This window comes from Salarias fasciatus, chromosome 6, assembly GCF_902148845.1.
Source record: "Salarias fasciatus chromosome 6, fSalaFa1.1, whole genome shotgun sequence".
NCBI lineage: Eukaryota > Metazoa > Chordata > Actinopteri > Blenniiformes > Blenniidae > Salarias > Salarias fasciatus.
The window spans coordinates 22,743,384-22,857,117 of NC_043750.1; the positions used below are offsets into that span (position 1 = coordinate 22,743,384).

The 113,734-nt window shown below is 43.1% G+C and overlaps 1 protein-coding gene across 2 annotated transcripts; it reads right to left on the reverse strand.

Moving 5' to 3' along the window:
• Positions 1 to 1,158: 1,158 nt before the first annotated feature.
• On the reverse strand, positions 1,159 to 82,059 carry fbxw7 (F-box and WD repeat domain containing 7). Of its 2 annotated transcripts, XM_030093016.1 has the most exons (13): positions 81,521 to 82,059; positions 72,236 to 72,484; positions 71,560 to 72,093; positions 22,994 to 23,076; positions 21,320 to 21,461; positions 18,123 to 18,257; positions 15,886 to 16,009; positions 15,482 to 15,618; positions 14,713 to 14,826; positions 9,829 to 10,010; positions 8,031 to 8,256; positions 7,256 to 7,466; positions 1,159 to 3,621 (listed from the first exon to the last, which is right to left on the reverse strand). In XM_030093016.1, the coding sequence occupies exons 1-13, from the start codon at positions 81,671 to 81,673 to the stop codon at positions 3,353 to 3,355; spliced, it is 2,559 nt and encodes an 852-aa protein (XP_029948876.1). In that variant the 5' UTR covers positions 81,674 to 82,059; the 3' UTR covers positions 1,159 to 3,352. The 2 variants fall into 2 exon arrangements, with proteins under 2 accessions (XP_029948876.1, XP_029948875.1); XM_030093015.1 differs by lacking the exons at positions 71,560 to 72,093; positions 72,236 to 72,484; positions 81,521 to 82,059 and adding an exon at positions 27,318 to 27,741.
• Positions 82,060 to 113,734: the final 31,675 nt, after the last annotated feature.

Here is a 113,734-nt window from a genome sequence, read left to right on the forward strand (position 1 = left end):
CAGCGGAGCTGAAAATAACCAACAAATGCATCTTTTTCTCCTGGCGAGTCGCGTTTCAAGCCGTTGGAGAAGAACTTTAAGGGTTTTTGAAAAATGTACATTTCTGCGACTTTTTTTTAGAAAACTTGTCTCCTGTGTGGAAAGCAGCGCTGGAGGTCGACTGCAGTGCAGCCTATTGTTGTTAAATCACCACGAAAGAAGGTATTTCCCACCGTCTCTGAGGCACAGAGGCTTAGAAACTTATCTGAAAGTCTAAGAAATTAAAGATTAGCTGTTTGAACGTCAGTCTGGTCTTCATGCAGCAGCTTCTGTGTTTTGTTTAATCTGCTTGTTAAGTTCTGATGGCAGCTGTGGTTGCAGGATTGATCCCCTCACATCCGTCCACATGTCGAAATATCCTTGAGCAAGACGGTGAACTCCATATGCCTTGCTTATGGGTGAATGCGACCGACAATGTAACGCACTTTGGCTGCTGAAGGATTCATATTTAGTCAAAAATTCCTCGTCAGCTCTCAAAACTGCAGCAGCAAAAGCAAAATGTGTGTATTTATCAGTCATATGCGACACTAGTGTGTAAGATAATTTCACATATTGTGCAACCGCCATTTGAATTTATTTCTTTGTAGTTTACAAGGAGCATGTGCAACATCCCTCCAACATAAATCCTAATTGTGACGCCAAGTAAAACTTATGGTATCCAAAAGGTGGATTTTCCTTGTACTTCTGTGAAGTTCCCCTGTTTTTTCTTTTTCTTCTAGAAAATGTGAATCCAGTATGAAGTCCGTTTATTTGGCTGAATAAGTGGTGCTAAAATTATTGCCTTGTTGTCACGAACCAAACAATTTGCTTTATTGGACACGTGAGATGCCGTCACACAAAAACAGACAACGGATATGCTTGAAATGAAAAAAGAAAAACCCACATTTTATTGCACTTAAGTTATAAGAAAATAAAATTCTAAGTGAATCAAACAAATACACAATCCCTTTAAGGTTTTTTCTGTCTGTTTTCTTTTTTGCCAGGCAGTTTACAATGAACTGAAAAAAAAAAAAAAAATAAACACCTGCAACAAAATCTGATTTCTCAAACCAGATCATAAATTAAAAACAGAGGGAGAAAACAACAAGAGGAGATAGAGCAAGATTGTTTGCTTTTTTCTTTTTTCTTTTAATATACAGTGTTATACCACTTTTCACAGTTCAGCTTGAGTTGTGACTCTTGGAGATTGAGACGATTTTCGTTTGGCTACAATGTTTCTGTTCACGTTTTTGTTGCCTTTTGTGTTTTTCCGCCGGCCGACGATCCGCCACCTTGCGGCCGCCCCACGGATTTCAACCGCAGCAACACATGTAACACTAAGACTCCCCCCCGGCGGCTCCGCCCGACAGCTGATGCATGTGATGGTCTCCTCTGTTGCTTCAGACATCTTTGAATGGAACGACAATCGCACACGGATACGGACAGACCTCTCATTCGCGTGTTAAAATCCATACGTCTGCTAGCTTTGACTTTTTTTGTCCTTTTTCTTTTTTTTTCTTCCTTTTGCCAGTTCACACAGCGTTTTTGTACATTTCCCCAAAGGACAGGCTGAAACAGCGTTGTCCCAAGGAATGTGTTTACAAGTTGCCCGTTAGCACGCAAACACACGCACTCATGCACTCACGCTCGCACGCACGCGCACGCCAGCAGTGTACATCCCCCGTGTTTTCCTCTCTGCAGGCGATCCCGTCGGTACGCCGGACACGCTCCCTCCTATCAGCCTCGTAGAGGCACGTTTGGCTCAAGTTTCAGTGGCAAGAATAAACAAAAAAAAAAAAAAAAGGAAAACAAACAAAAAAAATCTAACCTTGGATGTTATCTTTTGTTGAAGTCCAAACATATAGAGTTCAATTTGGAATTTCGCCTGGGACTAAAACGTCACAGCAAGTAAAAGTTCCATCTCTCTCTCTCTGCTCTCTCTCTCTTTTTTTTTTTTCTCATCGTTCATCTAGCAGCATAAATACAGTTTGGCCACTGGGGAGGGGGGGCAGTTGAGGGGGAGGGGGCTCAGGGGGGCATTAATCCACAGCGCTTAAAGAAAAACCTCTTCACAGCGCCGGCATTGAAGGAACCACCCCAGCTAGACTCTTGGGGAAAAAAAAAAAAAAAAAAGTCTGGATAGCATTGACGTTCCTGCAGAGGCGAAAGCGCCGAACCCTGGTGTGAAGAAAACAGAAAGGAAGAAGAAACAACTCAAGTAAAAAGACCAAAAAAAAAAAAAGAAAACGAAAGAAAAAAAAAACGTGACATAATGACAGCAAACCTAAAAGCAGGGTGGGTTTCTAATACTGGGATTTGTTGCTGTTGGCAACGGTGAGGAACGGTGAGAAATAGCCAAAAGAAAATCCCTTCCATTCATGTGATCAACAACAACAACAACAACAAAAAAAGGGGTGTTGAAATTCACAGTTGTATTTGTGTGCGATACTGTAAAGAAATCAAACGTAAGAAAAAGCGAGTTGAGGACGACGGAAACGGAAATGGAGTGACAAGAAACGAGCCTGGATGCAGGTGGATGGTTGTGTCTCCGCCACACCGAGCAGCTCTGGAGGTCTAACTGTGTGGAGACTCGGCTTCCTCCATCTTTATCTGCCGTCAGTGTTTCCCCCTCTCTGGTCTGGATGGCCGTTTTTTTTTTTTTTTCAGGTTGTGTGTGTGTGTGTGTGTGTGTGTGTGTGTGTGTGTGTGTGTTTGTGGGCACGCGCCAATGGGAGGGGGTGTGTTTTTTTTTGTGTTTGTGTGTGTGTGTGTGTGTGTGGTGGGGGAGGGACTCCTTTTTTTGTGTGTTTTTCTTAAAAAATAATATATCTCTGTACATCTCAAAATCTGTCAGGCTTGAGCGAAACAAAGTCTCTGTGCGAAGCCGGGCTCCAGCCGAAAGCGTGGAGCGACGCTCCCGGAGAGTTCAGTCGTCGGTCGTTCCCTCCTCGTCCTCTGCTTCTGCGGGCCGGGCGCGGCCTCCCCCCTCCCGTCCCCGCTTCCAGCCTGATCCCCGTCGACTCCACCCCGTTACTGGTGGCCGAGGGTCAAAAAGCGGGGGGCTGAACACGCAAAGTTCCCAATCTGTGTCTTTGTATGTTTTTCCCCAAAAGGAGGTGGGGGTGGGGGGGCTGGGGAGGAGATGGTAGAGGACAGGACAGTCCACTGTTGGTGGTGGTGGTGGTTGGAGATCTCTGCGAGTTTGGATGAAGAGTTGTGGGTGTCGGCCCTCCGGGTTCCAGGCCCCCTCGTCTCCCACGCTCTCTCTCTCTCTCTCTCTCTTCCTTCCCCTCCATTGGTTCGCTCGCTTCGTCCTTCCCCGCCGCGTTCCCGCTCACTTCATGTCTACGTCAAAGTCCAGCACCAGCAGCTTGGTCTCCTCTGTGCCGTTGCGGCTGCCCACCGCGCACACCAGCTTGGTGTTGGAGGCCCGGATGCGCCACACCACGCCGCCGCTGCCGCCGCTCTCCAGGGTCACCAGGTTGCGGATGAACTCGCCCGTCTTCAGGTCCCACAGCTTGACCGTGCCGTCGTCTGAGCTGGTGATGACAAAGTTCTTGTTGAACTGGAGGCACGTCACGGCGCTCTGGTGCTTGTGAGGACCTGGAGGAAGACAAAGTCGACGTTTTCAGTGCTGCGTCACTGTGAAAGCAGTCTTTAAAACAAACGACATTTCTGTAATGACACAAAAAATCTGCCACTTGGTTTATCTTTTCTACAGCTTTCAGGATGAAATGGTAAATGGATTTTTCTTTTAGTTCGACCGCTTCAGCGTTCTCAATTTGCTGGATGATCAATCACACGGACACGCCCCCAAACGGCAACATCTGCCAGGCGTTTACAGCTTCTACCCAAAGATCGTCACATGGATGGATGGAGGCCACAACCCACATCCAACTACTCTCGTCTGAGCAGATCTGAAAATACTTTTACTCATTTTCTTTTTTCATTTTTAACACTAAGAGATGTTTAGAGTGACCGTCTAATGCTCAAAATAGTTTGTTTCTAACTACAATAAATGTTAAGTGGAAACATGTTGGATCTGTCTGGAAGGGGATTAAAACCGTTACTCTTCATGGTACTTCTTTTTACTCTTTTACTCTTCTTTTTATACTTCCAGTATATTTCACTTGTCTTCAATAATTCTGACATCTTAATATTAAATCTGTCAGTATTTCATCTTATTGTCTGATTACATGATGACAAGAAAGAATTAAGCTACTTCCAAGACTGACTGATCATGAATATTTAGGTTTAAAAACAGGCCGAAGTTACATCCATTTTCTGAGTTTGACGTTTAATTTATATATTTTTCTCTCAAAAATAGAGAAATATCCAGAAATTCAACATTTTGAAGACAGAATATTGACAGTAGGGGCAACATTTTGAAACATGTATGATAATAAAGATTACAAACACATACAAGACTAATGTTTAGGGTCTGTTCAAAGCCTTATAGATGTTTTTCTTCATCACTTTTGAATAAAAAAAAAAAAACCTTCAATAACCTCGATGTAAAGAAGTAAATAATTTTTATTAAATTTGTCTTCAGCTGAAAGTGTATCCAGAATGGGAATGTTTGGCAGAGCTCAAATGAATTTTGGCAGGTCTGTGGTCTGGGTGGTCTTCGGCCTGAGGGGGCTTCAGTCTGATCAAACCAGCTCAGGATTTTGTTGTTTATTAACAAGTACAGGAGGCGAAGGCAGCCGATCACTGCTGACGTGAGTGGAGGAAAAATCTACCGGACTCCTTAACATTTTATATGCAACTGAGAAGTCTCAGTCAACAGATGGGGGACAACAAACAACAAAGGCTGAACAGGTACTAATTTTTAATCTAGACAATAGACGTATGTGTCCTCGGGCTATATTTTTAAAGTGCCAGAAAAGGATACAGATTAAATGTAAATATTTTTTCATCCATCAAATTGCGGACTGGAGCAGCAACAGAAACCAGGAGATCAATAGACCAGATGTATTCATGAACGGATTATTTCATGTAGAAAACCCTGAGAGCGACCTTCAGAATTCCTCAAACTATTCAGTCCAAAGCAGCCATTTGTTGTAATAGTGTCGCATACAGAGAAGTGATGAATTTGAATAAATCCATAAAGGCTGCAGAACTCGGTGGAATAAATAAATCATAAAAAGTCGTCCCTTTGTGAGTCTGTGTGAGGTGGAGGGAGGCCATGAAGCTGCAGGGGGGGCGGTGAGGTCTTCCTCCTGGAGGCAGACTTCAGGATGAGCTGCTCCGGCCTGTCGCTGTCACAATGAAGCCAAGCAGCTTCAGCTACACCTCCGTCTGGCCTGTGTGTGTGGGTGTGTGTGTGTGTGCGTGTGCGTGTTGGCAGCTGGCAGGAGGCCACGGCTAAAGTGAAGATGGCGGCTGTGACTTTCCTCCTGACTGGAGGTGTGCCGCGATGTAACATTTCCCCGAAGGCCTCCCACGTTGCATCTTGATGGAATCAATTATGCCGACACAGAGCGGCTACAAGTTTCAGGATCGAGTGTTTTGCAAATAAGCCCCGATTATTTTAAACTGAGGTTACCGTGGGAGGCGTTTTCATCCATTCATTCATTTTTAGTCTTTCTGCTCCCACGATTCATTCACTGAGCAAATTTATTGAAATCTCAGCGTGAATAAGCCTTCAAATATATTTCACTTCTGTCTTGGGTTAGTTCAAAGGCTGCAGTATTTACCCCGAGTACACAATCCTGCTCGGCACCAACCCCCAACACGCCCAGCCTCCCTCTCATCCATCCTCTCTTCCCATTACCACAACAAAGCGTTCAGCTCCATCATTACCTTTACTCCCCTCGCCAGACAGTGGCGGCCTTGTTGTCGGTCTATTGTCTTATCAAAACGCACAAATGAATGGGGGAGATTGTCCACTGACCTCATTATCTGACCTACAAAGTGTCCTCGGCCTTTACGTCTTTTACTGTAGGCGCCCGCTCTTCCTCACCCCCCCCGCCTTGCGCCTCTCACTGGGGCATCCTTTTGTTTGGATGCCGAGCGCGCGGGGTGTTTCCAGGGCCGGCACACAGGCCTCCAGTTTGCTAATGAGGGCATTTAGGGTGGGGCATCTGTGGCTGCTGCTCCTATTCAGCAAAGGATTTCTAACTTCCTGTGAGGCACCGGCGCTGCTAATGGACTTAGAGGTATTCAAACAGACACAAAGGGAGTGAGGGTGTAACGGAGGCCGGCAGGCTTTATAAGGTGTCGGCTCCGGACTGTCATTCACTCACGGAGGAAAAAGCACCGACGCTCATTCCGTTTGGCTTTTAATTGGACCGGACGACTGGGAGTAAGTGCTTCAGTCGCTGGGATGAATCACCACATTGTTTCCATGTCTGCTTTCACATCTCTTGACTTAAGGCTCGAATCAAAGCTGATGACTTGACGTGTCCTTCACCAGACTGAAGTGAGGAAGACTACAGAAAACTGAAGGACGTGGCTTTAGTCCTTGAATGGACCTGTACAGCCATGATCAGAATCGAACTCATCAAATTTTCACCAATAAGTGTCATATTTTGCTTCTACTCAAATTTGGAAATCCACGATCTTAACAGTAGAAATATCTGTACCTCGTTCAAACTTCACTGATGTTCGGTATCACATGTTAACAAGCCAACATGCGTCGCTGGCAGGAGCCATTAATAATTCACACGCCTATGAATAATTTCTGCTGCACGACGATGCTTTCCACTAAAATGGAGCGGTTTGTATCACACGTACATGGGAATAAATGATGAAAACATCTGTGGAAAACACTCCAGATTCTGCTCAAGTAAACACCAAAACAGCCGTGATTCCAGCTCCCTGGAGAAAACAGCATGAAACCTCACTGCTGGCTTTACTATATTACAGTTTCAAACAAAAACATGAAAATACCAAAAATAACAGTCTGATTATTGTGATTAGATCCAAGCATTATTGAAACATCTAATAAAATGAGCAGGGTTTCAGTGCTGATGAGTCCTTTGTGCAGTATTGCTCTCTCTGAATCACACAGTCCTCCATGAGCTGCTTCTTTTGGATGATTTGAGTCTCTTTTTTTTTTTTTCTTTCCAAATTTATTGTTTTGCCTCTTCACATTCTGTGCATAATTAACACGGAGAGCACAGATCAAAGCGTGGAGCAGCATCTTGGCAGGCTGAGTGTGAATTACTGGAAAGCTCCAGTCCGTGGACTGGTTGGTGGGTGCTTCGACAGCGATCAGGTCGATATATCTCACCTTGCAATGTTTGCAGGCACTGGCCCGTCTTGATGTCCCAGATCTTGACAGTGGAGTCTGCGTTGCCTGAGACCAGGATGTTGTCTTTGAGCTCCATGCCGCTGGTGAGGGACTGGTGCCCCGTTAGCGTGTGGATGCAGTTGCCCGTCTCCACGTCCCAGACCCTTATCGACGTGTCCAGCGAGCCGCTCACCACGTGGATCCCGTCGAACTGCGGACAGCGAGGGATGGCTTTAAACCGGCTGAAAATTGAGTTGCCACTTCGGGATAACTGCAGTCGTCGCCTCAACTTGTAGTTGACGGCAAAAACATCTCGCCAGCGCTTTGTTTCCATTAACAAACCTCAGATTAAACCCATTGAAATGGATGAACTTTATTGATCTGCGAAAGCTTTTTTTTTTTTTTTTGGTTTTGTTTTGTCCCTACATCCAGTAGGAGAGCGCAGACACTTTAAAAGGCTAACGAAGCGGCCCCGGCACGAAAACCAATCTATCAGTGCAGTAAACAGCCTCCTCTCGGAGGGTTATGGCAGCAGCTAAAGTGCTCCGTCATCACACTGAGTGGATGAGGGGACATCTTAGAGGACACCGGGGAGTGAACTTTTCTCACAGAAATGAACAGGCGAGCTGCACATTTGCTAAGAGACATAATAAAAAAACATTAGGCCAATTTAATTAGATGGAATTACCGCCAACTAAATATTTACAACCATGCGCAGTTCCTGAATAATCAGAAGTAACAGTTCCGTCGTCTGCTTTAGGGAAAGAAGCGTCACCTGTAATGAGTAGACTCTGTTGGTGTGACCCTGCAGCGTGTGGAGGCAGGTCTCCGTCTCGGGGTCCCACACTTTGACCATGAAGTCGTAGGCGCCGCTGACGACCCGCCGCCCGTCGTACTGCACGCAGCGCACCGCCGCCACGTGGCCCATGAGGACGTGTAAACACTGACCGGTCTCGATGTCCCAGACGCGCAGCGTGGCGTCCCGAGAGCCACTGACCACCCTGACAGGAGAGAGGGGGGGCACAAAGAGAGAACGTTCGACTTTAAAAGGCAGCGCCACAAACAGTTCCGATCATTCCGAATTCAGTCGATGTCTTCTTGTTGAGCTGCGCTTTCCCCACAGAAGTGGTGTCTATCTCCAGTTATGCATTCAGGAAGATTAAATTCAATAGTCTGCTCAACTCCTCATTCACATTGTGACAGCTGCACTGACAGAATAATGAGGCAGGTATGAACGCTTTCTTTCGCTCCTCTGATGACTAGCAACCCGGAGCATCGCATTCATGTTCATACTTGAAATGTACAAAAACAGCTCTTTAACTCCAGCAGCCGCCCCGAGCGGCGGCTTCAACCAGAACAGAGAGATATGTTAAAGGTGGTGAAGGGAAGGAAACTCCCTTCAGGTGACTCAAGTTTACAGTTTTCTTATTATTATACTGTAAAAAAAAAAAAAAAGAAAAGGTTTGGCAAAATCAGAGGAAACAGGAAAGGAATATGATCAGTGGTGGTTTCCTTCATTTTTAAACAATAAACACAGACGGTGAATTCCTCCGTGGGATGACGTATGATGAGCTGTTTAGATTCAAAGTCACATCCGACATGCACACGCAGTCCATGCATCCCTGTTTATTAAAGCCTCATGGCTCCACACAGATGGAAATCACCAACATGTTATTCTCCGTCCGCCTGCAGCTCTCAGCGTTTCCGCTGAGTGAGTAATCAAATGCTACACAAAAACCTTGGTGAGCCCTAAGGCGAAAAGAGCACTTTGAGTCTCCGGAGTGTGATACTGAGTGAATGAGTGAGCAGCAGTTCGCTGAAGACGGCTCACAGGGTCTATTTAATCGCTGAGAAACCGCGTGCTCACTTTCACAAATGCTGTCCTTTTCCAGTGCGGGAGAGTTGCTCTTTTGTAGGACGACTGTGAAATCAGGTGTTATTGCTTCTTTCTGATGAGGTTATTTCCACACCTTGATTTTTTTTCTTCTTTCTTTGAGGCTTTCTAATTGTATTAGACAAATAACAAAAAGTGAACTGCAGACGTGTTTGATTATTTTGGTGCAAATTATTTCCCTTTACTCTCAGAGATTGTGTGAATTTCTCTGAATGGGTTTTCCTTTTTCAGTCAACTTTCTCAGCTTCTGCACCGTTACAGGTCTGGACAGGGCCAGGGACTTCCCCTCTCCTCTAACGGTAAACGGATGTACAACAAATCACTTCTTACTTATTTCTATATCATTACCAGTTAATTTGTTTTTTGCAGTTTGGTACGACCAGATAGGAGGGTGGAAAGAAAATAAAAGTGTTCTTACTCAATATTAAATCAAACTGAAAACAAAAAGGGTGATGGGATTTTAATAATAATGTGCCAAATGTCTCTTAACATCTAAACCAAGTGTTTTCATCTACCAATCATTACTATCAATTATTTATTTGTGAGAACAGTTTGTACAACTCTTTTGTCGCCAAGAAGTTTTATGAGCGGCTCAATCCTGCCAAACGTTATTACCAGAGGTTGTTTTTGTGACAGTTACACAAGCGTAACGCGGCTCAGCCAGGCGGTTGCACCATACCTTTTCTCATGTAGGTGCATGCAGCGCACTGTTGAGGTATGCCCATAGAGGGTGTGGATACATTCTCCCGTCTCCGCGTTCCAGACCTTGAGTGTGCGATCGGTGGAGCCGCTGATAATGATGTTGTCTCGCATCTGGGATGACCACACCCCCCCTGTGTGGCCCACCAACGTCCGCAGACACTGAGGAGAGCGCAGAGGAAGAACGAGAGGAAATCTTAGAAAAGTCAAAAACGCTGCTGAAGAACCTGTAAAATCTCATTTTAGATTAGCGACTGATTACAGCGGTTATGGGAAACCTTCCTGATGAACTGAATTTGCGTCTCCGCAGTTTGTCCTGAATTAAAATCCCCCATTAAGGCAGAGAGAGTGTGCGAAGGCCGCCTGACCGCGTCAGGTTCAGAGAGGAGCCCATCGCTGAAGTGTATAACATGTGACCTCTGACTGCAGCCGATAAGCCGCGGAGCGGAGCAGTCAATGGGGGGAGAGCTTTTATTGCTGCGAGCGAGAGAGGAAGAGGATGCTGCTGCAGCAGCCCGTCTCCCCTTCCTCCCTGTCCTGTGATAAAAAAGAATGACTTCATTAACCGCGGGCCGGAGAGGCACGGCCTCGCGACCAACCTCCCCTCATTGTTAAGTCTCTTTGTTTTACGGCTCTGGGCCCTTTGCTTCAGGAACATGTGACGACTGGGACAATCCTGCAGATTAAACCGACATGACACATGCGTGACTGATTTATGTAATATTATAGGAAACGTTTACAACGCTCAGTGTAACACAAATCCTGATTAGCATTTGTGATGAGCTGCGGAGAATGTTCAGCAACAGACCTGCAGTTTTTGGTTAATCGCACTGGGAAAACAAGGATGCAAGATTGTTCCTGTGAATCAAAGCCAGTGGTTGGAGGCTCCAAGAACAAGAATCGCAGTGTGATTAGAGCCTCCTCAAACGCAGTGTGGGAAGAGAGAATATCTGAAATGAAGGGCTTTGGCATCTTCATCTGTCTATGAAACAAACGTAAAGTAAGCCCGCCCCTGCGAATGAAAAGGAGATTAGCATTTGCTTAATGATGCTGTGAAGACCCTTTATGAGCACATGAGGGTTTTTATACAATGCTCCACATTTGCATTAAATCTTCCCTGAGCTCACTGAAGAAACAGTGGGAAGGCATCCAGCTCAGCAATCACAGATCTGGACTTTATATGCAGGCAATTTCCCTTAATACAAATTCAACTGCCCTGACCCGAGCCAGAAACGCTGGAAGAAAAGGGTCAGTAGCTGTGATTGTGCGGTTAAACTTGGACGATTACACACCAACACCAAATGATTAAACGATTTCTGTGGCCTACAGTCCCATACTTGTTTTACCCGTTTTGGCGATGGTGGAAAAACAGGAAACGGGGTCAGAAATGCTTTGCTGATTAGCTGTCACAAAGCAAGATGGCGCTCCCGACATGAGTCAATGTGTTAAAGTTATGCTGCGTATTAAAGTAAATACTATGTCTTCTGATACCTGTGAAATCTGCTACAACACAAGTGGAAATCAGGATTTTTTTAATCTACTATAAAAATGTTGGTGTGAGAAGACCTGAAAAAAATAGGTGTTTTTTCAAAGAGCTTTGGGAACAGTTTTAATCCAGACTGACAAGTCTGATACCTACATGTAACAGAGAGGAAAAAAAACAGTATGTGAAGCAAAAGACCACAGCTGCCAGAGTAACATAATGTAAAAAAGTGTAATTTCTCAATCCTGAATCATTCTGCCAACATTTCCTCGCTGCTTTGTGTGATTTCTCCAGCTAATGTAAATGTGAGGCGGCTCAAGCATCTGGCAGAGGACGCCTCTCCTCCTCAGCTCTGCCATCTTAAAGCCACCTGACAGCCGCGGCTGCCGCTGACAGGCACCTCCAAGGACAGGCGCTGCTCTGCTAAGCACCAGGCAGCCACCTCTGAGGCGGCGAGATGTGTGTGAGTGTGTGTGTGTGTGTCTGTGTGTCCCCTGTATGGAAGATTGACATCCAGAGCCATCCAGAGACAAAGGTCCACCCATTTAAAACACGAACTCTCAAGTTCTGCCTGAGAAACCACTGCTTCGGCGGGGAAGCAGGCTTCTCGTGAATCTTCCGGGCTGCTCACATGAGCTTCGACAAATAATGGCCCGTCATTTTCATTTACGACACTTGTTCAGCGCAGCACTTCCACCACAAACAGACCCCATTGTATTACCTGATTGCTAAGCAACGACCCACTTTTTGTTTTTTTTTTCCCCCCTTCCCAGAGGTGTGGAGGCATTTACATGAAATGTGCTTATAATAATTCCCTGATTGGCTCACAGCACGGGTTCACATCGCTGCGGATTAAATAACACAATTACTTAAAAGGCAGGACACAAGTAGCAGTAATGATGAAACATTACCAAATCTGATGTGGTGTTTGTTGACGTTTTGCGTCACGTTAAAAAAAAAAAAAAAAAAAAAAAAAAACTGATTAAACATTTGCTTAATATTCTAAAATTTGCTTCTGCAAACAAGTGAGTTAATATGATGCTTAAAAGGCTTATCGGGTTTAAAAAATTGATGATTATCAAACATCTATGAGAGAGTTGAGCATAGTGGACCGATTTATGAAACATCTGTTCCGAGCTCATTAGCCTCACATCTGAAGCAGGTTGGAGGACACTCGTATGTGCACCGACCGACACCGAGGGCACTTTGGATGATGTACCGCCGCCCGGCTCGCCCCTCCGCGTCCCATCAGACGAGGGGGGATCTTTCTGATTGCTCTAAATTGGACGCGAGGTTTGTGAGGAGAAAGGGCGCCGGCAGCCGAGGAGGAGTGTGAACGGCGCCTTGCCTCTGGCACATCCAGTCGACGCTGTGACCAATTCCTTTTCCCCATCCTATCAATTTAAATCCTCCACCTACGGTGTGCAAGCGGCCAGGGTTGCATTTCAAATCTCCTCTGAAGAAAAAGGACACGGCAAGGTAACCGCTGATCTCTCCGGGCATGAGCCAATTTACCCTTGTAATCTATTATCATACACCGAGCTCTCGGCTGATTTTTCGGGATTACTGCTGACCCAAAACCAAACATACACGCCTTTCAGAGGAAGTAGGTGAGGAAAACCCCACACTCCCTGAAAAGGAGCGTTATCAGTCAGAAGTCAAAAGGTTAAAGACTGAAAGTACAAGTCCTCGTGTCTGGTTAATGATCACGCTGCGCATCGAATCCATCCGAGGAAAACCTGAGTGTATGCATTAGTGGCAGAGCGGCGGAGGCAGCCGCCGGGATTTAGCTGAATTTGGCGGATTTGTTTGCAAAGTAAAAAGCACATCAAGGTCAAAGAAATCTATTAAAGTGAAAATTTCATAAATTGTTTATGAAATGGTTTCAGGGAGTAGGAGAGTGGCATTGGTGTGGTTATTGGGAGCCACGAGAGGCATTCATCCAAGGGCCACCGCAAAGTGTGTAACACTTCAAGATCACCGATAGCCACTTTGCAGGCCGGCATCTCGCAGGGACACGCCAAGAGAGGAAAACGCAGCAATCAAGCCCTCAATAAGCTATAAAGGATGCTGACGACGGAGAGGAAAAACAAATGCAGGTGCTGGTGATCTGCGCCGGATTTTTACTTTACAGATTTTCTGGCCTCGACGGTCGCTTCACTGAAATGGTCGACTCTGCTTAATTGGCCGCTCCTCTCCGGCGCGGGGGGATTGTGATTCTTCTTCAGTGGTGTGAAGAGCTCAGGAAGAAGAGGGATGAAATCCACAGAGGGGGTGGCTTGCTCTGAATAGAGCACCCAGACAGAAACAGAAATAAGCTCATCTCTCCTTCATGACTAATGTAAACAAATCCCGAGGCAGGGTAGGATTGTAGAAACCCCATCACGGAGGTCTGAATGGAGGGAGATTTCAGAAGGAGCCTGCTGGTGACTCACCGCTGCCTCGCACCACCGATATGGAGCCACTGTGGCTGCAACTCAACATCCTGTCACCCAGTTATTCGCGTTTGGGTGAAGGAAGGAGAGCCAAACTAGGCTTCCTGTCTATCAGATGACCTTGGCTGGATGTGTTCAGATCAGAAAATGCTGTGACTGATATGCGTGTAATCAGCAGCTGAATGAAGGCCAACTTTACTTTATGTATTACACGGAGTCTTTGCTGCAGACTCTCTTGTCCATTGTGTCCAGCAGAAAGAGGAACCTACTGCTGGGCGATGGCTTTTTCTGGGGGGCTTCTCCTTTGAATGTTTTTATTTTGCGAAATGAAAACCAAGTTCACAGCCTGGTCCCATCTAATTTATTCGTGTGAAAGTGAAAGGCCCGGAGTGGAAGGAGAAACATGCAATATTGGTGCGCAGACATTTTGAGTAAAAAAAAAAAAAAAAAAAATCCTTTTGAAAATGGATTCCAACAACGAGGCATGAAAGTGCTGTGATTTACAACAGCCTGTGAACCCATCTCCAATAGCGCAGTCCAACCACTGGCTTTCTTATTAATACTCAGCGTAAAGCTGCAGCACAAGGCCTGCGTGGCTGCACCAGCCTCGGCGATGAATACTAACGCTGCATGCGGACATGTGCTGTGTAACAAGTCTGCAAAATGAATCGATGTGAGAGGAGAGGGTGATCGACGGATACCGAATGGAAACCTGCCAGCGAGACTTCATGTAGTCGAGTAAAGACGGGCACATTAGCGGGAGCTGTACAGATGAGGCCGCTCAATAGGAAGCACTTGTTTATGAGGCTTGTAAAGCTAAACTGACAGCTTGGTACAAGCAACGACCGCAAATAAATACTCACTTGTAACCATTTGGTGAAAAAAGAAGGAATTTCTTCATATTCTGATTTCGAAACAGAGAAAAGGAAAACGAGGAAACTCTTACCTTTCCTGTGATAGCCGACCAGACTTTCAGCGTGTTGTCGTCGGATCCGCTGACAATGCGGTTGCCACAGAACTGGAGGCAGGTGATCACGTGGTCATCGTGTCCTTTTAGCACCTTCAGATGGGAGAGAGAGGGAGAGAGATGTGGTGAGTCAGGACGCCGAGAGGAGAGGCGGGCGCAGGGGGACTGAAACCGACACTGGCTTTATACATCAAAGTGAACGTAAGATAATGTCATTAAGTGATGCAGGTGAGCGCAGCTCTGTAGGCCCGTGTGTGTGTGTGTGTGTGTGTGTGTGTGTGTGTGTGTGTGTGTGTGTGTGTGTATGAGCAGTCTCTACTACTGGGTCTGAAGACTGCAAGCTCAGCAGACGACAGAACACACTGCATATGCAAACAGCAGCACCGAGAGCACAGGAGCCTAATTTATGTCTGTGAAGGCCTAAAATGACCCGTGGCTGCTTCAAAAAACAGTCAAAGTGTACAAAGGTCCATTAAGGATCAGCTTTAACATGCTGGTCAGGCTTTATGGGCAAACTTCTGAGCAGGCAAAAGACAAATGGAGTGTTTAGATTGAAGGAGAATAAGATCAGCTCCATTATTATTCCACACCGATACTGCAGAGCACAGACCTGACCCATCGCTAACTTTCCATCAACTCCACACTTCAGACCTTTATTGAACCATCTTTCTGTGGCTCGGAGCCATTTGTTATCAGATCAATGGGACGGGCGAACCCGTGGGGAATTTAAGCCTGAAGGAAAAGCTACCTTGGGTGATTTGAGGTCCCCTCTTCTCCAGTTAGTGTCTATTCTGTGCTGCCTGATGTAGGCACTCTTCCAGGGGCTGTGAGTGAAACCAGGCTTGACAATTTTTCTCTTCTTCAGGGGCAGAGGCTCATCGATGCCTGATATGAGAGAGAGAGAGAGAGAGAGAGAGAGAGAGAGAGAGAGAGAGAGAGAGAGAGAGAGAGAGAGAGAGGGAGGGAGGGAGGGAGGAAAAAAAAAAGAAGCTTATTTCCACGAGTACATCCACATTTCTCTCATAAAAGTTTATTTCATAGGTGGGTTGAAAACAAACTTCAAATTCAACATTGACCACGTCGGCAGCGGCAGACTGCTCCTGCAGGGCAGCTCCCCGCCGCCTGCATCTGCTGCGGCGCCCTCAGACTCACCCTCTTCCCTGCATTTCTCCCTCCACAGCAGGTTGTCCTCTGCCAGGATACGCCAGTAGCGACACGTCTGCGCTGCTTGGAGGAGGTCCTTCGGTTCCAGGAATGACAGCACATACAAAGCCAGCTGTTGAAAGGTAAGGATGAGGAATGTGAGAAGAGTAAATGGCAGAGGAGGCATAAACGAGTCATTATCTCCAACAGCGGGCGCCGCCAGAAGAACAAACACCGGATGGAGAGAGAGAGCGAGAGAGAAAAAAAAAGTTGAACTTTAAGTTAACTAAATGACAAAGACAAGGCAGAGAAAATACTTCTTAAACAAAATAGGTATGTCATTAAAGTGATCTGAGATGATACTGACCAATAAATGCACAGAGTCAAATGGCTGTGGTTGGATGCTGACCACATCTCTTTCTTTTAAGCAATTCTATACATTTCTTGTGAACTACAACAATGATTTAAAAGTCTGCAGATCCCAACCCTCCAGGATTGACCTTTAGCTCGACCTCTGGGGCGCAGGGATTTCTCCAGATTCTCTCAGTGGCTTTGTGACAATATTAACTGTAGTGATGGGACTTTCTAAGTTTTCGCACTTGAAGAAAATGTTTCTGAAAACGCTCCACAATAGTTCGGCATAGTTGCTCTCTGGCTCGTTCCTACTCCTGAGAGACCCGGCCTCTCTGAAAAGCCTTTAATACATCGAGCCAAGCTGAATGTATATTCTCAGTTAACTGGATTGGTTGAAATATAATGTTCTTGCAATTTTCTTTGGTCCAATTTGTATGTCTCGCCCGTTTTGACACCGTCTCAAGTTCTCTTTTAAAATGGACTGCTGCCATCAAATCCCCGTTAAGACGACATTTTTCATGGATCAGTAAAATGTTTTATTTTAAACATCCGATAAGTGCATGCCATAATTTAAATAAAACATATCACACACATTATATATACTGTCTCAAACTTCTGAAATCTATGCTGTAGTTAAAAGAGCAGGGGTTTTATATGAGTAGCAGGAACCTGCAGGAACCAATTAAAAATATACACAACTTTCTTAATGCGCTGCTCGAACAGCTCCACTAATCCGCCGTGGCACCGCTTTCTTTTCTAAATCTCTTTTTCAACTGTATTTGCACTCTGAATTCACCCACTGGTGTCCTTATAACTGTTTTACAAAATAAAGTCTGCAGCCTGAGATGATTTGTTCTATTTTAAAGTCACTTCATCACAAAGAAACAGTTTGCATAGTTAAAACATGAGGACTTCTTATTGCAATGGTTTGAAGATTTTTTTACTCACTGAAAATCCAGCACTGCTCACTTTCTGCAAATACTTACACATCTTAATGCAGTCTGAAGGACTTTAAATGTAACGGCTTAATTTTAGACGCGCTCCTACTTACCGGCCCTCGGAAAACACACATTACCAGCCTTTGACATACCTCAATCATCTAAAAGCCTGTTCGAGGCAGCAGTCATTACTGAGCTTTTGGATACTTTCAAAGTTTTATAGAAAGGCCTCGAGACTGTGATTAGTTTTAAAACCCGGTGTGAAGCCTTCTGCAGAATCTACTCAGTTTAAGTGTGTCTATAAGTAAACCACAGGGGAGGTCCTATTAGAGCTCCTCCCTACGTATAACCAGCAGTTCTGACAAAGAGCAGAGACGAGCGAAGAAGACGTGGGTCCAAAAAAGGTGACGCAGCAAAGGGAAAACAAAATGAAAGGCTGGGGTTTGTGTCTCGCGGTGAACACACAAGGCTCTGTTTGTGTGTTTGGCTTTGGAGCAAGTGGCGCCGACACCTTGAAGTCTTGCATCTCATTGCCTCACTCTGTGCTCCCACCAGCACCGGCACCTCACCCCCTCATCCCAACACCTGCCAGACAACGTGAGAAGTATTTGATCTGCTGCATAGGATACGGCGGATTGCGGCTGTTTTTTGTAAGAATCTCTCTCTTTTTTTTTTTTTGTGATCGTATTATCAGCGTGGCACTTTGGATTGTTTGTATTGTCAGCTACGATGTGAAGGGAAAACAAGACACCCACTATGAAAGCCTTTAAAACGATCCGCAGGAAGACTGTGACAGGATTAAGGCTGAGGGGATGCCGCGCTCTCCTGTCAGGTACCTTTGATCAAACACGACCGGAGAAGGGATTCTTGGGGGAGTCGGGGGTCAGGACAGAAGGAATGAAGTGGCAGAGGAGGAGGAGGAGGGTGGCGGATCTGGATCGGGGGGGAACTCACCTCTTTGGGCAGCAGGGAGATGAAGTCTCGCTGAAACTGCGGCTCGATCACCTGCATCATATGCTTGACTTGTGTGGGTTCGCAGCTGTCGATCAGCTCATCCAGCGCCAGCAGCTTCTCGGGGCCGGTCCAGCTCTGAAACACGGAGACAAGAGTGAAAATACATCTCAGGTTGGAAGTGGAAGCTTGAGTCAGAGAGGAAAAAGGTTCAAACTACTTTTCACGAAAAATCAGGGCAGAAACAGTTGGTGAAAATCAGGAGTAAATGTTAAAGGAAAGTTTTCAGCTGAGCAGTAAACTTCTTATCTCATTGATCTCTTTAGAAACATAATAATCCCTGTAATAAAGTTGACCAGGTATCTAGAGGCACTGGATGACTTTGCAGTTTTCATGTAAGACAAAAAAAAGAGAGACTTTCTCCTTTTAGAGGTCAAAGAAATGTGCTGAATAAATTGTTTCTCATAAAACAGCTGCACAACATTTTAAACATTTTTGAAATATAGGATTGTATATCATGTGCTCTGCGGGGAGAAAAACGAACGACCCAATTATAAAAGCTCTGGTCTGCAGTGGCGATGGCTTCACTGGAATTCTCCTACTATAGAGCCAACTTTACCGAGCTATGTAAAAACCTCCCGGTGACTCACGCCGTGCTCCTCATAAAGCATCAGTACACAACACGGCACTGTTTGATTTGTACGGTTGCGCAGCCTCCTCGCTCTCACCGCAGTCTCTCTATTCTGGCTGCTTGTCCTCTCCTCGCTCTTTGAAGGGGTGAAATGAGTTTGGCACGTTCGCCCTCGCAGGTGGCAACGCTCTCGGCGAGCGGCGTCAGCAAAACATTCATTATACATTCACATCTGGGCCGCCACGCCCAGAACAGCTGTAAACAGAGAGCTGAGAACGCCGTTGCACAAGGGCGTTTACGTGACGTCCGTCCCAGTTTATCGCTGTCAAGCTACGCGTCTGCCCGTCCCTGTGTTTGAATACTTTTGGAAACGTCCTGCATTGTTCCCACCGCGCCTCCCATGGCAACAGAGAGCTTCTTGAGGCACTTGAATATTTCCAGGAGATGGCACATCAGTGGAATAATCTAAACACATCGGGAACTGGGTTCGTTCAACAGCGCCGTGTGCTTATTCCTCCTGCTTGAGCATTCAGTTGTTCAGCGGTCGCTGCTCAATAGCACTGCGACACGTTGTCGCACCCAAAAGGCCGTGGTTGTTTTCCTCTACGGAGCACTGAAATCTAACAATGATTATAGACTACGAGGCCGGGTGGAAAATCTGGCACGGGCAAACCACCTGTAATTTGGCAGCTAAAAGCTTCAGCCAGAGGTGCTGGTTGTGAAGGTAATCAGGGGGTTCAGAGACCTCCCTTCCTCGGAGAGAACCGAGCAACAGCTACTTATGTGTTCCATCAATTTTCTGCTGCTGATTGTACGTCAGTTCAAACAGAAACACGAACGTCACCGGTCTGTGATTCCTGACCCGAGAGGAGAAAGTTTTTCACGGTTTAACTCTTTAGTTTCGAGTTTAACAATAGATTCTATACGACCTATGAATTATAGGTCACAGAGCAATATAATTAGAACCAGCTAGTATTTTTTTTGTTGGAACAGCTCCAAAATAGTACAATTTCAAAAAACTTTTACGTTTTAACTGTTTTGCCTGCAAAGTATTTTTGAAGTCCTCCACCATGTGTGGAAAGAGTTTGCTGAACTGCATCAACCCTCAGCTGATTTCTACTTCAGTCTGACTGCGAGAGAAGCTGAAACATCTGCGATCGCAGTGCCAGCACTTTAACGGCGCACGGCTCTTTTGAACAGCTAATCATCATGATAGGCTGCTGACAAAATACTTCAGCTCCACACATTCACGGAAACATTGGAGTGTGTCGAAAAACACCCACTTCATGTCGTCAAGTCCCGTTTCTTCAGCCCTCGAAACGGCACAATTAAAAGACAGATTACAATAAGCAGCTACAAAGACGCTCGAGAGTCAACTAGTTTATCTTTCACACTATAAATCATAACCCGTCTTGATTTACACAATAAATCATTAAACTGCTTTGATTAAGTGAGGCAAGAAGTGCTTAAACTCGACAATTTGCTCAACTGACTGACACAGGCTTTGCCATGTTTTGGTGGGTGTTCGACATGCGAGTGGGTGGATTTCATTATGAACTCATCAGCTTTACTCTTCATAGCTTCATGCTTAATTCAGCTAACAGGCCTTTGCTTGCATTTCCATATTTCATGCAGAATAGCAGTAGCTGTGTTGATCAGTAAAAGAGAGTGTGTAGAAATCTTTATCCAAAGCTGGAATATCCCACTCATCTGCATCCTTGTTTTTGCCCAGTGTGCTGTTTGGTAATTGCAACTCTTAACAGGAGTTGCATACAGGCTATGACTGGAATGGGGAATGTACAGAATGTGGGTTTGAGGTTTCGCTTGCAGATGAAAGCCAGCCGACTGAGGCAGGACTCTTATACATAAAGTAAACACTGGAGTGTCACAGGTCTGCCCGGCTATTGGAAGATAATAAGTTTAAACTCTCTTAGGTAATGAAATCCACAGCAGCCCCATTACGTGGAAAGTCAGAGAGACCCCATCACAGCTAATATGTTTAAATGACATCTTATTTCCTTGAGACCTGAAGCCATTAGGCCTTAAGTCTAACATGAGAGAAATAGTTCTATCACTCGGTGTGTGTACAGACCATGATGGTAAAGTTAAATTACTCTAAATACTATGCAAAGTGTAATATCCCCTTATGTCTCCATCAGTCTCTGGCCTCTACTGTTAGTGACAGTAATCAGTGATTCACTGAAGGTTTTTCGGTCTGTTTTTTTCCTGTCATTGACATTCATACTGCTGTAACTTCTGTATTTCAAAGGATCACAGAGGATAACTTGTAATATAGCCTATAAGTCTACAGAAGACTGCTGTGATCCCATAACTGTGCTTTTTTAGTCAGAACAGGTACGGCTAATCCCAATTCCACGCTACAGTGCCTATGGTAATGTGCTGGGCCGCCGCAACAACAAGGTAGCAATTATCTTTGAGACTAAGTGAGCATTGATTGGGCGCAACATCTGCTTTTTGATGAGCCTTCGCTCGAGGGGTTGGCCTCACTCAAGGGGGTAGAAGAAGGGGGGAAAAGAAAAAAGGAAAACGTGAAGTCAGATGTGCTCACCTGAAATGTTCGGAGCCATTCCTGGAGACCCGTGGGTGGCTGGATTGAGGTTATGCGTCGTCTCTGCTGCCCCTGCCCATTGGCTGTTCTTATGTGGCCAAATGTGGTGGGTGTGGCTGGACAAGGGACGATTCCTGTCGGGCTGCAAGTTACACAAGAAAAATAAACTTCAATATTTTGATTTGACTTGACACAAAACAATGAAATAGAAAAAAACCCCATCTGAATAAGAGCAAAACAAATAGTAGAAAAGCTAGCAAACTGTCATTGAGTCATGCTAATCTGTATTTACACAAACTAGAAGGAGAAGGAAGAAGTAAAAACTGAAATAAATACTAAGTAAATAGTGATCCGAGACCTTTGGAGGCTGGTGAAAGCACCAGAGAGGGCAAAAGAACACCGTCCTAATCCATGCACAAGCACCGCAGATTACACTACGTTACACTAAAATAACAGGTGAGATTTGAAGACACTTCAGCGATTCTGAGTGAGCTTTACTTAATCTTGTGTAAATGTTTTCGCTGCGTATTTTTATTTGCCCAAAGAAAAAAACTAATGAAAAAAAAATAAGGCCGGTCTGTCGATCACTTATGATATTCAGCAAAGTAGGGAATTCCTCCATTTCCACAATTTTACTCCCTTATTTGAACCATCTCTGGAGAAATTACCAGTTGCATTATCATCATGCAAAGAAAACACATTTCTACAGATGACATGTGATTTTTACCAGCTCAGCTGAAACGGCAACAGTCTCAAATGCCAAATCTCAATCAAATGACGCATATCACCAATACCAAATTGGCTCCTCAGAAATATTCCTTCCGTTTCATTCACTTCATTTCAATTTAAGCTAGTCAAATAATGTTAAACTATTCAGCAGCACAACAGTCTACAGGCCTGTAAATTGTTAGAGACACCTCTTTACAGCTTATTTCAAGAAAAACAGATCAATGAATCCTTTCAGACTTTTTATTCCGTTGCACAACGCCATTTGTTTCAGCCATGTAAGTCTAATAAAAAGACCAGCGAGCGTGGATTTTTGACTTTGAGGCATCAAAGCGTGCACAGTCCCACAGATGTCCGTCTGAGGCCCAGAATCCACCGTTGTGCCTGGTTTTTGAAAAGCGGCAGAGGACTTCAAAGAGCACCCATATGCCCGGGTAGCACATGGGCAGCGGGAGAAAGCGGCCAGCGGGCGCCCTCAACGCCTCAGAATCTGCTCGCTGATAGTAAAACGGGAAAGCTGGGGGTCGATTTCATTATTGATTCATTTTTAATGGGAGAGGAAGCTGAGACGGAGCCAGTTACATAGCAACATTTACACTTAAGTGGCTGTGTTCGGTCTGAATTTTAATGCGGCTACATGTGAACACGTGCATTAAAAATTCAGGGAATAGAAACATCTGGGACTTCTGGCTGGATGCTGCAGATACAGTGGAACATGAAGCATCCTTCTGCTTGCCTGCAGCGGCTTTGTTTCTTTTATAGTGGGTTTAATTATTGCATGTGTACCATGAAGATAATGAGATAAACCTCTGTTTGATAGCATTTCCAGTAAAACCTCTTCTACCCTAAGGTGGGCAGCAAAAGCCTCAACCCGGCAGCACAAAGAAAATGAAGAGAAGGCGTGCCTCTGTCAGGCGGCTGGGATTCTTTATGGGTCAGATAACTTACCTCGGATACTCTGGGCCTTTGCAGGGTTTTTTTCCTGAAGGGAAAGGTCGGACCTCGGTGCCATGGTCCAACTTTCTCTTCATCTGAGAGAGAGAGAGAGAGAGAGAGAGAGAAAAGAAAAACATAAGAAACCCACACAGCAAAACACATGCAGGATGGTAATTGAAAAACAATTTATTCTTTTTTTTTTTTTTTTTGTTTGCATAATCCATTCCCTTCTGATAGTGTTCTTCAAGACCGCAGTGCAAATTACTTTACTTTTGAGTAAGAGCTCGCTCAAAAAGCCGTATTTAAGATAGGACGTGGGTCAGGGGGGTTTCTAAAAACAGTGGCGGAAGCTGGAAATTGCTTTTGCAAGTAACAGACTTTGTGAACATTCTGTCTGATATTCAGCATATTAAAAATACAGACACCATCGCCTTGCAACAGCTTTATGCAAATTGAAAATTAAACTTTAATGCACAGGCTACATATTCACTTTATGCATGCTCCATAACAAAACACAAAGATACAACAGAAATGTAAGAGAACTCGCTGTATGATACGAAATGGGAGTGTACAAAGCAGGCGTTACGCAATATTGGGCATATTTGGACTGTTTCACCTCTATTGCTGTTGGGAACCAAACACCCAATCACATCCAGAGATAAAGACATTCACACCCAAACCTCTCAGGGCACAGCGTGTTCGTGCACATGAAACAACTACAAAGCACAAAAACTTTTCCACGAAGGGTGTAGCAGGAATATTTTGGCACTGGAGTGTGATTCATGCGATACCGAGGAGAAGAAAAATGAAGGAGTCAGTTATTCTCTATCACCTGCGTGTGTGTGCACGGACACACACACACACACAAACACACAGAGACACCAACCAATCCCTGTTACCACCTACCCCACTGCGCAAACAAAGGAGCCTGTGTAATAGCCCGGGCAAGCCAATTTTCTTCATCCCATGCCTGCCACTCTCTCTGGCAAGACTTCTCAACACACATGCAAGTGATCACCATCTCATCGCCAGTCCCTCATGAATAAACAAGGCAGATGAAGACAGGAGGGCTGTATATTAGGGCCTGGCCAAAATAAGATATACAATGTGACAGTCAGGAGTGGGTCTTCATTCATTAAATCCGCTCGTGTTTAAATTAAACTTCGCTCAGTTGAGAAGGAGAAAAAAACAAAATTAACTAAACATGAATAAATATTTAATCTGGTCTCCAACAAAAGCTGTAAAACTAGCAACACAGAGGTAGCTACAATGAAGGGACAGCAACTAAAAACTGCTTTTAAAACTAAGTAATTGCAAAATTAAAAAGAAAATTCTTCCAATCTTTTGATCATCTATATCTAAATAAGTTGCACTGTGTGAGGAAGCTTCATTTTAAAAGCATTGTGTAGATACACTCTTCATTGAAGCTCTAACTTCACTGACGTATTCCTCCTTGGCATTTACCCCACAAGATTACAGTAATCGTGGCACAGCGATTCAGGGTCCAAAACATTTGGAGACAGTTTCAGTCCAGCCCGCTGTGCGGCAAGACACAACCTGTGCTGGAAGGAATTGTTCCTCTGGCTGCTGTATAATCAGATAATGGCTTGTGGTAACCAGAAACCAATTTTAAATTCAAACTTCTTGCCCCCACTGAGGCAAACAATACTCTTTTCATGTTTTATTTTAGGTTGTTATTGTAGTATTACATCCTGCGGGGATGGGGGGGGGGGGGGGGGGGGGGGGGGGGGGGGGGGGCAGCGCTGGGCATTTGACTCCATGCAGTCTGGCTCTACAGTTGTGTGATTACACGTCTCCCCTCAAGATGTGTGCTTTGTTGTTTATCACTATAATTTTGGAAAGTGTGTGTGTTTCTGGCCCCGTCAGGGGCACAGATGAGTGCTGACAAATCCGGCTGATGAACCGGGAGGAAAAAGGAAAACAGAAATGCTGGACAAAAACTGGCAGCCATGAATCGGTAATCAATGAAGCATTCCTACATCGGGGTTTGATAAGGATTACATGTTCAGTGCAAAGTAACAACTGACTGAAGGCAAGCAGAGTCTGAGCTTAAACAAGCATGTGGACATGATTAGAACAGCAATACACGGTCCAGGTAGGTGTCCCGCGGACTTTTGACTGATCTGATTTGTGATCTTTTCCTCTCAGCGCAGCTCATGTGTGAAGGTGCTGAAAGGGTCAAAGGAGCAGCCATAAATATCTTGAACAGTCCATGAGGGAAGTGTAAAGAAAATGAGTGAGGTAACTTTGCAAACACAATGCAATTGCAGTTCAAATATTCAACAAGATGGGTGGCTTTCCTGATCAACTTTTCTGTACTTGAAGCGCATTCTCTTGATAAATACCCTGAAGGAGTGGTGAAGAAATATTCACTTGTGAAGACCTGGCTCTTAAACCCAACTGCCTTGTTCTTAGAGTGGTGATCTCACTGGAATGGCAGTTCAGTAGCCAAGGAGAGCCTGGGTGTGTGTATGCATGCAGTGGGTGTGAGCGTGTGTGTTTTGTCTATGTGTTTCCGAGTGTGAGAAAAAAAAAAGAGAGAGAGAGAGAAAGGGGTGAGCGCTGGATTTCTTTGGGTGCATATATACAAGAAAACCTCAAACTCAGCGTTTGAAAAAAATATACAGTTTAACTCGGCTGCTCGTGTGTTGAAGCATGGGAAAAGGTAACCAGAGAACGCCGCCTTTGTAAATCACTACCAATCAGTCGTCACTGCTTCCCCCAGCTTCGCCTTCCCTATCTGGCCAAAAGCACGACAGATGGATGCGCAGGGAGTTAATGATATTTTAAAGATAGCAATCACTCTTACATAATGTGTTGATTCATTTCAACAGAGACGCCACCCTGCAGCATCAGTCACTTGAAAATCCTTTTCTCATTTTCAAATTGTGTTTCAAGCGGTCATGAAAGAGTTTTCCCATCGCATCAATCAGCATTGTCAGGATAACACAGACACAATCGCCGTCTCGACGCTGGCCATTTTGAAAAGGACCGGCTCTCTGGAAATCCGGCCAAGGAGATGGGTTTGACTCTCGCCAAGGAGATGGGTTTGACTCTCGCCCCCCCCCCCCCCAAAAAAAATGGTCTTTTTTGTTTTGTGCTGCTTTGGGCGAAGCATGGCACTGAAATATTCAGGCCGACTTCAAAACCCTGATATCTCAGGATGGGTAGGTGCACAGAATGGATGGAGAATACAAATGAGCAAACATCTACAAACTGCAGCCCACTGATTGAGAATGACATTCCCATCTAATTATTGAGATGAGCAGAGTGAAATCCCCCAACATGAGCGATGTTGAGAATCTGATTTTGAACTGTGCCGTGAGTAATTGCCAGACTTGTTGACACTACTGTCTGGAATGTGACATTTGTAGATATTTTAGGAATTTCTGCTCTTCATTTGCAACTAAGGGAGCATCATTACATGGCAGACATCCAGCATAATACACCCAGCATCCTTGAGGATATTCTACCTCACGCAGTCTGACACAGTGACCCATTATCTGTGGCTGGAGCCTGAGGCACAGCGTACAATGTCAGCAAATGGGCTACTCCAACAGGCGAAGGCAGACCGATCACATGCATGCATCTCAAGCAGTCACTTTGGCCGGTGCAAGATAACCACTGCTGCATAATGTAGGACAATAATAACCCCGCAACCTGGGGAGGATTGCAGAGGGGGGAGTTACCCATTTATGTGCTCGCAACTGGTATTTGATGCACTTAAAGTGAGTGTACACTTAAGCTTAGATGGAAGCGATATCAGCGATATGCATGGAGAATATATGTTGCAAAAAAAAAAAAAAAAAAAAAAGCATCCGCAAGGAAAGGGAGGTGTACAGGTGCAGGGCGCATCCCATCAACACACAGGCAAAATGGGGTCCTATTGCATTCAAAAACAGCCTATATGATCACATTTTAACCCGGCGCAGCAGAAATAAATTGCAACACAAGTGATAAAAAAAAGCGGGTGATCTAAGTAGAAAATACAATGACCGCTGATGAATGGCGACTGAGCCGTTTATTTACACAGCTGAAGTTAACTGTGGGAGGAAACGGGAGCCGAATCGCGTCGCGGCGGCATTACAGCGTTCATAACGCGGCGCAACACAACACCGAGGCCCGGGCGATTCAAGCGACGTCTCCCCTCCGGGAGTCCGCCGATCATCCTCCGCAGTGGCCGCTCAGCGCGCCGCGAGAGGCGCGTCAAAGATAATGTGGGCGACCGCGCGAGTCAAACACTCAGTGATGGGAGGTGGGGGAGTGAGGCTGGAGGTGACACGGCGCTCGCGACCAGCACACAGATCCTACTCACTTTGTAGAAAATCATCTTTAAAGTGCCGTAGAACCCCATCCTTGTAATCCGGTGTGTTTTCCTTCCTCCTCTTCAGCGGCAATAATCGGTAAAGTCCAGAAGGGCGCGCGCGGTGCGGGGATCGCAGCTACAGCGTGAGGAGGGCAGCGGACTCTCAGGTAAATCCGACACCGTCTCTGATGTGAACATGCTCGGGCACGTCACCGGACTGGCGTGTGTTCAGTAGATTCCCCCGGTAAAGGCATCGGGGAGGGAGGGGGGAGGGAGGAAGAGAGAGAGAGGAAGAGAGAGAGAGAGAGAAGGAAGCTCTGGCCGGATCACGTAGACTCGAAAAGGGGGCTCGGTCGATTGGGGCGAACAATGCGATGCGACGATCCCGGAGGTTTGTGCACCGCCGACCAGCCTCGGAGAGCAGATGAGATGGAGGGGGTCGGCGGCGGGGGGGGGGGGGGGGGGGGGGGGGGGGGGGGGGGGGGAATGACTCTCGGTTGGAAAGGGGAGGAGTGGAGAAGGGGAGAGCGCGTCAGAGCGCAGAGCAGTGCCCTCTTCCTCCTCGCAGGCTGCACGGCGGCTCCTCCGAGCGGGATCGGATTACAGCCTCCCCGGTGGAGACGGCAGGAATGGTGCAGTCCAACATTCAACACGGTGCGCAGCGCATCCTCCGCGAACTGCGTGCCGGTGAAGGGGGGTGGGGGTGGGGGTGGGAACGATCTGCGGAGCGGAGACCGGGCGGGGTGCGCACTTGTCACGTCTTTCGCATCGGAAGGTGGAGTCCCACTTGTTGCGGCCAAAACGCGCCATCCAGAAACCACTACAGCGGGCTTTTCGCTCGGATCCGAGCCGTCCTCGCTTCTCAATCGCTCCACGTGAAATATATGAGAAGGGAGACTGCGTGTGTTTGCAGTGGTGCCAAGTGTTACTGTATTCTCAGTTTCCCTGCATTGTATCAGGGCGCATTGTACTTTTACCACCAACAGAATATCATTCAAAGTCTCAATTTTTCCCCTCTATGCGGTTGAAAATGGCATCATAAATCATTGATTATAAATGATCACGCTGAACAAACGATACAAATGTTTCTCACACTTCCATGCAACAATGGTCAAGAATAATTGATCATGTCTGCTTGTAACAAATCCTCACTGTTGAAGAGACTGTCAGGGGGTTGTTTCAGTTTAGGGGCTATAAACAGAGCACTTTCACCTCCATTTGGCCAGACAGCAAACAATAAACAGACCAAAACCATTGACAGCTTTCCATTTTTCTTTTAAATGGGAATCATAAGTTCATTATGAAGAAAATCTATTTATATATCGCTTTTGCAAAACCTGAAAAGGGATTTTTGAAGAAAATAAGTGCAATTTCCATATTATGCTATTTTAAGTGATGCTTCTTGGAACCAAAGTATATTGAAATGTCCCGTTTTAATTTGGCTCTCCAAATCGACCAAAATATCTGAAATCTCATCTGCTGGAGTGTTTCTGTGCAAATCAGTATTGGCAAACGCATGCCGCTTCTCAATGCACTCAATTTTTACAGCCTTCAGACTGCGTGTTTTCACAAACTCAGTGTTATTCAAAAATAAATTCCTTTTTTTGAGGGGCAATTTGTACTCTTCGCAAGGTCATCTCATGGACCAGAATAGATCCTCTGGGAAGCCGGTTTTGGTCCAGAGGTTGTGTGTTTGACACCTCTGCACTTAAGTGGCCACTTCATTGAGTACACTTTTACAATCTAATGGGATCCAGTACAACAGCTCTGCCATTAGTTCCGCCGTTCCAGAGGTCATAATGTTCAGTTTTGCTTGAGATGGTGAGAGAGGTTGCAGTCGAACTTAAATTAAGTTCATTACCGAGGTTGTAGTTTGCACTAATGTTGAGTTGGGCAACATTATACCGATGTGTTTCTTACATTATGCCCATCTCAGTATAACAGTACTACAATTTAACCTTGAACGGAAGATAACTCACATGAATAATAAACCAGTGGTACATCCACTATTGCTGCATGATGTCTGGCACATTCATTTGTTTTCACTTTAACAACGGGAGTCTTATTTTGAACCAGTGTTGTACACGTCCTCCCCCACAGCTTTTATTCTTAATAAAAAAATACAACACTCTGATCCTGCATTAAAATGTAAACAAACCATAAGATGCAACATAAAATATTTGATAATTTAGACAAACTGACAACCAAAGTCCTTGACTGCATGAACTAACCAGCTGCCATTGATGGTGATATTTCAGAAGAGTCCACTTTGACTAGCCCGTTTTCCTCGGTAAAAACACTGAAAAATCCAGTGCACACCCATTAAACGGCACCATTACCTTCAAAGGATATCTGGCATTTGTCACTCTTGACCTCACAAGACATCGTCATTAGGCCATCGAAGCAGGGGACACAAAGGAGGGTCATGGGAAGGGTTCTGTTCACAGGAGATGGAGCACTGAGATCTGGCAGCCTTTCAGACACTCCTGGCTCACACCTGTAATTACTGAGTGACCGAGCACAGGGGGGATTGCAGAGCTGGCAGACAAAAGAGGTCTGGTAAAAAAAAAAAAAAATTCCGCAATGGGGAGGGAGTATTGTTCAGTTTTTAAACAAGACACAGAAGAAATCAATGCAAGAAATCATAGCAACGGGCTTTATGGGTGGTCACTATCTACGGTTTGTAGATTAAAGCTAATAATTAACAACGAGAAGCGTGAGTTTCTGTTGAAAGGTACATTGTGATCATCTGAAACGAGGCAGGTGTAGCGGGATTAGACTTGATCTTAGCGACATGGTCACACTTTCTCCACACAGCAACACACACACACACACATCAGTGGATGGAGGGGTGCAGGGGACAGACCGGTTTGAGCTGCGTGTGTGTGTTTAAGGTGGCTCTCATGAGAAAGGTCCTCTTGATGCTCTCTGCCGGCCCAACCTTTACACAGCACATTGGAATGCTTGGCATGCGAGATGAGTTGCACTGTGGCCTTTGAATGGGCCGTGGCCTCCTTTGTCGCTCTCCTTCTGCCGGTTGGTAAAGCATTAACAGCCGCACCCCCTCCCTTCTCCTAAATACTGACCTCCTGCCTATCAAATACGACGTATGTGCGTCCCGCAGCGGCGGGATGCATTGCAGCAAGCAGCGGGGCGCCTTCCTTTCAAAGCAAATTAATTTTTAAACATCTTGTTCATTATAATCAACAAACTCTTTCAGGTAGTGGCTCCTCTGTCAGACGCCGGGTTCCCTTTTGCTGCAATATTTCAACAGCGCAGAATGGACAAAAACACACTTGTTACAACACGGGGTGAGAGGCAGCTTGTGGGGAAATGCAAATGCTGTCTCATTTGACTGTGCTCAAATAATGGACAAGGTTTCGGCATCCTGACTGAACAGATACCCAACAAGCCCTGCAGATAAGACGAGCATTCATGAAGGTTTGACGCGTGAGGACATTTTGGCTACAAATCCAGATAATCCTTGCTTTTAGCGGCAGATAGTTTTTGGATTATTAAACTGAACCCATAAAAAAAAAAAAAACAACATTTATGACAGCATCAAAAAGCAAAAAAAAAGTGTAACGCCATTAACATGCAAAGATATTTTTAAAGAGGAAACAAAGTCACATTTCGGAAGCAGAACACTCAGACTGACTTGGCAAACATTAGCACTCTATTAAGAATTGCATTAAAAGCCTGCACACATGGAAAAATGATTGGTCAGTTAAAAAAAAAATTAAATCTGTCATTTAAAAATCCTCTCGCAGCTTCTCAAGTAGTTTTCCCCATAGAAAATAATTGGAACCAATTGATTTTAAAGCTATTGATTGTACAAAACACAACCCTTAAAATAGCAATTGTGTTTTTGAGAATCCCAAAATTTCACTTCAGACCCCAAAAACAAAACCCGACTAATCTGCAGATGAACAGATAATACATTTAATTCTTAACCGATATTAAATTTGCCACAATCATGTCTACCGAGCGACTAACTGTAATCCTTTCAGCATTAAATAATGAGAAGTAATGAGAGAATTATAGGTTTAACAGCTGTTAAGCAGGATTGGACGGATGCCACCATAACCACGTCTCATCAACAGATGCTGGTGGGAAAAAAAAAACAACATTACAAGAGGAAAAGGGGGCTTTCTCGAGGAAATGTATAATATGAGGTGGCGAACTTGAAGGGGGAAAATACTTCTCGGGCAGCGATGCATCACTAAACGGGGCCTTGTCATTGTGTGATTGTCCTCTCTGAAGCAGAAAAAAAAAAGAGAGAAAAAAATAGAACTAGGGGGTCTGCCCTCAATAGATTTTCTTGAAATGGTAAAGTGAGATCCCTCTCCGGGGGTGGACATATGCAATGCCTGTGGGGGGGGGAGGTTTGATGAATAAGGAAACCATGGATCACGGCATTCTGCAACGGACAATAATGGCATCATCTGCATGGTGTTGAATTAACATATCCTACAGCCACCCACGCGACTGAAACGTTCAGGTTTGAAAGGGTCAGGTCAAAAAAAAGAAATTAACGGAAGAGGCTGAGGTATCTCCCTCGTGACATCAATGGGGTTCATTGAAAATAAATGGAGGACAGAGGTCAGTATTTGCAATTATTGGCAATTATTTAGAAACGAGTCACGAGCAGATGCAACATTTTAAAACGTACACAAGTAGAGAGGCTGTCGGAGAATAATAGGCGGTGGCTTTCACAATGGAAGGGAATAAAATGTATGGCACCGTTAACACAAAAGAGAGAAAGCGCTTGTGTCGTTCCCCCTCACAGGCAACTGTTCACCCACTTGATGTTTAAAACCAGAAAAAGCAAATAGGAGCATAAAAGAAAATACAGGGGAGGAAAAAAAATCCCTGAGTTGTATATCACTTAATAAAATCTAAATGGGAGGTTTTCCCTCGGTGGTGGTAAAGTTCACATTCGATCACAAGAGAAGGAAAAGGTGGCGCCGCTTGATTATACTTCAACGGTGCTCTGGAAATCGGAACCATAATTTCCAGTGAGCATCACTACAACGCATTAAAGCAGCCCTCTAATTAGCTACCAAATCCACAGTTTTACACCTCAAAGTGAAAATCTATCTGTGTGGATATTGAAAAATAAAACACACAGAGAAGCATAGACTTTCCCATCAAAAGAAGAGTTGTGACTGGCCTACTGATGTTCAAACAAAGCCGTGGCTTCAGGCTGTGATGGAATATGCTTGTTTACTTCTTTAGCAATTATCCCCACAATCTCAGGAGAGGAAAATAATGTAGAAATTCTGGCAAACTACAGCTGTTCCCAGTAGAAAACACAAGGACACCTGGGTGATATCTTGGTTGCTAACGTCCTCGAAATACTGAGGGTATCAAAAACCAACTATGGAGGTAAGGTAAAGCTAGACACAGCTTCATTGGCTGTCTTAAGTGTTGATTTTTTTAGTGATAGAGGTAATGAAGTCCAAGTAATCGATGACTGAATTAGTTTCACTCTACGGTTTCATGGTGCTCTCGGCCATCATGCTGTCCGGTCCTGACCATCCTGTCCAAAACCTGAGGCCAAAGTCAGTGTGCCAGAAACATACATCAGCTCATTGCCAAAAGCTTACTGGAAATAGGGATGTCTCGATTGGAATGGGGGATATCATATCGGGTCCGACGTTAGCGATTTTTGTTCGATTGGGTATCGGCAAATCCAGTGGATCATCTCACCAATCTTTTTTTCTGCAGGCTTTGCTTTCGGATTAAGAAAATATCTAGATTAGCCGATGCTTAAATCTGAAAAAATTGGATCGCATCAGGGGCCAAGAAGTGTGATTGGGATGTCCCTGAGATGGGAGCTGCACTTACAAATGAGGAAACAAATCTGACAGGCACGTATTACATGCCGTATGCAGTATATACACAAGGGCAGAAGGTGTATAATCCATTAGAAAAAGTTTTGAACATTGTGAAGATTTAATCCAAAAGTTGAGAAGCAGCCTTTTGGCCATGCAGAGGGAGAGTGAAAAAAAAAGTTCTTTCCAGTAACTTTCTAGCACAGTTGACCATAAGTATCCCAATAAGAAATCACACACACACACACACACACACCCACCCATATATACACCCTCCAATGGCACAGTGTACAAAATAACGGGGAAAGAGCTTTCCCTCTGCTGCTAATCCCATTTCAATGATAAGACTATCTGGTTTTGCATTTGGATGCAGCCTGAGCCATGATATCTCATTCAGAAATGAAAGAGGGTTCTGAAAATGTGCTTGATGAGCCAGGTGAAACTTGGCTGCAGCTGGCATCAACATTTACACAGAAACGAATAAACCTCTTTAATCATCCAGAATTACCACTCTTGGTGCCAGATTATGCAGAGTGTGCCAATTTATTCCTGCCGGGTGGTGTGTCATCTGTACATCTCTAAAAATGCTTGAGAAAGTGCTGAGGAACGAGGCAGAAGACTCTGGTGCTGGCTTCACCTGCACTCACGACAGAATCGTGCTTTTGTATTTTCACTATCACTAACTATACCGTCTAACTCCACCATCCATTAGCTCTCCAACAGAGCAGTTGGTTGCATTAAAATATGGATTTATAAACGCCCCCAAAAGCTCTCGACTGAGATTTGACCTTTTTCAAATTCAGAAATCACAGGATGACATTTAACATAAAGTTGCATCGACATGGAAACCAATCTTTCACCTTTCTCAATGTACAAGATTCATTTAATCCAAGTATGCACAGATTGAGAAGACTAAAAAAAGCACATCTTCTGGTCATAACTTTTTATTTTTCCTTACATCTTCTTTCATGCTCAGAGGTATCAGTGGCAGCATAGAGAGCAAAGAAGCCCGGACATCTCTGTCCTCCACAACATCTTCCAGCTCTTCTGGAGGGACTCCAACCTACTCCCAGACAAAATTCTAGCGAGTTTTGAGCCAATCGCAGGGCATCCTCCCAGTTGGCATCCTAGGCCTTGTCCACGAGGCAAAATTGTCTTATTTCCTCCTCATTGTTCTTTAAGTTCTCCGTTAAAACGGCATTGCTGCAGGAAATATCTGCATCCACACGACACCATGCAAACAACACAGTACCCATGCCAGACCTACAGGTAGTGCTGTAACTCTGCCATAGAAATACAGCAAAAACGGAGAACACAATGCAGAGCATGCACATTAAGCCCAAGCTGTGAACAAACAACAAAAGAACACATCACCTATTAAACCAAATAGCATCTGTAGCTGCTTCAGCACGATCCACAACATGTAGTCCACCAGAACTGTTCAGTGATGTTGCAGAGATTGGTGGGGGCAACAGGGTCACGAGGCGAGCCAATGACCATCATCCTTTTCTCCAACCGTGTCTTACCTGACCACACATGAAGACCGAGACGGCATTTTCAAATTGCTCCTCTCTGGAACCCATTTTCAATACAAAATCATTTTCAGGCTCCTGAAGATGACGATCAGTCAAAAAACTTGTGGCGTGGACATGCCCCTAATCAGAAGCCCGAACCGCCAAAACTGGATCCTCTCATTGTGGAGTAGTCGTTAAACTTTGAGTCTCTCCCAGATGGCTGAACTCCTTATTCTATCAAGAAGAAAGACGTCCACCACCCACACTTAAAATCACAAAAAGTTTCAGTTTACCTAGAAGAAAAAAAAACTAAACAAAAGGAAAGTAATGTCTTAAGACTGTCAGATGAAGAAACCTGAGTCATGAAACGCTAGAAATATGACTTCAGATGACCACAAGGTCAGCAGCAAAACAAAAACAACTCTTCAAGACTTGTATTACATGTAAATTTTCCTGAGATACTGCATTAAAAAAAAAAGCAACCTCTGACCGTCAAAAGCTTCTGTTGGGATGAATCTGTGCCAAACTCAGGAGGGCATCCTGGAGAAACTGGCTTAAACAAGAACGAAAAGGATGGATAGGCAAGCATAATGCTGCCTGCCCACAGCTGTAGCTGGTGCAACGATATAAAAGAAATCAGAGGGTGAGAAAGTCAATTTCACAAAGCAATGAGTATCATATTGTTAATTCTGAGAGAAATATCCACAGGAGTGATTGCTGTGGAAATTGGCGCCAACAGTTATGTCCCACCCAGGATAAAATGTATTCACTCTGGTCATTCCCCTAGTCTAGTGTTTAGTGTCCTCCCCATGCCAAGTTTTTCCCATCATTTGCCACACATCTGCCATAAACCAGATCAAAATGAGCTACAACATGGGAGCGAGCATACCGACCAGACTGTGTACAGCATGGGATGCCCATGCTGCGTTCCAGTTCACAATTTTTCATTTGCAATGCCTAAAGATGTGCTGTACAACCTGCATTTTAATACATATTACCGAGTTTCAACAAGTAATTTAATGCCAGTGGAAATTCCAAAAAGTGCTAGGTCAAGCATCATTTCTTCACCCGGTTGTAAAATCCATGCATTTAAAGTGATACAACAGTACACAGTCAAAATCACAGCATTCACTCCATGTCCCGGTGGAAGAGGAACTCTGTCTTCAAAAAGAGTTCAAAGTTATCTTCCAGGAACACTACTAATGATACTTGAACTTCCCCTGGAAAACACAGTGGAAGCAGAGACGCAAGAGAGCTTCTGGAGGGACGGTGTCATTGCCTTAGTAACGTTTCTGGATAAATTTCCTTGAAAAAGTCAGTGAGTGGCCACTATGATTGAACAACCGCAAAGATCACTACCGAGCAAACCGTACCAGGATTTTATAGCACGGGACCCAGGAGCAGAGAGAACGGTTCAGTCCTCCTGCACTGGCAAGATAAATGGTGTGGAAGTTTAACAACCTGTAGACGGATGCCGTTCATGAGAGAGGAAGACAGGAAGAAGATTATCAGGCAAAGCTTGGAAAGCAATTTTGTCTTGAGGGTGAGGTACTGTAGCTGTTGCCTCAGCTGTTTCTGAAGATTCAGGCTCTGGCAAATCCTTCTGGCAGGTGAGTCTGACTGATGAGGTAATCTGGAAAGCATGCAGGTGGAACACCTTCCAAGTTAGTTCGACCAAAAGCAGGAAACACACCACTCACTCTCTTACGCTGTCAGTCTTATTTTAGACAGTGAAGGTAAGTGGAGAAGTGGCACAAATGGACAGCCCACAAAAAAAAAAAAAAAAACACACACACACACACACACACACACACACTTAATGTGAGCAAAATATGTGGCTCTCATATGGATGCACAATGACATTTCCTCAAAGTAAAGGACACATTTGATCTTGCTTGGATGTGTCCACGGCCCATGCTGTGAGCGCACAGTCTCTTGTCTGAAGTGTCCGTTTGGGATTATTGTTATCTGTGATTTCCCACCAGCAGAGAGGGTGATAGCAACCTCTTTTAGGCAAAGACTTGACTGCTATCAAACTGTTATGTCTGATGGCACAAAGTGAGATTCAAATAATGGCCGTATTTTCAAACAGAGATCAAAAAGGCAGCACATGAAAGTTGAGACATCTTCAGATTTGAACGCTTGCTGGTAAAGATGAATGATGCAACGAAACAGCAATGCAACGTGCTTGCAGGCTCTAGAGTGGACATAGCTGAGAGTTAGTAGATGCGTATGCAGAAAAAAAATAAATTAAAGGATCTGCACTGGGTCGCACTGTTGCAAATACAGTTTTTACATGGATTTACCAAAGCCATGATCCATTAGTCTATGACTTTAATAGAGGACATCAAAAGATTTAAATAAACCCAACTTTTGTAAATCATTCCTAAAAAGAAAATTAGTGGCAAATATTAAGGTAAAAAAAATAAATAAATCCAGGTTTTAGTCCATTTGAAATCATAACAAACGTTCAGGGTTCATTTAAGAGATGATTACTCTGAATCAGCCTGATTATGTCAACCAGGAAATAGCAGTTCGTCCCCCTATTAACAAATACCTGTAAAACCACAGAGCATTAAACAGAGATAAAGGGGCAATCATCTAATAAAACGCTCAACAAGAAATCATAATCTGATCAAACATAATCCATGTTTCATTGGCTGTACTATGAGAACCAAGGATCAAGCAATTGGACTGGGACAATGCCAGAGAAGAGAGGAGAGCTCAGCTATTTTTCCTCATTATGAGAAGAGGAGATCTTGGTGCTTTGAACACAACCTGAAGAAGGTACAGCGCAGTAAACACGCCGTACAGAGGGAGGCAATTTCTGCTTAAAGAAAGTGAGGCTAGATGGAAGACAGTGATTCTGAGAGAAGCGTGTCCCCCATGATTTAAAACTCTACATGGGATGGTAAAGGTCAAGGGTCATAAATGTTTCATTTCAGGAAGGGCAGAAGAGCAGTGAACCCTGCATGGCCTGCAAGCTTGTTTGTTTCCCTCCTCCACACACAAACACACACGCACACACACAGTAAGAGGGCAATGCCTTTCCTCATTGAGAAGTAGAAGACTGACCATGTTACTTTTCTCTTTGCCAGTAATTTAAACTCATAAACAGAAGAATTAGCTCTAAAATCTAAAATGAGACAAAAAACTAAAATCAACCACAGAAAATATTGAATTTTAAAAACTGAATAATGGCTACAATCTACAATTTATTGTGAATCTCTCCTCCTCAAACCAAATAAAAGTTATAGGAGAATGAGTACAGGACTGTTACAGCAGAGCAAAATTACCCGAAAATGTTTCAAAGGTGCACAGAAAGTGTAAATGTCCCCATTTCAAGAGGGATGGGATGAATATATTCGGTTATTTTGAGATTCAAGTCCGGTGAAGGGACACACTAAAAATTCAAGTTAAAGCAAGTGATGCATCAAAACTGTTGTTAGATTTTTAAAACCACGACGACATATTTAGAGACCAGATGATTTATTTTTACTCCTAATCTCACTTCAACAACATAATGGATGCGTTTATTCTGGAAAGCATGAAAAATGTCTGTGGCGTCATTTAGTGGTAATCATGTAATGATGGCGCTCACAGTGGTCTACTGATTACTACTTTCACCCTGTAGTGAGAAAGTCCCATGTTCTAGCCCAGGTAGAGCTTGGTTACCTATCTGCAGTTTGCATGTTCTCCCTGTGCAAGTCGAAGTTTCCACCAGAGGCATCGATTCAAGACTAATTTCTCACCCCAATTTACCTGTATGTGATTGATTACCTGTGACCGAATGGTATACGTACGGTTAGTTTGTTTTTTAAGGGGATTTCCTGGAATATATTCCCTCTCTTTCAGATGAAAGATGTGTTGTACACATACTAATTACATCTACTTGGATCTGCTGATGTTGCAAATTGTTACCAAATGTCTACTGAATACTAAGATGGTGACAGACAGAAGACTGAGAGGCAGCCCACCTGTGGCCAAAACGCACGAAAACAGTAATTCATTTGCATTTTTGTGCGGCACTAAACTGAAGGAAAGTGAGACCGTAACCTCATGTTTTAATTATCCCTTCAACAAGACCCAGGCTGACAAAAAGACCACGGTTCAGCAAGGTGTCAGCCAGAGTCTCTCAGCCTCCGCTTTTGGCCTAACCCTGAGGAAAAAAAAAAAAAAAAAAAAGGGCAGAAACTGGAAGCAGTGTTTAGGTCTCAGTGATTCAGCTCAGACTTTGCTGCAGTCTCTTCCTCCTCTCCCTGCCTCTGACTTGCACAGCTTATGACACATACTCCGAGAGCCCTCCTACACACTCAAACTACACAAACAACAGAACTGTTTTATTTCCTATCTTGCAGCGAAAGGACACCGAGAAAGTACAGTAACACTTGGAAAAGAAGGTTGTGTATGTGTGAGCGTGTGTATACATTTGTTGCTTCATTTGCTCGGGTGTGCTCTTTTGTACCACGCATAATGAAAAACCCGACAAACCCCTGAAGAGCCCTACAAGAGGAAAATATAATGCACAGTCACACTCTTGTGCACCAGGCAGTGCAGTCCGAGTTCTGGGCGTGGGTTTATTATTGATACACCAAAAAGAGGCAGAGCGAGCGTCCAACTCAGATGTAATTTATTCTAAATGTGAGTTGGATAGTTCTGTATTTTGTAAGAATGGACAGGCACAGGAAAAACTTTCAGGATTTTGTTCTCATGCTGAAACAGCACATAGATCTGAACTGCCATTCCCGATGACTCGATATCTGTATTGAGAAAATATGGCTACTATTTCACATGATGACAGCCTGAACAAAGCGTCCTGTGGATATTATAAGTCTAAGCGAACAGAATATTAATCACAGAGGGACATTCTTTAAAGATTGCAGAGGTTTGCGTTAGCCGTCCCTCAATCACAGAGGTCAAACTGTAATACGATTTTTACATGCAAATTTTAACCTTTTGGGAGAAACGCATTGTCGGCTGGAGCTGTCAATTGTTCCACTTCATCCTCAGAAAAGTGTCATTCATCTTGATGAGCCGTCTACCTTGAAACGACATGCAGCCTGAGGGCAAGCTTCACTGGCATCTGTGGAGTTACTGCAGGCAGCGAGGCAGCAGATGGCATGAGAAAAGTAAACATGCTTTCCTGGTTAAAATGGTACGAGCACTCCTGGGGCTCGCTGGCAAGCAGGAACACTCCGAGTTTTAAAGTTTGAAATAATGGCCTTTCAATTTAGCTAATCACATAGGGATTGTTAAAACACTCCAATCGATCATTCGGACGACTTTGCAACAGCTGAGTGTAATAATATCACATAAAATATGTTTTAGTGACACTATCTGAGGGCTTTTGTCTCTTTGACGGGAAAAAAAACTCTGCAAATTTAAGAGCTGCCACCTCTGTTCCTATCAAACCATCGACTATTTATGTTTCCATGAGAAGCCAATAGACATGTCAGGCTGCCATGTCTTCTCCTCTGCTTTCCCCCAACAAAGTGCCAACTCAGCCCAGTCAATGAAATGTGCACAAGGGTGAAAATCTGGAAGTGAGGCTGGAACAACTTCCCTAAAATAGACGCCCGTCCGCACACACGGCCATGCTCTCACACCGCAAATAGCTTGGGTGGCTTTAATGTTTTCAGCGGAGAAGCCACGCCGTCTCCTTTCGTGGGCCGTCGGCCTGTATTTTTAAAATAGCGGCGCAGAACTTTGGGGGGTCAATACCACACAGCAAACGCTGAGAAAACTGAAGCGATGTGAACTGAGCTGAAAGCGCTGGGACTCCACAAGCTTCTGTACACAGTCCTTAAACTCCAGTGGATTAGAGACACTTAAATCTATGCTTTATGCAACTAAAGACTTAGACGGTGTATCTCAATTCCCACTGATCATTCATGAACCCTCAAGCTGCGCTGAGCATCCTCTGCAGAGGATGTTTAAGTCAAAGGGCATCATTACTTTCAGTCACTTCCTATTTTTGCTGCCATGTTTCATGACCTTTAAGTCAAATTCAATCTGAAATTCAAGATCCCAAATGTCAGCCAAGTCAACCATCTGCTTAAAAGAAGCTCCTAAGGAGCGCCTGTCTTTCTCTCCACGGCTTGATTTGGCCTTAACGTAAATACAAAACAGACATTTTTTCTGAAAATACGGATATTTAAAATGTATTTTTTAAAGCAAAAATGTCACTCTTTCAATTGTTATGGCCCTTCACATTCTTCAGAAAGATAAACATATTTCATGACATAACTATCGTTACTTTTCAAGTCCTGAAACACTTGTGCAATAACTTCCTTTATTGCCGTCTCATGATTAATGTAAAGGTTACTTCCTCACTTTATTATCTGGAGGAAAAACAAACAATACATTTGAAGACCGTTTCATGACAAAAAGTAAAATATCACACATCATCACTGGGTTACAAAACAAATGTATAATGCAGCTTGTGTGCGCATTTAACCCGGCGCTCTGGCTTCTGACTGGCGCCCTGCTTCCCGTTAAGCGTGCACTCCGCTGATCAATATTCCCGACAAGCCGAAAAGCCATCATTAGCGAAAACTTCACCACCGCAGTTCATTTATAGGAGGCGGAGCTCATCGCAGCAATTCAGCCTTGACCCTAAAGATGACCTTTAAAATTTCACAATGGGGAGCCCACAATAGCTGCCATGTGCCTCGTGGTTTAATCTCCACAGCCCATCTGCTGCGGCTGCTGGCTGTGAGCTGAATCTGGGAGAGGAGAGGGTGGAGAGAGTGCCCAGCTTCCCTCTGAAGCTCATGGGTGTCTGTCTAACTACATCCTGTGGGACAGCTGTATGTTAATGTGCACAAGAGGCCGGGGACGGCGGCAGTCGCTGGGATTGCCAGGCAGACACAGAACAAGGAGCCCCTTCTCAGTGGGCAGCCAAAGGCATGAACTTGGCAGATTAGACATTCAGGAAATAAATAAAGCTCCATCACAGACGGGCACCCCACATCAACAACAACAACAAGCCCACAAGAGTGAAGAAATGGTGGTGGTGGTGGCGGGGGAGGACACTTCAATAGTTCAAGCAATGGAAAAGAAGCATCATCTCTGTCGCCTCGTGGAAATTGAAATTCATGGTGTAATTAGAGAGACAAGACCAAGGCACAGAAATGTCCAGGTTTATGCGTACTCAAGAGCCCTGATTCAGTAAAAGACTTGCAAATTTCAACAATTTTAAGGCTAAAATCAATAGAAAGTATCTTCTTCTGTACGACTGCAAACATTTTTATCTTAAGATGCCAGACGCTGCTGATCTGCGACAGCGGCTGTCAGATATTTAATGAAAGACCTGCTCAGTAAAACCTTGATGGCTGAGGAAAATCTAATCAATAATTCAAGGCCGGACAAGGTGCAGACCTGATCCTGACGTGACGATGACGAAGGACAGGCAGGGGTGTGGGCAGCCGTGGAGGACCCCACTACTCGCCCCCACCCACTCTCTATCTGTAAACTGTTGCCTGGCAACAGGATTCGCTCTCGCTGGCCTCCAGGCTGCTCTGCGATGCCTCTGGCCTCGCCGAGGGAAAAGGCTCTATTTTGCTATTAGAGCTGACCAGTTCTGGCGTCAGAATCACGGATTGCTTTTTTATCAATGGGTCCAAAAAGCTCCGGGTTCTTGGAAGTGTGATTTAAAATCAAATGGTGCTCAATAGATGCCAGGAATTTCTTCACTGTATGTGTGACAATATTATTTATTTTTTTTACTAACCATGCACAGATAACAAGCAGCGAACATCAGGCCATCGGCCCAACAAGCTGGAAACAATCATATTTAAAGGAAACGGCCTATCCACAGTGCCTTCCTTCCCTCTCTTTATTGGCCTTGCCATATGTCTCTGCTGCACTCAGTGACGATGCTGCTTAATTGTTATGCACAGAGAAGGAGCGTACAACAAATAGCCGCAGAAAAAGCCCTCATCTTCCATTTCCGTCTGTGCTGCTGTTCCAAATACGATAAGGCAGAAAAAGATGTGTTCAGAAAGACCAGGACGGCAGACAAAGTTGTAACTGTTGGGGCTTTCCGAAGTCAATGTACCTTTTCCCTCTGAGTAAAACACACTTCAGTGAAAGTCAAACAGTTTATCCAGAAGAACATCATCACTGATTAAGTGTAAAAAAAAAAAAGACGCCAATCAGCTGTACCAGTTCAGACGTGTAATGAATTCCCCTCATCATCCAGTGAATTCCACTGTAAAGTTAGTCACTAAGTAGAGCATTTATGAGAAAAGGGCTGTAACTTCACAATACATCTATTTGATTTGTCTTAATCAGATTCCTGGGAGCTCCCAATTTACCTCTGAATAAACTATGGAATTTGTTTTTAGGCAAGCAGGTCAGCCAGATAAGTTAATGAACAGTACCGAGTACCGGACGAAATCAAAAGAAAGTTAATTTGTTCCCTATTTTCATTATATGTCTACATATAGCTAATAATCAGCCACAGGCAAACAGACACAGGTAGAACTTCACCATTTGTATAAATAGAACAAATATTGGATTCCACGTTATAACTACAGACATCTGTCACAAGGCAGCAGCGCTCATGTGCAGATATTGGCACGTACATTCACACAAATACTTAAATTTTGTGTTCCTTCAACAAAGCTTAGATGATCAAGGTTGTCGTGGTTCGGAGTCCCCTTGAATCTTCAAGATGTCCCTGACCTCTCTGCCATGCTTACAAACTCACTGTCCTGTTCAAGCTGACACCATAAAGATTCGATTGCCAGTACTGTAACCATGTCTGCTGGGTTTGTCATCTGACCATCGGATGACAAGAAGTGATACTGCAATACTGATGTAGGGCTCTCACTGAGGATTCAGAGACAGAGTTGTTGCTAAACTAACCAAGGATAAAGTCAACTTATATGATCAAGATATTCCTTTAAAATAGGGACTAAAATAAAAAACAAAAAACAACCTCCACCAACCCTATTGAAATTGATATTTTCACATTCCTCTCCTGACATTTCAGCATTGGTGAGCACGAGGAGATAAAGCTGGTAGCTGGCGCTGACTTGGCAGGTGCATCTACAGCTGGCTGGGGGTGGCAGGGCGGCAGCAGCAGCACAACCTGGCCACAAGGCTCTGGGGCGGCCCCCGTGGGCTCCCGCTCTCCCACGCTCATCACAAATTAAACAGGCCAGTCAGACTCAATCAGCACTTTCTGTTCTCCACTGTAGCATGCTGATGTTGTAAGGAGGTGTAAGAGAAGATCAGGGGAGATGAAGCATGAAGAGCACATGTGGGTGCTGCGAGCCTTGAGCAACGGCACAACATCCAGCTTCATCACGGCCAACTTTCATATGCATGAGAACTTCATGGGTTTTATAACAAGTTTTCTGTGGTTGAAGAGCTTAAAGCCGACATTTCACTTCCTTCTGAAGTTCAGCAAAAGTGCTTCGACCTGCCTACAACACAGCAACGCTTTCATTCCGAGAGAAGTGCTTCACAAGTGAAAACTGTGTTCAAAAGACAAAATTTACTGTGTGGATAAAATCTGGTTTTCATTACAAGTAATGTTCAAAACACTTGGGAGTGTCTGATAGTCTCCACTGGGTTTTGCTTCCTTTTTAGCAGCGGGAGCAGCGGCGAGTGCTCAGTGTGTCAACGGGGCGTTCGGGGTCGTGACTCAGCGTAGGTCGCTCTCTACATCCATGCATGGAAAATGGAAAGACGAGACTTAATTATGCTAAAGCTATGCATCAGCTTGAGGCTCAAGCTGCATGAGTAGATGACACATTTAACAGAAGAGAGCAGCAGTTAAAAAATGAATCAGGAGAAAAAAAAACTATTTTCTATTTTTTTCAAGATTAGTGTGTCAGTTTGTATGTTGAATGATTACTACAACATAAGACATCAATACACAAACTGCCCGAATCATAAAATTCATACAGAAATCTGATTTTAGGAAAAATTAAAAGAGCATTCTGTAAAAAAATCAAAGTTACAGAAGAAGGAGGGAGCTGAGATGGGCTCCAATGCATAATTGAAATTTTAACCAATTCAAGTGCCAAGATTCACAATCACGGAATGTGAATCACGAACTAAGCATATTAAGCATGGACGGTTGTGAAAAAGTGATAGGTGATCATCCTAGCGAGTAGCAAACGTGCACAGGCGCAGGTGTAGAATTTTCAAATTATTTTAAAAGTTATTTGTAGCTCTGAGAAGTCCGCATGTCAAACGCGGTCAGGGGGAAACAAGGAACGTAGGAGTTACAATTGATTTGTGGTTCAATACGAGATGAGCCTGCAAAGTCTTCAACCACTCCAGTCACAACGCGGCCATGTTTATTTTGTGGTTCAGTTCTCCTCCAATAAGCGCTGCTGAAATTCACCTTGACAAATATTTTATGAGGGAGGAAGTACAGACAATGTTTGCTGGGTCTCGAGACGCCTTCTGATGAGCAGCCTCCTTTGTTAACATGGTCTGACTCACAGAACAGCTGAAAAACTGGATTGAACTTGACAAAACAGTAACCGGCATCAAAAAAAAAAAAAAAAAAAAAAACCGCAGCTGGATCACCCACAATGCAACACAGAGCTGAGGGTTTGGTCAGAGACTGTTGGAGGTAATGCTCGAAGCTGCTGCACGTTACGGGGAGTCATTTTTCATTACATTTTGCTACAGTATACTTCATCAGAGAGGAGGGAGTCGGACTCAGCAAATATGCAGAGACAACATTTCAAGGAAAACAGAGCCACGGGGGAATTGCCTGCCTCTGGAAGTTAACTTTTATGTAATTCAGGAATAGCTTTAATTCTACTAAACTTGTGCATTTGCCTAAACGTGGCAGTGTTTTTCCTGGTGCCCGCTGATAAACAAGTGGGAGGGGGTAACAAGCAAAGTAATGAGGCTGTCCTAATTACATCAGGGCCCGGGGTTTAAATGAAAGGCTGCGGATGCTGCTGCCTCGTCGGCAGACATATCTGGAAAATCTAATGTAGCCATGGAATCTCCTTCATTGTCATCCATCACAGTAGCCTAACAGGCCACTAACACACTGAAGATGCGGCTGCTCTGTCCGTCTCTATGTATGTGTGTGTATGAGAAATACATCATTGATTTTCCATTTTGTATTAGTAAATTAATCCCTACAACTTGCTCCTTCCCCACCCCAAATTCTCATCAGAGGAGGGGATATTGATTGGTTTGTTATACTGCCTTAAGGAGGCCATGAATTGCTAATCAAAATCCAGATTCTGCAGGGAACCGCGGTGGGGCAAATATTCAATTCCTGCCCGGGCAAAACAAACAGCAGCTCAAGTGTTGGGGGACCGGCTGAGAGTCGCAAGTTGTGACCTTGTATAATTTGTTTTCATTAGTTTGAATCCCAGGAATGGCAACGTTGTTTGTTCAAAGACATCCTGTAAAGTTTGAAAGGAATGAAAAACTTTTTAAAGGTTACAGACGCTTCAGCGTTTAGCCATAAGCTCACTTTGAACACAAAAATCTGAAGACACTGCAACATTCGACAGAGTCTACTTGACCTGCAGTGTGTTTCAGATCCGTCTGTCTCTCTACTTTCAAATGCACACATACTTGATCATGTTAATATCAGAGTCCTGCGGGGCGCACAGCATCACTCCCAGAACCTCTTGTTCTTAATCAAACTCGTGGAAGTTTCTAATAAACAGTTGCTGCATGTTTGGGGCTGTTTCCCTGTACTGTAAAACACCCAATGAGACGCCTTACTGCTGGTATAACAAGTGAAAAAGCAGCAGTTTTCTGAACCTTTGTACAGAAGGCTATTGTGTACAAGCAATGCAGTTATGTGAAAAAGTGTAAGATATCCTAAGTAGCCCACGGGAAGGAATGCGAGTGTAGTACAGTATACAACACATGCAAGATTTCAAACCTCAGAATTCTAAATAAGTTTGCCTCCATAAAACAACAAATTGAAAATCACCTTGGCAGAAGACTGTAAAAAAAATGAGTGGTGACATACATTTCCTGTATCTGGCACTTAAAGCCAGCTTCCTGCCTAATGCCTGAGCACTATGGGCTGGTGATAACACTCGAGAGCACACTGCAGGGATTAAAGCACTGCTTACACACACAAACACACAGAGACACACACTTCTTTCCAGATGGTACTCCACTGTTATTATCCTTCAGCAAAATAATTTCCCTTCTCTCTATGATAAAGTGTGTATACTTTGACTTATGCACTCAGTTGGGTGAAGCGAATATGAAAATCAATGTTAGGAAGTGAAATAAGAGTCTTAATGTTCTCTACGCGGACGATGCGTTTACTCAACGGGAGGCCAAAGCTGACCTGAGCAGCAGGGATACATACGAAGATAAAAATGCTGTCCGACTGGACGGGAAGCTACTTTTTCTCCCAGTGGAAACTGAATCGCAGAGAGAGAGAGAGAAATAGATGGGAGAGTAACGTTATGTCTCCGGTTCATGGTTTTTTTGTGCCGCCTGATGTGACCTCAGCCTGGACGCAGATGTGCTGCCTGGTAACGTATTACTCATGCTTGTAGACACTTGACTGCCCCCCAAAATGTCAACACTTTCATGGAGGCACAAAAGCGATGTGTAAATGTGCTGTAGCTCAGGTTGTTGGACTGACCCTGGCGTGTGAGATTCGGCGTACTGGAGGCGTCGATATGGAGCCGAAAGCCAGAGGACGTTAGAGTCTGGGATTGGGCAAGAAGATTTAACTGAAGGCTGGAACTTTTGGCTTTAAACCTAAACCTGGCCACAAACCCTACCTTTACGTTGACTTTTCAGCAGCTGAAGACATTAAGGGGCCTTTGATTAAATGCAAAGCACTTTGTGATTTTTTAACTGTAAAAAGTGCTGAAAATGTATAATATTCACTTATCTTACTATTATTCTGCTCCCATTCTGCATAACAGCAGAGCTGGAGCCTAAGAAACCAGTAGGACGTCAAGCCAGCAACAGGCTCCTGATGTTTCTCTTAACAAGCTGTTTAAAGGGTTGAAAATGCTGCGTCTTGAGTGGGAGGAGCAGGCGGAACTGGAGCAGGAGAGCAATGACAGACTTAGTGAATCCAGGCAGGAGATCAGAGGACACTGGAGACTGTGTATGAAAACGTAAGGAGGAAATCTGAGGAGTCCAACACGGAGCACTGTTAAACCAAAGTACATGTGCAACTATGTTAAATATTCACTATTTTCTTTATTTCATGTTTTTAACATCTATTTTAGTCAATAAAAGGCAGGTCATCTTATAATCAGGGTCTTAAGTTCTGATAAATTTTGGAAAATATTTTGGAAAAAATACAATATCTCAATTTTTTTCATACGAAAAACATGAAGCCCTGAATAACATATGTAAATCCAGTTGGAAGGATAAAAAGACAAATGTATGAATTCTTTTGTAAACAGCTAACTATTTTATCCCTAATATGAAGGCAGTTTTTGTTTTTGTTTTTATCCAAATGGTGATTCGCAAGTCACATGAATATGGCAAAAACACATTTTATCCTAAAAAACAAGCCATAATGATTGGAATCCACACAGATTTGCAGCAATATAACAATTCCATTCAATCAAAAAAGCACATTTCACAAGGCACAACATGTTGAAATTAGCATAATGAATTAACACTGTGCTATAAATGGGGCACATGCAGAGGAAGAGGAGGAAACCTGTGACCCAGGCAGCGGCCCAGATGGCCTGCAGTGAGTCACGGGCTCGCAGCGAAAAGGAGATGCAGCCTCCGACAACAGAGGGAGAGCCGGGGTGCACCAGGTCCTCAATTATCCCCGGGCCACCTACTGACGGCCACTTTGAATCTCGTGACTCACACCCCACAAGACCCTCAAACACCCAAGGCTGACAGCGGAGCACTTTCACCAGTAGAGCGCAGCTGTGACTGAGAGCAAAGCAATACAGCTACATTTCATTCGAAGAATATTAAGCCACTGTCAGGAAATTAGGACTACAAATCACTGTGAGGCTTCAGCTGAACAGTGAAATATATGTGCCCAGATGAGGTGGATACAACAAGATATTAAGACTTCTACCTGACATCTTGATGAAACATTCTGAAAAATGACTGGACTGATGAAAAACCCTTCATGCTCTGTGTTTTCAGACGAGTCTCAGAAATCCCAATCGTCAACCATTTAAACGACGTTCAAAGTTTTAATTGGACAACGATTCTGAACAGACTGCTGCAGTTCTCTTCCTTTATTTTACCGTCAAATTTAAGTTGCTTCTAAAAACCACAACTTTCACAATAGCTATTGATCCTTCGGCACTGACCTTGCTGGGGAAACGCTTCCCTCGGATTTTGTGAACAATTACCACTACATTAAATCTGCGGAGATGTGCAACTCTATAAGAGCTTCTCTAGACCTTTAATGCAGCACTGAGTGCTGCACTCTCAGTCATCATAACAATCTGGGCATTTATTGAAGCTCTTAGCCAGGAGTGTCTGCATGTGGAGAATGATTGAATAGGAGAGGGTTGGTACTTGAAAGATAACAAATAAGGGACATGCGGATGGATTGTGCATAACGATTCCTGTTCAACGTGGAGAAAAGAGGCAGAAAACTAAGCTGGTCAACGAGTACACGGGTGGTATGAGTTGGCCGGTAGGTGTGCGTTTTTCACTAAATGTCACAATAGAAAAACAGGACACCTCGGATACAAGCTGCAGCAATACGTACATCTACAAAACGCACAATAATCCCTTTTCTAAGGTCAGAACCGAAATTAATGAAGGTGGAAATGTCATGCATGAAGACTTGCAGCAGTAATTTCAAAAGGGAAAGGTCCAGGAAGAGACTGAGCTCTCCACTGGTTGACTCACTTAACGTTGAGCTCATGCTGCCCCCTAGAGGTAACAAAGCAGCACTTTGACTGGTAACACACCCGCAGCTGCATGGGACTGTGCTCAGACGGTTAGAAAAGACAGAAGAATACAGACAGACATGACAAATGAAGGTGTTTCTTACCTGTACAGAGAGCGAACCAGACCACCAAAGGCAACATAGAAACAAAAAAGAAAAGGAATACATTAGTGAAGTTTTTCTTCTTCTTTTTTTAACAGTTGAACATTTTGATTAATTTTCAGTGGAACTTCATCATAATAGTGTTCAATTGGCTGCTAAGTGCTGTAATCACAACAAAAGGGAAAAAAAAATGTGACTTTTAAACATTGGCTCTTAATGGGTAAAACAAAAAATTCTGAGAAAGGTTCAAGTGGATATACAATTAAAAGAACGCTGATGACAACTCGCTCTCGAGCTCTCATTAATGACGAAGCTTTCTTTGAATGGGTCTTGATGAAAATGCCTCATGATGAAAAGCTGAGTACACTTGTTTTGGGGAACAAACGTTATATTTCAGACACTTGTGTGCAGTTTTCAGTTTACTGAAGCAGCAGAAGTGGAAATTAGTTCATCTCGTTCATTAGCGCTAAATCAAAGCAGGTGAAATCAAAGCATCACTCGCTAATGATGAGATTTTTCTGGCTGAGATTTGGGTGAGCAGTCCCTTTGACAGCATCATGCTGTTACGCTGCAGCACAAGCAGGTGAAATTCAAGACATTTAAAGTTGAAAATGGCTTGTTTCCGTATGACACTTCAGGAGTTTCCACATGCTTTGCAAGATCAATCGCACCATTTACACGCACACATTTCCTCTCACATTTACACTCCCTGCAAAGTCGCAATGCAACATAATTCCTAGAACAAAGTATTTCTCAAGAACTCTTTCATACTTTGTAAGACAAGAGCGGAATTGAACAAAGTACCCAGAGCACCGGAGAACAACCCACTCCACCACCTGAACCACAGCTGTCTGAAATGAAACTAGAGAAGGAGAGCTCTAATGCTGAGAGACTGCTGCGCGTCCCACGCAGTCAGTTGATCTAACAGGTGAATCCACAGAGACAGACAGAGGAAAACTATTCATTCTTCCTGTACAGTGAACAATGAAAGCTCCTCATTGTAGCGGCTCGGTGAAAACCCACAAAACTGCTGGTACGGTTTAAAAAAAAAAAAAAAAACTGACTGCTTGGCCTTTTGTGAGGTCGAATTGCAAATACTACAGAAAGGCGGATTCACAGCTCGGTAATGAAGGTGTTTGTTGCGGGAGTCTGATGTAACGTTGTGTAGGTGATGAAGCAATTCTCCTTCGGTTCGTAGAAATCGATCTGTGTTTCTTGGGTTTTCTACCGATTGTGCAGAGCGGCGCCGGCAGACAGACATGGTCTCGGCACAAACGGCTGTAAGGTAGAAGTAATCTCCCCCTCTGTGGCTTATGAGGAACAAACGGTGCTCAAACAATCAGGAACAGTGTTGCTGCGGAGTCGAGTCTGAAAGCGGAACGTGAAGACTACAACTCCCACGCAGAAGTCAGCGAGGTCTGCACGCTGCGAGAAGACAGAGCATCTAGTCACAGGAATGAAACTGCAATTACTTTTTTTTTTTTACTTCTCTCCCCCACGCTTTCACATCCACATGTTCTCTTACTTAGTTTTCACAGACCCATTTTGAAGTGCCCTGCAGTGGAAACACTCACGCTGACAATAACAACGCAACTACAGATGTGCTGTAAGTGGAGACGAGTGAAGATGCGAGAGACCCGATACAGACAAAAGAAGGACGTTCAAAACCTGGACTTGGTAAATGGATTGAGCTTATTCTGGCGCCTAATTATAGGGTTAGATTCCAACTTCTAAAGTTACTTCAATGACAGCGACCAAATGTAATGCTGAGAGTTTTGAATCACCTGTGACGAGATGCTTAACTGGATGAAACAGACAAAAGAAAAACACAACCGCTCACCCAGATATGCTACGCTCGGTGTATTCTTCCCTTTGTCAGCCAGCCCTGAAAACTTTAAATAGATCTGTTGCAGCGGCACCTCCTCGAAAACTTTCAAAATCAATCATTGCGTTGGGAGAAATGCTCTGTCGTGGCGAGCCATTTGTCCTGAAACTGAGAAGCTCGATTTATTTGGGGGCAATGAGCGGCCCATCCAGTGTGAAGAGTGAGGGTGTCGGTTCTGCAGCTCGGAGATAAGACCAGGAATCACCTTTACTGATGAAAGGAATAAGTGACGGAATGAATGAATGGGAAAAAAAAAAAGAAAAAGAAAAGACTCCGGCGAGAGAATTATGAAACCGAAACAAGGTAGGCAGAGCGAGAGCTGATGTTTTATGAAGAGCGAGTCAATACTCGGCCAGGCATGCAGCCATCCTCCGTCTGTTCGGTGCCCACGGAGGGCAAACTGCAAAAGACTCATGATTTCCACTTTGTCGCGCGAGTAATGACATACAGGAGAGGCGTAACCTTGAAAAGAGAGGATACGACTTCATATGGACAACCGAGATTTGCAATATTCTCATTTTCAGCAGGAGATTAAAAACCTGAATAACTTACAAATGAATGTACGGGTGAAAAGAAAAAGTTAGAATACGTATTTTGCATTTGAATACACCTCCTTCACACAGTCCTACAGAGGGCAATGCTGCTCAGCCAGTTTTAGAGAAGTAGCCATCCCTGCTGGATTAGTCTGTGCCATCAGCGGCGCTAATGCTACTGTTTACCTCAAACTCTGCCGCCCAGGATGAAACGATCGCCGCCGCGATACGGCCAGAGCGAGAGGAGCCTTTCTCGCTGTGTTACAAATACGCTCTGCAGTGTTGGCGTTCCGATATGTGATAAGCCTTTGAACTCATTGATGGACTCCTCGAACTAAACCTCCACAGGATCGTCTTTCATATTCTCACCGGTACCTGTAGCAACGACGTCCCCTGTGGGTTTTTTTTTTTTTTTGTTACCAGATTGCTATTTTTGTTGCGACTGCAGCCTCGCTTGTCGGGACACGGAGGTCCAACACGCTGCAGCCAAGGTTAAGGTAGAAATCCACTGAATTACGAATACAGATGCCAAAATCTAAATCTGGCGGCCATTCGTCATCTCTCATGCCCTGCTAATCAATGAAGATGACGAATCAGGTTCCATCAATTTAGAAATATATAACCTGGTAACGGATTGCTCTAGCTATTGGAAAAAAAAAACAATTTTAAGTCGTATATTTAACAGTTATGAAAGGCAATGTACCAAGGAAGCTGGAATTTACAGCAGCAGAAATCAGCAAAACGCATGGTTGCTGATCTTGTTCCGGATTACTTTCTACAATTATTTAACATTAATTTCATGTGAATAAAACAGGTTAATTCCCAATATAATTTCCAAAAAACAAAGGAAAACTTATTTCCATATAAACATTCAGCATGAATTTGGAGAAACAAAGCTGGAAAATTTATTTTTTGATGAGACATGTCCTCATTTTTTTTTTCTTAAGACTTCACTCCAGTGAATTTGCCCAGTTCTAAAAAGACTAATCTCCTGTCCTCCTCACTCCCCATTTAAAAAAAAGAAGAACAAGAAGAAGCCGTGTTGGTTTTGCCCTGTCAAAGGGCTTGTATCCTTCAGAGGGCGTAATCCTCTTTGTCTTGTTGCTAAGCAAGTATTCACATTTCTGCTTAACCCCGACAACAGACCTCTGTGGCGCCTGCTCAGGTATGCACACACATGCACTCACCTACACAACCCCTGAGTTTCTGCCGTTTAACTAATAAAGAGGCACTTGATACTCCATCGACAGCAGGGGAATACTAAAGGGGGCCGGTAAGCTCAAGGTTTTTGGTCTTCGAAGGTGTTTTCTTGAAAAGTGAATTATTATCAAAGCAGGCCTGGACTTCTCTGTGCTGTTGCTTGTATGTCTCTGCACTGAGATACGAGTCCACTGTTTCCACGCTGAAGCAGCGACAACACAAAGGCAACCTAACCTCTGTGCTTCAGTAATCGCCAATAACTAAGCCCTTCTAAAAAGGAAATATAAAATGTCAGGTCCTGTAGAGAAAAGCCCAAACGGTACCGCAGCAGCACAACAGAGGATAAAACAGCAGAGGGGCCACACACCGACTCAGACGGCAGGGTTCATGCACAGATTAGACAAGCTATGCAGACGGTCAGCGGCATCGGTTACAGTCAGCCGTCCGCTCGGAGGCCGTCTTCACTGATGGCCAGATTATGACGGGCAGGACGCGGTGACACTTGAGCGGCTGGCTGAAGGTCGGCGATGAGAAACGTTGATATGCGAACAGCAGGAAAGGTACCGGACGGCTTAGACTTAGACTTCCTGCTAAAGGCATCAGAGATAATACCGCTGAGGAAAAACAAATATTGTCTCTATGGTTACAATCGCCTATAAAGTTGATCGGTAAACGAGACCACACAACTACACAAGAAGAATTCAAGGTAGAACACTGTGAGGGTAAAGGTTCATGAAGCATCATAGAGAGCACTTGGGGAAGAGTTTGAATGTCTGCCATCTCAACAGTCCATTTCCTGCTCATCAACTACTCTCTGAAAGTTCAAACTTCAAAGTTGATCAGTTGATCTAAAAACTGAAAATAAATATGAAATTCAAAAGCAAAAACAAGACGATCGTTCTGTTGAACAAATCCATACACCTCCGCTTGTTTGCACACTGTTGAAAAACACTTGACTAATCTTTCCATGTGATTGATAAATTTGATTATATTCCACATTTTACAAGGATTATTTTACAAAGATTACAGTGATATCAATGATACTGTCCCAATGCTAACAATTTCGTAAATAATCCCATTTTAAGCCCATCTTCCAAAAAGTCACTAAACATCTTTTAATCTACACTACACTGAAACCTCCAAAACACAGTGTTCAAGAGATTTTAAACTGAATTTTGATTGGCGTGGTAGTAACTTATGGATTAATGGTAAACTGAACAGATAATTAGCACCCATACCACGGAGTTACACTCCTGTTTGCAGAAGTGAAAAGATAATATTTGCAATCACACATCCAGAATGGAACCGAGCACAGGTCCACCTCAGAGTCCAACCGGAGACTCCTGAGTTTATAGCAACGCTGCATCATGAAAGGAGAATGTGTCTCATGCAGCACAACAGAGATGAATTATTGAAGCGCAAACAGAGACGCAGGTTTTCTCGTCTGTGTGAAAACAAGCGTTTTATGTTGCCCGAGTTAAACTGGCAGCGTTTTGCATTTGAGACACTTTACAGAAGGCTGTTGTTTTTTTTTTCCAGGTCCTGCCTGACTGCGTGGAAAAATGTCAGCTCCTTCAGGCGGCTGGGTGCACAGTATGCTCTGCATGCAAAGCTCCACAACTTCATCACACAATGAACGCACCAACCCCTTGAACTCGGCGGGTATTTAAACCGGGCTGAGGTTCTCCGACCACGCGAAGCCCGCCATTAATGACAACTTGACACTGATGATCACTGTAAACAGAAAACCCATGAGGGCTGCGTGTGATGTTGTAAAACGAAGTCTGCTGCATCACTCACAATCTGGAAACACTCAGGCAGCGCTCACAGGAGGGTAACTTTTTCAAGCCGTTTCTCTTGCATAGCTACGCATTTGCCTATAAATTGAGGGGTGAACAGAAGTGTCTGGCTGATCTGGGTGTTGAGTAGTTAGCCGACTGGATCTGTATGCTCCCTGGAATGGGACTGCTTCTCAGAATAGCCAATGGCAGATGCTTTCCCTCTGTGTTATTTGGAGCCCAAGGGCAACGGAATCCACCCTCCTGCAGGACCCTGCGGTCCAGGCCCGACTGTGGGGCAGGAAGGGGCACAAAGCCCGCCGTCTCCAAACCACAGTCATGGTACCTTATTCAGGCACGTGATCAAATGCCTGAGCAAAATTAATGAATGGTGATTTATTGGCTACATGTCATTTTTTTGTGAGATGCAAGATATCACATATTTTGAGGAGTGGGACCTCTTCAAATATCTTTGTTTCCAGAAAGACTACAGCTTGTCGTGAAACACAAACAGCAACTACATCTGCAAAACTAAACAGTATATTTCACTTGAAATAACATAAAACAGAGACAATAGCAAATCTATGTGATTACAGATGATCACCAGTTGCATATGTGCACTGAGATTTGTGTTCTTTCCTTATCTTTAAAGGTAAACGCAGCCAAACAAATGATTTTTTTTTTTTTAAAAATCTGAATTCCCAAATACACAGAGCACATCTTTGAAATTTAGAAACTGCTTGACTGCTTTTACCGAGCACTTCTACACCAACTTCAGAGAGGAATCTCTTCAACTCCATGCCAGCTTCACTCTGGTGTGTTACAGCGCGTTGCATCAGTAATGGAAGAGAGTAAAAAATAAGAATAAGAACTTCAAAAGATTAATTAGTTTCTTATCCTGTCAAACACAATATTCTGTATGTGGCTATCTGCAAACAGGGGAGAAAAAAAAATGGTTACTGGGCCTGATTGATGGTGTTTGTGGAGCTACGTGACGCCGTCAGGGGAGCTTTAGTTTCTTTACAAGCCTTATCTCCAGAGAGCAACATTAGTGAAGACAGCTGCTCCTCCAGGGCGGTCGGCTTATCTGGGGTGATACACTGACTGCAACTCAAAAAAAAGCCAAGTAGCAACTTATCGTGGAGACATTCCAATTTCAAATTGAATTACAGTGAATACTGTCTACACAGAGGAGACCAATTTAGGTTACTTTAAATTAATATTATGAATGTAGGAATACAACACTATTCAAAACAGAGTTGGTAGAATGGGCAAAATTCAAACGGCACTAAGGTTCTTGTTCTGATATATTTATATATCTTGGTCTACAAATCAGCAGTTTGTCATCAAAAGCACCAAACTTCAAACCACCAATGATCCCATTAAATGTTCCTGTAGAAACTAATCATCAGACAATCCCTGCAATATTAATGTAATGGGTAATAAGGTAACAAATGTCAAACGAGTGACGCTCTGAGTAAACAATCGATATTTCAGTCATGGAAAACTCGTCTGTGACAGGTAAAGTATAGACAAATAACACTTGAGCCTCTATCAGACGGTCTGACCTCTAAAGAGCAGGATCCGATGTGGTATCATGTCGCCCTGGCTGTCACGTATCGGCCAGGGACACACATCCCGAACCCCGAAGCGAACATGAATGTCCGCTGTGTATCCAGGCATACGTTCTCAAAAATAGACAGACGAATGAAGGTTTTTACAGACGCCGGTTTGCTGCTTCTTGGTGATTTTCCAGATATGTCAAGACGATGGGAACATTAATTCATTGATATTGAAAATGTATTCAAAATTCTGGCAGAATAAGCTTATGTGTTTATTTACAAACATAATGCTATCAGTTTTAATTGTGATCATAGATGATACGAAAAAGAATCTGTGCGAAACATGTCAGGAGATGTACTTAGATTCATTATTTGGGATTTGACTGGAGCATCTGAACCAAAGCACCGACAACATAAAACGACCACAACCCAATACAGTAAGGCCAAAAAGCAAAGCCAACAAAACACATTTACAGTTTTTTGGCTCTGGCGGATGTGTCAAAGAACGACGTAAAGGGAACCCTGAGCCCGAAGCCAACTCGCTATAGAAAGTCACATAGACACACACACACACACACCCACAGCACCTGCTCAAACAGCAAATGCATCTCGCTGATAGCTGTTGATGCGGACATAGCTGCTGTGGGCAGGTCAGGATTGCCTTACTGAACAGGCCCGCAGCGCTCGGGCGTGGTGGGCAAGAAAAGCAATGCCGCAACTAAAATGTCCTGCTGTGAATGTCCTATATCCTGATCTCCATCTCCTGCAGCAGCTGGATGTCTATTCCTGCTGCCGGAAACACAGCACCGACTCTCCTGGTCACGTTTTAATTGGAAACTCAGGACCCAGCTATTTTTATCAGTACAATACGGGAATTTTTAAAGCCGGTGTGGGTTTCACAGGACGTAAAGACAGAAGGAGCAGCCCGTTCGGAGAGCTTCCTCGTCCGCTTGGACGACTTAATTAGATGCCGAGCGTTTGCGGGGGGAAACTTGAAAACAACAGGGGGCTGATTAAGTAGGTAGTAAATCCCTAAAGTAGAAAGCTCGGGCATAAAAAGCATTTTTGTTTGCTTAACCTGTTCCTTTTGAAGACATGTTTTCTTGAGACTTAAGTTGTACTATACCGCAGAGACCCTGAGAAATCCCAGCTATGCCATTCATTGACAGCTGCCAAATGTGCAGAACAGCCCACGTGGCTCCGGCTCTGCACAGACCAGTGGGGCCAGAAACTCCATGAACCAGCCTGGCGAGACCCTCTATTTAGTCCCAACAGCAAGGGCCGTCAATAAGCTTAAGGTCCTTAACCCCATAGTCGCGCACAATGAAAACAGACAATACAGAGTCATGCAGATTTTTCTTTTACTCACACCGTTAAGTTTTGGATTTGTGTCTTATTATTGCCAAATTTAAACAACAGTGGAAAAACTATTCCGTCTTTCTGAGGAACAGGTGTGTGTTTGTGCCTTTTGACACAGAGCTGTTGGATAAAAGACAAATGTCTAAATAATGTATTGCTATACAAGGATGTATCGAACTGGTTCAACTAAAGAAATCTGTTGCAATCTACCTCGCATTATCCTCTGAGTTCATCTCCTGTACGCCTTGTGAATCAGCAGCAGTAAAAATACTAAATTACCACAACATTTTGCCTCAGACAAATTGATCGGCATAACCACTCGCTTCTTTCTGCGAGACAGCGGAGAGGGGCTAAAGAAGCGAGGCGCCGCTCACCAGTGATTGTCACATCTATCCTTATTCCTATTTAAGCTTTTGCCCGACGTTAGTCCGCCGTTCCTCTCATTACCACGCCGTCTACAGATTTTTGGTGACATTAGGAAAACAGTCAGCGCCGCTATAATTAGGATGTAAAAGGGGAGCCGAACACCACACAGCTGTCATCTCTACCCCCCGCTTTTAATATTTAAATCAACTTGTCGGGATTCCATTTAAAACGTGAGTTAAATAATTTTTTCTCCACTTTCCTTCTAAAAGAGGTGTGGAAGACCAGACGAGAACACAAACAGAGTAAACAAGCTGGAGACTTTAAAAGGAAACGGCAGCTGAAGCGTAACAGTGCATCGGATCATAACGTGTCTGATACACACCGTTTTGAAGAAAAAGCAGACGCAAAGAAACAGAGTACAATTTTTTTAAAAAATAAGATGAATGAAGCTTCTGAATATCAGCCAGGGTGAAATCTACAGCACAAGAAAAATAACTGAACCGATAGAAGTTATCTAGCTGTGGTATATGAGACACCGGAAAACTACGGCTGATAAAAAACGGTTTTAATCGCCTGATGTTAGCGTATGAAGTCAAGGACGAGAGGCGAGCTCCGGTTTTTAAAATCAGCGCATGGATTCATTTGAAAAGCAGCTTACGCGACACAGGAGCCACATTTCATTAACAGCGTGTCACGTTGTGCATTATGCCGCATTAATTCAGGGGGGAACGTCAAAAGAGACTTTAGATGCAGGTACCTTGACTGCTGGAGCAGCTATCAGGCATCTTAATCTGCTTAATGCCGAGGTTAGAGGGTGCTGAGGTGTTGGGGCTGCTTTGAGTCACCAAATAAAAACAACTGGGAATTTAAATACGTCAAAGGTTTTTCTCGAATCGAAAGACATAACGCCTGTGTAAACATTTGTTAATGGCAAAAGAATGAATTATGAAGCTCTCCATTAGTCAAAAAAGACAAGTCTTACAAAAGAGCTTTTGCTTTTCTACTTTTTTTTTCCAATTAGAGCAAGAAATCCTACAACGTGAACCCATTAATGAAACATTAAATTTTATAAAAGTAATTGTTTGTGTAGTTTCTTTTTTGCAAACAGTTATGTTTTTTCTGCTTCTTTTTGCCACTACAATTTAAATATGTGCCTTCATTTCAGTTTTATCATCTTTATAATTTCAGTTTTACTTTTGTAAACTTGTCAAATCTTTTTCCATTTCTTTTTAATGTGCATCTTATTTTATTTCTCACATTGAAATTGTATCTTGCTTAATTGTTTGGATGCATTCTAAACCCAATTCTCTTTTTCTTCATCATCCTTGGATATTTTCTGTTTCATTCTCCACTATTTCGTTTTCTCACTGTTTCAGTCGTGTTGTACAGATTTTTTGATCACTTGCGTCAAAGTGCTAAATAAATAAAGCTTGGTTGATCGATCATTTGAAACTCCAACTAAAAATAGGCTCATTGGTTAACAGTCCTTTTTAAGGTTATATATTTCTGTGTGGCGCGCTATGGGAGGAGCCGCAACGCGCAAATCGAGCATCTACGACAAAAGATGAACAAAAGAAGAAAGTGTTCCTCCACCAAGCTTCTTAGGATTTTTTTCCAGATTGTCAACCCCTCAGTATTAAAGCAACGCAAACTTAAAAACACACTCATACTAAAAGAAAGCTAGTTAACCTGCACCATGTTTGATTAAAAAAAAAAAAAAAAACAGAAAAGCAACAATCAAAACCAAATCATGTGGAATATCTGACAGAAGTGGAAAAAAACCACCAAGGGAAGTTTAAAGCAGATTTGAGTGAGAAAAAGTGAATTTTTAAAATGAAGACAAAACAGAAATGAACTACGTCATGATCTCCAGCAGGTACTTTATATAATCATCCTCATACAACGCCACGCCAACAAACAACGTGAGAACCCTTCGATGAACTGTGACATTTATGACGTGCAAATCAACTGAACACGACCTGTGCGGCCTGAAAGCGAACGCTACTCACCCGTCTCCGACAGAACGGTAAACCCTGAGCGATGATGTTGATGCTAAATATCTTGAGCACTTTTTGAGGAGGTAAGGACTCGGCCGCAACGTCCTTGGAATCGGCCATATTGAGTGCCTGGCTCTCCGGGGGGAAGTGCAGAGACTTCTCTTTTCCACAAGCAACATTTGGCATCTTTTTCCGGGCACCTGACGACGAGAAGCGGGGAATCGGGCAATGCCGCAGCATTGCAAAAAAAAAAAAAACAAAAACAAAAAAATTCAAACCAATAAAAATCTAACTTGTCTAGTGGATCATGTCCCTGAAGGTAGCGTTTCTCAAACAGTCGCAGCGCCTTCCTTGGACCTCCCAACCATCGTGCAGATGTACAGGAACTGCACTTGCCGAGCTCCTAGCTACCCGGGACTCGTCCCCCTGCTGACTGGCACCCTTTAAAATATCTCTGGGGTGTGAGGTCACCGTTGCGTCCAAGCCAGGCGGAGCAGCTGCTGCCGCTGAGGCCCGAATTGAGCACGGACCCGGCTCGGCCTCTCCCTCCCTCAGACAGGCACGGTGGAATCCGCTCCCATGACCCCTCGGCGGTGGAATGTGCACCGGGAATCGTCCAACGCCACACATGTGTCCGAGGGGAACTTCCTCATTGTGGTCATTCTCAGACCCAGCTCTGCTCCTCCCAGCTCAGTGGTCCAACATCACCACTGACCCCAGACCAGTTGGACACGCGGAAACTGACAAACTAGGCAGTTTTCCCGTATCCCCGCCGGAATAACGTCTGTCACCGTGATTGTTGAAGCGAGGGTTTGTTGTTTGCCAACCTTCTCTGAGCCAAGGTGTTGAGGAATGCCAATTATTTTGTCAATGTCAGCAAAGAGGCTGATGATATTTCAGGAGACGACCACACAGTTGTTCAACGCGAGCGTGTGTGACACATGCGCTCGAGCAAGGACTCACTTGAGAAGGAAGGGCTTTTAAGCCAATTTCAGTGCTGTCAGGTGAAGCTGCAACGGCATACCAACCAAATAAATATACATGTTTGGTAACTGAACCAAACTACTGCAAAGTGTCGGAACACCAAAAGTAAGAAAAAAGTATAGCAGCAGGGAAAAGCTGTTAAAATTTCTGTATGCCATCTATGTTGATTGAATTTAAAAAAAAAAAAAAAAGTTATTATGCAGCAGAAACAGACTGACAGTCAGCTCTGAATATGCATGAACCTACAGACTGAGCACGAGGCAGAGGACAGCTTTCCCTGTGTGCATTTAAATGTCCGAACACATGGTAACAAAAGACCGAGAGGGCTTAACCTCTCTTCTATTCTCACATCCACCATTGTTTGAGGAGGATTACGGTGCCTGAGCATCTATCAGAGAACACCGAGGGCCCCGACGCCCCAGAGCGACAGTCAGCCGCAGGGCGCCATTCACTGCTGATGGCCGACCAACGCCCACCGTTTTTACAGTACGTTCAGCACAATTAAACCAAGTTGGTGCCTTATCGGCGGCCGCTCAGCCAATTGAGCATGTTGGACCAACAGCAGAGGTAGCCAGGGGGAGGAAGCTGTGCAGTTTAAATTTTGGTAAAGTGAAAGAGAATTCTTCACAGGATTCAGCATTTTTTTTCTTTTCTTTTTTTTAAGTTTTGTCAACAGTAGAACACCAAACATGAATTCTGCTTCAAATCAAAGCAACTGCAGCCTTAAAAGACAAGTTCTCCATTTACTGTATTTTGCAAACTATGAGTCACACCTGGGTAATGATTTTACTGTGCCCAGCTGTAACTGTACAGTCGGTTTGCCTCACCCAGCAGGTGCTGAGAACCAGAACCAATCTGTGAATTTGTTCCTGCAGCTCTGGCCAGCTTTTTTTCCCCCCCACACAGTGACAGTTTCTCTGCTTTTCTTCAGTCCGTCACAACTCTCTCTTGACAAGTGCATCAGAGTTATTTTTTACATTTTTGGTTGAAATTCTGAGTGAAACTTCTTCTTTGGGCCATATTTAGCTTGTGCTTTCAGTCAAACACTCCATCTGGAATGGCTTTTCCCTGTGGTACTGCAGCATTCTGTCATACCATGACATCTAGTGAGCCCAAATGGCAAATAATTTCTATTTTGATATACAAGTCACTTCATGATAGAAGTCACAAAAATATATTGAGATGATTCAGATCTTATTCAATCCTTCAATATATCATAATTCTTCCTCGAAAGAGAAGAAGCCATGCCGGCCATCAGTCCATGTAGTGTGAAATAATTCAAGCGGCTGTTTGTTTCAGAAATGTCCTGGGCCTTGTGGACGTTACTCGAGCTTTCAGACTAATCTTAGGCCATCAAGCTATGTGAAAGACACTATTCCAGTCCACACAACACGATCACCCCAATGTCATTTCTTAGATTGCGAGCTGTGCAAGTACATTTGTCTTTTTGGTCACACTTGTCCTCTGCACAAGAGAAGATATTTACTCCGCTGTGAAAAGGTATCACCTTAAAATAATAGAATCAGATTTATTATGGTGGTAGAGATTCGCAATGAGAAAAGAAACTTGTTTTTGTTTTTAATCCACAACACTGGCTGATAAGAGCTATCATACAACAGACTAAAAAATGTCAAACTTTCTTGGCATCATTAGTGACGAATTCTTAAAACAAAGGTCTGCAAGATAGACCTGCAAAAAGTTGGAATTTTTACAGTTGAAATACGAAAATTGAGAACATTTCATGTTTTATCACTTCAGTTATTGTGAAATCATGATTGGTGTTTAAATTAGAATTATGGGTCACTGCTGTTTGCTGCTCCACAATAATTTCATCTTTCCATCTCAATTATCATATTGCTTTCTATGTAAAAACCAAACTTTGATTTATGTTTGCATGATAGTTTTCTTTTTCCACTAAGAACAAATAATGGACTAAATTAAAGAACAACATGCATGGTTAGGTTTTGAGGTCAGTTTTGAGGAACGACTCATCATGCAGAAAGAATATCAAAGCAATTCCTCCCACAACAACGAAATATGAAGGAATTTAGGACGGTGGGCAGAAAGTTGCAGCCCCGCTGCGCTCCACAGTTATCAAAGACTCTGCTGAGGTGGTAGATCAGTCAGAATTAACACTACTGACAAGTAAAATTAATTCTGCATTTACAAACACTAGACCAACCCATTAAGAAAAAACACATATAAAGTCAATGAAAAAATGTATTCAGTGTTCTATCTTTCTACACCGAGCTCCTGTATGCAACGATAAGACACCTCGAGCCTGCTGGAAGCTCAGACTCAGGAATGTTTGGCTTCGAAGTACACTTTCAAACTGCTCCCAGCTTTTCATAGACACGGAGGTGACGGGGTACAACTGCAGATGCAGGTTCTGTGAAAGTCAAACTGTGGGCTTTGCATGCGAAAAGTACAAGGAAATGTCTGTGTAAAGCGCCACATCAGAAAGGAGAAGAAAATACTGACAAGTTAAATCTGTAATTCCAGAGTCTTTGAGACAACATCAAACCATCCCACATGCAGTTTGAACAAAGCATTAATCCCACTTGAATGCTGCCAACTGCTTTCATATCCTATCAGTAGCTGCTCTGGAGAACACCAGGCAACACGGTGAATACAAAATGCTTCACAGACTTATCTGAAATACAATAGACAGAAAAACGGGGTTTTTAAAAGAATGATATTGAAATACATATACATTCCTGTATTCATACTAACAGCTCCACAAAAATCAGATGAGCAAATGAGGCATTTTCCAGTAAAGCCGGCGGTATTTCATCAATGTATGAGCTCTATCTTGGTTGCTCCCAAAGGCTGGATGGTTCCCATGTTAGGAGAGCAAAATGTTATAAAACATGTGGTGTTGAGTGGGGGATAAAAACCAAACAGAGCCGTAACAGTTGGACGAATGTGACCTTCAGATCATTGCCTCCCTCTGGTGTCAAATAAAGGGACCACTGTGCTGCGGTTCAAAGCCACAAAAATCCGAAACTCAAACAAGTGTTCGGATGAGACAACAGACAAAAACGCACTGCTGACAATACAGGTTGTCAATACACAATGTTTGTACGGTATACCATTGGGATGTACATTTTGAGGCAAAGCCTAAGCACACAAATGTAAACAAGTGTGGATTTAGACAACAGGAAGGCAGCTGTTGTATTTAAAAGGTGTGGATGGTATCTAAAACAAGGCTACAACTCCAATCATTCATTCTTTTTAAGACCGCATAAAAACTATTTAGTACCATCGCCTTGAATCACGCATTTCAATCACACACTATGGAAATCATGTGTCAGTGCAAATAGAACTAGTTCTGGAGCCTCATTTTAAAGGGCCATGGTGTGAGATTGAAATCATGCCTCTGAACACTGGGTGGCAGTGTTGAGTCACTATGAGAACCACTAGGATTTTAGAAATTTGTGTCTTTGACTGTTCCGTGTAACTGGTGGTTAATCACATAGATTATACAACCGTGTGGGACTTTGTCACCTCCTCCTCCAGCACTTTGAGTGACTGAATGAATAATCTTGTGGCGTAAACTTGTATTGCAAAACGAAACCGGCTTGGGCAAATGTATTAACTTTTTTGTGTGCTTGCCGTCTTCTTTTTTCTTTTCCCTTGCAGCAGCACATGCAAAGAAGGGGCCATTTGTCATTATCTGGGGGTCATTCCGTCGATTAATTTCGAGATAACAAAAGCATTACATTAAAGAAACCAATGATTCTTAATCACTGCAGACTATACTCTTTAGAAAACAAATGGACATTTTATTTTTCCCCTTGGACCAACTGACTAATGTGTGTCTGTGAAATAGTGCAACACAATGTCTTTCAAAGTATCTTATTAACCACAATAAACAAGGCCAACACTAAAAGAAATATTAAAAAAAATGTTGTTGTTAGAGAAAAACGACCACTGGGCAATAAACACTTCAGCAGTCCGGCAGAGGTGTATTAGGATATAATGAGGGCCTTGTTGAATGTAAATTGTCATCAATATATATTGGTGGTTATAACCAGTTGCCTTCATGTGGGCTGATGAGAACACTGTTCCTTTGTGGCTCATTTCTGCCTGTGTGACGAGGCCAGAGTGTGGGAGATGCCACCTCCACAGTAAGCAGAATGCCTTTTATTTAAAAAATACATTTAATTGGTGAAATGGGAAAAAAAAAAAAAAGAAAAAAAGTGCATCACTGAATACGCTTCAAAACAGTCCAAGTTAGCGGTCATTCCATCTCAAATCACAAATACAGAAACTTTGCAGAGAAGCACAGGAAGCACTGGTGCAATGCTCGCTTCTGCATATCAGTCAGTCGAAGCGCTTTTCAGATCCTGACGGTTTGGAGATGCATTGCTCAATAAATGTGTTCCTATGGCTGTCGCAACAAAGCAGAGTCACCGGATCTGAGAAGAAAATACAGACATCGAGTCTCCAAGGCCATTAAACCACGAGCATTCAAAGGAGCGGATCCTTATGCATCACAGAGTGAAGAACATTTTAAACGTGGGTGTTAGGAATGATATGATCAAAAGAAAACAGAATCGGAACATCTGAGCAACAAAAGATGATACAAACTGAGATTAAAGCTAACCAAAACGATAACACCATGACGATTAGATGTAAATGTATGCTAATTTTTCCCCAATTTATTATCCAGACAGCTGAACTGTGGCGCTGAATAAGCAGAGTAGTTTGTTTAGTCAAAACCTAATCTATTTACCATAACCGAGGGCCTGCATCAACATATTAATTTCTCCTTTCTCTTCTTCTTTTCTTTGTGGAAACTGTTGCTCTGACACCGCTAGTGTCGGTGCACTCTGCCCTCGTTACGCCCTCCCACTTCGCCTTATCAGAGGCCTGCAGATGCACCAAAAGTCTGTGATGAGTCACTATGAGACATATAATCCTCCAAGAACACCTAATACCCGAGCCGTTCGCCACCAGAGATATGCTGAAATGAATTGTGAGGTGGACAGGCACCAATGCAGTGTGGGGAGCCTAAAAAGGGCATCACAAATCACCATTTATTCTTAACACATGGTCGAAACGCACGTTTCAATACACTTGAAGAGGCTGGGCTGGACAGAAATATTGTCCATGCCTCATGACTTCTGGCATGCAGTGTCATGACATTTATAATAAAGATTAAAATTTATGACACACATCAGCCATGAGATGTTCTCCAATGAGTGTAGTACCACAAGTTTGCAAATTAGTGTTCAGATTGTCAGCTTTCTGAGGAAGTGTTTTTAATTGAAGGACCTGAGATGAGCCAGGCTTTTTGCTTGCTAAAAAAAAAAAACAAATACTCTCTCTGAATAATTTGTCACCGTTACTTTGATGATTTAGTACCAATCAGACAGGATCATGACGCAACAACAGCGGTAACAAAAACACATTTGTCAGTTTAACAACACTCACAGGGTAGTAATCAGTCATGATCACAGCAGTGATAACTCATCCCATCACTGTTTCTGGAGATTTCTGAGAAGTCAATATGACCACTATTCATGTTAGAGATGTATAAACTATACTGCATTTCCAGCGGATGTGGTAGATTTACATATTTCAGTAAACCAAAAATGTTTCAATAACCTTTAACATTTGGCTTGAGTCTACCTGTTAATGTCACGCTGATCACACAAGCTAATCTATACGAATACGAACAGGAGCTGACGCAGTGGCAGCAAGCCTCGTGTTAACTCAACGCCATATATTCTGTCATGCAACTCCTGAAAATATCATGTGATACGTGCCATATAGCACAGGCGGCTTTGAATAGAAAGGCATGTGCTAAAATGTAAATACGAAAGACGTTTTGACTCAACTCCAGATAATCGTTGAGGGTCTTTTGGGATGTTTACATGGAGCCTGCGCATAGACTCAAATGTCTCCACGAATTCTGAAGATTAACTAAATGAGTACGACTCGGCGAATCGTCACACTGGTGACGGATAGAAAGCGAGCAGTGTCGAGTAACAAGAGGCGGTGGAGCGTCTTATTTAGGGGACCAAAGCCTGCAAACACAACCCGTCATCAACAAGGACATGCCAGGACAGAAACCTCATCATATTTTAGCTTTCCCACCACAGCGACGCATCAAGTCGAGGTTTTCTACATCTCTGGCCTTATGCATGTGCACCGAGGCCACACGTACACACCTGGCTGTATGGACTGAGTCCAGACGTGAGAACCGATCCTCCTCTGCAATGCTGTTGACACATGTCGCACTCAAGCTGTGAAAATGGACAGATCATATTTTGCAGGAGTGCACATGTACCGTACGCTCTGTGGGAACACGTCCAGGAAGATTAGATGTGAAACTTACATGGAGTGGATATAGGACTTCAACCTCTGCCATTATCAAGCACTTGTAACCCTAGTATTCAAAGACCTTATGATTTAACCTCTGAGCTAATCCGATCCTGTCAGCGGTGATACGATTTGATAGCCGACTTCTCATAGTCATGATTCCTGGACTGTTCATGATGTACATAAAAATCACAAACATTAGAGAGCAACGAAATGGAGCTTTGCACTTATTCGTCCAAAGATTTTTAAACTCTGGAATGTAGGCAACCTTCAGTGGTACAGTGGAAAAAGGTATTTTTAAATGAATCGCTTTTAAAATTACTACATTGAAAAATACAAAAACACATAAAACCTATTTAGAATCAGTATAATTTGTTTGTTTAAATTCAGTCATTTATTTATTCTTCTAAGCCGTTCTTCTGGATGTTCTTGTTGGGATGCGTTAAAGTGTCTGAATCAGTGCTGATGCTTTGTACGATGTGGCTGTATCTAGAAAAATGATCGATGAATAAATAGAGCCTTTAATGTTGAAAAAAACTGCCTCCTTTGTCCTAGAGTCCGAAACTAATCAGGTAAGCTTCTGCTACCATATGTTCAAGCTAGTCGTAACTTGGAGAGATTAACATTATCTAAGATGACGCACACCGAAAGGAGTTTGAGAACCTCTGGATTGGACGGTTGGATGGATGGAATTTGTCTCATCAGGGCTGGATCTGCTCTTACTCATTTTCCTACCTCACTGGCTAACCTGTTTTATATCTCATTTCTATGTTCACCTCTTTTGATTTCTTTCCCTTCATCTGACTGACTGAGGTATTGTTTATCAGCAGAGGAAAACATGTTACTTCAGTGTGATCAAAGACTAATTCACTTTTAATAAAACTTTAGGCGGTATTATCACATTCACTCAAATTGTGGAATCGATATCAACCATGATTCACAACTTAAATTTTAAGAAATGTAAATATCTAATTTTCAGAATATTGTTTGTGACTTTATGCTGAGGGGCAATCTTCCTTACTGCCCTTATCCCGAAAGGGATAAATAATTTCTTCCTGATTCTTCTTTCAACACTGTGAGACGAAGCATTCAGCCAAGTGAATGCCATGCACAGTGAAATCCAGCAGATGGTAGTCAAGTTTAATATTAAACACACTGTGCTTTAGTATCAAAACAAAACAACATAGTAGTGGCACTCAGCTGAAAACAAATTAATCTCCAGGTGGACACAGTGGGAGAGATGCATTTTGACACATCGGAGGACATCGTCTCCTCTTTCTGGTTTACTCCTCAACTCAGCCCACTCTGAAATAATGATGTCGGAGTTCGTGAGGTCCGCTGATAGATGATTTACAGACTTGTGGATTTTACACATCGCACATGTACTGATCATAAATGTGACCCTGGCACCACCTCCTGATTCCAGGCATTCAGCATCCGCAGCTGAACAGAACCTGCTGCACTCGACATCAAAGCCAGCTGCCCCCACTACAGCGACTGAGACCCTGACAAACTTATCTGACAGCTGTGTCAGATGGTGAGAGGCACAGAGGAGCGAATTCAGACTAATGGCTATATTTAGGAGGATATAGGCAGTGGAGAAATATCTCCATCAAAGGCTCCGACGCCTATATCATGGCAGGTATGGCACAAAGTGAAGCAAACAGCTGCTACAGGTTAAAAGACTTGTCATCCATCAGCAACAGTCATGATGCTCCATTGCCAATAAGGAAATCGTCGCAGATTTACTGTTCAAAAATTGTAGAGATAAGGGTCATTTTTTCCTGTGTTTGTATCCGTTTGTTCAGAGTACAAGAGCTTTCTTTAGATACGACGGGATTTGGACATCTGCAGGCTGCATACTGGCCTTACGAGAAGAACACTTTTTTTATTCTGGGTTTGGAGCTGCTGTGTGGACTTTGCATGTTCTCCCCGTGCACGTATGGGTTTTCCCAACATGTTAAGTTAAACACAAAGGAGTCGCCATTGTGTATGCCCTGTGATGAAACGGTGACATGTCTGGATAATCCCAAACCTTTCCATCACTGCCTGTTTAAAATCGATGCCAGAATGGTGGATGGATGAATACCTGTGTCCGAGGCAATTTTAGAAAAGAAAATATCCTAAAGGATAAAACTGAAAAATGGTAAAGCAAAGAGTAAGAAGCCTATTGCTACAGGGGCAGTAAAAACAATACAAAAGTCATTCTGAAAGAGGAACAGAGCCACACCACCATCTGCTGATCAGATCCTGCTTCTTCCACAACTTGAACCGTCCCCCCTTTGCCCTGAATATACACATATGTGACCCGTGACCTTCCATAACATCAGTACAAAGATGTCTCTCGTTGGATTTACTGGTTTCCTTGTTAAAATTTATGTCAACACATTCCAGATATGATTATCATCCATAGCTTTGAGAAAACGCATCGGCTCCATTTCTGCCTTTTTAAATATAGGAGCTGTGAAGGCCGCAGAAACATACTAAACAGTGGTGTCATCTGTCATCGCTGAAACACGGCACCGACGTTAATGCTGAAACACCGGTCTGGTGCTGCGTCAGAGCCTTTTGGATCGCGGGTGATGGTTTTGTTACAGAGGGAAGTTATGGCAGTCTGCTGCCTGAGAGTTCACAGTGCCGCACGCCGCTCTTTGTTACGATCATTACTCATGATGTCAGGCATCAAACACTCACCCATGGTCACCTGCACTCACCACTGCTCTGAAGATTTATCACAGTTACAGAAACAATAAAATTCCAATTTTAAATGTAGTTCCCTTCATCGGAGGTTGTTGGGGACATGGTTGTTGCTTGCAGAAAGTGGAAAAATACAGCTCTGCAGCCATAAAGTCATCAGTGGTACACAAACACTATTCACTAGTGTGTCTCATATTTGGAACATGAGCTCAGAAGTGATGTTTAAGAACTTCCCAACATGGAAAAATGGCAACTTCCTGCTGATTGTTTGACAGTTCTTACAAATAAAATATCTAATTAGTGTTGATATCTCAATTTTGTATCTGAGATTTGGGCAATAAAATCTGTAAGCATCAAGATTGGAAAAATATTTTGACAAGGTTGAGAAGTCAAAGGAAAACCAGCAAATCATCATGTCACTGTGGGGAAAAAAGTCAGATAAATTGTATTTGCAGATCTGTAAGAAGGTTTGTAGAACAGCAATAAATGCAGGTAACTGGAACATCTGGAGGATCATCAATGTGAGCAAAGCTAAAACTAGTCAATTCAGTCCATGCTTCATCTTTGCTTCGTCAACAGTCAGCAGACCTACTTTTCAAACAGGTTCAGCTTTGTGCATACCGGACCCAAGATAGCAACATTTATACTTCCGCTGTTAATAAAAAAAACTGCATGAACAGTCCCATCAAAGCCCGACAAGGCTGGACACATCTTTAATTCTGTACTCTCTGTGCACAGACTCATTTAATCAAGTCAATAACTGAATATCACAAACATCACACTTTTCTACCAAAACCCGTCGTCTGCCCTCCAAATTCACCCCGTCTATGTGATCTCTATCATTCTGGTACATCCTGTATGGACCTACATGAAACGCACATCCAGAACACCATTCAACCCAGAGGCCGCCTAATGTTGACTGTGTGGAGGTGCAGCGCAATCACACAGTTACGCCACAAGGTGGAGCTGCTGCACTAAATGTGGAGCTAGGGGCAGCAGCGCCACACAGGTGGAGCTGCTCTGTGATGTGAAAATAACCTGGAGTCTGTCTGCCTGTTGATAACTTCACTGAACGTGCTGCGGCGGATTCCCCTCTGTGTGTGTCCATTTAAATTCGATTCGCCTTTCGCGGCACATTAAGCGGCTCTCTGCAAAACAACCTCACTGCATGAATATTCACACGTTTGGAAAGGGACGGTTTTTCACCCGAAGAGCGTGAACAGTTCCACACGAACAGCTGTGCTTACCTTCTTGTTGGAAGAGCTTTGGTGTGTACATCCCGAGTCCACGTTATTATTGGGGGTAGACACATTGTTCCTGAGAGAAGGAGACTGCAGCCGTTCCTCCCCTTCTCCTTCCTCCTCCTCCTCTTCCTCCTCCTCTCTCCCACTTTCCGCTGAATGTTCGAACTCATCACTGTCTTGGTCCATCTCCTCTTCATCCTCATCCTCCTCCTCCTCGCCCTCTTCCCTCTCCTCTTCCTCCCTCCCCTGGCCCTCCCCGCCCTCTGTCCTCTCCTCCGGCTCCTCCTCCTCCTGCTGGCTGCTGCTGTTGTTGTTCTCCTCCTCCTCCTCCTCTTCGTCCTCCTCCTCACCCAGCGGCTGGCCTCGCAGTCGCCTCTGCTCCGGTCCCAGCATCCACCGGGCGCCTTTCTCTCCCCCGTTCACTTCGTTTGGCAGGCCGTCCTCGTCCTCCTCGTCTCCCTGCGGGCCGTTGCTGGCTCCTAACTCGCTGGGCGCCCATGGTTGCTCCCGCTCGCCGTCAACCTGCGACGCCTCCGGCTGCCAGGGCCCAGAGAGACAGACACACACACACAGCAGCGTTGAGGTGAGACATGACCAAACTGACAGAGAAGTTTCTGCTTCAACTCCAAAGAGTCCATCTGAGGAAGACTTCTCCACCGACATCACAACAAATCCTCACCCTCTGCCGCAGCTGCTCTTCCTCCTCAACTACCCGGTTCATGTGCTCATCTTCGTCGCCCTCCTCTGCCGCCTGCTGGGGTGCCCGGGCTGTGGAGGAGGCGTTACCTCGCACCGCCGGACCCCCGGGCCCCCGACTCCGCCTGCTGCTGCTGCCCCCCGACAGCAGATCCTGGTTCATTTCCAAAAGCCAGCTTGCTACCTCCTGGACCTTCGCTAGGCTGTCTGAGGAGGAGAACGGCTTGGCATGCTGCGGAAAAGCACAGACAGAGGAGAGCACGGTTACCACACGCTACTGACATTTGATGGTCATTCTAAAGCAAAGCAGATGCCCGAGAGAGAAGAGGAAAACTTTCACATATCACTAAATACGTATTGTTTTCTCATATTCAAAATAATGGAGGCTTGCTCTTGGAGATAGTGGTGCTGCTCAGCAGTAGAAAATAGGTGGGAGTGCTTGTGTTTGGCTTCAGATCACACAGCACTGGATGTTCCGTCTGAAACGCAGATAGATGAACAAAACAGCCTTGAGAGCGACTAGAATTCCAACTTCTAACAAGCCCAATAAACACAGCCTAGTCTTTTAAATATGAAGTTAAAACAAATCATAAAATATAATCTAAGTTAAATATACCAGACGCTTTTTCAGCAGTTCCTGTTACTGTTTGTGTAGCTGACAGAAAATAAAAGGCTTGGTGGTTTACCTTGTAAATTGTGTCCAGTTACTCTAAATTTACAAGTTCATGAAGACAATAGATGGAAATTTCCCTTCAAATTATATAAAGAAGCGAGAGACATTTACAAGAACTAGAACTAAGAAGAAACTAATTCTTTTTTTCATTCAGAATGACAGTGAAATATGCAGGCAAGCAACTCTTTACTTTTTAAACTTTTCTCTTTGAAATTTACTCATTAATGCAGGCAAAATATGGAATATCGGGTTCAGGAAAGCAACAAGTACTGAGTAGCCTGGTGCAACTTCACCAGGATGTTGAATGACTCAATACATCTTCTCTTTATCTGAAGCACGCACTGCTGTTGGGTTGAAGATACATGCATTTCTATGTCATGAATCAAATCAAACTTTTTTCATATTCAGTTTATGAGGATGAGTTTTTGATACTAGATTTTTGGTGCATCTACTCGAAAAAAAGATGGACTATATAGAAAACACAGCCACTTATGAGTCTAAGGCATCCTTGAGTTAATCAATATATCAGCTTTTAAAAGCAACTATCATAATTGGGGATTAAGTATTGGGAAGCACCAAGGCACTCAGCTTTTTGCCACAGCGGCCTCTAATGCAAGATGACTGAGTGAGAAAGTGATCAAACAAGTCAGGAACCAGACTGTGAGCCTTTCTAAAACATCACAACGGTGGTTGGACAAGAATTACACAACAATCAGCGGATTATTTCCCAAATAATTATTCTCCATTGATTCCACATTTAAGTATCTTTAACAAAAAAAAATGTGTAGAATTTGAAGGTCTGCTCAATTAAACAGGCGTTTAGTGACAAAAAAAAAACACAAATATGCTGGAAAAACACTTTCAAACAACACAAAATCAAGCTGGTTGCAAAGTGGTCTCGAGGTAAATTTTCTGTCCCCCATCGGGTGATGGGCGCCTCCAAGACATTAAAGTACAAGTCTAGGTGATGCAGACCATAAGGGCTGTCATTGGTCCACTCGACTACATCATTTCTGGTTTGGTCTTGAATACACAAAAAATAAAACCTGTTTTGGAAACATGGCTCTGTGCCATCCAGTTTAATTCTACGGTTCAGAAACAAGCATTTTAAGCCAATGATGACCTTAAATAAATCTGTGTTTGCCTGCTGACCTGTTCGGGGCACCCTGCCTTCTCCTCTAGCCAGCTCAATCAATTTCAATCCATAAGTTTGTATCATCAAGTACAGCTCCCGGTCTTCGGCAGGATTCAATTATGGAAAGTTCCTAACATCTCAAAAAAAATCAAACAAGATTTTAGAAAATAAATATGTGAAAGCTGAGTTTGCCAAGCACATTCCCTGCCTTAAATTTAACAGCACCTTGTGATGGAGCATTTTAAAAAGAAGGAGAAAACAACCCTCCAGCAAAGAGCAACCTAAAATTAGTGAGAATACTGGCTGAGTATATCTCTGCATATTTGTGTGAGACTGCTATCATCCAGGCAGGAGGGGATCAAGGCTGCAGTCAAAGAGGAATTTAAAATGAAAATTTTCAAAAATTAAAGATATGACTTGCAGTTAAGAGATGGATGCCACCTTTTGATGCTGTCAGTCTCTACATAGAATTTATTTCATGAAGCCTCGCTGAGTTCAGCCCATTTGTTCATTTCTTTACACTGCGCTTTCCATTTCAAATTGCTAGATTTTTGCAATGCCACAGAAGCAGTTTATATCACCAGAAACAGAACAGTGCCTAATCATTTCCTGGATGCATGTTAATGTCATGATTAAATTAGCATTTGAAGAAAATTAAGTCACACTGGACCAGCTCTATACCCTCCACAGGGTGCTCGAGGGTTCGTGGGATTTCACATGTGTATTGTTGATTTGGAGAAGGCGTTCGACCACATCCCTCGTGGTATCTTGTGGTAGGTGCTTTTGGAGTACGGACCTGGGCCCCCCTTGTTAAGGGCCGTCCGATCTCTATATACCCAAAGCAGGAGCTTGGTCCGCATTGCCGGTGTAAGATTGTAAATGGACCCCCATAGAATTTTCCAGGGGGTCCATATTCCATACTACAACGGCAATAAGTCAGACCTGTTCCTGGTGCATGTCCGACTCCGGCAGGGCTGCCCTTTGTTACCGGTTCCGTTCGTCATTTTTATGGAAAGAATTTCTAAGTGCAGCCAGGGGCCGGAGGGGGTCCGGTTCAGTAGCCACAGGATTTCGTCTCTGTTTTTTGGAGATGATGATGTCCTGTTGGCTTCATCGAACCCAGACCTACAGCATACGCTGGGGCGGTTCGCAGTCGAGTTTGAAATGATGGAGATGAGGATCAGCACCTCCAAATCTGAGGCCATGGTCCTCAACCGGAGGAAGGTGGCTTGCCCTCTCCTGGTCGGTGGAGAGCCTCTGGCCTAAGTGGAGGAGTTTAAGTATCTTGAAGTGTTGCTCAGGAATGGGGGACAGATGGAGCGAGAGACTGACAGGTGGATCAGTTCAGTGTCCGCAGTAATGCAGTCGTTCTATCGGTCTGTTGTGGTGAAGAAGGAGCTGAGGTGAAAGGAAGGAGCTGAGGCGAAAGGCGAAGCTCTCAATTTACCGGTCAATCTACGTCCCCACCCTTATCTATGGTCATGAGCTATGGATCATGACCGAAAGGACAAGATCCCGGATACAATCGGCTGAAATGAGTTTCCTCCGTAGGGTGGCTGGGCGCTCCCTTAAAGGTAGGGCGAGGAGCTCAGTCACCAGGGAGGAGCTCGGAGTAGAGCTGTTGCTACTCCACATCGAGAGGAGCCAGCTGAGGTGGCTAGGGCACCTCTTTAGGATGCCTCCTGGACGTCTCTCTGGGGAGGTGTTCCGGGCATGTCCCACCAGGAGGAGCCCTGGGGAAGACCGAGGACATGCTGGAGGGACTATGTCTCTCGGCTGGCCTGGGAACGCCTTGGGATCTCCTGGAAGAGCTGGAAGAATGTCTGGGGACAGGGAAGTCTGGGAAACCCTGCTTAGACTGCTGCCCCCGCGACCCGGTCCCGGGTAAGCAGTAGAAGATGGATGGAAAATTAAGTCTTTTACACATTGACCAAGAAACTCACAAATCCAAACTAGTATGAAGGCGCTTAACCTGCACAAGAAACAGTTTCAGTTTTCCCTTCCAACAGTGTTTGTATCAGACTCTGGTCAGCAGCTGTATGCACAGTAAGGAATGCCAACCAGGCACACAAATGTTTCTTAATGGAAACATCATCTGTCACACCAGAGGCCGGGTCTCTTTTGTTAAATTAATCAAATTAACTAAGTTCCAATGTGTGGTAAACTGTAGTCCATTTCAAAAACTTAATGGGTCAATGGAAAAAAGTGAAACGGCAAACACAGCTGAAAACTGCTACATAAACTCAGAACGTAGTTAAAACACGGTGTTGCTTTATTTGGCTAAAAATGATACAATTTTCAAACTTGTTTTATACTTAAGCTGAAACAAGTTTTATTTGGTGAAAAGTGGTAAAAACAGCTCTTCTGGTCATACTGGTTCCAGATCGCTTTCATCCCTTCCTAAATCACAATGTGGCGCACATGTTTTGGAAAAAAGCCACATTTTCTGTGACCGACAGCATAACTGTAGTGTTATTTTTTTTTGGAGCCCAGATGAATTTCAAAATAAGGTTAACTTACGAGCAACCCTCTCCCTGAACGCCTACTCAACAGAACCACAAGGGGCAAATAACCAAAATGCTCCCGTTACGCTGAATGTGCTGCTCACACTGCACTGGATGACACAAAGACCGAACACAGACTATCAATATCACTTCTTACATTCCGCTCAAGTGCTCTGAAAAGTGCTTATGTGGGCAAATCAAGCACTGATTTCATGAATAGTGGTTCCCAAACACTGGGTCTGGGACCTGAGAGGCACTGTCGAGAATGTAGCACAGACCGGAGAGTCTGAGAGTGTGATCAGCCTTTTTTTTTGTTTTGTTTTTTTTGGTAGAGGAAGTTTGTTACAGTCAGTAAATGAACTACATCCAATTGAAATAAAACAATTGTTTATATCAGTCGTATCAGCAAATAACCAAATAAAGTACTTTGTCTATTTTAAGTGATCATCAATACATTGACGTCAAAGAGGACAAACATGGACATCAGGCAAGTTTCTACAAAGTCAGTCGGAGGAAACACAACCAGCACAAGCTGGGAGAACTACATCATGACTTATCGATGGATCTCAGCTCAATACACTTGTTAATATTGCCGATTAGTCCTCAGACCAAAAATATGTCGCTGTTAAGAATTGCCAATAAGGTCACCAGAGGCTGTAACTAAAGCCTGCAGCACTTTAAAGTCAATGTGAATGTAAATGTGCGTGCCATGCTACCATTTCTGAGCGGGGATTGTAATAAAAATACCAAATTGAACCATCAGTTTCTTAACTTTTATAAGCAATAACTAATATTGTGATGTCCACTGGGTCCTTTAAGGCTGAAGCAGCTTCTCAACAACTTTGACTCAATTTTATGAATTGAGACTACAAAGATAGAAACTTTTCACGGGAACTGCATCCTCAGTTTCATTCTGACCTACTTTGAGAAGAGAAACCTTGAAATTTCCAAGTAAAGAAAGAATGAATGAATGAATGACTCAAGGTTTGTGTGGCAGGAAATGATTACACTTAAAAAATAAAAACTCGGTGACTCAGTGTGTTGGGTAAATAACATGCAGAGCATCACCATCTGTATAAGCTTTTCAGAATCAATGAATTTTACTCAAATTACAGACTACAGCATAAAGCCACTGGATGCAACAGAGTTACTTTATGCTTCAGTTTTTAGCAGTGAGGTAGAGAATCTCCAAAATCAAATCTATATCTGATTTACCAGAGAACTAAAACACCCGAAACAAAACAAAAAAAAACCTCTGGTGCATGACACTTAACTTGTGCTCTATAAGGCTTTATAACAAAAAATGAAGATCTGATCAATTTTACAGAATCCTGTTTATAGATATTTAACTTTATTACAGGTTTACAGGACAGAGCGGACGGTACTGAGGACAACACATCAGGTCAACCTGACTTCAGTTTTCACTGACAAACTGCTACAGGTTTTACATTTTAATTAAAAGCTGGGTGATAATTTACGCACAAGGTCATTTCTCTATTAAAGATTAAACTGTCTGGAGAAAGTTAATTTTTTGTCAGTTGGATTGCACATAATCTTCATTACTGTAGCTCACAAGGTGCCAATGGGCCATTGAAATGCTCAAATGAAGCCTCAGTTAAGCTAATCTTAACTGTGACAAATTAGGAATCAGCTATGCAGCCTGCAGTTCCAAATCTCCTCGGAGCACCACATACGAGATGAGAAAATATTTTGAGGCGGCTCACATACTTTATCTACTGGAGTTCGTACCAATTGCTTTGACCTTGAGCGAGAAGTCACTGGTCCCTTTGTAAGGCTTCTCTTCCTCTCTGCTGTGCCGTCCCAGTGCAGTGGTGGGAAGCATTAGACCTATCTCAGATTGCAGAGCCGCCTCTCCCGGGACCGTCGGCTCATTGCAGCGAGCTCAGAGAGGGAAAGGCTATGAATAGCAGAGGTTGTCCCTGCCTTTTACCGGAACAACTGAGATTCTGTAATTAGTGTGCTTAACATAACAGAAAATTCATTATTGTTGTACAGACAACTCTAAGCTGAGCAAACAGTGATGGAGACCAACCGAGAATATAGTTAAACTCTTGAATTTTACAAAGTGCTCTATTAGTGTTCCAAATGCACACGAAGGTGGAATTCCAATAACTCTGCAAAAGAGCAAAGACTGTGCACACAGCCCAGAGTCTACAGACACAAGCTTCATTCATCTGTCTCTATTCTTAGTCTTAAAAGAGCAGCAAGCCAGCAAAAATAGCTTTGGGAAACTGAAGAGGGCAGGTGTGAATGTGTTTCTAACAGGTGACCCAGGTGTCCAGGTGTTCAAGAAGCCTCTGAGAGAATGCAAGGAAACAATAATCACACTTATCAAAAGATCATAAAACACCAGCTTTTTTTTCATTTATCAAACATCTAATCTTATTTCCTAAAATGACTAAAATTCCTTATGCAACTACAACCATCTTTTGCATTTCAAATGAGAAACTTTAAATCTTTTAAGTTTGCAAGAGAGACGTATGACATATGTCTAAAAGTTCAATCTCTGCAACAAAACCCACTGGGATTAAGTTTTTAGTCATTAATTCAATCCTGCAGAAGTCCACTTCAGCTGGCAAACAGAGAGTAATTCAAGGTATTAAGGATTTTATTAAATGAGTTATTTAAGACGAAGAGACATTTAAGAAAACTGCGACTGGACTTTGCGTCCAAAGGTTAAAAACAATTCTGGTAACGTTCCATCGTCTGTATATTGGTTCATCGTAGCAACAAACCACAATGTCAATATTGTGGTTATTATAGCTTTATCGAATATCCCAGGTCGCCCCATAAAAACACATGAAACAAAAGGAAGCGTAACCTGCCTGCATTCACTCCCCCAGCCAGCCATGCTGCAGCGTGCCAAGCAAGACGGCCTCTCCTTAATTGTGCCCTTAAGCGCGGTTCTTTCAGTGCTGCTTGCTGAACTAAAGATTTTTCCTGCTGTTGGATTATTAAGACGTACGGCTTTGGCCCAGGAGTTTTTCCAGGACAACATGCAACCAGACAGTTGCTGGTATGGCTGCTGATATGTAGAGGACAGAATTTCTCTGGCGTGGGGTGCCAAGTTGGCACCTGATGAAGCCCCAGCTGTGCCATGCACAGACATCACTCGAGGCGTGCGCTCAGACTCGACGGAGAGCACTTCAGAAAGAAGCTGGCGAACAGATGTCTATCGATACTGCGGTGGAAGGTTATGTCATGCTTGATGCAGCATGTGGAAGGAAGCGTCTACAGATCATGAAGATGCCAGTAGAACGGATCTGCACAGGGTTGACCCAATTAATGAATTGCTAAAGTCTGAATTATCCATCTCCCCATTTGCTTCAACACAGAAGCAACAAAGAAAGAAGACGTGTCTTTATGTCTCTGCAGTCTTTATAAATGCAATAAACTGACAATCCATGGTAAAGACATGACAGAGATTCAGACATGTGATATCGATGAACTGTGACTTTAAGTCTAGCGCAATGATGTCAAACCCGCTGGATATATCTGGCACGCCGACCTAGATGATAGCATAAAAAAAAAAAAAAAAAAAGCAGGGGTTGAGCTTTACAACCCTGAACTGCAACAATAAATCACCCCAATGTGACCTTAGCGGAACAGCTGGAGAGGCTGGAAGGAAAAAATTTACAAGACGCACATCATTAATGTAGCTTTAAATCAAGCGGCTGATGTAAAGTAGCTCCACATAAATTCCACAATAATAACAAAGGCGCATTAGTGAAGAATGACGGTCATGATTCGATTTAAAAGTTGAAAGGACGCGTTACACCCGACAACTAACAACTGACACAAACGCTTATACTTTTAAAAACTTCTGAGCTCATGAAATCTTCGAGTAAAGAAGTGCAATATTGGGGATGACTTTCAAGGTTTCTTTCAAAGTCTCACAACACTATAAATACCCTATTTGCTGAAACATTTGTGCTTTCAGTTCAGTGTGGTGGCTATTAATCGATGGCTCTATTTTGAGCTGGTGCCCTGTGACGTCTCAAAGGAAGATAGTGAAACTTAAATCCCTCAGCTAGGGAGGCCACTTTTTTTCCCCCGTTCACACAGCGCTTCAGTACTCGCAAAACTATGACTTCTCAGAAAAAAAAGAAGCAGCGTTACACGTTTTGTCTATAAGATGTAAGATTTGTCTAGGACGGCTCCAAATTTGTCACTTATGTGTTTTTTCCTCTGAATTGTTGCCATGCAACGGGCTCAATAATACCACATTTTCTCAGCGGATTTCTGTCATCATTTGTGAGAGCATAAATCTCAGAAACTGGAAAAATCTATCTCCTCTGTTGTGTGCATGGCCACCTGCCAGGAAGACCCAGTAAGAGACTGAAAATCCCATTCAGTGCCAGCTTTCTCCTGAAAACAATTGTGTGCACGACAAGCAGTGAGGCAGAGGGAACCCTAGAAGCAGTGGCCATGCGACAGCATCCAGCACCAGAGCAAAGTCGCACTCTTCCCCATACAGTAACACACACACACACACACACACACAAGCACTCAGACTTTCAAGCAAACACACACACACACACACACACACACAAAATCTTGTTTGGCTTTCATTTCTTCCATTAGAAAAAGCTTTTTGTACAATTGAGGAGGCACTGCAATCACTGTAAACCACAGGCAGACTGAAGGCATCCATTTAAACGGCCGCGCGAGTGGAAAGCAAGTCCTCAGTTGTCAAGGTAGCGAGACAGCCATTAAATCACCAGGTTCCATTAAAGAATCAATTATTGTGCTGCTCTCCCTGGTTGTTCAGGTCTTCGAGGTGAACAATCATTTCAGGCAACTAAACCAGATAAGCAAGGATGATACACTTTCCGGCGATGTGCTGTCGGGCTCCGCATGCTTGTTGCACTGCACACAAAACGGTGGGATTCCGGCTCACGGGGAGACTCTGTTGTAACTGTGACGAGCTGTTACCTTTGGTCGGGGCGGGCAGCCGGTGGCCAGGCGCTGCAGCTGCTCTGAGGTATGGCTGCAGGAGAGGAGATCTGAGCAGCAAGCTGTGCGGCCCAGCCTCTTCATCAGAGAGGAGATGATGCTGCAGCCACAGCCACACATCGACTTGCTCATTAGTAGCCCGGCTGCTCTGAGGTTAGAAGGCGAGTGAGGGGAAAAGAGACTGAAGCTGCGAGCTGCAGCCACTCTCTGGTCTGTGCTGAATTCCCTCGGTTGTCCTCACAGCTGATGGCTCGTCTGTGCTGCATTCCACATGGTGCTCCTGATCCACAGGTACTCTGTCACCGAGCAGGCAGGTTTTGTCTCAAGCGAGCGTAGTACGGACGTCGACGAGCATGTTAATCCACGGTGAGGGCACTCGAGTTGGCAAGTATAGTTTGCCGGTCCATTTCCCCCGTGATCGCTTATCACTTACTCCACTGCCGCCGCTGTGCTTCTGTCTCTAAACAGCACACGCCTCCTGCTGTAGCACCCCCCTCTTGCTTCTCTCCAACTCACTTCCATCCACAAGACACCTTTTTTTTTTTTTTTTTTTTTTGGCTGCAAATGACAAACAGGACACGGTGTCTGCCACTACTCCTGCTCGTCTCCCACCATATCCATCCGTTTCTTCCACTCCCTTCGACTGCTGTGCACTGAGGATGCGATTCCCCTCAGCGCTGCTGCCACCACTGTACACACCACCGGCAGCAGCACCGGCGGCAGCGGCGGCGGTAAACCACTCAGACTGAGCTCCTCCAACTTGGCAATGAAATTGCTTTTCTCATGTGACATTCAAGCCCCTGGCTGGTCCATTAATTGAGGAAGCAGTAGACGGAATATTACAAGAAATTCTAGCCACTCGGCATGCATCAGAAGGACTGATGATCGGCATACAGTCAGGACGCTGAGGGGGAGGAGTCCCAAACAATCATTCTGAGACAGAGCACATAAGATTATCACGGTATTGATCTGTCACTGTGGGCAAGATGAGTACTGTGAAACATGGAGGCATTTTACTGCTTAACATGTTCGCAATGTGACATTTTCTGCCTTTAAAGAAAAAAAAAACTGAAAAAGATCAAGTGAAATAAACCCTGAATATTGTGTAGTTGTATTCTATGGCAGTAATTTGACACTAAGTTTTGAACAAGGGGCAGGATATTAGATGGCAAATGAAGCCTGCATGTCGGTGATTAATATTAGTTACAATATTAGATCAAAACATCTGAAACACAAGTGCCCCCTTTCTAATTCCCATGTGTGCGAATATTATTCCAAGCATCAGTGAGCCGGCGCAGTCCCTACACGGTTCATCATCGATGATTAACCTGATGAATCCGCGCACGGGGACTGTGTGTGTGTGTGTGTGTGTGTTTGTGTGTTTCTGTTGAATACAGACGCCAGCCGAGGAAGCCAGGGGACCAAGGGAGGGATAGGCAGTCAGAGGGAGGGATGGCAATAATGGTGAGTCAAAGATAGGCTGACAAACTGAAAAAGATCACTCAGTTAAAGGAACAGCAACACCTTGCTATTAATAGCACACACGTAATAATGTTCAATGACCAATTTAAAACACGATGTGCTGTCACCACTAATATAGAAAAAAATAAGTCATTACAAAACTGAAGCACTGATCAGTCATTTCTTATCTTGAAGAGCCAATCGCAATCAGATAGGGCCGATCAGCTCCGACAGAAGTGTTGATATGGTTCAATTCTAATAGCATCAATGTTCAATCTGATTGCTTACAGTACAGTCCATGTAACCACAGCTGGAGTCAAATACACTTATTTCAGCAGCCCAGACAGAAAACTACGTTGTATTGTAATTGTACATTGTATCAACTCAGCACAGAAAAACATACATGAGAAAAAAGTTGGTTTTAGAGATCGTGTGAAACAGTAAACAAGCTGAATTTTGCTAAATAGAGAAAAAACATTTACAAGTGAATAAAAAGGGATCAAAAGCATCAACAAACATCACATCTCTGCTTTCCGATTTCCCCTAGTCTATCTCAATATCAACTAAACTTGACTGAGAAGGTAAATCTCTGCTGATGACTGATGTTGCGCCTCATCCTACTTGTCCTCGAACCAGCACCTCGAGCAAAATAACTCCAGTGGATGGACCGCAATCACTCAAATAATGACATTTTTACGCAGACATAGTGAGTAGGAATAACTCACACACTTCAATGAGGTACGGTCTCCTCTTGTTGCAGTGATTTAAGTGAGCAGCACAGACATTCAGTGTGTGTGTTTATGTCATTGTTTAATTACCAATCCCGACAACTGTCGCGGTCCAGAAGTGCAGGGCTGAGGGCTCATTCTGAAACGCTGAAACGTTTCCACACTGGCAAATTTCACTCTGACACCTTTCTTGGTGTTGTATTTTTACATGAATTCAAAGATTCTTGTAAAGTGTACAGCTACTGCCAATGCCAATTTTTGGCGTTCACCATCTCGGCTCGGTGCAGAGATTCTCTTGGCAACCGACACCCGATACTTGGTTTTACAGGAAATAGCGAAAGTGGCAGACTAATGCTCCACCCATTTATTTGGGGGAAGCACTTCATGCTTTGTTAAACAGCCGTGGCCAAGTAGTGTGTGCACCCATCGCAAGAGGTGTGTGAAAGAGTCACGATAAAGCACTTAAAGCCGTGCTCTGTGCTCCCTTGGCTGGTACATCTCTGCACTGCTGATGGGAGTGATACTGGAGAGGGACAGCATGCTGTGATTCAGCTAAATTCACAAAGGTGTCCCTAAACAAAGTCTCTACAATAAGACAATAAAGACAAATGAAACTCAAACATGTCTTAACTGCAAACAAACCTACATACAAACATAAAACTGCAACGGTGCAACAACACAGCAACACAGCTTTAAGCACTGATCGGCAGAATAACTTAACACAGAAGCCAGCGATGTGGCAGGATGAGACAAAATGTAAGAGAAAAAATAAGATATCATGGGTATAATGGGGTTATTTTTATTGGCCTGGCCTGAAAGAAGTGGCAGGGTGAAAGGGTGCCCTCTTCATTATTTATGAATATTGCTTTTCACTGTGTCAGCTCATTGCTTCAGTATTGATCCATAAAGTGGAGACTGCGCCACAGCACAAGGTCTCAGAGGAAGACATAACACAAAGTTTACATGCAGCAGCTACAGGGAGCATCAAAATGAATCATCAATGAGTGAGAGCACAATATTTCCTGTTCTGGAGCCCATGAGCACTTGACAAGACGGCAGCAGTACTGCTTGTAGCCAAAATCTCAAACGTCAAGATTACACTGAAAACATTAGATTTTCACCAGGTCAACCAAGCTGAACATAATCCACTCAAATTGCTTCCACAGCTGACAATCGATCTGTTCAACAGGTTAGATCATCACTAAACCAAAGATCGAAACTCGGTCTTGCAGCTTTAAATAAGCTTGAACTTGGTCTGAATGTCCAGTCAAATTCAGGCTACAGAAAATTAAAGGAACTAATTACCAAAGAGGACTCGATCAATAATGATCAAAACATGCAGTTTCAGCTTTATTAAAGTAGTTGGTGTCCAACATTGAATAGACCTGCTTCACATTTGACTTCCTTATTGTTAAAGAGTTGCTGAAGCTTAGCTATCGAGTTCAGCGCCATTCAAACTCATGACTCTGGTTTCTTCACTTTGCCGGAGATCCAGTTCACCGCAAAGCAGCTCCTTAAAAAAAAAAGAAAGAAGTCACCGGCACTTGCAAGCAAAACAAAGTGAATAGAGAACAATAAACTCCTTTCCAGCCTCCGGGTTGAGCAGCACGTATTTACAATTATGCTTTATGTGAATCCCATTGCAGTTTAATTTTTATTGTTCGAGCTATGAATTAATTACTAAATAAATTCTACACACTAAGCCCACACAGGCAAAATAAAGCAGTGCAATAACTGAGCAAATGCTCAGCTAATTAACATGGCTCGATAACAATCTGCTCTTTGTTTTACTCAAGTGAAGAATGAGACATCGGCCAAATCTGTGGATGAATTTATCAACAGTTGGTGTGAAGCTAAACCATAGCCTGAAGGTGACTGCAGCATGTTGGATTTAAATTAGAACCAAACAACAAGTCAGTTTAATCCTTCGATAATAACTTCAAAATACAGGGTGTAGTACATGAAAAATTAGTGAGAAGTGTGAACAACACCTCAGCCAATAATCGACAACCAATGTTCTGTCAGGAGGGAAAACAAAAATAGAGTTCGGCAGTTTCTAACATGGTTCACTATGGAGCTGCGCAGGCCTAATGAGAGGTCCTACTTTGGTACAAATATCAAACAATCACACTACAGTCAAAGCAAAAGCATCGAACAGATTACCCTTAAGTACTGTACTTAAGGTTTCCTATCATTATTTGACTTTACTGCTTAACCTCTACACAAAATATCGGCTTAGTGGTTTACAACTGCACCCAGCACAGATTTACAAGTCTGGCATGCAGATTTCCTGCTTTCATTTTCTGAAAGCAAGTGAAGATTTAGTCTGGAAAGAATCTGGAAAGACAGATGTGTGAATGGAGCGTGGTTTGATAGAACTGACACTGGCTATTATTGCTAATGAAGCACAGAAATCAGCAAATAACCAGTGCTTTCAGAACTGGTAACTTCCAGTTTTTGTTGTTAAAAAAAATATGCATATTGATGATCGTTTATCACGGAGATGACTGAAGGTTTCAGTCTTAACAAGAGCACTGTGGTGCAACCAGAAGTAAATCAATTGAGGTTTCCTAAAACTCTGACTCAAGGACTTCATTTTTCACAATTAGGCTGGAAGACATCAAGCTATTCTTCTTCATTACTGAGGAAAAACATTTTAATATATGGCATCTCAACCATGGAAAATGACCCCTGAGCTACTTCCCAGACTGCATGTGATGAAGAAATCCCACATTTAATCACGATTTTTTTAGATGAACTGTGGGTCTAAGATTATGTACAATGACTGTTGCTTATCTTTATCACTTTAATAAGGAACATAAACAGAGAACAAAAGCCCTAAGAAAACTCACAAAGTCACTGAGCAAGCCATTTTGTTTATTTACAAGTGGAATTTATTTGAACCTCATTACTTCCTTCTTCTTCTTTCAGTAACTTGGAGCAGTTTAAGTTTACATTCTTGAATCTTGTAACTCTGCCTGTTGTGACTGGATCATGAAGTCTGCTGCTTGAAGTCAACAAAACGACTGTTGCAGCAACCAAATAAAAAATGAAGATGGAATCTTACGAGTGTCTCGTAAAGAAGCTTAAACTAAGCTCTTCAAACACTAATTAACCTCTTTCAAAGTATGAATACAGACAAAATATTGAGGGAATACATGCTGCTGGAACCAGCCAATCGTCTAGGTTTACTTTGAAAATGAGGGTCAGACGAAAAGCTCTTGCCACAAACGGTGGAACACAATTCACTGAGCACAGGAAAATAAAGTGGCGTCAAACACAGGAGGAGCACGTTGCTTCGTCTACTCTCCACACGACTCGTAAATCCAACCATCTCAATGGTGACGGGCCAAACTAGTGAAATCAGACCACACACACTTACTGGATGTTGAAGTAAAATATGAATCCTCCTTGCATGCACCACATTATGAAAATGTAAAGAAATGAATAGAGAACTACGGTGAGATATTACACTGAACAGAAGTTCAATATGAGCACAATGCATTGCTGAACTTCAGACATGTTTCCTCTGAGAACACTGCACTCTAGTGGGGGAAGGCTGTAAACTCATGCCTGATACCAGCAAACATCTCTGACTGAAAAAATGATTCCCGACTATTCACAAAGCTGAAAAAAAAAAAGCATCTTATTCACTAAATTCAACAGGTTGAATATTCAAGTCAAGACGCTGAACAGAGTTACAGATAAATGCCTCATAAATTCTACATGGCCATCTTCAGAGCTGCTCTGGGCAAAAGACCAAAGCCAACACAAGTTACAACTTCCTGTCCCCACAAACACAGGGACAAAGTCAGACTTCCTGTTTTCACCAAGGTCTCCAAAACATGAATGAATGAGAAAGCATCAAGCAGCGAGTGAACACGTCCACATCTGCGGCCGCTTTATAAACATGCAGGTTTATAGCAGAGGCACATAAAAGAACATTTAACTGTAGAGCCTCTGGCTTTGTGAGGAATATTCTTCAAACATTACAAATACAAAACATAAAAGAGGACTAAACCGAATTTATGATGAATAATTCTTATTATAATGCTAATGCGCCAACACGCTTTTCAAGAACACCACACTGGACTATATTTTTAAAGAAATCACAAAGCAACGTATATCCCACTCATTTGTTTCATTTCAACCTGCGCTGATGATCATAGACCGTCAGAAAGTTAATTACAAGCAAGCATGTTCAACTTGGAAATGTCAAAGCTGAGTAAACTTCTTAGACTTGTGAAATGTGCCTCTGCAGCAGATTTTTAGGTGTCCCCTGCTATCCTCCATTATCCTGTGTGTGTGTGTGTGTGTGTGTGTGTGTGTGTGTGTGTGTGTGTGTGTGTGTGTGTGTGTGTGTGTGTGTGTGTGTGTGTGTGTGTGTGTGTGTGTGTGTGTGTGTGTGTGTGTGTGTGTGTGTGTGTGTGTGTGTGTGGCAGGCTAAAGGCTGCTCTGAATTATTTACAGAGAATGAGTGGGTGAGAGGTGTGGGACTGATTAGGGAGTGACACAGAGGATGGCTAAATCTCAGTCCCTTTCAGGAGTCTGCTTAGGAAGCAGTTTCCAATTCAGATTTTAAGAACCTTCCCAGAAAATGACAGCAGCGCACTCCTCCTCACAGGAATTCTGTAGTGCACCGTCACCTCGCCTCCGAATCCACTCGGCCATTCCTGAGAAGTGCAAACGCTGCTGTGAAGAGGGCAAAAGGCAGGAATGCTCAACATCCGACCACTGGGCAGGTATCAAAGTGACGCGTTATCAACATGCGAGTCTGTTCCTAAAGAAATATCTGACATTTTTGTCATGCCTTCTGCACTTCATACACCCTCTGAACAGAAAGAGGCGACGTCTTGTTCATGGTGGCAGCTACACACAGGCTGCTATTAAAGAGGGGAAAAGGCTCATAATCAATGTCACTGATGGCAACAACATAAACATGTGATTGCTGCCGCCGCAGCATTTTGACTTTGATAACTAATTACTTGATTGTCTCCCACATTTGTCGGCGCAGATTGTGAGTTTGCTTGGGAACAAAAGGAGGCTGCACTGGGACACCAGTAGGAAACTCGCACTTGGATGAAAACCCAATCCCAAAGCATCACCCTGAATTATTCAAAACTCCGTATCAAATGTCACTTATCCGGTCCGTGAGCCCAGACTAACAGTTTTAGGGGGAAGACAATGTTAACATTTTGACATTTGAGTGCCGGTCCGCACTTTAAAAATGCAGCAGCGAGCCAAGCAAGGCAGCGCTGCGTGCTATCACTTTACCTTTAATTCACCAGCATGTGCCCGAGATGAATAATTCACAACGTGCGCTACACTCGTGGCTTTGAGGAGAGTTTCCTAGTTTACAGGAAACACAAACACTGAGGATTCTGCTGCAGCTATACTGGAAGACCACATGTACATCAAGATTTGTATGCATTTAATCAATGGCTTAATTTGAGATCATTCACTGATTTCACCTTGTTTTTATATACAACTTCAACACAGAGGATGTGTCAGGGTGAATTCATCTCCTGTTTGTTCATAAGAACTCATACAACTTCCACTGTGTCTGGTTTAAGTGTGAAAGGGTCGCATCCTGTCAGAATCGCACAATGAAACACAGGGTGGGGTCATCCGTGTGTGTGAAAGCAGGGCAATCCGTTTTCTTCTCTTTTTTTTTTTGCTGTCTATCACACTTTCCTTGGCTTCCCCGAGGTGACACTTTTTTTTTTTTTACTTTACACATTCCCAACGATGAAGCTGAGGCGGAGCAGCCTCGGTGTGTATTCCAATATTGTTCTTGCTTTCCGAGTGCCGAGTTTCCACATTAAGACCCGAAATAAAAGAAGTGTAAAAGAGTGTACAGATCCAAAAGGCGAGGTAAACGGGCTCCTCTCAGTGGTTCATTTTCACTGCTTCAGCAGTCTAAAAGCGCTTCACATCATCAGTCACACACAGACTCACCCACCAATGCTAATGGATTTCATTCAAGGTGTGCGATCCTCACTGGAAGCCATCTGGGGTGCAATGTCTTACTCGAGGACGCGCTGACATACGGATGGGGAAATAAGGGGGACGGAACCATGCTAAGATCCACTCACAGTGAAGCTTATGTGGTCTTTTCTAAAGCAAAAGTCAGACCTGAAAAAATAATTTATGAGGGTTTTTTTCTTCAATTCATCGTAAAAACATTTAATGCAAACAGTGCAAATTGCACATCTCCGCATCTTGCATCGCATTTTTGACTTGACACAAAATGAAAGGCCTAACTACAGATAGCATAGACTGAGAACTTATTTGTGGTGGCCGATGCTGCTGTGCAGAGGGAATGAGCACACTTGATGGCAGACACTTACAGGGAAAACGTGTTGCTAGGAGACAACTGAGCTCAAGCTTACATCCTATGTGCTGTTGGCAACACCAAACAACAAACACAAACGTGGCAGAAACTTGAACCTGTTAATCATTTAGTTTGTCATGAGGACACTGGTGAGTGAGGCGGCAGGAGCGGCATGCAGACGATCGTCTGCGAGGAGACTGCTCATCCATACGCTTCTCGAAACATTCCCGTCAGCGATGCGTGTTTGTTTGTGAAACAAAAAGTCATAAGCAAAAAGAGGCACTACTTGAACCACACTCTGAAGGAAACAATTAACTGCTACAAGAGAGAAAAGGAACTGAAAACATCACTTTCCTCAACTGCAGCCACCTGCAGGTTCATCACGAAAAACACAGCTTCCATCAGACAAACAGCAGGTCGTATTGTTAGTATTGTGGGGTCAATTCCAAAAATTGATTATTTAGTTCACAAAAGATGACGCTCAATGGTCCGACTTGCCTATCCCTGCCTTTTACAGGCCATAATACAATGAAGAAAGACTCACAAGGCTTTTTCTTTTTTGTCCGTTACAAACAATACATACAGCTCCATCCATTCAAAGCATCCACAGTTCTCACAAACCCCGCGTGTGTAAACACGGGCAGAGACAACGTGTCGCACAGAGGAACTGCTCGACAAGTTCACACAGCTGTGGCGTACACTTACAGTCCTCTCTTTCTGTCTTCCTTCAGGCCACAGTTGGTCGTCCACACTTCAAGTCCTGCTCGGAGGTTTGATTCTTCCTGCGGACAAAGACGTGAAGAAATGAAATGTCAGCACAGCAATCACACTTGAGATCAAAGAGTTCAGCAGGTGAGAGGTTGTCTGGAATAGGAAAGGAGAGAGCAGAGGGGGGATAGAGGAGAGGGAAGGGGGCGACGGGGTCTCTCCCCAAACTGCAGACGGCAGAGGCCACGCTTCAAACAGCTCGCCATAAAACGGAGCAAATCCAACGACCTGGCAGAGCACGAGACACCTGCATCAGCATGTAGTGGTGACTCAGGCGCAGATGTGTCACTACTTCCTGTCTGGGCTGATGGGAAGCAAACAGGGGCCATAACATGCCGACGGCCAAGTTGAAACAAAGCCGCAACTTCGACGTCGCGTGTTTTGATTCTCTCCTTTTCAAGTGTGAGAAACTGAGATGGCGCTTCCATCATACAGGTGATTTCCCCTCTGCTCCGCATCCATATTTGGACATATTCAAGAGAAACTGCTGGAATGTTTTCCTTTTAAATAAATCTTACAGCTACTCAGAAAAAAAAAAAAATACCATCTCCACACAACCTAAATGGACAACAGAGTATGTCAGCACAGCAGCAGTGGCTCTTTTCCAACATCTGTATTCACGCAGAATGTGTCAGAGCTCAGTACTGAGCGCAGGCCACTTCATAAAGCTGTGAAAAACCGGAGAAAAACCGGCTACAAGTCTTTTCACGGCGAGAGCAAAATGTGAGTCAATATTTAAACTGTGTGGATGGATGGATTAATTAAATCTGTTCTGTCACACCCTGATGAGATAGATGACTTAAAAGAAGAAGGAAAAAAAAAAAAAAAAAGCAGCTTAAACACCTCCTACTGAGAGCAGATATGCGAGCAGGCACTGCCGCCTTTCATAACGTGCAACTGACGGGAGCAATTCAACACCCCGCGATCCATCAGCGCCGATAAATATCTTTTCCTGATGCCATTCACAGCAGTTCCACAGAGCATTGTTGTCAACGTGTTCTGTCCCGGTGTAGCAGCATTCGATATCTGGCAGGATTAGTGGCGCAGCTGCTGCTTCACTCTGGAGGCTGGTTATCCTTGCTGCCGACACGTTTGTTTTGTCACTTTGGCCACACAACACACACTTTGTGTACATTTTATGAAGATTATATAAAACAAGAGACACAGCCTAAGACAGGGGTCTGAAACCTTCGTGATCAAAGAAGCCGTTTATGTAATATTTCTGCCAAATCAAATTTTACCTGGAGCCACAAAACACGTTCAACCTTTAAGATGAGGCGAACACAGCTTCCAAAGTTTCAAATATGCCGCCGTTTTCAAACACGTTTTAGAGACAACTTAGGATGTCAAACGTTTCAATGTGTTTCCAGCTGTTTTTGTAACCGATTTAAGCAGGTTCATCCTTTTTTCAGCATTTTTCACACAATTTGAACATTTAGAATACTTTATTATTCCCTGAGGGAAGTTCCACCAAGCAATGATCCACAGAGAATAAAAAGAAAAAAGGTTTAATATCAAATCAGACAGGATAAAAAAAATTAAATATTAATATGTCCAAGGCTTAACAGTAACTAATATAAGCACAAAAAAGATTAAATTAATAAAAATACAGCAAACACTATTACCAAGAAGGGGTTATAGAGTCTTATGGCCACAAGAAGGACGGACATTTAGCCATTTTAATCATTTCATCTGCTTTCTCATCAGTTTTGCTGGGGGGTTTTTTTCTTCAATTTTTAAGCATTTTTCCAATTTTAAGTATTTCCAAATCCCCATTGTAATGTAGACCATCATGAGGGATGTTAGTTTAACCCTACTGGGGACGTGTTGTTGCATTAGTCATGTTCAAGTTTGATCCTGTCACAACCGGAGCAGCAAAACACGGTTAGGACGCATAAATAATTTTAAAAGTGGTTTAGTTTGGGTGCAAAGAAGTAAATTCTCAAAAAATTGTTTTTTTTGGGTGAACTCATGACCAGCCTGAAATTTCTGACCAAATATTTGTGCAATCTGAAACCCTATCTACCACAGTTCTTCCCCTCACAGACTAATGTTCCACAAGCCTGTTATTACACTGGCTACATGACCTTTACAGCTTTCAGAATGCAATTTTTCACAAACTCACCATGCAAAGCTTTCATGCCGATGCTTTTACAATACTTGGAAATGGAGGAAATATCTTATTGGTGATTTTTCTCCAGTACAAGGTCATTCCAGAGACTCTTCTCATTTGAACTGTAGATAATGGAGCATTAAAAACAAATGTGCTCCGGTGCATTCATCACATTGGTCCTTAATCAAATATTGGCACAATAAACAGTTCACATGATCTATTTGTACACTGGGCATGAAGACTCTTTCTGGTTTAAAGTATATTTAATTATAAAATGTATGTACTATAAAAATCACAAAGCATAGCTGATAAACTGATAAGGAGCCTTCACTGCATTTCTTGCACTTCACAAATCTGTGAAATCTCTGAAGTGAAAATAGTTTTCTTGGTCGTCAGCCGGCCACATGCCGGTGCTGTTTGCCAGGAAACCAAATCATTTGCTGTTGAAATTGGGAGGCATTAGCCTGAGACAAGCCACCAGGTTCGTCTTTTGATTGAAAACCATTGCTCTGTAGACATTCACATGAACTGATGGATCAGATCTGTAGGAGCATGTCTTCTCAGGCCAGGTCCACAGTCCTCATGATTCTCCTAATTGATTCCACATGTTCAACTGTGTAAACTCTCAAAACACTTATCAACACCATCCACATTTTCCAATAGTTCTTAGCAAGCTCCTCCTCCTCAGGGGATAATTTGCTCAAACTAAACACACCAAAGGCACTTTAATCTGAGAAATTTAAATCCTGTCTTTCAAAACTCACCTAAAAAAAAAAAGTCTAATTTAGGCCCAGTAGACTACCAGGGAGGTGGGGGGGAAAGGACAGTTGATGTAAACAGTACTGGACTCCCAGTTCCGGGAAATGAGCAGATGCTCAGACAGGCTTTCCAGCTGTTTGACATTTGATAACTGTGAGACACAAAGATATTGGTCAAACAAACAGAAGACCCAGAGCTGAGTCACACTGATGTTGTGATATATACTGACTGAAATGCTAAATATTTTGCAGCTTCAGGCAATGAAGCCACACAGCAACATAAAAACCCACGATGAGGGTGAAAATAAGACTTTAGTTTAACTTTTTCACGAGCCATTTGATTCAGATCTCAAGTTGATGGACTTGGAATGGCGATCTTGTGCAAACGAGTTTGATGGTGCGCCGTCTTTTACCAGTCACTAGGAAGAGCGGCAAGGCAAGACAGGCAGGCTCAGATGGTTTCAAGTCAATAAAGGAAAAAATTTCATTTCATGAACCATTTACTGATTGTCAGGAGTGGATGTGGAAAGAAGCATCAATGCAACAGAAAGGCAGATACATAGATATATATAACGTGTAAAAAAAAAACCCAAACTGAAGATTAAAGAAACTAAACTAAACCTGAAGTGTTTGTGCTGCTCCCATGGCCATGTGGTCAGGACGTGTGCCATGTGGCTGTAGCATCCCCCATTCAACTCTGGGTCAACACTTGCTTTTATACTCCAATCACCTCATTTTTTTTTTTTTCTTATCCCCATCTGATAGCCATTTAACGCTTTTAGAAAAACTCAACATCAAAACAAGCTTCAAGGTGTGAATCAAGAGGACATATATATTCATATTTTCAGAAACTAGAAGGCCATCCATTTCAGTCTGAACTCACATCTTCATAAATGTGAAGAATAAGTATCTGCTTCGTTCGTTCTGCAAGCAGCGTGTTGACCAAATCCAGATTTCAGAAACAGAGACCACTTCTTAAGCTCATAACGGGGAAACAGGCCGGCGCTTTCTAGGAAAATCTAATGACTCTCAGAGGGAAGCAGGCACAGAGGTTATAGCTGCCTGAAACTCCAGGCTGTCAGCCGTGTCTGGATCTGCCAAATAAAATGAGTCCACATGAAGGAATGCTACTGCCGTGCTTCCTGGCCCTGGCACAGTCCAAGTAAGTTTAATCAGAATATGAGAGAGTCACTGTGTTATGCAACAGTTTCAACCACACAAAATCACAGCCCTGTTTTTTGTTTTTTTTTAAACTTAGAGAGCAATTTTCCAAAATGTTCAACATGTGCATCTAAAGGCACCCTTCCAGCGACCCTTCAGTTTTAATGAAAATGTGCCAAGTATTATTACAAATAAAAGTTGTGCTGTACGACAATACAGACGTTGCAAACATATTAGCAATGGTAACATTCAACTTCAGCTTTCTAAATCAGCTCATTGAGGAAACAAGGCCCCGAAGCTACATCACTTTTAATTGTCTGGACTTCATTATTTACAAGAGAGAAAGAGGAAACAGATAATCGCTTCAGGTTAAGCAGCCTGTTGTGACGTCTATAGGAGCAACACATCCATTAGATTCTAACACCTCTAAAGGACAAAGCAGACTCTAATAAAATCTTAGTTCTTCAGGTTGACTTCTGAGCCCTGTACGGCTGACATGTTCTCACACACCACTGCTGGAGTCTCTCACAGAATATTTATAAAACAGGTCTTGTCTAGTCGCTTTGGACTGAGGCTGAAGACATGAGTCATGCTGTAGTTTGCCAGCTTCTCGGATCAGTTTCACACTCAGTGGTCCACACAAGATCTTCATTGTTGAAATTTCTTTTTCTTTAAAGGAGGGGTAAAAAAAAAAAAAAAAAAAACTCATAGGAGAGTCTTTAAATGTATAACGCTCACGAAGCCACACTACAACTTTGTTTACATGGCAGTTTGTTACTTAATGTCTGCCTACTTGCTGACACTGGTCAGACTGTGAACTGTCTGGAGCAGCTGTGAACAAGCCGGCGGTACAAAGAGAATGAAAGACACTTCATAAATCACTGAAGGAATGCAGCCTCATTTCCTCTGCAACCCCACCTTCTCCACGGCTTCTTCCTTCAAGTCCAGGAGCTTTCTGCACCCAGCGGCTGAGACCTGACCATCACGAAGCGTCTGCAGCTCGCCGCTTCATCCTCAAATCACACAAGCCAGTTCACATTTCAATCATGCGGAGCAAAACAAAAACTAATGAGAGGCCAAGACATTAATGAGAGAGACACTCGCACATGTTTGGGGAGGCTGTTGATCCGCTTGATTAATGCTGTAACAACAGAAAAATCACTCAAAGTCACCGAGGACGTCGCTCCAGTGTTTTTAATTAATACCACCGGTACGTCCCATGTCTGCAAGAAGAGGATAGCTTACACAGCTGCATCTGCTAATGTGTTCTTACCAATGCTGGTGGCACTTTTCCATTATTAATAAGGTGTCTATAGCAAAGGGTGTGGTTAGAATGATCAGAATGGCAGCATAGAAATGACGACAACAATATAGACTCTACGCAGTGTGTACACCCTGCTGCCTTCAGAACTGCCTCAACTTTTTTCAACAAGGTGCTGGAGGCATTCCTGAGAGATTTTGATCCTTATTGACACGATAGCATCAGGGCCTGGTGGCACGGATTTGAAATTCGGACCATACCATCCAAATGTGGCGACAGAAATTGAGACTGATGAGCGCAAAGCAATGTTTTCACAATTCTGTTCGGTCAAATTTGACGAGCCTGTGCAAACTGAATCCCTAATTTCCTGTAGTTTCAACGTGTTGTCGCTGTCAGAGCTGGTCTTCTGCGCTCCTGCATATCTTTGTTGTAACTAGGGCTGGGTACCGTTAGATATTTTTCAGGTACAAGTACTTTTTCGATACCTCACGTACGGTACCGGTTCCTAAACGGTACTTTTTTTTCAGTACCTGCCTTCACGGCGCACGGACGACGCCATGACTGCATTTGCACGTCATGCCACTAGGTGTGCTGTTTACATGTTCGACCTTATTTTACACAGACACCACACAGGAAGAAGGGCGCTGCAGTGCTGGAGGCTCTCTCTGCATGTTGTTAGAAAAAGAGTGTGAGCCGGCAAGACGTGGTAATATGTTCAATGATGCGATGCACCGTTTTTTCAGTAAAAGAGAAGAACTGAACGATCCTTTCCGCGCATGTTTATTGACCGCGCAGCCACTTTAAGAACCAAAACTGATACCTGTACGCACGGCTCTTGTTCAGTACCAGTATATACCGAAGTTTTTCGGTCGGTACCACTGAGGTACCGTTAAACGGTACCCAGCCCCAGTTGTAACAAGTGATTATTCAAGGTACTGCTGCTTCTTACTGTTTCTATCATTTCAAAACTAAAAGTCAGCACAACGCATAGCAAAGACATTTAAACTTTGTCCCTTAAAGACATTATGTGTATTTAAGAGTCAATCACAATCTTAAAAGAAAGCACGAGTGTGAGGTAATCTGCACCGTGCAGTAGTCTGACTGTTGGCATTAAACAACGTGTATTCGTGATCAGCATATCGCACTGATATCCTGAAGCATTCAGAGCTTCAGCTAAATGATGTGGAGCCAGATGCACAGGTCAGTGATATTGATATCCAAATGTTTAGGCTGAACGGGGATATGTTTTGCCCTCATGGAGTAATATACCTGTTTTTCCCTGAAAATCCCCGGACATCAGCAGTTTCTGAACCTGCGTGTCTGGCACCAACAACTATGACATGTTCAGAATCACTTCAAATCGCCTTTTTATCTCCATTGTTCTGCTCAGTTTGTACACCAGTGGGTCATCTTTAATCTGTTTACATGCTTAAATGCATCAGCCTTGCGATTAGGTGATTTGCTATTAACATGAACAAGCGCATACAACAGTATCAAAAGCATAACTCATTGCTTTCTCAGTCTTGTATCACTGGCATAACACAAAGTTACCAGTCGTATACACCCTAAAAGGTAAATGCTTCAACAGTACACTTGTCCAGAAATCATTGCAGATTCATTTCTCTACATCCTTTATGCCGCTCTTAAAGAACCAACACAGGGTTTTGTACATTTGGTAAATTTCCATCTGGCTCATGGTTACACTGAAGAGATGTGAGAATAACAGGCTTGTGTCAAAAGAGACAGTGTGTTGTAAAACTCCACAGGTGGACCGAGATGTTGCTGGAAAGCAGAATAAGCGAGATGTTTTTGTTTTTTTTTACAAGATGAACCTCAACGTGCTGCTACCACGGAAACGCCAATAAACCAACAGATGCCACAAGTCTGACTATCCCCCCCCCCCCCCCCAAAAAAAATGCACTCCAGCACAGAGCAGCCATCCACTGTCCTTACATCTGTGTGTGGGTTGACAACATACATTTCCAAAACTGCATGCTTCAGCCTCACTTCTGTCAAATTCCAGGGTGCACAAGAACTTTCAAAGTTTCACAAAAGTTTGTTTTTTTTTAAAAGAAAAAATTATTTGAATTCATGCAAGCAGAGTTCATTACACACATATACATTCATCAGAGAAGCTGAAAAAGATTCAAACATTTACTAAAAACTACATTTCATGTCGGTGGATATCCCTTAACAAAACCCATTCATGTATAGAATGTCACTTAAATACAGTTCCGTCTTAACAGGTCATAAATCTGAACTAGCAGAATATCAAGGAGTCGCTGATTCCTTTCATCTTCCTCAGGCTTCACCCAGCTGCAGTAAAACACTACAGTGCGACATGCAGTTCAAAATGTTTAGATGTATCTAAATATATAATGAAAATGTTTAAGCCTGAGGTTCTCCAGAATATTGACAATTTAAGCCAGTGAAATAAAAGTAGGTGAAACGCGCACACACACACGCACACACACATGCACGAATAATAAGCAAATAAAGACAAGTGGCAGAGAGGGTTTAATGCCAGAGAGAGAGAGGGGGCCAAACCTGTCAGTGGAGGGACTGTCGGGGCTCCAGACAGGCCTGCCTGTGCTTGAGGGTAGGGGGTACAAAGTGTTATCTGCAGCGCTGCAGACCTTCCTCTTTGAAGTGTTACCGAGCCAGGGACAGCAAAGGTGCAAGGGAGGTGCGGGAGGCTTGAGAAAACCTAAAGAAAAACAGAAAAGGAGAAAAAAAAAAAAAAAAAAAAAACAAGTGAGGAACAGTAAACAGCAGAGAAATAAACCACATGTGCTCATTGACTTCAACCTGGCGCTGCAGCTCAGAAACCATTCACAGCCATTTGTTCTGGACCAGAGAGAAAGCTTCATGGTGACACAGCAACGCGTCGACGCGGCTCCTCTACTCTGCAGGTCTCGTTTCAGGGCGACCGGCTTTCTTCTTGGAGAGTAATGAGGAAAGCACATGGTGGCCATGTGTTGGAGAGCCACTGGCTGTGAGCTGGGAGAAGGGGGATGTACATGGAGCACAATCGGATGCCAAGGAAAGTGAATTGACAGACTGTTTCGCCGGCTGCTTGTGTTCACTGCAACTCTCCCTCAAGGATTATCCTCTCTAATAGACTTAAAGGCACTTTAACTGAGCTGCCAGCTGCCTGCGTTCCCCAGCAGAAAGCCACCCAGGTCAAATCTGAGGGAGGATATCCGAGCATGACAAGGCAACGCATTCCTATGGAGGCTCAAACTCACACTGAAATACTTCAATTTCCACTCACTCCGCAGCTGGAATGATACTTGCGTTCAAACAAACTCTGGTTTATAGCGAACTGAGTATATTGGAGGTCGACCACACATCTGAACAACAGAACTGATCCCGAACGCCGGTTTTTCATAGTTGTTACATTTTATTAATGAGACAAAAAGCAGACTAATCGAGAAAACCAATGGAGGACAAACTGCTTTAAAAAAAACTTAATTGCAGAGCTGTTTCTGCTGAAATATGTGAACATGTGAGGAACTTGGGATATATTTTAGAGACAGTGTGACCAGAGCTAAAGCAAAACCAACAGAGAGAATCCACAATCCACATGTACTTCAGTTTTGATAAACAGTAAATTATTCATCCCCGAGCAGGGGAATGTGGGCCAGAGAACACCAATCTACATAACTTTGAATTGAACTATTTCTGACTCTACGTTGCACTGCATACTGAAAAGAAAATTGGATTTTTTTACTAAATATAAAGGTTTGAAAGAATCAGAACAAATAATTCCTGTTTAACATGTAGTTCCAAAAACTACGAGGTTGGTCTTTTGCGTAATTGGAACTGCATATGACACTCACGGGTTTGCAGGACCCAGAAAATCCACATCCAAGCGTGACCATGTGGAGTGAGCTGAATGAAGACACCTGCAGCTGACAGGAGAGAGCCTGCAGTGGCCTCAGCTTACCTTCTCATTGAATGAACTTTAATCTGGAAATTAAAAATCAGGTTAGTGGCACTCTGTCTTTGCCTCCAGGGTGTAGAGAACAGTTGATTTCCCTTTGAGACGTCTACTGAGACACTAATTTAAACACACCGAGTTTATCTATTGCCACTACTGTCCAATTGCCAATTCCTAAATAGTGACTAATGTTTATTTTTTTCATGCAGTTACAGACAGAACCACAAATTCTTAACTAATGAACCAAAAAGACATGGATGTAATTGCAATGAGCTTGACCGTGTGGAAAAAAAAAAAACTCAATTAACTTTTTCATGTGGCATTTTGTAACTGAAAGACAATGGCCATTGATCAGAAAACTCCCAGCAGACTTCACAGTCAGTGATTCATGGAAACAATAGAAACCCTGCAAGAGTTTGCCTCGTATTGGTTCAGAAAGATCAATGCAGACCAGAGGAGCCTCTGCTTTGACCAACAACTTTATAAAAAGGTAGTTTCCCCTCAACTTCAGTTCCTTGATAAGAAAGCAGCAGACTGACCCGTTCCCTGCGCGTCGCATCCGCTGTGACAGCACTGTCGCGCTTCAGCAACAACCGACAAATAATTATGACCCGACTTCATGAGCAGAGGTAGCATAACCAGACTTAAACGAGGCTTAGTGAACTTGTAAATAGGTCTGACAGGGTTTTCTTGGACCATGAGACAGAGGGAGACCTCTGACCAGGCCTGTAAGAGAAGCCTCCATTCACAAAGACAGCCGTTTCCATGCCAACGGGACCTCTGCTGGGAGAGGCCTCCTTTCAAACGGTTTTCATGCTGCACCTCTGCTGCAGCCTCACAGAAGGACTGGTGGGCATTGGAGAGGGAATGAGTTGTGGGTGGCGGTGAAGAGATGCAATTGTGTTAAGGCGAGATGGAAAAGGTCTGAGCTGAAAGGCCCGCAGCCTAAAAGCAGCCTGTGATAGGAAATCGCACCACGGCCGGATGGCCCTTTGTGCCGGGAATGCATTGAGATTTCGCTCAAAAAGTTTACTGTCAGTCTGAAAGCATTCATGCCAACAGTAACATTTAAGTTGAGAAACTTCCCAATTAATTAGGATTTCACAGAGCGACAATGTGTGTCATGAGGAGGAACATCAACTGTGGAGCACATCATTAAAAACACCACTGGTCAGCAGCAATCCTTTCATCAGAAGGGTGCAGTCCTGAGACCAGACATTATTGGTTACCGGTTTAATCCAATTCATCTTGAGACACAATCACTTCGTTTTCTTGTTTGTTTGTTGAAGAAGCATCTTTACTTACATTTAGGTTTTCGTACAACTGGACGGAGGCTTTTCACTCATCGATGTTTTTAATCTCAAACAAAACAGCTGTTTTATATCCACCTTCCGACTGTTGATCCTCTGATGTTTGTCAAGAAAAGAAAGAAATATTTCATCAAAACTCATGACGTTGGACCACAAATGTAGGAGGCGGAGGCAACCGAGGCTTGTACATCCTATTCCTCATGAATACTGTGAGAAATGGGTCGTAAAAGCAAACTTTAAAGGGCAAAACTATTGTTTTACTATTGGTTTAAAACACAAGCAATCAGAAAAAACTTTCAACACGGGAACAGAGAAGAGTTGAAATTTTGTTACGTAGTGTTACAAATGGTCAAAGTTCAAGTCTGCAGTCCATTAAATGTTCCCAAATACTCAGTGGATGTGCACCTAGGCGGCCATTTCTTTCCTACATGGAACAATTAGCTAACACCCCAGCCCAGTGGCTGTGACGGTAATATTGGTCTCTAGTGCTGATCAGGGATCTGTGATATTTGTCTCAAGCTGGAAGGAGAAAGCACCATCTATAATGTCAAAGAGGCAGCAAGGACAGAGGCGTCCATTCTGGACTAAAGAGCTAAAAGCTGATGAGCTCCAGATCACTGCAGATGGTTTTTTCCGCCACATATTTGAGACCATGAATCCTCCCGATAGCTGGACTCAACACCTTGAAACATAGTGGATGCATGTTGATCTGCTGCATTTATAGTATTCTTTTGCACCATGCAGCTGTCTTGCCAGGTAAACTTAATTTATTGCATTCAAACAATGATTGTTCATCATATTCTGCTAATTTGTTGCTTATTTAATCTTCTTTAAATTGTTTGAAAGCTGTTGAGAGCCATACCTGCCTTCAACAGACACAGACGTACCACAAAATTAAAAAAATAAGTCGATCAAAATCAAAAGTCATTCCATTGGTGGCTGCTATCAGAGTGTTCCTATCTGATGATGGAGCACCCACACCTCAGGTTTCAGGATTAGGAAGTGACCGATGTCTCTGAGGGAGGTAAAGAGCCTGGTTGTTAAAACTGTGCTTGTTCAGCACCAGACACACACACGAAAAAAAAAAAAAAGAATGTGTTCCTCCTAAGAGTAGACAAGCACAGATTTGCGTTCATTCTCCTATCATTATTTGAACAGAGCTAGCGCTGTATCCAGCACAGTCTGCCACGGTGTAATTTTGGACTGTAATACATGCCGACTTGTTTTGTCCCAGACTGCCACTTCCTCTTGTCCTCGGAATGTGTCACCTAGCGTTCACACTACAACTCAACATCAAAGCCATATGCCTGGGAGATTTCTGCCCGCGTCCATTAACCAGTTCTGAGCTACATGGCACCGCGCTGAATTATTAACATGCTCCTCGTGCCTCGCCGATACAAAGCAGAGGGCCATTCGCAACTGCACACTCATACTCTGCTTGTAAATCTCCAATGCAAAGTGAATTCAAACTCAAGTGAAGTTAAGAACACTGAGTATTACCGTAGATGGGAGATAAGGACCACACAAAGTTTGCAGCACATCACAAAGCACAACATAAATCTTGATAATATTCTGGAAGTGTGGAAAGAAATGGCTTTCAGTGAAGTGAGAAAAGAAACTCCTCTGAAATGGGTTTTCTCAACACTGGTCGAAGACAATAAGTACAGAAAGACAACCGTTTTGCTACAGTCACTCCTGATTAATGTACTCACAACACTATATTTCATTTCTTGTATTTAACCCTAAACTCCAGAGAAGAAGACCTACTGAAGACAAAAAAAAAACACTAATTGGGGCATTATGTAAAAATTTGGCCCAATTACAGCCTCATCTGTCTTTCATGGTGCTTTTTGTTACCACAAAGTCTTATTTGATGACTTTCTTCAGCTACACTCTTCAAGAGATTTGCTGTTGATGGGAGATCCCTGCTGGACCTCCCCACAGAAATGCCCTCTAATTTCCTCCTTCCTTGATCGTAATTTCTCTCCAGTGTTGCTGCCCACGCACAGCGAGTCGGACTCCTATAGAGTGCACTCCCCCGTCTCTTTCTCCCTTTCATGCTTATGAGGCCACTTTTATTTCCTTCTCCGCTTCCACATTTACTGACACTGCTAATAAATCTCTACACAGACGAACACGCAGCACATCCTCCCTCCACATCTGCATCTTCAATTTCCCAACTGATCCTCCTTCCACTTTCAGTCTTCTCTTCTCTAGACCTGCCTGGCTTTTCTCGAAAACAACCCATGATTGTGTGAATTGATTGAATTGGATGTAAACGATTAGGGCAGCTAAGAAACTCAAGTAACACTTCCTACTAGGAGCCACTTCTTAGAATTCAAAGTGCAGCACTCGAAAATCCAACCCCACAGAGTAGTATCGACGTGTACAGTCTCTCTCAAACCTCTCTACCTGAACGTAGTCCGAAAACTCATCTCGTGGAACTAGCTTCAATCTCTCCTCTCCGGACTGTGGATGCTCATCAAACTACCATCATTAATACTTGGCCTGCCCCAGTGAAGCTGCTGTCATGAATCACTCATTATCTTCCTGCTCCACTTCTGACCAAATGTTCCGGTATCAGTCGCTGAGCAGCACTCCAGCTCACAAAAAGCCTGGAAATCCTCCCATTCTCGTCAGGCTAACACTCAGCGATACTACAGCACTTCACTTCCACACAGAGACTTTTCTCTTCGCGACAGTCGTCATTGCCGCCATCGACTGCCAGTTGGTCCCTGACACACTTGTTACTCTGATGTCCGTGGTGTAAAACTGACCGCGGCATCACGGCGACTTATGAGCCGATGAACACTTATTAAAAAGCTGTAAGCCTCGAGTTTCATGACCTTTCTGTTTGAGGTCACACATGTTTTTAAACCAATGTGAAGATAAGCAAGCACAAGCTTATCAGAGACCAAAGCTGTTGTGGCTTAGCCTTTATCAAAGCCAGAAATTTGCAGAGATAGGTTTCATCGTGCTGATGTTCAGAAGGACAAACAAGATTTCTCTACGAGAAGTATTATCAACAAAGTTCAGCTTCAAATACTGTCAAATATTCAAGATTTCAAAATAATATCACCTTCAGGAACTTCTATCCCACACTGCCCACTAACGGCATGCTCCAAAGACATGAAGTCTCGGCGTCCATGTGAGAGCAGTTTAAGGAAAGCCCTGGGGTCTGCAGCACAGCAACAGTCGGGACTGTGGGAATGCGAAGCTTTCTGCAAACAAAGCCTGGGATACCCCTCGTCTCTCACTCCTCCAGGCCTTGCAGCAACAATCACAGCCAGAGAAATGCCGTTTCATCATCCTGACCCATGTGAACTGAAAATATGACATTCTTTCCTTGACATCGATCTGTGATCCTCCCCAACTTGTTCTGCCCCACCCTGACAAACCGAGGACGACGCGCGGCCAACTCGGTGCTTTACGTTCAGTTAGCTGCTCAGTATGCAGGCAACTTCTTGGCGTTACATAAGGGGTGTCTTGTCTCCAAATAATTGTTGTGGAGAGTGAAACAAACCCTGCAGACGCAAGACGTAAGCCGCTTGTAACAGTCTGTGGATGGCAAGGCCAGAGACAAACTGTTTTGATAAAATATCTTTATTTGACCATTATTTCTTGAGGCTCGTTCATCTGTTTTACAAGCTGGCTTCTCAGAGCATCCAGAGCATCATGTGTTAAAGCAAAAGTCTCACAATCTGTAATAATCAGCGCTTTTTTTTGGAAATGTTCATTGTTTTTAGAAAAAAAAAAAAAAAGAATAACTCTGCAAATGAAAGTCATCAATTACCAGGGCTATTGTGCATTGAGACTAAAAATGCCATGAGGGCAAACTGGAATAAAAAGTTAACATTTTAGAGAGTCAATAAACTGCTTTAGTCATTTTTCATGCAACAACGAAAAAAGAAAAAAAAAACAGTCTAGTATGAGGAACTGAAAAACTCACATGACCCAAATATGGCTCGTGAAGTTCCTGCCTTTTCAACTATTAATGTCACAACAGGAAATTAAAAGAGAGCACTTTGATGTGCATATTTCAAAGCTGGGGATGTAATTATGTGCAACTATATTATTACATCAACAACAAAAATTATCAACACTGATGCAACAGATTCACACCGCCACTACGTGAACTACAGACATGCATCATAACTTCATCTGCTTAAAGGCATGTAAGGAAACATTGATTAGGCTGAAGTCCAAAGAGCAAAGAGATTCCTTTCTGCTTGTTTTGCATCATATAATCAAAATAGTATTCTCCACAGATCTCTTTGAATATTTAAAACACACCTACACCTTTTACCCCGACTGGACATCACATTAACAGACTATCAAACTGTGTTTTGTAGGGTAACAACTAAAAAAAAACTGCAAACGTCAGGCACTTGTCAAACATTAACAGAAAAATGGCACAAGAAATTGGCTGTTTAGACATTTGTATCTGTCAAATCAATGTCGGCTAAAGCATATTTCGAAACAGCACCATGCAAAAATAGCAAACAACCCCCACACAGCACAACTCGATGCAAATCGATACATCAGCACTGAAACAAATCCTTTCTTTTTCAAGTTTCCTGCATTTTATTGACACATTTCCAGAGTTATGTTCAATTGTATTTACAGAAAGTTTTAACGATGAAGTGATGGGTATATAGTTAGATGTCTCTCTATTGTCTGTGTCAAAGCTTGTGAAGTTCAGCATTGTAAAAAGAAAACCATTGCAGCCATGGTACTTTCATAAACCATGTGATGTTTACATCACATGGATTTCAAGCCCCTCTTCAAGTATAATGGCTATGAAGCATAACTCCCAAGTCCTTAAAAGACACTGCTCACAATATAAAAGGCAACTGACACAAAACTCGTGATCTGTAAATCTCAGGCTCCAATTTGTCATCCACAGCATGATGGCAGCCACAATAAATTTCACAAATTAATACCATTTAAAAAAAATTCAGTTTTGGCAGTCTGTGTAGATTTACATTGAACCAATGTATGTGCATGTGATTTTAAAGGATAATAGAAGTGAAAAGAGTTTAACTTCAGACACCATAAATCCAAGTTTTACAAACAAATCCATTGAAAAAGACAATGACTTTTTTAAAAATCTAATATTCAAACTAATGGCATCAATCTCACTGTGGAAGTCCCATCATATCCAAAGATCGTCTCGGTCAATGCTGACGAGAGCAAACTCCTGACTGAAAGACAAACAGATGGGTAACAACCAGTTACCACTCTGGTGTCTTACAGAAAAACCACATGTGGTTTAGACCTGCAGGCTCTGATCACAGCACAACACAGCACGTCTGAAAATGAGCTGTAGCCAGACTTTCCCAAGAGAACAACTCTCACCCAGTTTTACTGACTAACTTTGCATCAACGTTGTTGTGCGTTTCTGAATGTTCTAAACTACGCATGTAAAAACATCTGCAAGCAACAAGTCAGTGAGCCGAGTTTGTTAAGTGTGCAAAAATAAGCTTTTGCATATAAAACCAACCTGCAGTGGTTTTGTTCAACCCAGCCCTCGGCCTCTACTTTAGCCTGAGGACAGACCAACTTCCATGGAAAAAGTAGAACTAGTGGGCTTTTAAGTAACACAAGAATGTTGTTTGTCGTCACTGATTCACACACAATTTATAGACTTATGCTCATTTACTGCCGTTTTCTTCTTTCTTGATGTACGATCCCTGTTATCAACGCTGACTCCTTCCAGCTGGTTTTCATTGTGGCATCAAGGACAACCTCATGAGAGCTCTCATGAATCCAGCGCAGCCGCTGACTGCAGGATCTTTGAAAAGGACGAGACGACGTGGCTTACGCCTGTCTGCATCCTAATCAATGAGTGACATTTCAACAGGCCTCGTCTCAAACTCGGCATAATAGGGGGTGTTCTCTTTTACCGACTGCTTCTTTCATTTGGGATGGGCTATCTGTTTCCAGAGAAAGACACCAGGAGGTCACATGAAAGAGAACCAAGGTGAAATTGGAAGTAGAACTATTTAGTACTTATGTAGTACAAATTGTTTAGGAGTGAACTTGTGACTCTGTCAAACACAAGCAGAGGATCGTCAGACATGAAAGGATGGAGTCAAACCTGGGTCAAAACTGAGCACAGTTGCAAAGCATTCCAGTTATGTACGCCACATGTAAACACTAGTATCTGAAACCTTGATATGGCCTTATCCCTGGACTTCATCCTCTGAATGTGCCACCTGGAGCATACAAACACAAATCTGAATGATGTGGCCTATAAACATCCAATTCACGTTTGGCCAACGCCATTTGCCCAGCGGGCTTCTTTTGGCTGGAGCTGCATCAAATTCAAGTCAGTATATTAAAGAACTGTGTACTTTAAGAACAGGCTGAAGCGAGACGAAAGTAAGGGAAGAGATAAACAGTCTCTCTCGTCTGCTTCTTCCTCGACTTTTGAGGAAACTCAGACAGACCAGAAATAAATGTGGCGTATATCAAAGACAGGTCTGCTGTATGAAAACGCCTCGCCCAACACAATTCACAGTACATCTCTGACAGCAGACTAAACATCACACAATGGCCACACAGTTAAATAAACAACTTTTTGCAACAGTTCAGACAAACTAGGACCACTATTTACTTTTTTTTATGTGGGATTGTTAGAAAGTTTCTCAGTTTGAAAAGCCCTGTTGAAGAGCAGAGTATGGAAGCACATCAAACACTGGTTTCATCTCGATGTGGCCCCCCTGAAACATTCAATGACAACGTTGTGCATGTCAACGCAACTTCTCTGCGTTACACATCTCTCAGCCACCCTGACAACAGCTTGCGTTTGTTACATACTGTATGTGCAATACAACGAGCAAACTACTATAATGTTGCTAAAATTTCATTTTATTAGGACTTACACATCAGAGTGTGACAGAAATAATCTGCTGAACTGCTCCTACATCTTCTTTCTATGCCTGACTGTCTTCTATCTATGAACTGTGCGCCTGCATAATTTAAGAGGAAAAAAAGTCCAGCACAAAGCTGTCTTTGCTCTCAAAGAAGATCTTTTAAATCACCCCCTGACAGTGAGGTTATCAACAAATGCTATTTTATGACAGGCAACCAGCAAGCATCATACACATACTGACAGACATATCGCTTTGAAGGTTTGTAAACTGAATTATTCCATAATTACTGTACAAAGCCAAAGTTTCCTCTACCTGTAAAAAGTCAAATTAATTCCGCACATCCACCAAAAAACTGCTACAAATACAATGACATACAAAACTTATCTGATAGATGTAGTACAATATGAACCTTGGGTTACTTTCTGACCCTGAATTAGTCCAACTTGAGCATTGCGTGATTGTATCAGATATGTATAATCTTCTTTTTTTTTTTTAAATAAGTGATAGTATTTGTCAGCTTCCCGGGCCAAACGCATGTTGCATAGCTGCACGTAAACCACGCAATTCAGGCTGGTTCACAATAGTGTATCAGTCACTCCCCGATATGCACGCTACAACTTTACCATGCATAAAGTTTGTAATTCATCCGAGCAAACAGATCCCTCTCTCTTCTGCTATTATTCCGCAGGCTATTTCCACTTTTCACAGTTAAAGGGTTTCTTGATCACTTTTCCCCTTAATCTGAAGTAAGAATCTTGAAATAGAGACTGCATAGATTGCATTCCCCCTCGGCGCAACTTTGAGAACTATGATTGGGATATTTATACATCAAAGGTACTTTTTATACTAGCAGTCACAATAAAGTTCACACTTGGGGAGTTGAGGCGCTTAGCACAATCAACGTTAGCATTAAACTTTTGCAGCTTTTGGCTCGGTCTGTGCATTCACTTTAAAGTGCACGCTGTGAGTGTTGATTTTAGCTTTAACATGAGGCAGATTCGTCCAACTCCAATATGTGCACTTTAGTTATGGGCAGCGAGTTAAATCTGGTGATTTTCATTTGTTTTACAAGCTCCAGACCCACACTAGTGCGCGAAGTTAGCCATGCTAAGAGCTAGCTGCCGAGCTCTGTGTTAGGCCCTTCCCACTGCTCCACTGCTGCATTCTATTTCTGCTGTGATGTCTTACTTTATGGCTTTAAACTGCACTAACCTCTCAGACGTGGCGGTGGACAGACACAGCAGGCCGCTCCGGGATCCACGCGGGGATATATCCTTGAGGAGCTGCCTCTAGAGGCTCCGATGAGATGCAGAGTGCCGCTTCGTGTCTCCCAGCAGCAGCAGCAGCAGTCAGTCTGCACCTGATAGCAGCAGCTAGCGCGTTAGCACGAAGCTAACTAGCCTCCACAAGCCGATCTGGAGTCATGTTAGCTGCTAAGGTTAGCGACTCTGCCAAAACGGCCGGTTCTGGTCGACCCGTTGACTCGGTGCTCTGGCACGGTGGCCTCCGGTCATGAGCAGAAGGAAAGCAGCCCGGTTGAGAGGGATTTTCGTTTCACAGCCTCCTTCAGCAGCTTCTGCTCTGCTCGTCTCCACCGACTGGAGAGAATGGCTGTCTCCGACTGATGACGACACGGTTTTGTTTGCTCGTGGGCGCTAGAGTGTGACGTAACACACGCGCCTTAAAAAAACTCACATGAACTATGACAGTAGCTCCAAAGATAAACGGGGGAACGGATTTCTGATATTGACACAGTTCATTCCACATCCTCTACTGTTCACTAACATCAAACTACAAATGTTCAATATTTTCATTGTCTGCTGCAAAAACAACCACAAGGATCATTCAGAGCACTGATTACAGAGATCACGCAAATCCACTGTTCTTCAAGTCAAAAATGAAAAAAAATCCCTGATCTGGTTCATTTTCTAACAACACAAACCATATAAAAAACATCAAGCAACTTGCTCATATATTCATAAACTTTGCTAAAAGAGAGTTGGGATATAAATTATGGAGGGAACAAAGTTTTCATCACCCATGTACATGCACTTACTTTAAAAGCAGGTAGTAGGCCTATTTCTATTTGTGGAGTGAAACTGTGGGACAGACTGTCAGGGGAGCTCACGCGGTGTCCACGTGTACGTGATGGGCACAATCTACTGCACAAATAATGCATTCTTAAATAGGGTTAGGGTTAAGCACAATCCATCTATATAAAACTAACAAAATGCCCAATACTGATGGATTGTGCAAGTATAAAGCTGTGTCATCTATAGATTGGGAGCATTGCCAATTGTTTTAAGCCCTGTGCCCATTGTAGCACTTTGAGATTTGACTTGTAAACTTGACAAATGTAAAGTGCATTATAAATAAAACTTATTATTATTATTATTATTATTATTATTATTATTATTATTATTATTATTATTATTATTATTACCATTGCATGCTCATTGCTATTGTTAAAATTCACAACGTGATCGATGGACCTATTTGCACAAATAACAGGTTTATAGGTAGGGTCTAACATGTTCGGGCTTCGTCCTACTCCTTTTTGAGTATGTTGAGTTTTTATTTTTATTGCACTCACTATTTAGTTTTTTATTTATTATGTTATAAACAAAATAAATTGAATGAATGAACAAAAAACGAACAAACAAAATTTGAATGATCAGTTGTATGCAATTAACAGGAAACTGACCATTTTTTTTCATAATTTAAATCACGTTTACATCATATTTATTATTCCTGAATGTATGCTTTAAGAAAGGGGAAGGCAAGGCTAAGTTATTTCTTTTGCACTTTTCAGACACAAGGGTAATTGATAGTGTTTCATAAAAACAAATACATTTAAACAAAGCAATTCAAAAGTAATTCAAATAAAAGCTTCATAAAGATAAAGACAATAAAATAAGTAATAATGGAACACCCAAGTAAATAATTGTGCCTAAGCTTATTATCATATGCATATCAGAAAACATGTTTCCCCTGTACAATGAAATCACTTCTCCTCTGTTCACAGAGATGAACAACAGTAAAATATCATGTGCAAGAGCATGTAAAAGAAAACAGTGCAAGACAGGAAAAAGTAAACAAAACGTAGTACGAAAACAGGTGAAGAAATGTTTATATGCAAATAATGTGAGGTAGTCTGTGACTCCTGCCAGCTGGTCGGGGGTCTGATGCTCGTGGGGAGGAAGGAGTTTTTAAATCTGACAGTCCTGGATTTCACACTTCTGGTACATCTTTTTGGGAAGAAACTACTGACCTCTGTTTGTTTCTGGGTTAAGTCGAAAAAAGTTCTGACACATGTCTGTTCATCTGTACATCTCTGTTCATTAATTTCATTATTATAATGTGTCAGAACTTTTGAAGACCTTTTGGAAGACCTGATGGACAGCGTGAGACTCTACAATCAGAGCTGGAGACTGGTGAACGCTGAGTGACTCTTTACCCTTCATCAACCCAGATCAAGCGGCTCATTTCTTATGTTGATTCATGGACTATCTGTCATATGGACACAGGATAAGTTTCATGTCTTTTTCAGAGAATGTGAAACAAGAACACTTTCTTCGGGTTTGTCAATGAGAGTTAGGATAATCGGCTTTATTTGTAATTTCGTTTACAATCAATATGGGGTTTAGGCTGTTGGTGATTGTAAAATCTGTGCCAGGCAACTGTAACTCCTCATGTGTTGTATTGTATTTTACAGTGAATTTCTGGCAATCACACTATTTCACTGTAAATTCTAAAGATTTTTTCTTACACACACTGCATTAACGATATCATTTTGCAGTGATTTCTCAAAATATCTCACATATTTTGTCTCATCCATATTCATAACAAAAAACCTTTATTTGTATTTGATTACTTAGCATCCATCCATGCCAATCAATAATATCCAGACCATCTATGCAAGATCAATGTTCTGCATGTTAAATATCTCATCAGAAAGTGTTTATATGTCTTCAAAGCCAACTGTGAAATCTTTGAAAACAGATACAAAGAGATAAGAGGGAAAATTCTACCTTTTGCCAGCTGTATTCCGATGAAGAAGAGCCCTGGATAAAACATCAAAACAAATTCATTTCAATAAAAGTTTTCAATGATAAAATTGATGGAAAGTGCTTCATGAAACAAGAAAGACAACTTCAAATACATTTGACTCATTAAACAACATAAATAAGATAAATTGTATTGTTGTAACTCAAAATGCAGATGGTGGTAAAATGAGTGAAACCGCCTGGACTCATCGCTACAAACAGCTGCAAACTTCATTCTGCTTTCACCTAATAACACTGAAATACAAGTGTTTCATTTGCTTTTTTTTGTTATAATAAGATGGACAATGAAAGTACATTTGATGAATAAGGTTTCAGGGAGAACAGGAAACACTGGAAGGGGGAGACTCCAAATCGAGATTTACACGGCCTGAAAACCTAGACCTAATTTTTTCCAGCATTAAAAAAAAAAAGCCATTGTGGATTAGTGTGCGTCTGCTGCTGCTCAAGTTAGCCCTGCAGTGCCAGCTATGGTTAGCTTTGGCTCATGGTCATTTTTTGCGGCCTGTATCTGGATCCTCCAGGGAGCGTCTGAAACCCTGAGATATCGCTAAGCACCAAGCATGTGATCCTGAGCGCTGTGGAATCGACACTGGCATCCGGTCAATGAAAACTGAAAAGCACATCCTGAAAACAAAGGACGACTGTAAATATCCACACTTTTGTCACTAAGTGGCGGCTTGAAAGCTGCTGCAGCTGTATAGAAACTGTAAGTGACTCCTCCCAGAAATCCCAGACGTCGTCTGAGTTTTTCTCCTGTTCCTTTTCTCACTGAGATCAGACTTGTGTTTTTATCATACTGTCACAACAATGCAACTGATATCATCATATTAGATGTTATTCTGATTAATTCATTAATATTCCAGCATTTAATTCATCTAGAAACTGTTGCACGTTCTCATCACAGCCGCAGGATTTGATTTGGCGTCATGGGAATTTCATTTGGAGTCTCTCCTTGCGGATTGCTTCATTTAGTGTTTTAGAGGTCTAAGAAGGCACATGTACATCATCTCAAAGGAAATTAGTTTCAGCTGTGTTTAGTGATTGTTTCCTGAGATCTCTGAAAGGGGCTGGAACCCTCAGGTTGGGAAACACAGCTCTAAAAGCCACATGCCGATAGATTTTTTTTTTCTCTCCCATCTGGAATCTGTTTCTGGGAAAGAGAAAAAAAATGATGTAGTGGTAATTTGTGCTGCTTATATCTTGTTCTTCTGCGCTGGAAACACTTAAAATGATGTCACAGAATGGTGGTATTTGTCTTTAAGATCCTACCAAGTGTAACCTTTAATTAAAAAATGCAAATTATGCTCCCAGTCCCCTAGTTCCCATAAAAAAAACAAAGCATGTGACATCTGCGTCCTCAGCAGTGATTAAAACCCTGCTGATGTGTCTGATGTTGTCTAAATGGTGCTAG

Coding starts and splice junctions, on each gene's coding strand:
- fbxw7 (XM_030093016.1), bottom strand. CDS start 81,673: ATGAGCAAGTCGATGTGTGGCTGTGGCTGCAGCATCATCTCCTCTCTG. Junction 72,485..81,520: donor GCTGCCCGCCCCGACCAAAG/GTAACAGCTCGT, acceptor GCTTTTCCGCAG/CATGCCAAGCCGTTCTCCTC. Junction 3,622..7,255: donor GTGCCTGCAAACATTGCAAG/GTGAGATATATC, acceptor GTCTTCCTCCAG/GTCCTCACAAGCACCAGAGC.